This window comes from Tricharina praecox (genome assembly GCF_024521635.1).
Source record: "Tricharina praecox strain CBS 144465 chromosome Unknown BZA05scaffold_27, whole genome shotgun sequence".
Lineage (NCBI taxonomy): Eukaryota > Fungi > Ascomycota > Pezizomycetes > Pezizales > Pyronemataceae > Tricharina > Tricharina praecox.
The window spans coordinates 1-121457 of NW_026250429.1; the positions used below are offsets into that span (position 1 = coordinate 1).

The 121457-nt window shown below is 52.8% G+C and overlaps 30 protein-coding genes across 30 annotated transcripts; 16 read left to right on the forward strand and 14 right to left on the reverse strand.

Annotated features, from left to right (window-relative positions):
* Nucleotides 1–1750: 1750 nt before the first annotated feature.
* On the forward strand, nucleotides 1751–2992 carry BZA05DRAFT_447899 (uncharacterized protein; the record flags this gene model as incomplete). Its single annotated transcript, XM_051487204.1, has 4 exons — nucleotides 1751–1783; nucleotides 2084–2491; nucleotides 2554–2716; nucleotides 2859–2992. The coding sequence occupies 4 exons, from the start codon at nucleotides 1751–1753 to the stop codon at nucleotides 2990–2992; spliced, it is 738 nt and encodes a 245-aa protein (XP_051336270.1).
* A 4558-nt stretch (nucleotides 2993–7550) lies between these two features.
* Nucleotides 7551–8370, reverse strand: BZA05DRAFT_447901 (uncharacterized protein; the record flags this gene model as incomplete). The annotated part of the gene is made up of 2 exons (XM_051487205.1): nucleotides 7551–7730; nucleotides 8317–8370. The coding sequence occupies 2 exons, from the start codon at nucleotides 8368–8370 to the stop codon at nucleotides 7551–7553; spliced, it is 234 nt and encodes a 77-aa protein (XP_051336271.1).
* Nucleotides 8371–11097: 2727 nt separating this feature from the next.
* On the reverse strand, nucleotides 11098–11541 carry BZA05DRAFT_421392 (uncharacterized protein; the record flags this gene model as incomplete). Its single annotated transcript, XM_051485708.1, has 3 exons — nucleotides 11098–11297; nucleotides 11358–11410; nucleotides 11477–11541. The coding sequence occupies 3 exons, from the start codon at nucleotides 11539–11541 to the stop codon at nucleotides 11098–11100; spliced, it is 318 nt and encodes a 105-aa protein (XP_051336272.1).
* A 2550-nt stretch (nucleotides 11542–14091) lies between these two features.
* Nucleotides 14092–14811, forward strand: BZA05DRAFT_421393 (glycoside hydrolase superfamily; the record flags this gene model as incomplete). The annotated part of the gene is made up of 3 exons (XM_051485709.1): nucleotides 14092–14274; nucleotides 14351–14545; nucleotides 14743–14811. The coding sequence occupies 3 exons, from the start codon at nucleotides 14092–14094 to the stop codon at nucleotides 14809–14811; spliced, it is 447 nt and encodes a 148-aa protein (XP_051336273.1).
* Nucleotides 14812–20430: 5619 nt separating this feature from the next.
* Nucleotides 20431–22451, forward strand: BZA05DRAFT_459080 (uncharacterized protein; the record flags this gene model as incomplete). Its single annotated transcript, XM_051487624.1, has 3 exons — nucleotides 20431–20911; nucleotides 22051–22164; nucleotides 22203–22451. Exons 1-3 carry the CDS (start codon nucleotides 20438–20440, stop codon nucleotides 22449–22451), a joined length of 837 nt encoding a protein of 278 aa, XP_051336274.1. The 5' UTR covers nucleotides 20431–20437.
* A 1201-nt stretch (nucleotides 22452–23652) lies between these two features.
* Nucleotides 23653–25165, reverse strand: BZA05DRAFT_476500 (uncharacterized protein). The gene is made up of 6 exons (XM_051488254.1): nucleotides 24943–25165; nucleotides 24602–24871; nucleotides 24299–24496; nucleotides 24069–24240; nucleotides 23922–24011; nucleotides 23653–23860 (listed from the first exon to the last, which is right to left on the reverse strand). Exons 2-6 carry the CDS (start codon nucleotides 24751–24753, stop codon nucleotides 23840–23842), a joined length of 633 nt encoding a protein of 210 aa, XP_051336275.1. The 5' UTR covers nucleotides 24754–24871; nucleotides 24943–25165; the 3' UTR covers nucleotides 23653–23839.
* A 3367-nt stretch (nucleotides 25166–28532) lies between these two features.
* On the forward strand, nucleotides 28533–28891 carry BZA05DRAFT_315775 (poly polymerase and DNA-ligase Zn-finger region-domain-containing protein; the record flags this gene model as incomplete). The annotated part of the gene is made up of 2 exons (XM_051480375.1): nucleotides 28533–28669; nucleotides 28732–28891. Coding segments are annotated over 2 exons (297 nt in total), but the record flags the coding sequence as incomplete, so codon positions are not given.
* Nucleotides 28892–33526: 4635 nt separating this feature from the next.
* BZA05DRAFT_421396 (uncharacterized protein) lies at nucleotides 33527–34564 on the forward strand (the record flags this gene model as incomplete). The annotated part of the gene is made up of 4 exons (XM_051485710.1): nucleotides 33527–33568; nucleotides 33712–33868; nucleotides 34178–34200; nucleotides 34322–34564. The coding sequence occupies 4 exons, from the start codon at nucleotides 33527–33529 to the stop codon at nucleotides 34562–34564; spliced, it is 465 nt and encodes a 154-aa protein (XP_051336277.1).
* A 1879-nt stretch (nucleotides 34565–36443) lies between these two features.
* Nucleotides 36444–38261, reverse strand: BZA05DRAFT_421397 (uncharacterized protein; the record flags this gene model as incomplete). Its single annotated transcript, XM_051485711.1, has 5 exons — nucleotides 36444–36571; nucleotides 36804–36885; nucleotides 37482–37958; nucleotides 38011–38220; nucleotides 38259–38261. 5 exons carry the CDS (start codon nucleotides 38259–38261, stop codon nucleotides 36444–36446), a joined length of 900 nt encoding a protein of 299 aa, XP_051336278.1.
* A 1979-nt stretch (nucleotides 38262–40240) lies between these two features.
* BZA05DRAFT_421398 (uncharacterized protein) lies at nucleotides 40241–41753 on the reverse strand (the record flags this gene model as incomplete). The annotated part of the gene is made up of 7 exons (XM_051485712.1): nucleotides 40241–40362; nucleotides 40421–40767; nucleotides 40892–40975; nucleotides 41066–41139; nucleotides 41397–41458; nucleotides 41593–41616; nucleotides 41696–41753. The coding sequence occupies 7 exons, from the start codon at nucleotides 41751–41753 to the stop codon at nucleotides 40241–40243; spliced, it is 771 nt and encodes a 256-aa protein (XP_051336279.1).
* A 3776-nt stretch (nucleotides 41754–45529) lies between these two features.
* BZA05DRAFT_421399 (uncharacterized protein) lies at nucleotides 45530–47123 on the forward strand (the record flags this gene model as incomplete). The annotated part of the gene is made up of 10 exons (XM_051485713.1): nucleotides 45530–45557; nucleotides 45654–45685; nucleotides 45727–45757; nucleotides 46086–46134; nucleotides 46297–46356; nucleotides 46415–46501; nucleotides 46541–46574; nucleotides 46677–46837; nucleotides 46929–46953; nucleotides 47016–47123. The coding sequence occupies 10 exons, from the start codon at nucleotides 45530–45532 to the stop codon at nucleotides 47121–47123; spliced, it is 615 nt and encodes a 204-aa protein (XP_051336280.1).
* Nucleotides 47124–49208: 2085 nt separating this feature from the next.
* Nucleotides 49209–51494, reverse strand: BZA05DRAFT_459086 (uncharacterized protein; the record flags this gene model as incomplete). Its single annotated transcript, XM_051487625.1, has 7 exons — nucleotides 49209–49932; nucleotides 50068–50167; nucleotides 50225–50379; nucleotides 50432–50589; nucleotides 50643–50939; nucleotides 50985–51370; nucleotides 51445–51494. The coding sequence occupies 7 exons, from the start codon at nucleotides 51492–51494 to the stop codon at nucleotides 49255–49257; spliced, it is 1824 nt and encodes a 607-aa protein (XP_051336281.1). The 3' UTR covers nucleotides 49209–49254.
* An 830-nt stretch (nucleotides 51495–52324) lies between these two features.
* Nucleotides 52325–53350, forward strand: BZA05DRAFT_421401 (uncharacterized protein; the record flags this gene model as incomplete). The annotated part of the gene is made up of 4 exons (XM_051485714.1): nucleotides 52325–52376; nucleotides 52545–52577; nucleotides 52660–52663; nucleotides 53056–53350. The coding sequence occupies 4 exons, from the start codon at nucleotides 52325–52327 to the stop codon at nucleotides 53348–53350; spliced, it is 384 nt and encodes a 127-aa protein (XP_051336282.1).
* A 2239-nt stretch (nucleotides 53351–55589) lies between these two features.
* BZA05DRAFT_408098 (NADP-dependent oxidoreductase domain-containing protein) lies at nucleotides 55590–56956 on the reverse strand. The gene is made up of 2 exons (XM_051484681.1): nucleotides 56709–56956; nucleotides 55590–56645 (listed from the first exon to the last, which is right to left on the reverse strand). Exons 1-2 carry the CDS (start codon nucleotides 56822–56824, stop codon nucleotides 55868–55870), a joined length of 894 nt encoding a protein of 297 aa, XP_051336283.1. The 5' UTR covers nucleotides 56825–56956; the 3' UTR covers nucleotides 55590–55867.
* Nucleotides 56957–57767: 811 nt separating this feature from the next.
* BZA05DRAFT_427016 (interferon-inducible GTPase-domain-containing protein) lies at nucleotides 57768–58897 on the reverse strand (the record flags this gene model as incomplete). Its single annotated transcript, XM_051486040.1, has 3 exons — nucleotides 57768–58091; nucleotides 58145–58467; nucleotides 58852–58897. 3 exons carry the CDS (start codon nucleotides 58895–58897, stop codon nucleotides 57768–57770), a joined length of 693 nt encoding a protein of 230 aa, XP_051336284.1.
* A 6434-nt stretch (nucleotides 58898–65331) lies between these two features.
* On the forward strand, nucleotides 65332–66860 carry BZA05DRAFT_421405 (uncharacterized protein; the record flags this gene model as incomplete). The annotated part of the gene is made up of 5 exons (XM_051485715.1): nucleotides 65332–65457; nucleotides 65541–65577; nucleotides 65843–65880; nucleotides 66483–66600; nucleotides 66823–66860. 5 exons carry the CDS (start codon nucleotides 65332–65334, stop codon nucleotides 66858–66860), a joined length of 357 nt encoding a protein of 118 aa, XP_051336285.1.
* A 565-nt stretch (nucleotides 66861–67425) lies between these two features.
* Nucleotides 67426–67885, reverse strand: BZA05DRAFT_147756 (ankyrin repeat-containing domain protein). Its single transcript, XM_051478971.1, has one exon. The coding sequence runs from the start codon at nucleotides 67785–67787 to the stop codon at nucleotides 67488–67490; it is 300 nt and encodes a 99-aa protein (XP_051336286.1). The 5' UTR covers nucleotides 67788–67885; the 3' UTR covers nucleotides 67426–67487.
* A 695-nt stretch (nucleotides 67886–68580) lies between these two features.
* BZA05DRAFT_421406 (uncharacterized protein) lies at nucleotides 68581–69850 on the reverse strand (the record flags this gene model as incomplete). Its single annotated transcript, XM_051485716.1, has 7 exons — nucleotides 68581–68760; nucleotides 68817–68975; nucleotides 69039–69282; nucleotides 69342–69391; nucleotides 69504–69569; nucleotides 69612–69701; nucleotides 69737–69850. 7 exons carry the CDS (start codon nucleotides 69848–69850, stop codon nucleotides 68581–68583), a joined length of 903 nt encoding a protein of 300 aa, XP_051336287.1.
* Nucleotides 69851–72948: 3098 nt separating this feature from the next.
* Nucleotides 72949–74197, forward strand: BZA05DRAFT_378076 (SGNH hydrolase-type esterase domain-containing protein). The gene is made up of 4 exons (XM_051481848.1): nucleotides 72949–73277; nucleotides 73348–73509; nucleotides 73567–73858; nucleotides 73913–74197. The coding sequence occupies exons 1-4, from the start codon at nucleotides 73156–73158 to the stop codon at nucleotides 74108–74110; spliced, it is 774 nt and encodes a 257-aa protein (XP_051336288.1). The 5' UTR covers nucleotides 72949–73155; the 3' UTR covers nucleotides 74111–74197.
* A 2222-nt stretch (nucleotides 74198–76419) lies between these two features.
* On the forward strand, nucleotides 76420–77253 carry BZA05DRAFT_358039 (WSC domain-containing protein). Its single transcript, XM_051481441.1, has 3 exons — nucleotides 76420–76565; nucleotides 76636–77083; nucleotides 77149–77253. The coding sequence occupies exons 1-3, from the start codon at nucleotides 76453–76455 to the stop codon at nucleotides 77188–77190; spliced, it is 603 nt and encodes a 200-aa protein (XP_051336289.1). The 5' UTR covers nucleotides 76420–76452; the 3' UTR covers nucleotides 77191–77253.
* Nucleotides 77254–78548: 1295 nt separating this feature from the next.
* Nucleotides 78549–79831, reverse strand: BZA05DRAFT_147787 (uncharacterized protein). The gene is made up of 3 exons (XM_051478972.1): nucleotides 79380–79831; nucleotides 79215–79314; nucleotides 78549–79153 (listed from the first exon to the last, which is right to left on the reverse strand). The coding sequence occupies exons 1-3, from the start codon at nucleotides 79680–79682 to the stop codon at nucleotides 78924–78926; spliced, it is 633 nt and encodes a 210-aa protein (XP_051336290.1). The 5' UTR covers nucleotides 79683–79831; the 3' UTR covers nucleotides 78549–78923.
* On the reverse strand, nucleotides 79800–82246 carry BZA05DRAFT_147790 (uncharacterized protein). The gene is made up of 2 exons (XM_051478973.1): nucleotides 80598–82246; nucleotides 79800–80522 (listed from the first exon to the last, which is right to left on the reverse strand). Exons 1-2 carry the CDS (start codon nucleotides 81982–81984, stop codon nucleotides 79918–79920), a joined length of 1992 nt encoding a protein of 663 aa, XP_051336291.1. The 5' UTR covers nucleotides 81985–82246; the 3' UTR covers nucleotides 79800–79917.
* A 1992-nt stretch (nucleotides 82247–84238) lies between these two features.
* On the forward strand, nucleotides 84239–85717 carry BZA05DRAFT_147826 (protein-tyrosine phosphatase-like protein). Its single transcript, XM_051478974.1, has 2 exons — nucleotides 84239–84994; nucleotides 85055–85717. Exons 1-2 carry the CDS (start codon nucleotides 84693–84695, stop codon nucleotides 85572–85574), a joined length of 822 nt encoding a protein of 273 aa, XP_051336292.1. The 5' UTR covers nucleotides 84239–84692; the 3' UTR covers nucleotides 85575–85717.
* Nucleotides 85718–86420: 703 nt separating this feature from the next.
* On the forward strand, nucleotides 86421–87417 carry BZA05DRAFT_421411 (uncharacterized protein; the record flags this gene model as incomplete). The annotated part of the gene is made up of 4 exons (XM_051485717.1): nucleotides 86421–86435; nucleotides 86744–86770; nucleotides 86827–86897; nucleotides 87033–87417. 4 exons carry the CDS (start codon nucleotides 86421–86423, stop codon nucleotides 87415–87417), a joined length of 498 nt encoding a protein of 165 aa, XP_051336293.1.
* A 3800-nt stretch (nucleotides 87418–91217) lies between these two features.
* Nucleotides 91218–92369, forward strand: BZA05DRAFT_459103 (uncharacterized protein; the record flags this gene model as incomplete). Its single annotated transcript, XM_051487626.1, has 4 exons — nucleotides 91218–91268; nucleotides 91760–91964; nucleotides 92025–92087; nucleotides 92164–92369. The coding sequence occupies 4 exons, from the start codon at nucleotides 91218–91220 to the stop codon at nucleotides 92367–92369; spliced, it is 525 nt and encodes a 174-aa protein (XP_051336294.1).
* Nucleotides 92370–99139: 6770 nt separating this feature from the next.
* Nucleotides 99140–100410, reverse strand: BZA05DRAFT_438588 (S-adenosyl-L-methionine-dependent methyltransferase). Its single transcript, XM_051486502.1, has 4 exons — nucleotides 100334–100410; nucleotides 99868–100278; nucleotides 99306–99808; nucleotides 99140–99242 (listed from the first exon to the last, which is right to left on the reverse strand). Exons 1-4 carry the CDS (start codon nucleotides 100370–100372, stop codon nucleotides 99209–99211), a joined length of 987 nt encoding a protein of 328 aa, XP_051336295.1. The 5' UTR covers nucleotides 100373–100410; the 3' UTR covers nucleotides 99140–99208.
* A 4789-nt stretch (nucleotides 100411–105199) lies between these two features.
* Nucleotides 105200–106317, forward strand: BZA05DRAFT_459105 (uncharacterized protein; the record flags this gene model as incomplete). Its single annotated transcript, XM_051487627.1, has 2 exons — nucleotides 105200–105255; nucleotides 105321–106317. The coding sequence occupies 2 exons, from the start codon at nucleotides 105200–105202 to the stop codon at nucleotides 106315–106317; spliced, it is 1053 nt and encodes a 350-aa protein (XP_051336296.1).
* Nucleotides 106318–108870: 2553 nt separating this feature from the next.
* Nucleotides 108871–109670, reverse strand: BZA05DRAFT_447926 (uncharacterized protein; the record flags this gene model as incomplete). Its single annotated transcript, XM_051487206.1, has 3 exons — nucleotides 108871–109300; nucleotides 109363–109585; nucleotides 109643–109670. 3 exons carry the CDS (start codon nucleotides 109668–109670, stop codon nucleotides 108871–108873), a joined length of 681 nt encoding a protein of 226 aa, XP_051336297.1.
* Nucleotides 109671–111768: 2098 nt separating this feature from the next.
* Nucleotides 111769–114225, forward strand: BZA05DRAFT_476513 (uncharacterized protein). The gene is made up of 5 exons (XM_051488255.1): nucleotides 111769–112147; nucleotides 113349–113493; nucleotides 113655–113705; nucleotides 113761–113885; nucleotides 113997–114225. Exons 1-5 carry the CDS (start codon nucleotides 111779–111781, stop codon nucleotides 114051–114053), a joined length of 747 nt encoding a protein of 248 aa, XP_051336298.1. The 5' UTR covers nucleotides 111769–111778; the 3' UTR covers nucleotides 114054–114225.
* Nucleotides 114226–119186: 4961 nt separating this feature from the next.
* BZA05DRAFT_421417 (uncharacterized protein) lies at nucleotides 119187–119912 on the forward strand (the record flags this gene model as incomplete). Its single annotated transcript, XM_051485718.1, has 2 exons — nucleotides 119187–119772; nucleotides 119827–119912. 2 exons carry the CDS (start codon nucleotides 119187–119189, stop codon nucleotides 119910–119912), a joined length of 672 nt encoding a protein of 223 aa, XP_051336299.1.
* Between the last annotated feature and the right edge of the window lie 1545 nt (nucleotides 119913–121457).

Genomic DNA, 121457 nt, shown 5'->3' on the forward strand with positions numbered 1-121457 from the left:
AGCTCTCGCATTGGTGAGTGGATGTTGACACGAACCTCGACATTGATAGTATGACCAACCACCGGAGCCTCTACCTCTGGAAAACGGTTGTCTCGGCGGGCCGAATCTCCAGACAAGCGGAAGCAAGCGTAGCCGAATCTCCAGACAGCGGAAGCAAGCGTAGCCAAAGAGACTCAAGATGAAGCCGAATGTGAGCACGACGAGTACGGTCTCCACCACATGGAATCCGTTGTACTTGTTGTCGGGCATCCTACGTCCCTGTTGTCGGGCATCCTACGTCCCTGCGCGTTAATATTTATTCACGTATTGAGTGTTCTGGTTCAAAGAGCACATACTTGTAACTTGGGTGGATGCTTGATTGGTTAAGTCGCTTTTGTATTTCGTTTTTGGCTGGAGCTTGGCTGTCGTTCGTCTTCGTCGATGCTGCAGAAAAAAAAAGGAGGAGTCCAGGAGGATGCAGGGCTTCTTATAGTTCCGGTTGGGCCGAACGATTTTGGATCGGGAGGTCGCCCGCTCACAAAAGTACCAGGCAAACGGGCTGCAGGTACCTCAAAAGACGAGCAGCTAGGTGTTCTGATTGAGATAGATGCATAGAATTCGCCGACGCAGGTAGCAAACACGAATCCAAGTTCAGAACGTCGATCGCCGTAGTCCCACTGCAGTGTGATCAAACGTCAAGTCTGTCGAGCTTGCTTAGCTCGAGCTGCGCAGGCGTAGAGCTGCGAAAAAACATGCCGAAGCAGCCACCAGGCATCCCCATATGTACTTCTGGCTACCTCCACGCAACGAATGATGAAATCACCAAAACGCTCTCCCATTGTAGCTCACTGTAGAAGAAAAAAAACAGTCATGTGCGTGATGGAAACGTTGCGTTCGATTGCCAGTCAACCACCATACTACCTACTCGGACGACTGCTTTCTTGCGCGATTACCATAGTCATGCAGGGCTATACGTGATGCCTACAACTGTTATCTTACCCGCGGCGCCGTGGTGGTGATACATCAATTCTGCTATTGTGGGAGCGCCTAGTCGCCGCTGGTCTACGTTGCGTGTTCCGGCAATCTAGATATCATGTACATAGGGGGCCTACTGCAGAGGTGACGAGAACAACGAGTATCAGGTTTTCCATCGCAATACTTCTAATTTTTACGCTTATGCATCAGCACATGGCAGGCAGGGATATACAGTTGAGGGACCGCTGCGAATGCAAGACAACCATGGCAGCATCTTGCTAGCTATGCCTAATAGTTGATAGCATACATCAGCACCGCTAGGCACGTTTGTGGTGGAGTGATGCAGCAGCTGTTACCGAGGGGAGGTAGCGGACGGCAAGCCTTTGTCAGTGGAAGGCAGCGGATGTGATTGCTGGAGAGCATCAACGTGTGCGGGAATCAACGCTAGTGTCGCTGCGTCGATGGCAGGGCCGTTTCCTCTAAGGTCGTCGTCTTCTTCTTTTTCGTTTTTCTTCATCATCTCATCAGACGATCAACCACCAACTTCCCTTCTCCTCTGTGTTCGTTCATCGTCTCACTCTCCCCTCCTCCCACCTCCAGGAGCAGTCTTCGATCTGTTCACCAGGCGGCCCCGTCTCCTCTTGCTGATCAGCGACTGTTTCTAGAAGCGTAAGTTACTATTCCTCAACCCGTTCCCGCGGTCTCGTGTCGTTACCAGAGATTTTACTGATAGTCGCTGAAGCTTGTGAACCTACACAACCACATCATGCAGTAAAACTACTATCCCAGGATAATCATGGCAGACGCAGGCCCCTCCGAAATTCGCGAAGTTCGTTAGCCCGCTGTCACCGGATCCCCCAGGGAATAAGACGAAGCTGGTCAGGCCCACTATGCAACTAAGCTAGCGATAGTCGAAAGCTCTAGAGCGGCAGAAAAGCAGGAAGAATCGAACACTTTGAACTAACGCACTCGCCATCGCTGTTGGCTGCTACCCGTCAATACACTCGGATATGCGGGAGAGGATGATTATTCCTACGAGGGCAAGGGCAAGACGGCAGTCCGCCCGAGCGTGTTGGAAACGACCACCCCTCGATCTGACTTGGCGACCAAACAACACCCCTTCCGACAGGCAGAGAATATCGGTAACCGCAACGAGTCGTCTCCTTACGGACAAGGCTTCGGAACGAACCCGGCGTACGGTGGCTTCCAGCAGGAGTCCAATCACCACTATGGAAGTGAGTCTATGGATGAATTCGCCGCCGCCCTGAACCAATTGGCAGATGAGACGGCCAATCTCGGGATGATTCTGACACAGAACCAGATCGAATCATCTGGCGAGAACGCGCAGCTGCGTCAAGCGGTCTACACTCTCTGCGCAATCCTAGACGGAACCCGCCCCGCGCTCCAACCATCTGAGATTGCAGCTTTCAGCCTGTCAACCAGTTGGACGCGGGCGCCGCGTTCCGGCTCATCGATGCGATCCGTGAGGCAATGGCGCAGTTTGGAGAACCGCGTACACGCACTGTCGTCCGTCGCTGTTTGCACGGTGAGGTCGCTGAGGAGTGGATCACAGGGATATCTGATCATGACAGGACCCAGCTGCGTAAGCATTGCCACAACTGGATCGGCATCCTGGAACACGACTTCATGCCCAGTAAATCAACTAGGCTGGCAGTTGCCTCAGCGGAGACGTTCGAATGGGGCCAGAACCGCATGCCATCCGAATATGTCGTGAAGAAGCTTCGTCTCCTGCATGGCAGGGGTCAACGATGAAAAGATCATGGTGGAGAGATTGCAGCAAGGCTTTTCCAAAGCTGCGGCTCTGCAGCTGCATTTGGAGGGTTTTGTCAAATAGCAGTCGGTGTCCCGGTAGCCTCAAGCGGTCAATCTCGTGCAGGATGTAGCCAAACAGGCCACCGAATTCTCCTACGCTGAGGAAGCCTCTTACGAGAACTTCTCCTCCTCCTTCACCTCCGCTTTCGTTTACGATCATGACTCCTCCTCCTCCTCCGACGGCTCCTCCTCCAACGGCGAGTAATTTTATCCCGACGAGTCCTCCGACGCATCTCAGGATGAAGTAGACGAACAGGTATATAAATAATTACTAGCAGCGGATCGGAGTGGACATAGGGTGCAACTCAATCGTACCTGATGCGAAGGCTCATACTCGGATTGTTTTCTCTTGCTTTTTTTTCCTCCTCCTCTCTTTGTCTTGTAGATTCTGAGTTCGTCTCTTGTTGAATCAATTTGACAGTACCATAGTTGATAGACTACCTGAATAATTCACTACATCTCTCTTTTTATCTCAGCCCGCTCCCGAGTCTCTCACGTGATTTCCACTGACTCTTGTAAGTCGTTTTCAGTGAACGAACACATTGCCAAGAAAATGTAGTGTAATTGAGGCGTGAAAATTTAAGCATCTGTTAGCCGTTGAGTACTAGTACACGATGCTGCAGATGCTGGCTTGGCCGACTGGATTAATGACGCGTCCGGGGGCCGTCGAACGTCAACACCGTGTTCGTATGCCGAGGATCGTGATATTGTGTATTGTCAACTCAGCTGAAGATCGGTGTGTTCGACGGACAAGTGTAACTGCAACGTAGGTAGGAGGGCATGCATTCCATTCGACGAACTACGGCCGACTGCCAAAGTACAGGGGAAAAATCATAAGGCGACTCATATGTATCACAAGAGAGAAAAATAAGTCCAGCCAGATTGAAAACGCGCGGGATTACTTCTATCCTGTCCCCCGAAAGGGATGAACGTAATGGGATTGAATTAACCACTCTAGTGCCTCCGGACTACGTAGAAAACAGGTGCCTCGATTCTCTGGTAGCGCCTTACGGGTGGTTGCTCAAAGAGCGAGTCACAGTACAAGCCTTAAGGCTCGAGGGCAGCGACGCGCCTCTGCAATTGAAGATCTCTCTCTCATAAGCCTCACCATCGCAGCTACGCCACTTCAATTCCGCGCACCCACAGGGTTTAGCCGCCCACCCTTCCTCTCTTTCCCTCTCCCTCCTTTATAATCCACCATCAACATCCTCTCTTTCCTTCCACTATGTCCCTACTCCACCCACAACATCCTCTTTCCACCTGCCGCTTCTTCCTACACTTCTACTCCACCATCCACTTGGCAAAGAAAGAAACAAAAACGATTTTCTGCCACCCGCCTCAAACCCAGCCCAATCCAACAAGTCTCTTTCCTTCCCGACAGTGACCGCCCCAAATCCCCCAACGTGGGGAAAGGGAGGGGGGGTTAATCAGACTCCGATGAAGAGGACCCCGAGGACGACTCAGAGAAACTCTCTGAGTCGGCTCCGATGAAGAGGACTCTGAGGAGTAAGAGCTCTGGCTCGTTTATCCTCCCGGCGTAACCGTCACGACGGTTAGGCCATTCGTTCCTAGCGGAATGCTTTTCCGTTTCGTTTTGCGGCTCCATCGCCGCATACGACAGATTGTCCTCCCCAGCTACATGGCTTCCGCAGGTAGGTCCCTGTCTATATAGGTACCTATTATCGATCTTCAAATAACTGATCTTATGTAGTCTTTCATCGTCCACCCGGCAGACACCCGCAACCCCAATAGTCACGCAAGACATCACCAGATCCGCTACCCAATCAGTCACACAAACGACCACCACGAGACACACCCGCAACCAGGAACCGAAACCACAATCCACACCAAAGCCTCCGGAAGATCCTTTACCCATCTACATGGCTTCTCAAGGTAGATCTCTATCTACATCCTATCATCGAACTTCAGATCGCTAACTGTCCTCTCTAGATAACATGAAGCTGTCGGTCAACTGGCGCAAGCCGCTCCCACATCCGGCCTGCATTCAGATCTATCCAGATCGGTTCGCAGGGCAAGTCTTCAAACCCATTCTCAAAATCTTTGGAGTGAAAAACTACGACCACATATGGTTCGATTTCCGCTTCGAGGTGCTGCGAATGTTCCGGCAACAATCGGAGGTGCTGGCCGGAATACGTGAGCTATGATGAAGACGTGGAGGAAGACATGGAGGAAGAGGAAGAGGAAGAGGTTTAGAACTGAAGGAGTTGTTATTGTTCTTGCTTTCGATTTTATCGTCGATAACTGCATCCTCAATTACTTCGTAACGTTTCCTGCTCGTCGTGAAACAATATTTATAGTATGCTCGTAGCCAGCCTGTGTTTTACATACTACAGTCCAGCGGTGTCTTGCACGACCCATGGTCCATTGGCGGAACTGCACTAAATTCGTCCAGTCCATATCGGAGGTTAGTCTTGCACGCACTACTACTGAGTTCATCAGACAGGTAGGACGGGATGGATCGCTGTTGACTGTAGCCGAGTGGCAGTAATCTAATAAGTACATCCGAAACACCATAATGCCACATGAATCACATCGGAGAGCGCTTCGCACAGCACGGAAGAACAACGGTATTCCACCCTCCAGCAGGGATGAACGAAGCGAGATCAGGAATGTCCCCTCGAAAATGTTCGGACAGTGTAGAACACAGGTTTCGTGGACGGTTGTTCCGTGGACTTCTTCACAGCGCGGCGCTCGTTTTTACATTTACAGCGGAAGAATCATAAGGCACCAGGAATCACATCATAGAGAGCTCAGTAGTCCCGCAAGATGGCGAACAAGACGGAATATGTACAACACAGGTGCTGTGGACCGTGGTTCTCGAGCATGTCTTCACGGCAACTCACGAGTTGCACGAGTGACATCACATGGTATCACGGCTGCAGCTACAATTCTCTATGAAAATCGAAGGAAATGAGATCGCAGATGGGTGGGCCAAGCAAGCATCGGAGAACGTCGACGGCGATGGAGTAAGATGGCTCCGGTAAGGTAGCGGATATGGACGCAGGCGTGCCGTTCCCCTTCCGGTCTCACTGGCACAACTTAAGAGGCGGATTAGCGATGAAAAGTGGAGAGAGGCGCATCAGTGGTCACTGACCCGCATCAAAAACCAGCGGTACCGTACAAGAAGTGGATAAAGGAGGGATGATGATCATTACTGGTGCTGCAACAGGTCTACCAAGCAATCACGCGACCACCTATTCAAAACCGCTCGCGGTTGAGAAGTCAACAGAAAGTCTTGTGGGTAAAGGTCGGGAAGGAGACGGAGAGATGGAAAGAGAGGTGGTCGATAGCGGAGCTGTTCGCCGACGAGCGCAGCAGCGAGGCAATCGTACAGTTTCTAGGAACGTCGGATGTGGGGAGGAAAGCTCCACCAGACCTGAAGGATGAGGATGAGGAGGAGGGAAGCATCCCATCGGGGGCAGAGCAAGAGTGCCCAGGAGGGTGCTGTGTCTGCGGCCGGTGCGAGGAAGTAGGAGATGAGGATACGCGGTGATATCGTCTTGGAGCGGAAAGGCGGAAGACGGCGGAGAGAAGCAAGGGGGCAGCAGGAGGAGCGGGCATGTAGGCCCATCCCGGTCTTTACTGTTAATCTACTTTCCACTTTTTGCTTATGTCGGGCCGAGGCGGATGGGCAGGGAAGATGAGGCGCCGCGTCGGACTGGCCAGGGCTGGCAGGAAACGGAGGTCGTTGGTTCGCCATAATCTAGATAGGTTGCATGCGAAATAAACATCAGGAAAAAAAATCGCTATGAACGTAGCCGGCTGCGTGTATAAAACGTGCGGCACTCGGCGCAGCGAGTGAGTTGGGAGCATGTGAACTGACCCACTCCACCATATTCCCTGGGAACGACGTCAGCTAGGGTGGGGTGTTCGAAAGTTCGTTGGAATGCTGTTGGGCGAAACATCATTCCCAGAAATCAGTGTGAGTTTCGTGTTATTCATCGCTTGAATGTGGTCTATCTGGAGAATTGCAGTATCGACAGCCCGTTCGCTCCCACAACTCTTGCTCAGCCTCGCCCTTGACTAACCGTTCCCTCAATTCTTCCGGAGTCTTTCATTACGTCAACTCTTCGCCGCCGTCAACTCTTCGCCGGCTTCACCACTTCCGCGCCATTCCCTTTGGCTGACACGCTCCCTCGAATTTTCTTTGGCATCATCTCATCGGCGCTGTCAACTGCTCCCTGCCGTCAGAGCCTCCGTGCCGTCAAATCCTGGAAGCCGTCAAATTCTCTGTGCCGTCAAATCGTCTCTGCCGTCGGCGAGTCGGCGTGCTCTGGTATGCCAGGTGAGAGACAAATACGGGTCTCTCCAAACTTGGATAGTTGGCTTTTAATCTTTGGATCGTGCCATGCTGACACTACCTAGCACAATGAATACCCCGCTTTTCGCACCCCAAATGTTTTCTCTCTCTACTACTGTTCACTCTGCCCGTCCCGACTGAATACTCCCTCCTGGCCCTACACCGCGGAGTGTTCATTGCCGGCTCCTTCTCCTCGCCATCCTGGCGCTCCGCTTTTTACTCATCGTGCTGGTTTTCCTGGTCCTGCTGATATTGTCTTCTCACTAGGAACTACTATTCGCCAACCGTCATCTCCTCCTGCTCCTCGTTGTGCGCTTCACCATCTCCTAACCCTCCTCGTTCTACTCGCTATGTGCCTTGTGTCCGTCCTCCCACCGAAAGACTCTGATGGCGAGACTCCTCGCCCATTCCACCCTGTGACGGAAGCAGTCTCCCCGTCCTTCTAGTGGTACTGCTCGTCCTGCTCGTCCTGCTCGTCCTGCTCGTCCTGCTCGTCCTGCTCGTCCTGCTCGTCCTGCTCGTCCTGCTCGTCCTGCTCGTCCTGCTCGTCCTGCTCGTCCTGCTCGTCCTGCTCGTCCTGCTCGTCCTGCTCGTCCTGCTCGTCCTGCTCGTCCTGCTCGTCCTACCGCCGAATGAGCATCCTTGCCTAGCTCCGCACTCAATTAATCGCTCCGCTCCTCGCCCAACTCCTCCCCAGCTCCTCGCGCAGCTCCGGTTTCGCTGCCAGGGACTCACCACAGGGTTCGCCTTGGAGATGCTTCTTTCGCTGCCATGGAAGCAGAACTGGATTCGTCCAAGAAGTGCCCTCTCGCTGCGTTGGACTGGATTCGCCTAAGTGTTTTCCTCACACTGCCATGGATGCACTACTGGATTCGCTGCCAGGGCTTTGTACTAGATTGGTTGCTAGGGCCTCTTTACTGGATTCACTGCCATGGCCTGTGTACTGGTTTCGCTGCCATAGACTCAGTACTGGCCGCCTCAAGCTGCAACGGAGACAGCACTTGACATATTTTTCCCCAAAGCTCTGTTTGTCTCCGGCGAGCCTAGATAGCATGTGTACATAGAGGACCTACTGCTGCAGCAAGAAAGAGAATAATGAAGTCTTTTCATCGTCATACTCTACAATTCTGAACAGCGCTTTACCCGCCTAAGAAATGCCCCTCTCGCTACTGGCGAGCGGGGCCGGGAATGAACATATCGGTAAAGACGAGGAGTAGGAAGTGGAAGTGGAAGAGCTGGACGACAAGGAACATGAGGAACATGAGGTCTAGAATCAATTGGAAGACGACGGTGACTATGCGTGGCGAATTTTGTGGGGTTCTTTAGGTTTATCAGCCCTCGCCACAGCACTTGCCACAGCACTAGCGACAGCACTAGCCATCAGTCTGACCTCACCCTCACGCTCGCACGCCTCTGGGGAAAATGATGATATATAATACCAGTGGCAGCGCAACCTTGATTGCTTTCTCTAACTTCCAACATCAGTCATCCCCACACCTGGTACTCCCCCAATCGACACATCGAACTATACCCACGCATCGATCATGCCGGCTCCCAACGGACTGCCAATCCGTAGGCAGCGCAGAAGATTGAGACGGCCGCCCCAAGAAACAGATACGACCACCACCTCGCCATCTTTCCCCGCCAGCTATCTCGGCCGTCCTGGCGGGCAACAGACCGTGTCCGCCTATCAACGAGGAAAATCGCAAGAAGATCCTCAAAGGAACGAACGCTACTGACACTGCTGCTCACCCTCCTTTCCAGTGCTACTCCTCTTGCCAGAACTGCCGCTGATATTGCCTCCTCCCTCACTACTGTCTCTTCCCTCAATACTGCCATCTCCCTCGATACTGCCCCCTCCCTCGATACTGCCTACTCCCTCTATACTACTTCCTCCTTCGATACTACCTCTTCCCTGGATACTGCCTCCTCGCTCGATACTTTTACTCGCCAATCGTTTGCTCCTACTATTCCTATTCCATACTATACATCCTACCTACTCCATCCGTGGCACATAACGTCTCCTCCTACCACTTCTTAATCCTGTCGATCCCGATTTACCACCGTTGGTGATGCGAGAGGCGACGGACAACATCCAGCACGAGCAGGATGTAGAGAGGAGTCGTGTTTCCGTTGATATTCACGATGTGAAGAATTTTTATGTCGATGACAACGTTGATGACAATGAAACTACGGTATTAAAGAGGAGAAACGCCGCTTGACTGGGCCGGGAACGCTGAGAGAGCCGGGAACGCTGAGAGCGGGGAGCGCTGAGAGAGCCGGGAACGCTGAGAGAGCGGGGGAGGCTGAGAGGTCGGCGAGGCCGGTGAAGGCGGGGAGGGCGCAGGGGATATGGAAGAGAGTTCTGTATAATAGTAATTACAATATTTATCTATCCGAGCAAGACCAGGTCTAGGTGCTACATAATACGAGCACAGTAAACGTTATACGTCTTTTTGTACTCGGGTAGCAGATTTCAGACCCGGACAGCTATCAATCTAAGCACCGTACCTATTCAGTCAAAGTCTCCCGTTGTGCGCGGTGCATGGCGAGCTGCGATCACTCAAGGACTGCTATTAATCCAGCATCGTGCCAATCCAGTCGGAGTGTTACGCTGTGTGCACCACCAGGCTAGCTGGGGCCAGGCCTGGCGAGCTGCGGTCCGGCATGCAGAACTTCGGTCCGGCACGGACATCTGTGGTCACATGGCATCGTGCCTATCCAACCATTATGTCACGCCATGTGCAGTTCACGTAGTACAAACCTTTCCCCGCGCCCATCGGAGTTTTGGTTTTCCTGATGCATGCTATCACGGCAGCAGCTACAATCTTCTTGGCTCTGTGAAAACGGAAGAAAATGTGATGGCAGATGGGTGGGCCAACCAGGCAGCGGAAGACCTAGACGGCTATGGAGTAGAATGGCTCCGGCACGGTAGCGGATATGGACGTCGGCGTGACATGCCCCTTCCGGTCTCAGTGGCACATCTCATGAGCCTGATTCGCGATGAAAAGTGGAGAGAGGCGCATCGGTGGTCACTGACCCACAGAACAGGAGTACTCCCCGCTTGATACTGCATATACTCGCGAGGTTGCGGGATCCCGCGGCCTCATCCGTTAATCGGTGTGCGTGGAGACGCAGCATGTGCGGGTGATATTGAGTAATCAGTGTCGTTGAAATCTGCAGATAATCGGACCATTCCGCACAAAGAAGAGCAGTAGGCCGTAATGCCGCCGTTGTGTGCTGTCGACAGTGAGAGTCTCGGAGATTCTGGAGGACACATAGAAATGATATCGGTGCTCTCCGCTCATACGCCGAACTCGATCATCATGGTGAACACTGCCGGAATGGAGACACGACGCGCGGCCTCAAGGATCTATTTCATCGCGTGGGGAATGACCTAACCATCTATACATAGATCCTCGGGAGCCTGAAGTATAATCGTGCGACTGCAGGACGCGAGTGACGCGTTGTGCTGCTCGCGAACTGTAGCATGAAGATATGCGGACAAGTCCGCACGATTAAAGGACTACCAGCGGAAGTGGATATTATATATACTGGCGGAGTTTAGAGAGCCTTGAGAATACCGCTGAAATGTTGAGTGAACGTGGGTACTCACGGTGTAATATTTCGGGGAACAGATATGTACGGAAAGAAGCGATTGACAATCTGACTACTTAAATAACGGTACGTAGCAGCACGAATGGAGGACAACTCGTGGCGAGAATCACGAAATTATCCGCCATTTCAATCGTAAAAGCCTATCAAGATAGCACGTAACAGAGACACGACACAACTATTTCACCCTCCTTTTCCGTTTTCCCATTTGCTGTTCCCTGAGCACGCCGGCTCCCTACAAACAACTGAAAGTCACCTCGGCGAGCATCAAACTTTTCACCCTTATCTCCTCATTTTCAATTGCCATTGACGAGCACGCCGGCTCCCTACAAAAAACTGAAAGTATCCTTGGCCAGTTTGACGAGACCAACTCCTTACAAGAAACTGTAAGTATCCTTGGCCAGTGTGACGAGACCATCAAAGACACGGACGATGGCACGAGAGACACGAACGATGGCACGACCACATCTGGTGATCCAGTTGCCGATCAGAATGATGGTTTCGTTCTCCCTTCCGAACCCGCTGGGAGATTCACCCAGCTGGGCGTAGCCTTCCTCCGCCCTTCGAGCCGCCTCTTGTGAACTCTGTCAGCATGATCATCAATCAGTATTCGGCGGAGGAGCGGTGGACATACCCCAGTGGCCGATACCCACGCTGGGATGGTTGACGAATTCCCGAAGGTCCATCCTGGGTAGGTCAGAATAACGTTCAGGTGCGGCTGGGTTCGCAAGGTTAATGGGACAGGGAGCTTACAGAAGACCACCCACGGAGGACGCCAAGGACGAGCTGTCCGAGTCATCCAGATTGATCGTGGGCATTGTGTTCTTGGGTGTAGATGTCGAAGTGTAGAATATCTTGTTGGGTGGTACTAGATGACGAAGACAGAAAAATGCGGGTAATTTGTGTCGTTGTTGTTCAGCCGACTTGAAGGGGATGATGGTGCGGGAGATGGAGGGGGATGATGGTGGTGGGGGACGATGGTAATGGGGTTTGATGGTGGTGGGGGATGGTGGTTAGGAAGAGAGAGGGGGGGTGATCGTGGTGGGGGGTGCGTTAAACGTTTGAGTGGTTCTTTTGGGTGGTACTTTTGAGTGGCGGTTCTGCGTGGTACTTTTGTCTGGCGTGTGTCTATTTCGACGAGGAACATGATACTAGCTTGACTTCGGTGATTAAATTCTCTGCTTTGGGAGATATATGTCGATTAAGCACGTCGAGGGACAACCAAATAGGATACTATACCTAAGCTTCATGCACAGCAGAATCCCCGCGTGCTACATGTTTCCTGAGTCCTGTAGTGGCCACTGTTCGGGAAAGGCAGCGATTCGTGAATGTTCCTGGAAACAGCATGCGAGACGCAAGATATGTTAGAGAGCAGGACCAGGGATTGATCCCCAATTTTCGAAGGCAAAGTACAAGTTTCTTTCTCAGGCGAACCTTGAAGTCTGATCTCTCCAGAACGAGAATCCCCCTTTCCCTCCGATGCTGCTCGTCTATGCTTGTGTTGGGCGCAGAAACGGCGGAAGACCCATCGGTGCAGAGTCACGTACGATATCCCATTTATGCACCCTGGACAGTTCACGAATGTTTCTAGAACTCGTGCAGATACCTGATTCCACACCCTGAACGAAACACACCCATCGATTCTCCCTCGCGAATCCCGGCCGGAAACGCGCTCCCGACCGATGGTTACAATATGGCCAGAACCTGGTCTCGGCAGCCATGCAGCACCTCAGAGACTACTCCGGCTACTGATCCCTCGTCGTCGCTAATCGTCAGTCCGTATTTTACAGTATTGCCGCACACATGGCCAAATAATCACCGGTGTGGGTTTCCCCAACGCGCCGTCCAACCCAAGGACAACCAACACCGCTATATTCGACAACCCTTACTACAACACAGTCGCATCCTCGTCTTGCCAAGACGCTACACGCGTGCCGTGTTCCTATTCGCTGAATCCAACATCGCGCACAACAATTTCCGCTTCATTTCTACCCCTCTCGAAATGTCGCAGCGCACCTGTTCGCAATGAAAACCCATATAACAACCACCACAGTACTCTCCTCACTTCAGCAGCATATTGCACCTATTTGCGGTGGAGGACGACCTCGACGATGCCGATATTGCAGCGGCTACCACCCAAAAATTGGGGGGCAAACGAGCCACACAGGTGGTGAAGAGAAGAAGGAGGAGATAGATAAGGATTACGAAGAGAACGAAGCCTCCTCTCAAGCTCACTCTTCCACCGAAGACTCGAAGGAAGATTCGGAAGAGGAAGCCTCCTCCGAAGAACCCGCCTCCGAGGATGACTCGAAGGACGACGAGAACGGCGACTAGAACGAAGACGACAAAGATGCGTCAGTAGAAGAAGGCCCCTCCAAGGAAGAATTGGAGAAGGACGAAGGCGTCTCGTACGATGACAACAAACCCGAAGAATCAACTGCTCTAATCCCTCCTGATTACGTAGAACACAGGTGCCTCCATTCTCGGGCAGCAGCTTACAGGTAGTTGCTCACAGAGCGAGTCACAACGCAAGCCTCAGCAATTGAAGATCTCCCTCTCACAATCCTCAGTAACATGGCTACGCCAATCCAATTCCGCGCAACGCGTAGGGTTTCACGCGCACGGTTTCGCCGCCCCTATTCCTCTCTTTCCCCCTCTTTCCTTTATAACCCACTATTAACATCCTCTCTTTCCCTCCACTCTCCTCTCAATCCACCACCAACATCCTCTTCCCATCTTCCGATTCTTCCTACACTTCTACTCCACCATCCACTTCGTCTCTTTCCCTCCCGAACGGGACCGCCCCAAATCTCCCCACGTGGGAGGTGAGCGGCGGGGAGATTAATCAGACTCCGATGAAGAGGACTCAGAGAACGACTCAGAGAAACTCTCTGAGTCGGCTGCAATGAAGATTACTGTCAGGAGTAAGAGCTCCTGCTCGTTGAACCCGCCGGCCTAACCGTTGCGACGGTTAGGCCATTCCTTCCTGGCGGAATCTTTTCCGTTTCGTTTTGCGGCTCCATCGCCACATGCGACAGATCGCGCCCCCCAACGATATGGTTTCTGCAGGTAGGTCCCTATCTATCTATCTATTATCTAACTTCAAATAACAGTTTGTTCAAGACGCCGGAATCGAAGCATAGTAGCCCAAATGGGGCCATCTATCATCCACACTGATCACCAAACAACCACCCGAACTGTTCTTCAGACAACCACTACGGCAGGCACCCGCAACCACGATCCGTAACCACGATCCACACTAAAGCCTCCGGAAGATCCTTTACGCTTCGATATGGCTTCTCAAGGTAGATCTCTATCTACTTACCTATCATCCAACTTCAAATAACTAATTGCCCTTTCTAGATACCATGAAGCTGTCGCTGAACAGGCGCAAGCCGCGCCCACATCCGGCCGGCATCCCGATCTATCCAGATAGGACGAGGAGGCCAGTCTTCGCACTGATTCTCCAAATCTTTGGAGTGAAAAATTACGACCAGATCTGGTTTGATTTCCGCTTCGAGGTGCTGCGAATGTTCCGGCAACAACCGGAGGTGCTGGCCGGAATACGAGGGCTACGATGAAGACGTGAAGATGAACAGACTGCATCTGCACGTGACCGACTCGCAGTTGTGGCCCCTCGAGATCCCGTCTATGCCGGAGCTCGCCGAGAAGGGTGCTTACGCCCCCGGATTCACGTACTCGCCCGAGGATCTGCAGCAGATTCTGGACTACGCCGAGGCGAGAGGTATCCAGGTCATCGTCGAGATCGATATGCCTGGACACAGCACGTGTTGCAGGAAGACGTGGGGAATGAAGGAGAGGGTTAGAGCTGAAGGAGTTGTTATTGTTTTTGCTTTCAATTTCATCGCGGATAACTGCATCCCCAATGACTGCGTAACCTTTCGTGCTTATCGTGACAAAATATTTATAGTAGAGTCGTAGCCGGCCAGTATTTTACATAGTACAGTGCAGCCTACTCTTTCCCCACCCATGAACGGGATTGTACTTCAGTCACCCAGTTCGCCCGGCTTGAGGTTCCGGCAACGGCGGCGTGTCAGGAAAAGTGGTATCGCGAGATGGTATATTGAGTATCAGACACGAAAAAAAGAAAGGTATATATTCGGGAAGGCTCGGGGATGCCCCGGATAGAGGCGCCACGCCGCCGCTCGGCACCTCCGTGTGAGAACGGATAACGGAAGTATCTCGATATAGCGAGTGATCGTTCATGACCCGGTCCTCGGAAGTGACGCGGTACACGGAAGTTCGTGAGATTATGACACGGCGCGATTGGGATCACCGAGTGATCGACTGTGGAGCGCCGGCAGCGTCGGCGGCGGCAGATATCGGGGTTCATGGACTCGATACCAAGAGCCTAGTCGCTATCGAAGTTCTCAGTGTCTGTATACCGCACTGTCTTTCACATAGCCATCTATCAATATATTCACATTCGTATTAATAGTCCGCAGCAGTGTGCTGCTAAATCTGGGCTACCGGTAAGGTTGAAAGAAACGGAGAGCGGTCGGGTGTAGTCGATTGACAATAGTGGTACAAGCATAGCGGAAAAACAATAAGGCGACATGAATCACATCAGAAACAGGTCCGTCAAGATCAATGACGCCCAGACGTAGTAGAATTATCCACCCCACAACAGATAAAGGCAGGACTGGACTAATCTATAAATACTGCCCAGAATGGAAGAGTCAGCACAGAACTCTGTAGACACTGGTTCGGAACGCGACAGGGCGGGGCAAGGACCGATTCAAAAGGCGTGCCCTCTTTGCAGACGAGTAACGAGTAGTGCAGCCAGGCCATCCTAGACTTCCTTTCCTGCCCTGATGTGGGCAGACGGATCCCCGTGGTCATTGATGAAGATGCACCGAGTTGGAGCTTCATGAGCGGGAGGACATAGCGGAGCTGAGGCAACTCGACGAGGAGCAGTGTGCTGAGTTGAAGAACCCGGCGATGTAGAAGAGCGGACCACTGTAGAGAAGTGCGGCGGAGGAGGGACGATTTGAGTCCGCCAGTGCGGGTCCGGGGGGGGGGGGGAGGCGGATGAGCGGATAGCGTGGGGTGAGTGGAGGAGACGGACGGAACGAGAGAACGTACGTTGCCTCTTCCTAGCTTTGCCTATTTAGTGAACTCCCATACTGTCGGGAAAGGCCAGGACGGAGGGCAGGGATAGCCACGCCGGGACGTTCGACGAACGTCGAGTTGAATAGTGCCATGGAAGCGGAGGATGTATAACCGGGGCGGTTATTGCCTTGATGTACATACTCCGCATGCAATTAATGATGAAACAAAAAAACAAGAAAAGGACGGGCCTTATTAAAAATGCTACAGCGATTCAATCTAAAGCACCCCATAGGTTTCACTGGTATGGTGTCGCTTTATTTGTTCCTTTCCCTCCCTCCCCTTTCTTCCTACACTCGACCTTCTTCTCCTTCTCTCCCCCTTCTTCCTACTCCATCAGCAACCTCATTTCTATCCTTCATCATCCTTACCACAATGCTACTTCAGCATCAACTTCCTTTCTAATTCCCCCCCCCTTCCACTTACTCCTACCTACTGAACCGGCTCCGGGAAATGGCCATGCGCAATCCCGTTCACCGGGAGTGCCTGGTGGCAACGATTGGAGGAAGGGAGTCGTGCACAGAATTCCCCCTGACCCAATTCCCGTTCTTCTCTCCCCCTCAACACTCGTACGATATCCTCCCACCGCTCAACAAGCCGAAACGACGAACGATCCGCACCTACCATCATAAATCACACATCAACAGCAGGTATTGCCGCCGCTACCATCGCCGGCCTCATGATCCAGCTACCAACCTGGGCTTCCAGGGCTACAGGGACCGCGCGCGGGCCGTTTGATTATTCGGTTCCGAATTCGTGTCGCGGTGGAACCGCACGATCGGAAACGGCAAATTAAAGATTTATCGGCCTCAGCATTCGGATAAACATTTTGAGGTGATGTCGCCGGCCGTTGAATAATAAGTTTTCCATTTATTGATATCAACTTTTCTTTAAGTTTTAAAGTTGTAGCTGTGGCAGTGTTGTGTCCGGACGCGAGGATGATTTCTACGACGAAGGTGATGACCAGTGGTATTGTGCCTATCTCTTGGACTTGTATGAGGTTTCAGGCAGCCAGCTGATCATGGGATAACACTCATCATGCGCCTGGACCACGACAACAGAGAAGGACCAATGGCACTGGAAGGTCCGTATACTTCGAAGCATACACCCTCCCGCCGATTTGGCGAGAGAATTTGTACGAAGCAAAGTTATGACCTCTACGACCGCCCAAAACTGGAAGTGCACAAGAGCCACTGCCGTGGCAACAGAAGAAAGGGTTGGACTGCCCAGGGTCCTGGTGGGCTTCTGGCACAAGTCGCGTCCCGCTAGTGTGACGAGGTGGAGGAAGATAAGATGGAAGATGAGGATGCGTCCTCCTCCGAACAATCCTCCGGGGAGCACTCGAACGGAAAGGGCGTCGAAGAAGAAGACCCGCCAGGCGACTGCTCGAACCAACTAGCAGCCAATCCACCCACGGCTGCTCAGGATTGCTCGGACGAAGATGATGCCGAAGTAGAAGACTCGTCAGACGACTGTTCGATCGAAGAAAACTCGCACGAACGTGACTCAGCCGCCGTCGAAGAAGTCAAAGCCGAACGATACCCCCCGCCAGGAGCCATCTACGGGTACCACGAAGACCCGAACTAGGAAGACGAGGAGGATGATGATGATGATGAGGAGGAGGCGGAGGAGGCGGAGGAGGATTAGCGCTGAGGGATCTATTTTTGTTTTGTTTTGAATTTTATTTTTATCACAGACAACTGCATCCTAAATGACGTTGTATCCCTTCGAGCTCGGCGCGACGCAATATTTATAGTAGTCTCTAAGCCCGCCAGTATTCTAAATCGTGAAGTCCAGCCCAGTCTTTCCCCATTCATCGAAGGGACTCAGCTATATTCCTTCAGTGCATTGTTGCAAATCTCGGGCGGAGCGATGGAACGACGGAACTTCAGTGGTTGTCACTCGACTCGTGCAGAATATTGTTGGTAATACGCGTGCGTATTGGGAATCCTGTTTATTCTCATCCTTGCTTCTTCTGCTTCTGCTTCTGTCTGTTATGTACAGCGGTCGAAAGTGGACAAATAGCCAAACATATGTATTGTGCATTTGACATTTTGCTTTTGACGTTTTGCTACGCGCCTTCTTGCAACCCGCCGTTTTGCAACATAGCGCTGGTCGACTCACCCCACAACACAACAGAGCGCCCACCGAGACAAAAAGAGAGAGATAAAGAGAGAGAAACAGGGAAGGCATAAGGGAGAGAAACAGAGGGCGGAAAAGAGGGCAGAAAAAGATGGCGAAAAATGCGAGAGGACGGTAGGTGACAGCGAGGAGAGGAGTTTGGTGGGGTATAGATGAGTTAGGGTTTAGATGTCGCAGTAGGCCCCACGCGATAAAACAGTCATCACCACTACTATACCATCACTATCACTGCTAGATTTCTCCCTGCGGATAAATAGGTAGACCGGAATATGGTTATTGAGATATGGCGATCCCCTCCTCACAAGGGTGTCCCTCGCAACGAAAATGCAGACGAATGGCCGAAGCTGGCCGCAGAGGCTCCAGCAGCCGATAATCTGGCAGCGGGTGGGAAAACAGAGGGCTCGGGGAAAGGATCGCTTCAGGATCCCCGACCTCTTTGTTGATAACCGCCGCAGCGGCTCAATTCTGGAGTTCGTAGCAGCAACAGATGCAGGGACGGGAGGCGGCGGGGCGGATTAGGAACTCCTGGCGGCGAAGAGGTGAGTCTACAGAGCGGACGAGTTCTTGGAGTGTGCACCGAGCCGACGGAGCGACTGTAATGAGCGAGCGAGCCAGTTGAAGGAGCGGGCAGCAAGTCGATAGGGTGGGCGTTGTCTCCTCCTGGTGATCCGGCTAACCCCTCGCATTATGACTGGGATCGGGATCATGGTATATCACTCGGTATATCAATGTGACGATATCACTACTCCTGGGCTCCTTCCGGCTGAGATGAGGCTTAAAACAATACCCCTTAAAGAAGCACTCGAGGTCAACACGGGTTGAAACATATCCAGCGATTTGTGAAACGAAAAACCAGTCTTCACCAGTTATTAAGGAAACTAAGATGTTTAAACCTAAAAAGCGCAAATCCAACACCAATGTGATGCACATCGTCCAAACTTGGTATGCAATAACTTCCACTCTCTGTCTGCAGTTTTACCTTGAGTTTGTTGCTCTGGCGAGGAAAATTTCTAGACAAAGAGCCTCGGCGGCATGGTGGCGGAGGTAGCGGTGGAGGCAGTGGTGGTTATGGTGTGGTGATAGCACTGTTTTTTGTTTATCACCTGGGGCCTAGTTTCTGTGATCTAAACCCTAACCCATCTCCACTCCTCCTCGCTGTCACCTACCGTTCTCTCGCAATTTTTGCTCTCTTTTTCTCTCCCTTATGCTTTCTGTTTCCTCTCTCTTTTACTCTCTCTTTTTCTATCTCTTTTTCTCTCGGTGGGTGCTCTGTTTTGGTGCGCGGTGAGGCCACCAGCGCTGTGTTGCAACCCGGTGAGTTGCAAGACGGGGCGTAGCAAAATGTCAAATGCACAATACACATACTTGGCTATTTATCCACTTTCGACCGCCGTAGTTATTTCTAGCTGGTCGTCAGCTGTGTTTTACGAATAAACCAAGCGATCGAACACACACTCAAATTTCTCAACATCCATCCTGAGGTGTGTGTTGCGCGGACTGCTCAGGCCATGGGTAATGTCGGGAAGGACAGACTGCAGGCGATCGCAGTCGAATGCCAACAAAGGTGCAATTACAGAAGAAAACCCATAGGATAACATGAATCTCATAACAAAGGCTCAGTCCTGGTCCAAAGATTGCGATCAGGGCGGACTACTTTTATCATGTCCTTGACATGGACTGGAAGGTCGGGCACAGCAAGATCTCCTCCCATCAGTGCGGACTCTTGTGTATAACACAGCTACCCTGGACGTTGGTTCTCGCAGAGCGCTTCAATGGCCGTCGGTCGACTGTAAAGTGACGTCACATCTTTTCAGCGGAGACGAGCCTCAGTAACACTGCTACGGCAATTCAATGCAAAACACCGCGTTGATTTCTCTAGCGCAATGTCGTCTTACCCATTTCTGGTCCTCCCTACCCGGCCCCCTTCTTGCTACACCGCTACACGGCTACTCCACCATGAACCTCCTCTCGCTCCCTTTCCATTCTTACTACTCCATCATCAATTTCGTCTGAACACTATCATCATTCTTGCTGCATTGCTACTACAGCATCAACTTCCTCTCCCTCCCTCGTCCTTCTTCCTACTCCATCACCAGCCTCATCTCCCTCCATCATCATTCTTCCTACAGTGCTACTTCAGCATCAACTTCCTTTCTCTGTCTCCCCCTTCACCTTCCTGCCCCTCCCTCCGTCTTGTTCCTCCTCAACCACCAACCTCATGTTCCTGCATCCTCCTTCTTGCTACAATGCTACTCCATCATCATCCTTCTTTCTCTTCCGCCCTTCGACGTACTCCTACCGACCGATCCGCACCTGCGACCACATCTCACACATTAACAGAAAGTATGGCCGCCGTTACCATCGCCAACATCATGATCCAGCTACTAATATGGGCTTCCAGGGCTACACACGCCACCGGTTAGTCAATCGAGGATAACCACTATGACCAGCCAGGAACTGGGGCTTCCTATTTTCGTTAGCAACGCGGTAGGAGACGCGGAATCGACTCCATTCATGACATATGGCACGATGCTGCAAATCGAATCCATACAAGTTTATCCGCTGGGTCGTAGCCATATCTGGACGGTCGGCGTATCCAAGTTCAAGATCAAGAAGTTGGGTTACCGGGATGATTACCTGATCGCTAAAGTGGAACGAGTCGATGATTTCCCTCTTGCCGACGAGGAAGCATTCGAACAACCCAACAGCCACTTACGTGTGAACAGAAGACGGTCCCCGCTGGCGGAGAACGTCATCAATCTGCCACAGGTCGCGTCCCACGAGGATAACAAGGTGGAGGAAGATAGGATGGAAGATGATGGTGCGTCCTCCTCTGAACAATCCTCCGGGGAATACTCGGACGAAGATTGCGGCGAAGAAGAAGACTCGCCAGGCGACTTCGCACGAACATGGCACGTACGACGATGACTCGGATTAGGAAGACGAGGAGGATGATGAGGAGGAGCAGGTGGCGGATTTGTGCTAAGGGAGCTGTTCTTTGTTTTGTTTTGTTTTTGAATTTTGTTTTTGTCGCAGATAACTGCATCCTACTCGTCAGACGACTACTCAGACTAGGAAGACCAGGAGGATGGCAAGCAGGAGGAGCGGTGCTGAGGGAGCTGTTTTTTTTGAATTTTGAATTTTATTTTCATTGCAAACGACTGCATCCCCAATGACATAGTATCCCTTCGAGCTCGTCGCGACACAATATGTGTTAGTCTCGTAGCCTGCCATTATACGTGATCGTCAATTCAAGTCCAGTCTTTCCCGATTCAGCCAAGGGACTCGACCAGATTCCTCCAGTCCATCCTGAGCTGTGTGTTGTGCGGACTGCCTATGTATCTTGTCAGCAGGGATGAGCCTCAGTGACAATGCTACAGCAATTCAATGCAAAGCACCGCGTTGAATTCTGTAGCGCGGTGTCGCCTTACCCATTCCTGTTCCTTCCTCCCTCTTCTTGCTACACCGGCACTCCTCTCCCTCCCTCTCACTTCTTCCTACTCCAACACCAACCTCATCTCCCTCCTTCATCATCCATACTAGAATGCTACTTCAGCATCAACCTCCTTTCTATTTCTTCCCCTTCAACTTACTCCTACCTACCGACCGAACCGACTTCGAGAAATAGCCATGCGCAGCCCGGACTACCGGGAGTGCATGGTAACGAGTGGATGAAGGTTATCGTGGGACGTCTCCCTCACCGAATCGCCGTTCCTCTTACGCGATCAATAATCATACGATATCCTCCCCACGCTCCACAAGCCGGAACAACGAACGATCCGCACCTGCCTCCACAAATCAAACATCAACAGAAGGTATGGTTGCCGTTATCATCTCCGGCCTCAATATCCAGATACTTACCTGGGCTTCTAGGGCTACACCCGCCACCGATTAGTCGATCGAGGATAACCGCAACCTCACGGCTGCTCGGACGAAGATCGCAGTGAAGAAGAACACTGTTCCGACGATTACTCGGAGCAAGAGGAGGCGGATCAGCATACGGCTGCTCGGACGAAGATGACGCCAAGGAGGCACAGTTGATTAACGAGGCACAGTTGATCAAGGAAGCACAGTTGATCGAGGAAGCACTGTTGCTCAAGGAAGCATTGCAGTTCAAGCGAAAGAATTTGGAAGCCGATCAGCTCACAGCTACTCGAACGAAGATGGAGGTGAAGAAGAAGACTCTTCCGACTATTGCTGGGAACAGTACGACGCCAAGGAAGCACTGTTTCTCAAAGAGGCACAGTTGTTCCACGAGGCACTGTTGTTCAAGGATGCGCAGTTGTTTAAGGAGGCCTTACTGCTCAAGGAACCGTTTCTGTTGAAGGGAGAGAATCCGGAAGCCAATCAGCTCACGGGTGCTCGGACGAAGATGGCGGCGAAGAAGGAGATTCTCCAGTGCCCGGACGAACATCACTCGTACGAAGAAGACTCGTATGACGAACACTCCGACTAGGAAGACGAGGAGGAAGATGAGGAGGAGGGGGAGGATGAGAAGGATTAGTGCTGAGGAAGCTGTTTTTTGTTTTGTTTTGTTTTGAATCTGATTTCTATCGCAGATAACTGCATCCTACTCACACACCTACTCTCCAGACCTCTCCGATAAACCGAAAGAGACAAGGACGGTGCCGCCTGATAGCCATGGAAAGTTTCACCTTCGACAGTATGGCGGATTCATTACCGGCTACCTTGGTCTGGTTACGTAGAGCCACCTTCCAATCACGCCCGCGCTTCTCTTGAAGTCAGTTAAACCGGTACCCGTGGAACGGATTTTCTCCAGCGACAAAAACCCTGTTGTTGTGCTTCTTTTCCATGATTTTCCCGTCCATACTGTGTGTGTCAAATATATGGTAGATAAACATGATGATAGTATTGAATGCAGCGACAATATCATGAGTAGCTCTCTCTCTATATATACAACCTTCATAACCAGGAAGTCTCTGCTTCGATCCCTTCGGAGTTCCGTGCTCCGATACCCAGTTAGAGTACGCTAAGGCCATCGTCATCCTCGGACTTCCCATATTCTGACAGCGTGAATCCATGGTCTCTGGCTTTTTTTTTCTGTTTAATCATTGATTGCATGCGACCTAACTAGATCATAGCAATATAACCCCGTTCACCCCCCGGTTTCCACGCCACTGTCCAAACCTAACTTTCGTCAGGCGGCCCGATGTGGCTTCCCCTGCCCTCCGCCCTGGCCTTTCCCGAAAGTTGGCCTCTCCGCCGTTCGCAGTCGCCCCCACGCCCTCGAGTCATCTCACCTCCATTGCAACTTTCCAGACCGCTATTCTGCGTCGCTGGACTCCTCAGCTTCAGTACCCTCCTCCCAATCAGCTTCAGCACCCTCCTCCTCCTCCTCGAGTCGCGTCAGCTCCACTCTCTCTTGGTCTCCAACCTGCCCCGGCGGAGCATGGTGTACATCGCGGTCCGGCCGGGTGAGCATCGGTAATAGCGATCTAGAATCACGAAGGTATATTGAATGATCTGGTGCGAAAATAGATGTTAGTCTCATTCCAGAACTGATCGGAGAGCTCGGCTCGGGTATGGTCTGGGATCGTGTCCATACCCTCGAACAGTTACCCAGTTGAACCGAGTTGAGCCAACGAGCTGGTAGCGTCTTTGCGTAGAATTCGGAGTGTTAAGTTGGGTTTCTGGGTGTCCGATTTGTTGATGGTGCAGTTTGCAAATAATATTCTACCCAGTTGAACGATTACTGTACTGGTAGTTTGAACGAAGCTTGGTCGAAACTTTTAAATGGATGAGTTCCTGAACATCACGCTTCCCGTTTCGGCTCCAGATCACTTTTGCACCATCATCTTCCGTAGTAGCCTAGAAACCACTGCCCTAAACCTTCTTGGTGTCCATCTATTGGCAGAAAACGTCAGCGGCCTGATATCGGACGAACGAATAGTCGAGCCGCACTTACTACTTCCTCTTCCCGGTCTATCGCTAGTACGAGAGGGTTGAGATAATGCATCCAGTCGATCAGCGCCGGTGGTAGACTCTTTGAATCGCTCTACCGAGCCCATGTCGCCGGCTTTAGCTCTAATACTGACGGCAGTATCTGCAGAACTTGAAATTTTAGATTCGCCGTCGGCAGGAGTGATATCTCGAGAGTCTCGGCAGGACTCGCAGGTTTCTTCGTCTCAGCGTTCACGATTTCGTCGGTGGCGGTGGTATGATATAGAGGACGAACTGGCCGAGCTGTGATAGACCGGTGGACCGGAAGGAATCTCGCATGATCTCTACTCAATCGTCAAAAAACGTCTGCTTGGGGACTGCATCGAGAGATCCCCGTGGTACCTTAACACGGCAACCGTCTCTGTGGAGCCTGACGGTGTATCTTCGCCGTCAGCAGGAATGAGATCTCGGGAGTCTCTGAAGGAGTCGTAGGCGCCTTGTTCTTTGCGTTCGCGATTGCTTCCGCGGCGGTAGCATGACATACAGGACGAACCAAACGAGCGGCAGTAGGTCGGTGGATCCAAACGAATCTCGCACCATCTATAATCAATCGTCAGCAGACTTCCTTTTAAACGCAGCTTGAAAACTGCATCAAGAAATCCCCGTCGTACCTCAACTCGGCAGCGGTTGCTAGGGGGTTCAAACCTCAATACCGGCATCCGTTCGAGGTTGAGCCGTACTTGTGCGTTCCGGTCCGTTGAAACCTCATTTCGGTTATTCTCCACTGACGGCAGTAGCTGTGCAGCCTGGCAGTGTAGATTCGCCGTTGGCAGCAGTGGAATTTCGGGTGTCTCCATAGGAGTCGCAGGTGTGTTGCTCTCGGCGTTGGCGATTTCTTCCGCGGCGGTGGCGGGACATCTAGACGAAGCGGACGAGTTGTAGTAGGTCGGTGGCTCGGATGTAATCTCGCATTATCTGTACTCAATCGTCAGAAGACTCCTCCTTGTAGGCAGCTTGGGAACCGCGTCAAGACATCCCTGTCGTACCTCAACTCGGCACCGGTTGCTAGGGGTTCAAGGCTGGCATCCGTCCAAGGCAGAGCCTTAGTCGTGCGTTCCGGTCCGGTCAAAACTGATTTCAGGTATTCTATACACCGCCGTAGGAAGTTGGTGTCGAGTCGCCGTGTGAAGATCGTAAGGAGAGGAGTATCTGCTTACGGAAGCTTCATGGGCGTCGGTTCGAATGAGAATCAAACAACCTGAGGGAGTGCTGTGTGCTGGGAAGACGTATGAGTGCCCCAGGTCGGAAGCCTGCGAGCGACACGGGGTGATGCTAGCCACTTTGGCACGAGCAGATGCTCCTCCGCATGCACAGTTTCGCCCTTCCTCCCGTAAGCTGACGCTCAGCTGAAACCGGTCTGGAGTCTTCGTTGCGGGCTGGCTCTGCAGCTTCTTTGCTTTCTCCGCCTATGACACCAGCCGTCGACCAGAGCAGTTCGAAGTGCCCGCACGTGGGACCCAAAGTGGTATCATGCAGTTGTTGAGGAAATCAGGTGGATACGATCGGAGTTCAGCCTGTTGTATGACGATCGAATGTGGACGCACGCTGAAGCTGCAAGATCGAGATTCTGACTGTATATCGAGAGATCTGGGTATGGGGATACGGGGAGACATGAAGTCACCATATCTCACAGGCCTTTGTTGTTTGTTCATTCATCAATTGCATGCGACCTATCGAGATCATGGCGATATCATCTACACGTGCACCCTCCCCCCGTTTCCACGCCAGTGTCTAACCCAACGTTCTATCTCGCGATACCCGTCTCCACCTTCGCCTCGCACCCGCGCCCTCGAGTCTTCTATGTCACTTGGCTCCCCAACTTCAGCGCCCTGCTCCCCCTCGACTTCGGAACCCTCCTCCTCCTCGAATTCGGCACCCTCCTCCTCCACCTCGAGTCGCCTAAGCTCCGCTCTCTCTTCCCGCTCCTGGAGCTCCCACTCGGATGCCTCGCTTGTCTCAAAGGTGTTGCAACGCCACAAATGTGCGTGTTGGATATGGCGAAGAATACGATGGTAGGGATGTATCATATCGTGTCTATAGGAGATAGAGAGAAGGATAGGGAGTCTCGAAGGTGTAGGAGATAGGGAAGAAGGCCCGTGTCTTCTACCTTAACTAAGCAGACGATTGAGCAGGAGAAAGAGATCTTCCTGTCTTATTTCCCATGCAGCCTATCTAGACTATGGCGAACCCACGACCTCCCTTTTCTGTCCGCCCTGGCCAATCGAGATGAGACCCTCGGTACCGACCAGTTCGATGCGGCACCCCACGTCCCCTGCCCATGCGCCACGGGCTGACACCAGCAAAAGTAGATTGACAGTAAAGACCGGTATAGGCGTATATGCCCGCTCCTCCTGCTGCCCCTTCGCCTCTCTCCGCCGACTTCCGCCTGTCCTGGGGTTCGTGCATCCGGTACCGCCTGGCCTCCATGTTCCCGCCAACGAAGACAGTCACGTAGAGGTCCTTGCTTCGATCTCTATCAGCCCAGGCCAGAATGCCCTCACATATTTCCGCCCCACTGTCCCTTTCTTCTCTGTTCCTTTCCCCATCTCGCAGGTGTTGCTGCGCCACAAAATGCGGATCGAAGCAACACCGAGTGACACTCTATGCTTACACATGTCGCAACAACCCCAAGAGAATTAATGCATGAAAAAGGGACGATTAACGAGTCGATGTAGCAAAATGGTGGAACGGTTGAAAAGGGGATTGGATCTTGTCGGGGGTGAGCGGGTGAAATCACATTCGCTGATCATCAGCTTGCGAATCGCGGAAATTATTCGTGCGCATCTACTCCACCACCACTGAACTGACCGGTGGAAGCCTAGCACTGGATTCTCTCAGTTATTCACCGACTCTGAACATAGCCGTATACGCGAGTTGGCTGTTTATGTAACGTGAACAGTGTAAAAGAGTGGGTTGTGAGAGTGGCCGGCGGAGTGGGATGGAAGGGAACTCATGTCCGTTGGTCACGTCATGGTCTTCTTGGAAGCAGAGGCTTGACGGCCAGGATGGAGGAGCAGATTATAGTAAATACTTACAAATGAATCCTTCCACTTTGCATTGTTATGTTCTAGCCCTACGTCATCCTCCAGACTTTTCAACGGGGTGGGGTGATGCACGTTTCCTTCTGCAGTGGTGGCGATGCTATGCGCACTGCCGACTCCCGCATCGTGGCAGGTACATACGATGATGTTGAGGATGGACCCCGCTCTGCAGCAAGCGGACAATGTGATTACACTCGATGTGAGATCACATGAATAATTTTACTCGAATTAAATACCCGGAAAAACCTGACATCGGAACCCACCGTAGAGTTCAGCTTGAGCTGGGTATGAGACGGGCACAACAACTCAGGCGAATCGGTGGGAGGCGAAGGACCTTGAAGGGAGATGTTTACTTTAGGGCTCTCGTGATCCCCCTATTTCGAACGAATACCGAGTCTCCACTTAGTGATAACTATGAACGCACCCATTTCACCAAAGCCCCCACACAGCTACGAACAGTGGTTTTTTTCCTCGTGATTCGCCCACGACCGGCGTCTTCGGTAAGTGTAGTTGTGCGGTGCCTATGTAAGTCTCTATACGTTATATGCACCATAGTCTATGGGGTCGTTCATGCTGCACTCCGTGTTGATAGATCAAGTGCGGAGTGCTCCATTCTCCACAGGTTCTGCGCCAGAATTCTCCTCCGGCGTGAAGACTGGGTTCCTAAGGAGCCAAAAGCCTGAGCATAAGTGGAGACATTTCTGCACGGCAACATAATCGATTCCCGGAGTGGTTAAAAAGTCTTCGTTTAGGCAATCAGAGTCACTAAAATACATCCACGTCGTGTAGCGAGACGGATGGCGAAGCACTTTTCACACGTTCGCCTGCTAGGCAATTTGTTGGCGTGGTGGTACCGAACTGTCTGACCGAGCGCGAAAACCATCTAGCCGACCCCGTCTCTCACCGGTGCGCATTTACCAACCGAGCACAGGAGCCATACAAAGGATTCTCGAAGCTAAGTTCCTCTAGGAATAATTATTTTTCTCACGGTAATTCTGCATCGTTCCGTGCATTCTCCTTTCTTTTGTGTATATTTTTGCTGCATCTGGTCGTGGGAGGCACCTACGCGACTTTGTGCGCGTTCTTTTCTGACGTAGAACGCTCGCTCCCTTCCAGCTCTCCCAGCCCTCCTCCTTCTAAGTTCTTCCTCCACCACTCCCACCACTTCCCAACCACCACCACTTCTTCCCCCACTTCTCCTTTTCCCCCACCATCCTTCTCTTCCACCTACCCCTCCCCCGCCTCACGGATAGTTCGCTTTCTCTTCACAATTTCTGGTCGCTACAATTTTTCTCTTACACAACAACACGCGACTAGCTTTTCGCGATCGTCTCTCGTCGGTCGCGTCGTTGTTGTTCGCACGCTCTAACACCTTTCACTCTACATCCATCAACGTTGCCTACACGCCATTCGACTACCAAAGATTTGTCAACATGGGAACGTATCGATTCGGTATGTGACATTCCCCCTCTCGATTCGCGCTTGAGTTCCGCATTTATTCGGTCGTGTGTGATCGCTGACATGTCCTCGTCACAGAGAACGCGACTTCCAGCCGCGCCAAATGCAAGGCGACCACGTGCGGCCATGACAAGATCCTCAAGGATGAGCTCCGCCAGGGCACCTTCGTCACGATTCGCGGTGTCGAAAAGGGCACCTGGGCCTGGAGGCACTGGTCGGTTGCCCTCTTTCCTACTCGATTCGTTGTGGCGCGACTAACTCGATGCTTGCGTGTAGGGGCTGTGTTACGGCGAAGCAGATGTCCAACATCAAGGCGTCGTTGATGGACGGCGACAACATCAACTGGGACCTCTGCGACGGACTCGAGGAACTTACGGAGGATGACAAGGTGAAAGTTCGCGAAGCGATTCAGCGTGGATGGGTTGCCGATGACGATTGGCGCGGTGTATGTACTCTCTTCATCAGTTGTTGCCACGAATTGGACTAATAATATTGATAGGTCCTGGCCGGAAACCGCCCTGATTTCCCTAAAGCCCCACGCAGCAAGAAAGGATCCAAGGCGGATGGAGACGAAGATGATGGCAATGACGCGGCCATCGCATCCAAGGCTTCGGCTTCGGGTTCCAAACCTGATACCAAGGGTCGCGGAAAAGCCAACAAGAATGAAGAACCAGACGTCACGGATGACGCGGATGCCGGTTTCGACTCTAAGGCGAAATCACCTACTTCTTCTGACGCTATCAAGAAGGTGGAGTCTGACGATGACGCGGTCGTTGAGGAGAAATCCGGAAAGACCAAGTTAGTTGCATTCCCCGGTTTTTTTTTCTTCTTTCGTTGAATCGTACTAACACGCTACAGAGAACCTGTGAAGAAGTCTCGCACTTCTTTGTCAAAGTCCAAGAAGAATGAGGTTGCCGCGGACACCCCCGAGGACGAAGCCGAGGAGGTTGCACCTAAGCGTGGTCGCCCCAAGAAGTCGGCCGACTCTAAAGCGGAGAAGGCGGTCCCCAAGGAATCGGCTCGCTCGTCCGGCCGTGCCAAGAACGTCAAGTCATACAAGGAAGTGAACGAAGAATCGGCGGAGTCAGCCGAGGAACCTCCCAAGAAGGTTGTTGCCAAGCGCGGACGTGCCCCCAAGAGCAAAGAAGTGAAGTCTGCTGGCGACAAAGACGACTCTAAAGCTGACAATGCTCACGAGAAACCTGATTCGTCGGAGAGCAAGACCGGCGAAGTTGACGAGGTCAAGAAGCCGGCCAAACGTGGTCGGAAGGCCAAGGAGGTTAAAGCCCCCGAAGTCGAGAAGGATCAAGACGTCGAGACCAACACCGACCCCGAGAAAGCTCCCGCCAAACGTGGCCGCAAGGCAAAAGCAACCACGGATGACAACAAAATCGAAAAGACGGCCGACGTGGAGGAGCCGAAGAAGGTTCCGGCGAAGCGCGGCCGCAAGCCGAAGGAAGTCGTCGCCAAGGACTCTTCTGCCGATGCCGAGTCTGAGGACCCCACCAAGACTGAAGTTTCGAAAGAGGAAACCGAGATCGCCGAGACCTCTCAACCGAAGAAGGCGCCGGCCAAGCGCGTCCGCAAACCGAAGGAAGTTGTCGCCAAGGACTCTTCGGCCGATGCGGAACCCGAGGCGAACCCCAAGGCTTCTGCTAAGAGTCCTAAGGCGAAGGCAGTTGGCACCAAGAGTTCGGACTCCGACTCAGTCGACCAAGTCGAGCAAGATGTCAAGGTTCCTGCTAAGCGCGGCCGCAAGCCCGCTGTCAAGGCTGACGCCGGTTCCACCAAGGAGTCATCCACCGTCCCTAACAAGGCTTCCGCCAAGCGTGAGGCGAAGGCGAATGCTCCCAAGCACTCCGAAGCTACCGTTACCAAAGAAGTGAACTCAACTAAGGTTGCGGATCCCGAGCACATGGATGTTGACTCCGACGTCAACTCCGACGTCACCAAGAAACCTTCCGTCAAGAAGGTCCAGAAGCGCAAAGCGACGGAGGATCATGACGACTCCGCGGAGGATCCCAAGAAAAAGTAATTTTTCCTTTCTTTACCACACGCAGAGAATTTAGGCTGACATTCCCCGGCAGAGCTGTTGCACCTCCCAAGAAGCGTGGCCGTCCTGCAAAAAAAGCTGCCGAAGAGTAGGTCTTGCGAAATCTAGATTCATGCGCGCGGTATCCAAATCTGTGATTCCTGGGATACTTTCCTCGCGTTCGAGTTGTTTTTCTACTGGGCTGTTCATTTCTATCTTGTTTCTTGCTTAGGGATACCGCATGGTGGGTGGCAACTGGAAAAATCTGGTTTTCATGATGTGTACTTTTCTAGAAATCATAGCGACCATTTCTGATACCAATTTACCTGCTTTAATCGTTTTTTTTTCGCGTGCTTGGTTCTCGAACTCCGTCATGAACAGCCCCACCTCCATCCACCCTTCCCTCCATATATTACATACTAATACTGCTCTAGGAAAACTTCCGCCGTCGCCGCCGTTATCACCCAAAACCACGCCGGCGGCAAAAAGCAGGCCTCCCTCACTCCCTCGGAAGACGACGCACCGATGATGGATGGCGACCCGTTCACATCGCCGGCAGTCATCGGGATCTCGGAGAGAAACAGTATTTTCTAGGACCGATTACGACGACTAGATGAAGAGTGGCCGGCATAGAAATGGTGAAGTTTGTTTACACGGCTCGGTGCGGCGGGCGAGTGGGTGTTGATTGCGGATCGTGTTTTGCGGGCATGGGGGGGGGGGGGGGTGGTGGATCCGGGGGTGTGGGTGCAGAGTCTAGACTTCCTCTGCTTTCGTTCTGTTTTGGGTACATAGATTGAAGAGACTGCGAGTTGAACCTGCGAAATAGGAACTGGTATTCGGGCGGAAGCTGTCTGTTACTGACTTTAACGTCACATGTACTAAAATTGTCATAATATCACGAACTTCCTTGTACCGCGTCATGCGAGGTCACTCTGGCTTCCGTTTTCCGTCCTTGTTGCGATTCTCGCAGGAACGAGGGAACGGCGGAGCACCTATTCAAGAACTTCGCTCAGTGGAGGGAGCAACAGAAGATCCTGTGGACCGAGGTGGGAAAGAGGACTGGCCAAGGGAAGCATAGGTTTAAGATCAGGGACCTCTTTGCCAACTAAGATTGCAGCATGGCCGTCCTCCACTTCCTCACCACCACAGACGTGGGCCGGCGGATGCCCCCCCTCGGGGTAGAGCAACAGGAATTTCCGAGCCAGACATCTGACTTGGCAGCGGCAGCGGCGGATCCCACTTACCCCATAGCAGGAGAAGAGAGCGAAGGAGCGAGAGCGGTGGCAGCGGAGAGAGTGGTGGCAGCAGAGGAGAGGCGACAGGCTGGGGAACATCTTCCCCCCCAAACCTCGCACCGTCGGCATCAGACACCCCAACTCCAACCCCAACGAGGGCCTCGGGAAGAGTACGGGTTAGTCGGCAGGAGATTTCGGCATACGCGGAGAGAGAAGAGGCGTTAGACAGGCTTGAGGAGCTGTCTAGGAGGTTTGAGGTTGGGTTTCGAGAAAGACTGACGCTTTTCCTTTCCGTTCCATTTTGTCATCTCATTTGTTCTTCTTTCTTTCTATCTTTCCCTTTGTTATGCGCGGATGGGTCGGGCGGAGGGCAATAGGGAACCCGCAAGAGCTCGTTACTAGCGGTCGGAGACAGTGGGGTGGAACTAGACGTGTGTTTAGCCATGATCTGCAAAGGTCGAATGCTACAATGATGAAACAGAAAAACGGAACGGCGGAACTTCATTGGTTGTCACTCGTGCAGGATCCGGGTGCAGATTTGTCATGTTGGTAATACGCGCAGTGCGCGTCTTGGCAATCCTGTTTATGCTCATACTTGCTTCTTCTTCTTCTTCTTCTGCTTCTGTCTGGTATGTCTGGCTGGTCGTCCGCTGTGTTTTTGCGACCAAGTCAAGCAATCGAACACACATATTTTCTCAACAGCTCTCACGGAGGTAGCGAGCGACGGCGAGCGGCCTCTATCTGAGGCATTCCCGCGCTTTCTTCTACATAAGCCTTTCTTCCTGCTGAGTCTGATACACTGTACATTACTTCAAAATACCACTTTTCTTGACAAAAATCCCGTGACACGATTCGAACCAGAAACCATGAATGGCTAAAATCTTGCTCTGCTCACATGACCTTGAAGAGGTGACCGATTAGACAGCGGTGTACGGCTATTACGTGATCGATTTAACAGTGATGTACGATAATGAGATACTGTCGGGAATGCGAAATAGTTAGGGCATAGGCGGGGATGGTGGATCGGGGGGTGTGGGTGTGGACTTCCTCTGCTTTCGTTGTTTTGAATACATATATTGAAGAAACGGCGGGTTGGACCTGCAAACTGGGAACTGGTACTCGGGCGGAAGCTGTCTCTTGCTGATTGTAACATCACATGCATTAGGGAAAATCCCGTTACCCAAACCGAACCAGAAATTATGAATGCCTAAAATTTTGCGCTGCCCGCATGACCACGATGAGGTGACCGATTAGACAGAGATGTACGTACGATTAATAATCACTTTCGGGAACGCGAAATAATCGGCCGGCGATGGGGAGATTTGTACGATTTAGGAAGCTCTCGCAGCCCGTGCGCAGGTGGATATTGGAGGTGTTTGCACACGACCAAACAAATGGGATATCCACAGGGCCGGTATGAATAAGGTACATGGATATGTTTGCGAATCTCGTGGTGCGTTTGCAGTTCTTTTCGCGCGTTTGCTGAGCTACCTACCACATGCATTCTCACCAAGTTTGCTTCCGCAGGCTAGTCCTCACAAGTCATTCAATGCACGGCATCAACACACGTCACCTGTTCGCCGAGTCGGCTCAATTTTTAGGGTACTCTCGCGGTGGCCCTAGTTTGCCCTAGCCCGCCTACCCCCTGCCTACCTCCCGCCCCACTTATAAATTAGAATATTTCTTCTTCCCACACCACAACTTCTCACAATACACTTTTCCATCTTTGGACTCCTTCATCATCTTACAACAACACTTTGGCAATGGTGTATTTGACTGTGCCGTCTCGCCGAGAACTTTCATCATGGTATTTACCCTCGTTCTGCTTCTTCTAGGTGGCCGGCAGGTGTGTCGCGATGGAATAGTCTGTCAAAACCATTGCCCTAATCCGTCTAATCGGTCATTGCCAGAAGATCTCTACGGCATACCTTTCGACAACAATGGAAAACACTCTTTCCACATGCCGCTGCCGCGTATGTCTACGCCGAGACTGCCGAGACTGCCGAGACTGCCGAGACTGCCGAGACTGCCGAGGACGAAGCGGATGATGGACTAGGTGGCCCCGCGCCCGAGGCGCTCGAGATGGCCATCCCATCTTGTACCTGCCCTGGACGGGCACCGCGTTGTCGCGGCATTGGTGTTGGAGGTATGTGCACCGACCAATCCAGTTCAACGAAACGGTAGCAAAAAACAAGTTTCGCTTTTACAAATACTGACGGGCTCGTGGATAAATTCACTAGATTGATATCTCCCTACTTCGTTCTGAACGCCCCACTATTACTACCAAACCTACTACCTTAAATGTTTCCCGCCGGTGGGCAGTGATACCATATACCACGAAAGTGGCGCGGTTTACCGGCAATCAACATGGCGCCCCGAATGCTACATGATCCATCGGGGCCTGCGGCCGGTTGTTGGCTACAACTCCAATACTTGGACGACCGGTGCGAGATAGTTAGTCCCGCGGCATGCCGCCAAGTACGTAACCAATGAAATTTCTGGGCTCTTGAAATCGTATTCAAATCGGTTAAAACTAATCAATCGTGCGTATTACTCGCGCAGATGATATCTGCATCTGTGTGGTTGAATGAACCGCAAGCACAGCGATTATGATCGCCAAATGCTGAGCAACATTCCCGCCGGCCAAGAAGCTCGACGACGATATAGCCGGCCGGCAAAGATGCCCGCCGGGGTAGAGGATATTGTGGGGGGTCGACGGAAGGGGCTCGGCAGCAACAGAGGTCGCCGGCCGGCGAAGAAGGCCGCCAGGGAAACAGATACCGGCGGGGGGAGGAGAAAGACGAAGAAGATCATTAGAATTTCTTTTGGACTGGTGACTTGAGCTTCTATACCTACCGTTTTCGGCGGAGAAACTAGAGGCGTGATGTGTTTTTTATTTTCTTTTCTTTTAGTGGGGTTTGGCGGAAACAAATTTGGATTTGTACATATGTTTTTTATGGACGGTGGTGTAGGAATAGGGAACCGGTATCGAGCTCGCGGCCTGTGGTAGCCGCGTGGAAACGGATATGTAATCTACCATTATCTACTGAAGTCGAATGCAATGATGATTTTTTTTACTAACAGCATGGGGCTAGAACGATGGGGGTTATCATTTATATCTACTGAAGACCTGCAACTGCTTAGCACTTCAAAATAACGCCGATTGACCACCTCAAGACTCTGTAAATCCGATCCAACAGGTATTAATGCGGTGGAGTAACCATGTCTATAGCTGCGAAGCAGTACTAAGTATGCTGTTAGTTGGGTGGATACGCGTAAGTATGTGGTCGTCAGTGATTTCTAGACTGCAGTGCACACTGCAGGTTGTCGACAAATGTTCATTCAAGAAGCCAGTGTAAACAGTTGGGGCCTTCAACTGCGTCAAATATGGGGAGTAAACTGTACCATCCACCAATGTGACCGCCGGAAAACTAACCGATTCGCATAGGATAATCCACACGCGAACTGAACCAGTTGATTGGCTCGACCCAGTTTAACGAGGTACCTCGATACCTGTCGAAAAAATGAGACTGAGCTATCGCGGAGTGGACTGGCTGGACCGAGGGGAAGATGTCTAAGTAATGGATTCGAACAAGGCGAAGTACAGACATGCATATTTCCCACCCATTGGCGATGTGGCGATGTGGCGGTGTAGAGGTGAGGCGGCGCTGTTATGCTGGTGTGGCAGTGTGGCGAAAATTCAAAGTGGCGCTAGCAAGCATGCAGTCGTTTGAGGTGGCACGACCTCGGTTCGGACATCTCTGGTTACTTTCCCCGCTGTCTCAGGCGACAAGAGAGAGAGAGAGAGAGAGAGAGAGAGAGAGAGAGAGATCTTCCTTTTTGTTTCGCATGCAGCCTATCTAGACTACGTGGAACCGTCGCACTACTTTTCTGCTTAGGCGGCAAGGCAAACACCCAACGTAAATGTTACGATTCTCTCGGGACGGAACGATGAAATCGATGGAATGACGGAACCTCATTGGTTGTCACTCGGCTCTTGCAGAATATCCAGGCAGAATATGCGGGCAGCTTGGTCATGTTGGAAATACGCGCGTGTCTTGGGAATCCTGTTTATTCTCATACTTGCTTCTTCTTCTCTGCTTCTGTCTGGTATGTCTAGCTGGTCGTCCGCTGTGTTTTGCGAATAAGTCAAGCAATCGAACACAAACTGACACTCTCAACAGTGAAGATCGACCTTCCCGCGAATGCTAATACGTGTCCGATCGCGCTGCATCACTCGCAAGCACCATCGATATCCAGATGAACTATCCCATTCCTTCCAGTGTCAAATCCTATGGTTTCTAGGAACGACGGATGTGGGGAGGAAAGCTCCACCAGACCTGGAGGAGGAGGATGAGGAGGAGGCAAGCATCGCATCGAAGGCAGACCAAGAGTGCTCAGCAGGGTACTGCCTCTGCGCCCGATGCGAGAAAGTAGGAGATGAAGATACGAGGCGGGGGAGAGACGAGGGGGCAGCAGGAGGAGCTTGTATGTGGGCCCATACCGGTCTTTACTGTCAGTCTACTTTTGGCTTGGGGCGGCCCGAGGCAGATGGAGAGGGAAAATGGGGCGCCGCATCGGGCGAGCCGGTACCGGGGCTTTCACCTCGACTGGCCAGGGCGAGCAGGCAACGAAGTTCGTTGGTTCGCCATAGTCTAGATAGGCTGGATGCGAAATAAAATAGGAAGATCTCTCTCTCTTCTCAGAGTTGTCAATCGTGCTCAATCGTACTCGGGATGGAGGTGCTTGGGATGGAGGTGTGTGGGATGAAGGTCCTCGAGGTAGAGGTGCTCGACTCGCGGGTGATAGAGGCAGGCCCAAGGAGGTGGGCTGTCGAGGGTCAATTGTACTTGGCAGGTTGCAGACGTGCAGTGATAGTGACAGGTTGTAGTGTCGGCGGTGGCAGAGGAGACGGAGGTGACGGAGGTGGGCTGTCGAGGGCTTTCGAGGGTCAATTGCACTCGCCAGGTTGCAGACTTGCAGTGGCGGTGGTGACCCAGCACACTCGATCGCGGGTGATATGCGCGAGGCTTGCTTCTCGAAATTTTCAATCATGCTCGGGATGGAGATGCTCGACTCACGAGAGGTGGTGGACGTGCTCGACTCATGGGCGACGGAGGTGGGCTGTCGAGGAGGTGGGCTGTCGAGAGTGACGGAGGTGGGCTGTCGAAGTTCAATTGCACTTAGCAGGTTGTAGTCGTTGTAGTAGTGGGGTGGGGGAGGTGGTGGGTGGTGGGGTGGTCGGCCTAACATCACCCTCGACCACGAGCCATAGGTTGTGTTAGTCGAACGAGGGTGTTATGCACGAGGCTTGCTTCTCACAGTTGCCGGCGCCACATCGTGCTGGCTGGTAACGGGATCCCAACTCCCAGCCGACCAGAGTGGGCAGGAAAGGAGTGCGACGGTTCGCCATACTCTAGATAGGCTGCACGCGAAATAAAACAGGAAAACTCTCTCATCATGCTCACCGGATGGTGTTGCGTCTTCGTAAGCCTCCATGTTGTGAGGAGAGGTATTCATCGTGCTTTCACCGCGTGGTGAGTTGGTGGGTGCGGCCGGCTCTACGCCTTACGCACGGAGTTACAATAAGTCGGGAAAGACTGGGCAGGAATGTGCTATCTGGAGCACTGGCCCACTGGGTTGCTAACAGCATATTATAAAGATTGTGTCACGGCGAGCGCGAAAGGTTACAAAACCATTGAGGATGCAGTTACCTGCGATACAATTGAAAGAAACAAAGGCACAGGTCCGACCGTAACCTGATCACCCTCCTCCCCTTCCCGCCTATCCTCCTCCTCCTCTTCCTCTCGAGGATCCATCTCTCCCATCTCTTCCTCGCCACCTCTTGAACCGTGGACACGCTTACTGTGGGAATGAACAGGACTGAATGGCTTCATTGGAAGAACCGGGATATCGTCCACGTCCAGGTGATCAAACTTCTCCTCGCGGGCAATGAGACGGCAACTATCGTAAAGCTGGTCGTCGTCGTGCTTGGTGCGGTTACTGCCGGGCTTCACACAATGTTGCAGGACGTAATCGCATATGTTGCAGTAGAACGTCGAGTACAACTCGGCAGCCGGCGAGTTGAAGATATCGTTTAGATCAACTTCAGTGCCGATGCACTTGAAGATTTTTTTCATTGTCGCCAAATCGAGCCGCGCGTAGAAGTATTGACAGACTGCGGTGGGATATAGAGTCTCCAGAACCATTCTGTCCTTCTTCCAGACCTCGGTCACCTTTGTATCCGTCAGCAGCAGTAGTACCGGCGACCCAGAAGAGCGAACTCACATGCTTGACCGACACCTTCAGGACATCGCATCGCCATTGCCTTCCCCATAGCTGCTCGACACGCCTGATCGCGACATCATAGTGGCCCTTGGCACTGTGGTGCCTGTGGAGCTGGGCGTACACCTGACCGGCAGGTGCAGACGAGTAAACGCTTGCACTCCCCAGGCGCCTTGAGGGTGTCAATGGAGTGAAAAAATCAGGGATAAGGCACTGGAAGTACCAACCAGGTCCACAAGGTCAGAGCTTACCATCGGATGGATGGCGGAAGAGAAGCCGTGTGAACGGTCAAGTTGTGGTGGGTTATATCGTTTTTAGTTGCGTCGAGCGGTGGGAGGTTATCGTCTATTGACGTGGGGTAATTGAGAGAGAAAGGGTAAAAGCAGAAGTAGATGATGGAGTAGGCAGAAAATAGAGGGAGAGAGAGGAAGGTGACGATGCTTTAGAAAGGACAGAGAGGGAGAGAGAGGAAGGGGGATCGGCGAAAACCTGCGGGGAACACCCTAAACAGTGCGTGAATTGAATTGCCGTAGCGTCGTGACTGCTTGCGTCGCTGCAGTCGAGGCTCATCGCTGCAGTCGAGGCTCGTCGCTGCTTTCGAGGCTTGCTTCTGGTGTCAAGGCCTGTTGCTGCCATCGAAGCTAGTCTCTGCCGTCGAGGCTCGTCTCTGCCGTCGCCGTAGGGTTGTGACTGCGTGTGTCGCTGACTCGCTGCCGTCGAGGTTTGCGTATTAAGTCGCGCATCGCTCGAAAATCCGTGAAACGCTGTCCGAGATCCACAGCTCCGCAGGCAGCGGGCTCCCACCCCCAGCCGGCCTGAGTGGGCAGGAAACGAGTGCGACGGTTCGGCATAGTCTAGATACGCTGCATGCGAAATAAAACAGCATGATATCTCTCTCTCTATCCTTCGGTCTTCCAGTGTCAGGTAACCTTTCCGACTCGCGACGCGGGTGCTTTTGTTTTTCTGGTGTCGTTCTTCTGCAGGTGAACCCCTGGCGCGTGCGAGTTCAAGTAATTCCCAGAAAGCGGTGTGGCCGTTATCAACGAATCGCCAGCTCTAGGATGTTGCAGATGCATACTTTGCGACCTGCACACCCTCCCTGCCTGACCGTCTTCCTCTCTTCCCGATCCTCTCGATCATCGCGCACGTCCACTTCCGCTTCCTCTTTCGATTATTGCGCCTCTTTCGCGGAGTGACGGAGGAGCTGTCGAAGGTAGGAAACAAATGTGGTTAGCAGTGGGCATCAACGTTGGTGTGCATTGCGGGTTTCTTTTTCTTCTTTTTCTTCTTCTTCTCCTTCTTTTCTCACACATATAGATAAAATAGTGTTCACTCAAAACACTTTCCACGCATAGTCGGTTCGAATCGTGGGCACGAATGGCGAGTGATACCGAATGCGACACTGCACAACGATACCGACGGGGCGGGGTAGTTTTAAGTTTCAACTACCAAAATACCCTCCAGCCTGCCTTGAGTGTAGGAGGATCCTATCATCTATCTAAGTCCAAAACGCTGATGCTGATTTTGCGTCAAGTCTGGGAGTCACGTCTGCCAGGATAGTCTGCAGAGGTACGGTACCGCATAGGGAACCCAGAATCGTAGTGCCATCGCATTGAATTCATTACATTAGATAATTAGGTAGTAGATAGTGGCCTGGGATGAATGCATCGTTCGACTCCTGCGTCTCTTGTTTGGGCAGGATAGCCTACCACCACTGCTAGCCCGCAGAAACCCCCGCCCACCCCCCCCCTCCCACAGACATCCATTATCTTGATACTCTAATACTCCAACCGGCAACTGAAGAAAGATGCGCCAACACAGCCGTGGCAACAGGTGCCGCAATAAAGCAAAGTTATGATGAATAAAATGGAGCGACATAATGTAAGAATGGAATCTATGTCAAGAAAACACCATATGTCTCTGAATCTTCTGTTTCTTCTATATAAACCCCCCATGTTGCCTATTCTTTCCAGTATTCCTCATTACTTCAGATAGCTGATACAACATTGCGACTCCTCTCCTGTAACTATCTCTCCCACTCCGTCACTCTCACTCTCACTCTCACTCTCACTCCATCTCTACCGCGTCTTCGTCCGTACAATCTCCCCGGTTCCGCACCACCCAACAACCCGATGTTATTATTCTTCAGAGCGCTCTTCACGGCGCCCTCAACAGGGCCTCCCACCTCCAACCCAACACTGCGGACACAGCCGCAACTCCCCATCGCAATGGCTCATTGCTCCGGGTGAGTGCTCCGGTGAAGGTTTTCCACCTTCGTCACCCACCTCTGTGTCGGCTTGAGCGCGATCAATTTCTCGAGCTCAAGCTTGTCGTTACGGATGATAGCGACCCGCGCTAGAAACCACAGTCAGCACCGCTATAAACAACCAAAGTAATCCGAAAAGCAACTTACACCCATCCATAAACCTCCAACCTACCGCACCTATCCAACCCGAATTGATCAGAAATCGGAGCATCACTTCCAGCGCGGCCAGCAGCTGGTTGAGAACCGAGCCGATGTCCCACCAGAGCTTGTCTGCGCGCGTGACCATCGCTGCGTTGCCGAATATGTAAAAGCCGCGCTGGGCGCGGGACAATTCGCGAGCCGGATTCTTCGAGCCAGCGCAACGTATCCTGCGGCGTTTGGCCGCGGCACCGCTGGGGTGCCTGACCACCGGCCCCAACACGGGGCCAAGAACTTCGGCAATCATCTTATGCTCGCAGAAATGGCACTGATCGGAGCACAGAGTCAAGTGAAACCTGGACTGGATCACCTACAGGATTTCGCTGTCGTATTATGGCTCTTGTACGACAACCCCCTAGCAGGAAACTCCACCAGTCAGCGCCACTTGATACAACCAGTGAAATCCGGAAACCGACTTACACAGTGAGAAGGTGGTAGAACCGATCGGGTCGAGTGGCTAGCAGGCGCCTATTCCTCGATCGCGAAGTATCCAGCGGCGACGGCCTCGGCACAGTTTTTCGCAGCGAAGCTAGGATGAATGTTTAGCAGACGAAGGAGGAGGAGATGAAGAATGAGAAGGAGCGGGCGACAAACCAAAGGATGGGAGTATTCATGGAGTCGGATTGTTGTTGACCGAATCGGTTGGAATATATCTCTGCCAAAGATGGCTAAATTGTGGTGAGGATGTTTTTGATGTGTAATGAAAGGAAGAAGTAGTGGGTGGGAGGCGGTGTGTGGGTGGTGGGGTGGTGGGTGAGGAAACGGCACGGCGTTTGTGGGCTGCCGCCGAGTCCCACGTCACAAATTCAATTCCATAAGTGAACTAGGGCTACCACAACGAGCATAGCAGTATGCGCAAGCGTAGCCTAACTTGACAATCGGCGTGCCTAGTACTTGCGAATCTGCTGCACCGTCGTGCACGTACCCCACCGGTGAAAGTGCTTGACAGGTTCTTTCCGCAGCAAATCTTGCCGCTCTGCCCACATCCTCCAAAATTTAGTTGTAACGGGAATACCACCCCCGATTTATTCCCAGTTCCAACGATTGGAGGGTCTGACTGTCCCCCACCGTCATCTAATACACCGTATGAGCTGCTTCCATCTTGTGCTCTCTCATCTAACCTGACGTGATGGCAGACAACACTACTGTAGTAGAATAGACAATTGTTACTTAGTTACACTTTGCTGCTCCATTTAAAGCGCATTGCCGATGACGACTGCTCACCGTACTTCACGTATGGTGGAGGGTGGAATTCGAGCGATGTGAGTTTCATATCATACATAGCGATGCTACCGGTATTCCGTTACCAAGGGCGTACTTACGTTCGAGTAATGACGGTGACTATCGACTGTGCACTGGACGCATTTGAGCGAATAACGTTCACTGTAGAGGCTTTACACGGGTACTACCGTGTGCTCGAATGGTATTCAGCCTACCATCCTCCAAACGCGCACGGATAGTAACTAGTCGTGCACACGAATAGTGTTTGCGAATTGTCACGAATAATGAGCTCAAATAGCGGGTATCATAATCTCACGAACTTCCGTATACCGCGTCATGTGACATCACTCTCTATCCCGAGATACTTCCCGTTGCAATATCTGTCAAGTTTAGTCATGGTAGAAGGCACGGGCCTTGACCCCCATTCTCATATTTTCTGTTCTCTCGAGGCTACAGCCTTACACTTCAATACAATACTGTTCACCGACACATATCTTACTCTATTATTTCAACACTTCCGTTATCCGTTCTCACGGAGGTGACGAGCGGCCTCCCTCCGAGGCGCCCCTCAGCCTCCCTCTACATATGTCTTCCTTTCTACTGCGTCTGATACACTGTACACTACATCAGAATAGTTCTTTTCTTGACAGCGGGATTGGGCACGACTAGCGAGTGATACTGGATGCATCTGTGTGACAGTGCGCAACGATACAGATAGGCGGGGTACGATCAACGTTTTGGCAAACATACTGAGATAGATAGAAGGATTTTTAGGAAGACAGAACTGTTCAGTAGTTACTTGCTTTTTCTTCTACGTCGGCCGGTGGCCTGCTGTATATACAGAATACGTTTGCCGTCGGGAGATATACTCTACCCGCCCGCGAGACAAGACAACAAAAAACTTGTCCGGATACTGTTCGCATAAGCGACACAAAGAGGCAGGACACATCTGCATCGTTGGATACAGTTCGCATGACCGGGTTCTTGAGTCCTTCAGAACACTGCTCGTTGAAACTTCATCATCACCTTACTGCGGACATGGGGAGAGATTCTTCATGTACTCCGGACGCCGTATTCTGACGCTTGTAAACTACAAACGTACATACTGTACAAGTACCTACCTCGAGCGGTATGATCCTAAGTACGTCCCGAACTCTGATGCTAATACTGGTGCTGATGCTGGGTCACGCCTGCGAGTCATGTCTACGAGCATAAATCTTTGTGTAGTATGGAGAGTATCGCACGGGGAACACAGAATCATAGGGCAATTGTATTATTGAATTAAGGAATAACTAACGAGATAGTAGATTATATGCTGAAAGAAACATTTCATCCGACTCATCGCTCGCCTACTTGCGCAGAATAGTAGCCGACCGCCTCTTCCGCCCCGCAGAAACTCGGTCAATGTTTCACTACAGCTCGCACCAGATCCCGATGCTTTTGATTTCAAAGCGGATAGTATCAAGAAGACAAATATCTAGACTTTCTACCTGAGTACATCATCATCGAATATGTATCGACATCCCTACCCAAGCACATCGCCATCCGATATCGAATCAACCACTCCGAACAAAACATGAACCGACAGCAGCCACTATGGACCAACAAGAAACGACTGCGCCCCAACCCCACATCATACTTGAGCACTTCCAGGCAGTCGAATCTGAACTTACGCCCCACACACTGGACGAGCTCAATCAGTGGTTCCACAACAATCCTATCTTCCACAACAATACTCCTCTTTACGGCAACAACGAGAGATAGCTGTGATGATTATCGCAGCCCTCCCCGGAACAACGGTCTGTTTGTGCAAGAGGTGGACCGGAAGTTCAGCTATTCCTGGATTCCGGGGAGGGCTGTGATAATCATCACAGCTACCCCCCGCCATTGTCGTAGATAGGATTATTGTTGTGGAAGATAGGATCGTTGTGAAACTACTGATTGAGCTCATCCAGTGGCTGGTTCAAATCCCGCTGGCTGGGAGCGCTCGAGTATGGGGTGGGGTTGGGGCGCAGTCGTTTCTTGTTGGTCCATACTGGCTGCTGTAGGTTAATGGTTTGTTTGAAGTAAATGATGCGATATCGGATGGCGATGTACTCGGGTAGAAAGTTTAGAGATTTGTGGATTCCGGCCCGGCGCCCAACCCGGCGCCCAACCCGGCGCCCAACCCGGCGCCCTACCCCTTGCCGTCCACGGCGCCCTCCACGGCGCCCCCAACACCCTGATGTAGGGGGGAAGCTATTGCTTCCCCGAGAGGAGTACTTCGACCTCTCCCTGGTTTTCCCCTACCGGCTTACGCGCCCAAGTCGTGGCGACGTTTGACGCTCGACACCTAGCAGGAAACCACAGTCAGCGCCGCTATAAACAACCAAAGTAATGCGAACTGTAACTTACACCCATCCATAAACCTCCAACCTGCCGCACCCATCCAACCTGAATTGACCAGGAATCGGAGAATCACTTCCAGCGTGGCCAGCTGCTGGTTGAGAGCCGAGCCGATGTCCCACTAGAGGATGTCGGCGTGCGTCACCATCGCTGCGTTGCCGAAGATGTAGAAGCCGCGCTGGGCGCGGGACAATTTGCGAGCCGGATTCTTCGAGCCAGCGCACCGCGGCACCGTATCCTGCGGCAATTGGCCGTGGCACCACTGGGGCGCCTGTTCGGTTGACAGGGAGAAACAAAGGTTTCTGAGGATGACCACCGGCACCACATGTATATTTCGCATGCGGCCTTACAAGACCGTCGGGGGTCTGAGGAGATGTGGGAGGCTGATTGGATTTCTCCATGGTAGCATTGGCGACCACAGAGCGTATGATATAAGCCTGCGTCTGTTAGCCTAAGAGGGCATGGGCGGGTTTTGCGGAACCTACGCATGGGCGCATGCTACATTGCGCGACATACCGCCATCGTCCGCCATACCCGACGTTATCTCTCCAGCAGACTTGCTCGCGTCGATTCTGGGATATATGTTCAGCCAAAGAAGGATAAGTAAAAGGAGAAGAAGGAGGAAGAGGAAGAGAGGGAGGAGGAGGAACAGGCGACAAACCAAAGCATCTGAGTAGTCATGTTGTCGGATTGTTGTTGAAGCGAATCCGTTCGAATAGATCTATGCCAAAGATGGCTAAGTTGTGGTGAGGATGTTGTTGATGTAGTGTAATGAAAGGAAGAAGAAGTAGTGGGTGGGGTGGTGGGGTGGTGGGTGAGGAAACGGCACGGCGTTTGTGGGCTGCCGCCGAGTCCCACGTCACAAATTCAATTCCACAATAAAACTAGGGTTACCACCGTACGCATAGAAGTACGTGCCAGCGTGCGGCTTGCCTAGCGCTCGAGAAATAGCGTCATTTCCCCTATCACACCGGTGTAGGTACTCGACAGGCTCGCCGCTGCGGGTCCATGCAGTTTACACACATCCTCCAGCATTTGACAAGGATGAGAGCACCACCGATGTGTTCCCAGTTCGAACCGTTGGACTGTCTTCCTGTGCCGCCACCATCATCCGATCTTCCATCTGACATCATCTCATCCTATCTCATCTTATCCTACCTCACGAGACGGCAGACTGTTGAACCGATTTTCGCTTCCTAGCTCTGATGAAGTTGTTTCGTAGCAGCCCAACACTTTTCATGTTTCCATAAAGTTCACATGCGGTTCATTTGATGAGATGTTGAAAGTGGCTCTTTTGGGACCAACCCACATATTCACCGCGTACCTACTCCCTTGTTGTCTTTCAACCTACCTCTCCTTCTCCACCCCCAACCACTGCCTTCCTCTTACACTTACATAACTGTCCTGAGGGAGTGGGGCCTATAGCATGCGATACCTGGTGCCTTACTCGCGATGGCTGACAATTTGCAAAGCAGGAATAGTACGTTACAACGGTCAGGTATACGGCCATGTTAGGCTAATCCATTCTAGCTCAGATCTTTCCCGCGGACATCGAAGCGCCTTCCATTGCCTCCAGGACCACTACTCGCCACTGCCGAAACTTTCGAGGTATGTTTACTGCACCTGAAGATGTATTGCATTGGGACCAGCTGATCATGAGCAACATCGACAGCTGCGGGTGTGCGTTAAAAGAGCTCTACGTTTCCGAGGAGCATTACATTGAAATCTGAAGTCTATTGCCGGAATACTAGCGGGTCATCGCCTGGACTTCACTGGCGTGGTTTTCCGGACGCTGTCATCAGTTCACCCGAAGTCTGCTCTTCAAGAAGGCTACCACGTTGCTGGTGTTCTTCCATGCTACGCTTGTTACAGTCTATGATATAGACGCGGATTGTTATGGAGTCAATCGCCGAGACGTTTGGGAGCCTTTAGTTTCCGAGTACCCTGAGGTCCAATCAGATTATTCGAATTGCGTCTAGGAAGGGCAACGCTGTGGACGACAATGCAGATCAGACCTCTGCTATTGCTGCCGATGCCGGACACCCGGTAACCGAAGAGTTAGATTTATTAACAGAGCAACGAATCGTCCACGCCGGGCAACGCATTTATCTTCGTGGGCCGAGGTATCGGGAACAACCTCGGTGCTCGAAAAGACTGGGGTAACACTGTCTACCATAGTTTCATGGGTGGTGCTGGTGTGCTCGTGGATTTGCACGCAGAATGATTCGTGCCCACGACGACTCACATTTCTACTTTATTAGAGCGAAGTGCCAGAAAAGGTGAGCGGAAATGTGTCTTCGCAATTGTTTGACCGCCGCTTTTGGTGGTACGTATAAGACCGGTGAGCTCTGGAAAATTGGACGTCTGGATCGGCGACAACAGCGGAAAGGTTTGCAAGAATTATCTACTGGAGATAAAAGCTGTGTGAGTAATGTTTTATGATAGCTGGGGACAATCATCCAGGTTTTTGATACGTTTCGAGGAATTACCCGCGTGGGTACCAACATGCCTTGGTTTCGATCAAAGTCCACGAAAGGACGTCGATGCTCTCACCGAAGCTGGATTGGCATCATCATCCGCTCTCCCTACATTTCAACAGACTCGTTCGACACATATCCTCAAGCCCGCATCCCTCCCTGAGGCGGGGGTAATTATCTCCGTTGAGCAGTTGGGGGCTATCATTAGCCAAGCGGTGGTGCCCACTACATGGAACACACCGGGTTCGTCCGACCAGTTCTCAAGAAGCTACCATTGGAGGAAGTACGCATTTTTTCGCAGTTTGCGAGGGTGGAGCGGCTCACCCTTGTCAACAACCGACGAGGAAGGGCACGACAATAATATTGGATTGCAGAACTGGCAGTGGACGGGAGGAAACGGTAAGTACTGGGGAAAGACACATTCGGAAGAGATGGTCGCAATGACTGAGGAGGATGTCCAGACAATCGCGCACGAAGACGACTTACCGTTCTACGGCTCGCTCTTCCCTCCGTCCGAACTGAAACGTCGAGGATTCTGTGCGATTAACACAAATCGGTTATCAGCGTGAGTTGCACAGGCTCCTGCTAGTGGTGATATGTGACGTTCGGGGGAGCGGGCGGAAGTCTTCAATCGTGACGCGAGAAGAGAGAGAGAAGAGGGGGAGATAACGACCGGGGTTTGGTTATTGTATTGACCGACTAAGAGAAGGAACACCCCTGGAGAGGTGCAAATCGTGATATACAAAATAGAGTTGCACACATGTCAGTGTCGCGGTGAAGTTCGTCCCGCCGCGCCAGCGCCCCGTCTCATCCGACTATCACCCACATCACCCGATCAACAAAAGAAAGAAGAAGCTCAGGAATGGTGGTATATATTCCACAAGATATCAAGGTCTAGGTGCTGTGGATGGCTGGTGGCTGGGGAATGATTCGGGCTCGCGTGTGGATGACGATGGGTGTGATAAAGCTTTCCGATAATGTATTTTTTTCCCCTTTACATGTTACGATTCCAAGACCATCGGAAGAAATAATGAATACTCGACTACGTCTTGCCAGTACTATACACTCATTGGAGCGAGTCAATAACGTCTATTTTCAAACCCACATCCCCGATAGGCGTCTGGATCATATAAACGCACTCGCCCAATGATCATTCATGAACACAAGATCACACCCATCGGCGATTAAATCATAAGAACAACGCACCTGTTTGTGGAAGTTAACTGAGTATACTAGAGTAGCTGCAAGTCAGTGTCTGGACAATTATGGGAGGACCAAATCTCGGCGTTTCAAGGTAAGATCAGTTCAGATAATCAAAACTTTCTGGACATGTTGACTCCCGAGCGAGGTGTCCCGAGAACGGGGAGGGTGACGGGAATAAATGTCTACATGACTATGTCTCGTATACAGGTTCGATTATGTCTCGTTTATTCGTTCGAATTGGAAGGGGCACAGTGGTACACGCAATAACACCGATGAATTGCCTACCTAGATCGCTGTGGCATCGCAACATTCAAATCCATCTAGCATCTCACATCACGTTATTCACTCGTTGCAGTCTTGCAGAATCTCCTTCAGTTCGTTCAGGTGAATAGAAATGGTGTACTCGTATACTGCCATTCGTTGTGTCTTCGACGCGAACTCCGATGGGTTGCTAACGAAAGCCTCCGTTGGAATCCATGTCATGGGGAGCCTAAGAGATTATCAGCCGAGGGGTGAAGTATTCCATTCTCATCCATTCCGTGTCACGGAGAAAGGATCTCCTTACGACCTCATCAGGTGCTGCAGGGAGATTTACTTTAGTACCCACGGTCGTCGGCTATGCCACGGCCATCGGAGCTTCACATAAGCCTGGCGCGGTGCAATGCCATTCATATTCCGTGCACGTGTCTAATCGTGTCACGGACTCCCGGCAAACATCCCTTTCCCAATTTCGAATTTTTTCTCACATCATCCGGTCACCGCCACCAAGTACCCGTGCTCGAGATCAAAAACTGCATGAAGAACGAAGGCTCATGGATTGCATTCCTCCACGCACTTCACCCCAGCATGTCATCCTGACCAGAAAGGTCCTTTTCCTGGCCTCCTGCAATGAAATGCAGCATAACGCCGACCCATAAATCACCCCGTAGATGTTTTCTCCCACGCCCCCACGCCCATGTCGTGTGCTGGGAAATAACAGAAAATATATCGACCTATCCAGGAAATTCTGACCCGACCAACGCAGAAACTCATTCCATTAGCGAGAGAGAATAAAAACGTGCCCACCCGAGGATTCGGCAACAGCCAGAAAATAAAAGAAAAGAAAACGAAAGTCATCAATGCGGGTGAGAGGGCATAAAGGATGTCCGCACGCGGCGCAAGGTCCGGAGACAACAAAACGTAAAATCTTGCCACAAAAACATTCGATATCCAGCGTCAAAAACATTCAACGGCGGCGATGGAAGCGTAACAGTAGCCTGGAGAAATAAATCGAACTTTTCCACAAAATCGAAAAAATGAAATCTGATAGGCCGAAGAAGGCTTATGCCTGGAAGTCGAGTAAGTACTTGGAAGGTCGGGTAGAAAAGCATGCCCGCGGTAAAACATGTCTGTCGGAGGTTGAACAGTGACAAGTGAGAGAAGAAAGAGAAATCATCCGTCATGTATCCGTGGCCGAGTTGGCGGGTGGTTACGTTACCCGTCGCGAATAATCCACCTCTACTGCTCATCAAACTTTGCCGTGACTACGCCATAGCTAATTCCCTCATGCAGCATCTCAAACTTAATCACCTCATCCACAATCTTCATCGTCACGTCATAGTCGATAATATAGTACTGCTTCCCATCCGAACCCATCCGGACATCGAAACTCGAGCACGGTACACTGGAAAGGTCGGAGTACATATAGCAGACCGTCGTGATCGCACTCGGATCTTGGAAATTGTAGTCCGGCGGAGTATCAAGATCGCAGGAGACGAGGAAGTCCTCGAATACAAGTCTAGGTGAGAAACCGTTGCTCGGAACAGGGACCTTGCGTGTGTAGAGTTGGGTGACGAGGGCGGTCTGTGCAACAACCTCGTTGCGCCGGATGTACCAAGTGAGGTTACCTCCGACCTTCCAGAAACTGTGCCCCGGATCCCACTCCTTCCGTGCCTTCACGTCTGCCGCCATCGTGCCGGCGTACTGTTTGTGTGATAGGTACCCGTAACTCCGGCGGGAGAGGCGCTTGTGAACCATCGAGCCCTCGAGCCCTCGCTGGAGGGCTCCGCGGGCGATGGCTGACTGCGCGTTGACTGGCTGTAGAACCGGGATTTTTCCCCTACCCCCGAACCGCCCTTGCTTCAGTTTTTCGAGGAGGTATTGGGAGCAACCGGAACCGCCCACGAGGAGAATGGCCTACTCACGCCCCGTCACATAGGCGTCTCGAGGATGCATTTGATCGAGCTGAGCGGGCGAGAAACCGGGCGTCCGCCGAGCACTCGCTGCTCAACCGTACAAGCCACAATCAAGAAGGGGTAGGGGAGGGCCTACTGCGACGTGTTCCCCCTGATCTTGGACACCATTAACCTGCTGTTCGACCAGCTTCACTATGCGGTCGATAATTGGATTGAAGATTTGCTGCACGGCAGCCCTTCAAGGTGTCAGTAATCCCCGTGCAAGACCACTTGGGGTGGAAGGTAGTTCGTACGTAGTCATGAAGTGGAAACCGTCTTCGACGCTGAGGGCGGGGTTGTCGGCTACACCTGGAACAGTGACCTCGAGCATGTCTTCGTTGACATCATTCCCAAACTTGAGCTTCACCTTCTCTTCCCAGGTGCGCATCATTTCGGCTTTCGATCGGGGCTGCGAAGTGCATCGTTAGTGGAGTTTGGTGCGAGAGAACAAGAAGACGTACCTTCATCTTATCGATTACCTGGTCTCCGAGTAGACGAAGCATGTATTGTTCGAACCTCTCATCCAAGAAGACGGATCCACAGAGATCACCGGTACCACACACGCTCTCATCGGTGCGCAACGGATTCAACTCGGTAATCTTGTAGGAGATCACGTCAACTGTACTGGTTAGCTATCGTACGCCTCCATACGTCCGAGGGGATCCGACTCACCTGTTCCGCCACCCGCATCACAAATGATGAACGTATCCCCCAGTTTGAGATTATTCGGCTGCACAACCTTCAGCGTATACGCAGCAGCGGCCTCCGGCTCAGACACGAAGTTAAAATTGACTCGATGGCTTCCGTACCCGGCCCTCTCGGCCGCCTGAATCATGAGGTTCCTGGCACTATCGCTCCAAATGGCGGGGACGGTGAGGATGTAGGTTATTTTACTGCTCTCAACCCATCCGAACTCGTACGACTGCTTGATGGATGCCACGGCGAGCTCGCGAACGGCCTGAAGGAAGTCTGTGACAACCTGGACCGGAGTGAGGCTGAGATCGTTTAGTTAACCTGCTGTCTCCTGCGCGGGCGTAATAGTCAGTGCCGTAAAGCTGTGACTGCCGACGGAACTCGGCGAGCAATTGCCGGCGGGTCCCGGATTCGCCAGTTGCAGCTGGTGAAAGGTAGTTTCTAGTCCCGGTGCGCCGGCGCGGCGCGAAGCCGAGTTATTCATCTGCAAGAGGAGTTTGAACCATTGCATTGGCTTTGGGGCGGGGCGGATGTGCCTTGGCAGCGTCTCGTAGCCCCAGCATTTCGCGCGGGTCGCGGGGTTGGTGTAGTAAACGACGCTCGGGACTTGGTCGGCGCTGCTGCTGCCGGTGCTGCTGTGCGGCCAGGTTTGGACAAGCTTCACTTCGCCCGCCGAGGAGGAATGGGCAAAGGCGACCGACGTGAATCTATAGAGCGTGAGCGCGAGACGTGGACAGCCAATCAACACTCGCAGCCGGCCAAGGTGGGGTGGGGAGCGCACGTGGTGCCAAAGTCCACTCCGACGCAGAAGCCGCTGTTGCGGTGGGACATGACGGCCGGCGTTTCGAAGAAACTGTACGTTGGCCATGGCAGTTGTTTTTGGGCACGATTCTGAGGATTGAACGGGGCGTGCGCGGCTGGAGGGGGGGTTAATGTGGTTTTGTGTTGGTGAATCGGTGGTGTAATGATGATTTGGAGTTGGCGCTGTTGCTGCACCTCAGCCCCCAGGGTATGTAGTATGCATCCAGTCGGGCGCTGGAACGTTTATCTGGATTATTAAGTTCCTCGCAGTCAGTGCCGCCGACTCGACCTCCGAGTCCCGTTACTTTAGATTCTCAGTACGACGAAACCCGCTTCGGTTGTCAATGCATTCCGCACGAAGATAGTCTCCATGAAACGTCAAATGAGATGTGAAGGCTCCGTTCCTTCGATGTTTCCTGCACGCGAATCAGGGGCGCCCAGCCCCCAGCCGCTGCAGATCCTTCCTGGGAATCATCCGTCCCGTCCGTCCGAGGCTGTGCCCCGGACGAGACGGAATTGGTCGCGCCCGAAATATCAAGGACTATAGGGCTCCAGGCAAGCCGGAGGACGACTGGGACCCATTCGGGCGCGGAAATGGTGGCGCAAGTAGTAGCCTTGGGCAGTGGTGCAGTGGCGCAGCAGGCAGAAATGAAGCTAAGGAGTTAGCAACACGGCGAGAATAAAGGAGTTGGTAATGGGTACTCCCGTATGCGATCAGATGCAAAACTTTCACCGGCCAACATTTTCAGGATAGCCGGCACCGTAAACTTAGTAGCCAGCCGCTTCTGCACTTAAACTTTCCGAGCCCCACGAGGCGCCACTCGGACCCCGGGCTTTTTGGACCTGGGACGGAGCCCGAAATGTCCGGCCAAATCCTTGCCCCAGACGGGAAGGCGCCGCCGGGCTCCAATAGTCTTCCGTCCGGACGGACTATTCCCAGGCCTGGAATGAATGAACAAAAATAATAACAATCGCGATTTCCAGGATCTTGAATTAGTCGATATTACGTATTGAGCATATCTTCCCTTCGAGACAATTATAAAATCCAACTGCGTGACTGCTGTGGCGTTCTGCTGGTAGTTGCTCATCCAGAAGTGTGGCCCCCCTCGACATGTAAGTACTCCGTTTACAACGCCGAAGATTGAACTCCAGATTCTCTGAGGTTAAAAGAGCGTAACCATTACACAGTGGCCAGTACTGTTAGTATGAGGTGGCACTGGCAGCGAAGGTTCAGCAGACTCGATGGTCACGTATATTCAGCATACCTTCAAAGGTGAAATCAAATCGAATGAAAACTGCGCGTCTTCGAGGCTGAGTGTAAGAAATATGAAAGTGACGTTTGCTTCGAAAAGTCGATTGCCTAAGAAAATCCAGTGCTAGTTCCGGACCGCCGAGGCTCCCCATCTATTTATTCGTCTCTCGTCCACCTTTCTCTTCCTGCATCTTCTCTCATCCTCATCTCACCTCTTCTCTCCGCCCTCCTTCTCTCAACATCTTCCTGCCACATGTCCCTACCCTATTTGGTAGCTTCTTCTTTTCCTAACTTCGATAATTATGCTCAACTACAATCAACTCCGAACCACAAAATCAGCAACCAACTTAGAAGTCGCAACAACCCCAGCCCCCCACCCCCCAGGGACGTCGATATTGCGGTGTCGCGCATCCGTGGCATCTTCTGCGAGGTTGCGGCGAAGAGGCGTAGACCGACGAAGATGGTCCTCCTTCACCCGCCCTCAATGAACCTCAGTGCCACCGAGGCCATTGCCAACGAAAACCACGACCTCATCAACCGTCAGGTCACTGTCAAGCCCCTCCACCGCGCGCGCTCCCGAAAGTACGATCACTACTACATCCCGCGTCTATTCCAGAATCCGCCGCTGACATAGCAAATCATCAACAGTATCGGCAACAAACGATGCCGATCCTTCAAGTTTTGAAGTCAGGGGTTGGAAGCTTCCCTTCAATCCTACGGATCTGTGTCCGTCACCATCAATGAAAGTGAAACATCGCCATCGTTCTTACTTCTAGCTGCCAATAACTAATGGATTCGCAGAGAGCATCATCCATTACGGACGGTTGCTGCAGGAAAACTCGGTGTCCATTAGTAACGCAATAGCGTTTGATGATGTGGGTTACTCACACACCTCTTTATTGTCACTTGTTATTCATTATACTGATTGGTGCTTAAGCTATCGATGAATCGATAACACCTCGGTCCCCCACAAGCATGACCTTGATTCCAAGGCCCTCTGCGACGAGAGGATCCAAGCTCGGGAAGCAGAGACTTCCGAACCAACTCCTCCCAACAGCGGATCTTCCACTATTGGGCTTCCCGCGGGGAATATCAGCGATTGACTGTTATTCCCCGCAGGGATCCCCGCTAGAGCTACTGAGCCATCACACAGACTACTCCAGCTCCAAGCGGATGCGTTAACGCTCTGTGAAGACATCGCCGGAAGCAAGATTCGCCTGGAGCTGGTACAGCTTCGGCAGCAGGGATTGTCTCTCAATACGATCCGCGCGTTTGTCGGAAACGATGCAACCGACAAGGGTCTTTCGAACCACGGATATCGAAAGCTTGCAGACCGTGACGCCAGCTCGCTTGAGTCCCCTGATTCCGATCAGGACTCACATCGCTCTGAATTCGAGGAATACAATCACGAGAACGCCGCCAATAGTCCTGACGGCTCAGGTGTCGGATCAGAAGACCATTAATGTCACCCCCGACCGGAAATCCCGGTCGCGATGTTGCCCATCGTGGATGTCTTTTCCGTGCGGCTAATGCCGCTCCGAACGGCATCATTACGGGGAGGACGAGCAGTGATGGAACGGCTGTCCCCATGGTTGTCGACCGGGGCAACCGGCGACGACTACGACGTGAGTTTTTTGTGTTGTTTGGGAAGTCCAACAACGGATGTTCCGTAGTTGGACTTCCCCAACGTCAGCGCTTTGCTGATGTTCCTCGCTCGCATCCATGAGATGCCTTCCGCCCGCGGTACTATCCGCATTGATCGAGGACACCTACATCAGCGGTTCGGAAATCGACAGTATCCGACGAGCGTGCGGAAACAAAAACAAAGCCAGGACATCTGGCCAACGGCCCGATCCACAATGACCCATGTCTCCGCTGGGTAAGGTTGGCATCTATGAGATGCCCTCTGCCCGCGGTACTATCCGCATTGATCGAAGACGCCTACATCAGTGGTTAAGAAATCGACAATATCCGACGAGCCTGCGGAAACAAACACACCAGGATATGTGGCCAAAGGCCCGATCCATAATGACCCATTTTTTGCCGGGTAGGGGGTTTTTCCAGCCTTTGGCTGGTTTCCTCGTTAACAAAAACAACATTGTCTCCTGGCTTCAACGCGAGGGGATGAGGTTGCTTACGGTTACTCACGGTCCCTGCACCGCGCGGGGCACGACGTGTATCCATGGAGGCTTGAGGGCACGTATTAGGGGAGTAAATCATTCATTACGTACACTGTATGTAGTTAGAGCGATCCTTTGAAAACGGGTCGTCAAGCGGGACGCCGAAAACAGCTGACTGCATCCCATCTCAATGACATGCTTCACCATCACGACGGAGAGCTTCAAGATCTGTACCTGCACTTAAATCAAAGACGTGGGGTGATACAGAGCGAGTAACTCTTTTTCGATCGATTATTGGGTGTGCTCTGAATCGAGTGACTTCTTTTTGACGGATTACTGACCTTCACAGCTTGTCACCCGTTTTTGTTTCTCGCGAGGTGTTGTGAACATACGATGGGAGAGAGTATACTGAGATATTGGATGATGTTGATTGCTTAGCAAAATAGAAAGGAGCTTGGTACAAGACGGGGGTATGGTGATAGCTATGGTGGTGCCAAGCCTGAAATGAGACAGTCTAGGCCAGAATATACAACACGAGGAGTGTCAAGAAAAGTGGTATTTTGAAGTAGTTAGTGTACAGTGTATCAGACACAGCAGAACGAGAGGCATCTGTAAAGGCAGGCGGGATGGCCTCGGATAGAGGCCGATCGCCACCTGCCGTGAGAACGGATAACGGAAGTCACTCGACATAGAGAGTGATCTCGCATGACGCGGTCCACGGAAGTTCGTGATAGGTATCATGACAAGGAGGATCGGTCACGTTTTTATTGTGGGCATGTTCATTGTAAGTTGTGTCCTATTTGATTACGCGCGGCGCAAAGTCTATAGGAATCGCGTCGATATTGACGTCCAAGTACATCAATGAATCTCGTATGATCATTAAGTACCGGACTTGTTCCCATGCTGCGAAGCCCTCTACGAGACCTCCCATAATCACCGAGTCTTATGAGTATGCAAAACCGTTATTTGGTTGCCTATTTTGCAACAAGGGATACATGTTGTACAAATCCAACTCATTCCCCAGCTCCACTCTAAATCGGCTCCTTAGTGGGATCCCACGCAACAGGCTCGTATTTTCCGGTCTGCAAAGTTTTGACCTCTTCGTCCGTCAGCTCGAAGTCGAACACATCGGCATTCTCCCTAATCCTCTCTTCGTGCACTGATTTCGGCAGCGGCGTCCACCCCATCTGCAAGCTCCACCTGATCAACACCTGTGCCGAGGTCTTCCCATGTTTTTCCGCCAACCCCATCAACAGCGGATCGTCCATTCTCGTTGCCCTGACAACGGGCGAGTACGCCTGCACTGCCACCCCCTCTCGCGCGCACCAATCAACAATATCCGTCCGATCGAGCCACGGATGGAGCTCCCACTGGCCGACACTGAGCACGCCTCTATCCTGCTCACTCTGCTTTTCGCGCCATGCCTTCAGCTCGTCAAGATGCTGCACGCCATAGTTGGAGACGCCCAAACTCCTGATCTTGCCCTCCTTCTGGGCTTCGACCATGGCGCGCCACTGGCCGATCCGGTCCTCGGGGGTCCCGTACGGCGCGTGGATCAGGTACAGGTCGATATAGCCCTCTAGCTCGGCGTTCTCGGCGATGACGCCGTCGATCGACGCGGCAGTGCTCGCGTAGCCCCGCGTGCGCGGCGGAAGCTTCGTCGTGAAGAAGAGCTCGCTGCGGCTGAGGCTGGAGGCGGAGATCGCGAGCGTGCACGGCCGCTCGTTCCGGTAGGCGGTCGCGGAGTCGATGTGCCGGTACCCGGTGCGCAGGGCGAAGGCGACGATCGATTGGCAGGTGTTCGCGGGGCTGGCGGGAGGTTAGCGGAATCGTCTCGGGGAGTGGCGAGGGCGGCGGGGGAGCGGGGTCAACGTTTGGTAAACGCCCAGGCCGAGGCGTGGCATGCTGTGGCCACTGAGGAGACGGACGGTCGAGGTTATGGTCAGGCTTTGTGGCATTGCTGTTGCTGCGTCTGTGAGGTTGGGCATGGTGGAGTTGGAGGCTGAGCAGCGACGCAACTTGAGGTGTGGGTCTGTAGCGATGGGGATCGACGTGATACGATGTACTAACTACTTCGGTCGTGGTTATGTGGGATGTTACGTCAAGGATGATGTATAGGCTAAGTCCGCAAGCGAGACGTGCGACTAGCGAGGACTAGTGCCCCGCCTCTCACGATGACGTGAAACCCGTCCGAATCTCGGTCACATACAGGTTGGATTCAACTTGTACCTTGAGCCTGTCGCCTGATTTATGGTCCAGGGCACATAGTGTGCTATAATGACCTCGCCCGCCGGGGGTGCTCTGTTCTTGTACAGCAGGTAGCAAAATTACGGGAAGAAATTGGTACCGTAGCAAAGCTCGGATTCAAAACCACCTCGTCTTACTGCCGGGGGGCAGGGTGAATGAGGCAGAGAGTGATTTTTCATGGCAAATGTCTCTTGATAGACCAATGGCATCCAGAAGCCTCACACTCAGTTAGAACGGCACGCCGCCATGAGCTCGTCGATGATCTTCGCTTCGGGTCCCCCGCAGATAGGTAATGGCCGCACTAGGTCGCTGCGGGTATCACCACAATCACCCGCGAGTGAAGAGAAAGAACGTGATAAAATTTGAAGAAAAAAGCCCGTATACACTTCCCATAACCATCCTCGCTAGCCGCGTCACTTAAAAGAATGTTACGTACATAGTCGAGCACTACCTAGTAATCATCCTTTCCAACCGGAAACACTTCATAAAAGTAAGATGGAAGGAAAGAGATCGTAACGATATATATATCCTAGACGCAATGGCACTATGCAAGCACGACCGAGAAGCCAGCATACCTAGGAAGTTTCCTAGGCGGGAGGAGCACTTCCTGTCCAATGTGGGCTACTTAGGCATACGGCCGGAGGAACGCACACTCGAGGAGATCAGCGAACAGCTGCTGTTCGTCTATGTAATCCTCCGCATTTTTCCTTGGTGGCAGTTTGCGCCGTCGACGGCGGTCTCGAACCCCTTGATCATACTGTACATGATGTTGCTCGAGACTATATAGCAGCGAGACTTTTCGTCGTAGAGGTTCAGCCCACTGAGGTTCGCTTCGATATTCTGTCTAGTTTCGACGATGTATTGCTCGCGCGCTTCGGTAGGTGTAAGGTCTTCGTCGGTATCTAACATATTACGAATGTGCTGGTTGGCTTTGGATCGAACGATGAAAACGGGAACGTCGAACTCGCGGCAGTTCGCAAGAATTTCGGCATCGATCTCCGTGAAACGCTGTGAAAAAAAGTTTAGAATTGAGTGGTGCAGCGCGGCGCGGGTAGCTTTACGGTATCGTATACCAGAATAATGAAGTCAAAGATGAACAGTCCTTGCGTGATGAAGTACTTCCCCTGGGGTACGCCGGCAGTGCCTGCACCCGGGATATCGTACCATACAAATAGCTCGTATGGCATCCCCGGGCGACGATCGGAGTACCGTGTGACCTCAGAAGTTGTTTCAACGATCCCCACCGGAGCTGTCCCCGGACTCTTCGCCTTAATGCCTCGAAAGGCGTTGATCAGTGAACTCTTCCCCGATCCAGCTGCAACGCAGATGACAAAATGAAAGCGATCGGTTCGATACTGTAGCTTGATTTTGGTGTCTTCGACATCTTACGCGACAACCTCGTCACCTGGCTTTAAGCCTTCGGGTTGTCGGTGGCAGGATTTCGCTTCGCCGATTCGCCGTGTGTCTTTGACTTCTGTGGGGCGGGGTCTGTCTTCGCCGACTCGCTGTCGGTCTTGTAGGTCCTCATGAACGGATTTTCTTGATCCGGGGGAGCTACGAAGCTACGAAAGATGGCCATCAAAACGTTGTCTGTGAGAACGAATGGGAACAGGAGAATGCGACCGGGTGCCGTATCACGGTGCAGGTTTCCTATATTAGTGAGCATGAGAAACAGTTTTCATCTATGCGCTCTCAGATAGCAAACATGTTGGACTGCCGCGGACAGCACGCCACACCAGATGGTTATATAACAGGAGTGGGAACTCACACATGTGCTCACGAAGGTCCCCCGCTGAGGAAGCTACGTTGCCCATTTCGAGTGAAGATTTTGGCAGTTGTCGGAGAAATCTGGCTGTGTTGACAGCGAGGATGATCGTGTAGGTAGAAGCTGCTGTCTAAGGGAGGACGATGATTATATTGGATGAGAGACAGAGCAAGGTACTTATGCGGTAAAAGAGGGTTTCGCGAAGCTGCCCGCCTGCCTGGAACGACTGGCGACCGTGAGCTGAACTGCCAATGGAGTCCCGTGAACAGGGATGTTCAGATACTGTTGCCTGTTGTCGGCGACCACAAGCTTCTAGAGTAGAGCAGCCGCGTATGATCGCTACGCCGGATTGGAAACTTTCTATTCCAACTTCGGAAACACGAGTGATTTCCATGATGAGGAATGTGCTTCGCCCTGACGCAATCCCGGCAACAACCAATCAGTCCGGCATCCTTTGCTCATTCCGTGCCTGTCCAGACGTAAGATCTACTCGTAATGGCAGAGTTGGTACACATGCTACGCATCAGCTGCACCGCAATCTCGCGAGGATGGACTTTGCACAGCCATTTGGTGTGGCGGCGCTAATCGGGCGTCACTAGCCGACCTACACAACCTGTCGAAAGGCGTGTATTCGAGCTCGTGTCAACGTTCCGTCGCCCCTTGTCGCCACAGCTCGCCACAGCGCCTAAGAATGTACGCAGCGGCGCGCTTACCTCGACACTGGGGTAGGTACCTACTCTGCTCTCGCCACGGGAGTAACTGAAACTGGCTGGAGGTGTCGTCTCTCTCTCGATTCATGGCGTCGTATCTGCTAATTCGCGACCGGCAATGCGTGTGCCCAGAAACTTTCGTACCGCAGCGGCTGGCGGCGATTCGTAACTTTAGCCCGGCAGTCACCGCGATCTCAACCGGCGCCCATCCGCGCTGCGCCCGTCTCCACGTATGATGTTCGCGTATGTGGAAGTCTCCACCGCAGCTCCATCGAGATCACGAGTCAAAAATCACAAACCAAAGTCCAGGGCGTGCAAGTCTCGACCGAGTTCTCGGGACGGCAGTCGCAGGTTCGACGGAGCGAACGCAAAACTTCAAACCCGAACCGAGAAAGTTGCCACGATGCACTGTCACACTCTGCAGCTCCCCGCTCGCAGCTTGCTCGTATGTCTTGTGAGGATTGCAAGTCTGAACCAATTTCCTTTAGCAGCGCACCTAATACTGCGGATAGTTAACTAGGTATACCTAGTACATCGGAAACTCTGCTATGCTTGGGAGGAGAAAAGCACTAGCACTTCAGGCAGCGATGTTTCCGCCGGAATTGTGAACATTGATGCCGATTGTGCGTTTGTTGCGCACCTATGGCGGGCATATTCAAGACTGAAAAGGTGCAGGGTGTGAACACACACCCTGGACCTAATCAGATCCTAATCAGCAAAGCCGCGCCCCACTCACATTTTACTGTGCAGTACTGATAGATAATACAGAGTACTGAGCAGTACCTCTGACTTCCTGCTGCAAGGCAACCGTACTGTCTTATACCAGACACACAGTAGGGGCGGCTGGGGCGGCTGGGGCGGCTGGGACGGGCAGCAAGCTGGGGTTTGTACAGGGCCGTGATTGTAAGTAATGATCAGTACCGAGCGGTACCCCTATCGCCATATCGCCAGGCACAGTATTGATGGGTACTGCCTGCGGCCGAGGCGGGCAGGAAGCTGAGGCTGGTACAGGGCGGTAATTGCCAGTAATGTTGAGTACCAACCAACACCGCTATCGCCGCACCGCCGGGTGCAGTAATGACGAGTACTACCTGCGGCCGGGGCGGACAGGAAGCAGGGGATGATATAGATCTGCAATCGTCAATAATGCTCAGAAATGCTCAGTACCGAGCAGTACCAAGCAGTACCGCTATCGACGCACCACCGGTTGCAGTACTGGTGGGTACTGAATGCGGCTGGGCCGAGCAGGAAGATTGCAATGGTATAGATCTGTATCCATCGGTACTGCTCAGTACTTACTGGTACCGCTATCGCCGCACCGCTGAGAGCAGTACTGGTAGGTACAGAATGCGGCCAGAGCGGGCAGGAAGCTGTGGGTGGTATAGGTCCGTAACCATCCGCACTGCTCGGTACTGACTGGTACTGCTATCACCACATTCCAGGACACAATACTGGTGAGTATAGGCCTGACCCTGAACTGTTACATACAGGTTGTGAGCATACTTCACCACCATTGCAGATACATCAGCTTAGTCAATATTGTCCGCCGGGAATGCAATATCCCGCCTTTCATGTTGGGAGGTGCTGCATTTGGAAAGAATATGATATCTACATGCAGCTTTCCATGTCCAGCGCTGAAAATGATTGAAGTTTCCCGTCTCCAGCCATGACTACTCAGTATTTCGAGAGCAGCATTACAAGATACCCGGCCTTAGGAGGGTTCATCAGTTCTCAACCGGTTTTTTATGTTGAAATATCCGGTGAAGACTGGTACACATCAGTATCGGACTATACTTTACAGCATCCACCAACCAATCTTTATCCGTGTGGAGAGCACAATCTATCTCGCACTCTCAGTCCTGGTAGGATGCGTCTCAGAAGTTGGTAGATGGTAGTTGTACCATTCCCAAAGCTCATATGAAAGTCTTGAGGCCATCACGCAAGTCTAGTTGGGGCTTCGAGATAATGGCCCGTATATCACCTACTTTGAATATACGATGAAGGTAAGTTGATGCCAAATATCCACCAGCAGAGAATGCTGCCTTCAAGACAGCACACGTGAACTAAATACCCCGTGTAAAACGTTGCTACGATCAGAGCACAACTTCGCTTCAAGTTGCTGCTCACGGTTAGAAGCTGTACGCGCAGGTAAGATCCACAGTCGGGCATGTTTGACTGCACTGCTTGCTACTAATCAGTACTAAGCATCACACCGCGTTACCACCCACGAATGACCTTGCTCCATCTGGCCGCCGGAGGCAACCACCTGTACACGCGAGGCCACTGCGGACCCACATAGTGATAGCAGTATTACACGATGACATTACCCCTCCATATTCAGCAGTACTGCTGATTGCTGTACCGCTCATAGTGATATACTTCCCGCCTCCGATACAGCCAGCAGGGCTGTCAACCGTCCGTCCAGACTACAGTTCACTAGTGGACTATAGTCCCGTCCCGTCCCGTCTCGTCCCGGGAAGGCTTTCCAGAGGACTGATTGATTCCGTCCGGAGGATGAAATGCCCGGATACCCGCCAGGTACCTGTAGGTACCTGATAGCACTAGCGTGCTATGCTGACTACTAGTTTGCGGAGTAGTATAGCGCGGTGGCTACCAACAGAATTTTTAGCCTTGCGAAGAATTTTCGGCGTCGTCAAACAATCGAGCTCAGGGGATCGACACTGCTGGAAGTAGGAACGGGGATGGTGTGAAAGTTCCATATCGTGAGAGACGCTGCGAAATGGAGCCGCACAGCCGCACAGCCGCACAGCCGCACAGCCACACATCCGCACACCTGCGCCACTGTGTGGCGCCACGCTGTGTGCATTATCCTAGTGTCGGAGTCAATTCCGGGCCCTGTAGGGTATCCGTCCTCATTTCTCCAGCCCGGAAGACTGTAGTCATTGGTCTCCTCAGCCCGACTAATTCCTTCCCGGGCCGGGCAACCTCAAAGACGGACGGGACGGACGGTTGACAGCTAGGACAGCCAGGACAGGGCCGTACTGGGCCTGCCGATACGGTGATAGCGGTACTGCTTAATACTGCCGAGCACTCACCCTTCCGGAGTTTTACCGGTCACGATGTCCTGCCAACCGCGGTAACAGTCAGTACCACTCAGTACAGGGTCCGACGATGCGGCGATAGCGGTAGCGCTCTGTACCGATCGGTACTGACCGTTCTGGAGCTGTACCGCCCATAGTATTATGTCTGCCGCCGCCACAGTCAGTACGGGTCAGTACTTGGCCCGCCGATGCGACGATAGCAGTACTGCCTACTACTGCTCAGTTCTGACCGTTCCGGAGCTGAACCGGCCAACATATCCTGCCATCTGCGGAAACAGTCAGTACGGGTCAGTACTGGGCCCGGCGATGCGGCGATAGCGGTACCGCTCGGTACTGGACATTACTGATCATTACTGGCGGTTGCGGAAGTATACCATCCCAAGGTGCGTGCCCGGCCCAGCCGCATGCAGTACTGGTGAGTACTGCTCCCAGCAATGCGGCGATAGCGGTACCGCTCGGTACTGAACACTACTGACGATGGCAGACCTATACCTCCCCCAGTTTGCTGGCCGCCCTGGCCGCCCTGGCCGCATGTGGTACTGGTCAGTACTGCTCCCGGAAATGCGGCTATAGCAGTACTGCCTATTACTGCTCAGTTCTGACCGTTCCGGCCCGGCAATCCGGCGATAGCGGTACTGCTGGGTACGGAGCATTACCGATCATTACTGAAGATTGCAGACCTATGCCATCCAATCTGCCTGTCAGCCCCAGCCGCATGCAGTACTGGTTAGTACCGCTCCCGGCGATTCGGCGACAGTGGTACCTCTTGGCACTGACCATTACTGATCAGTACTGCACAGTATATTTTGAGCGGGCGCGGCTTTGCTGATTAGGACCTAATTTGGTCCAGTGTGCGTGTTTCGCACCCCGCATCTTTTCAGGTCTTGAATACGCCCGCCATAGGTGCTTGATTACTTCGTAACCTTTCCGTGACACAAGATTTATAGTAGGCTCGTAGCCAGATGGTGTTTTACATAGTACAGTCCAGCCCAGTCTTGCCCGACCCAAAGTCCAGGGACGGAACTGTAATACATTCATCAAGTCTATACTGAGGTCGGTGTTGCACGCACTACAGAGTCCATGAGAACGGTAGACCGGAATGGATGGCTGTCGACTGTAGCTGACTGCCAGTAATATAACAAGTACCGCTGAAACACAATGAGGCGACATGAATGACATCAGAGAACGCTCCGGCCAGCACGGAAGCACTAGGTTATTCCACCATCCGGAAGGGATGGACGAAGCGAGGCCGGAATGGTCCCACTGTTGACGTTCAGACAATGTAGAACACAGGTGTCTTGGACGGTGGTTCTGTGGAATTTATCACAGCGCGATACCCGTTACGCGAGTGACGACACGGGAGTCACGGGGTGCAGTCGACTGCCATTGACTGCCAACCGTTGTACATTTACAACGGAAGAATCATAAGGCACAGGGAATCACATCATACAGCGTTCAACAGTCCAGCAAGATGGCGAACGTGACGGAATATGTAGAACACAGGTGGTGTGGACAATAATCCGGTGCAAGTCTTCACGGCAAGTCACGAGTTTCACGAGTGACATGACATACTATCACGGCAGCAGCTATAATGAGATCGCAGATGGGTGGGCCAGGCAGGCAGCGGAAAACCCGGACGGCGATGGAGTAGAAAGGCTCTGGAAAGGTATTGAGTATGGACGCCGCCGTGACGTGCCCCTTCTAGTCTCACTGGCACAACTTAAGAGGCGGATTAGCGATGAAAAGTGGAGAGAGGCGCATCAGTGGTCACTGACCCGGATCAAAAATCGGCGGTACCATACCAGGGAGCCCTCGAAAAAGACCCCCTATGCGCTCCCTGCCAAAGCGCCAAAGAAGCTAGCCGCCCGCTTCAAGCAGCTGAAGACAGGGCATGCCATCACGGCGGTGTACCTGAAGTGGATTAAGAAGCGGGATGATGACCATTGCTGGTGTTGCGACAGGCCTACCAAGCAGTCCCGGGAGCACCTATTCAAAAACGGCTCACGGTTTAGAAGTCAACAGAAAGCCTTGTGAGCGAAGGTCGGGAAGGAGACGGAGAGAAGGAAAGAGAGGTGGTCGATAGCGGAGCTGTTCGCCGACGAGCGGTGCAGCGAGGCAATCCTAGAATTTCTGGAAACGACGGATGTGGGGAGGAAAGCACTAAAAGACATGGACGAGGATGAGGAGGAGGAAAGCATCGCATCGGGGGCAGAGCAAGAGTGCCCAGCAGGGTACTTTCCCTGCGGCCGGTGCGAAGAAGCAGGAGATGAGGATGGGCGGTGATACTTTCTTGGTGCGATTTCATTTGTTATTTGTTTGGTAGGCAGCGGCGCCACATCGTGCTGGCTGGTAACGGGGTCCTCACCACCGGCTGGCCTGAGTGAGCAGAAAAGAAGTGCGACGGTTCGCCATAGTCTAGATAGGCTAAACTGAGCAGGGCGAGTGACGCGCGGGTGGACCCCGTTGCAGACTGCTATTTCGCCGCTAAGCCTAAACGAGACTAAAAAACTTTCTCCTTCCATCTCTACTCTCCTCTCACCTCCACTCCTCTCCTCTTTCCTCATCATACCCTCACACGAACGCTCCCTCCGCGACAACCTCAAACGTCACCTATCCCAGCCCTCTTTTTCAACCAAAGGAACATCCGCAACAAGGTATTCTCCGTCGGTTTATGCTACTCTACATTTGAGCCCGGACTAATGCTGTAAGAAATGGACAAACCTGAAGGTCTCGCTGGTGTGTGGAAGCTGACGACGATCGTCCCGGCTGTTCTGGTGCTCTTCGCCGTGGTAGTTGTGCTCGTTATGCGCAAGATGGAGAGAATGCGTCGCGACATGGTTCGTCATCACCGCAATCCCCGATACGAAGCACTGCTGACTGGAAATAGAGGAACGGATTGCACTAGATGCTCGCCGCTTAGCTCCCTTCCGCCCTTGCAGAAATCATCAATGCGAATGGTAAGCTACGCACAATCCCAATTTCATCCATCACGCTCACTAACATCCTAACTTTATCCTAGGACGTGACTGAGGAGCTGGAGGTGGTGGTGATGGAAAGGTAACGGGTCGTTGTGTCTGCGTGCTTCAAATCGTGTTGCTTGTGTATATCGTCTTCCTCGTACATAACCCCATCATCAAAGTTCACCACTTCTCCCGTGTCTTGCCGAAGTTGTAATTCCTAGTTCCCTAACAGTGACATAACTATGTAGTCCGTTATGCCTAGCAATGCTCCCTAGAAGTGCTGCCAATATGTTCCAACACGTAGGTCCGTAGGATGATAACTTGTAGTGCACCAAGATACTCGGAAGCTCTGGTGAATCGGCGACGTACGTTTCCTACCCCGGTGGGTATTCGGTGAAGCTGGTGCTAACGAAGGATGGTAGTCGGTCAAAGTGAATGTATCGCGCGATGTCTTGATGGGAACATGTAAAACGTTTGCTGGGTTGGATGGGGGGTTATGGCGGCCGGCGCATGGGTGGGAATTTAGTGTGCAGAAGCTTTGCTGCGTGCGGCCGTCCATGACAATGTTTCTCTACAGAAATCTGCTGACTAGTCCAAAACGTGGATGGGCATATACTTGCGATCCGAAAAACGATCCGGATGAGCACTTGTATTGCCGGGTCGCAGTGTAACTGGAGGCTGCCCCGCGTCTGCAGAGACCCCTACCTACAACCATTCTCTACGTCTTCCAGCTCTCAGCTCTGAGGGGAGATGAGTAACAGTCGCTTCTTCTACCTACTAGCGACGAGGTGATATCTCTGTCCTAAGCGAGTCAGTACTCAGACAAAAGGCATCAACGATTGCATCTTTCCGCGCCCCCCCCCCCCCCCCACCCTACCTCACGACTCTGCAACGCGTAATAGCACGAACTCGAGGTCACCAAGCTCAACGAAAGGGAAACAGCCCTCAGGTCTCTATTCTTCAACAAGGGGCTCAACCATCTGACTGCCGTTGCGAACGTTCAAGAAAGAATAGTCTGTGGTAGGTCTGGTAGCTCCACTTCCAGCCGGAAGCTGAGTGATACGGACGCTTCGGCGGCCGAAGCGGAGAGGCTTTCACCACGATGCGTGCAACAAACAGAGCAACGCACAGCACGATGATGATGTATGAAGATAGTTGTTGATTCCAGTAGTCTCACCAGGCAGCAGTCCTCTATATAGACAACGCATCCAGCTCCACACGGTACTAGTACTCATGCTGCAGCTGTTTCTGCAGAGCTGGCCCACCGGGACAGTCAATGAGGGGAATTTGCGGATGCCATAGTAAGAGGGTTACTAAATGTATTACCGTAAAACGTTTGACGGAATTACGGATCAAACGAAGCCCATGCTCGTTAAAGAGAACGCGGATGTCCGAACACATCCAGTCAATCCTTCAGCTTCACCTATACCCACCATGGACCACTTCGTTCACCTCCGGACATAGGCAGACCGACCTTAGAATTCGAGCAGTATTCCGGACAGATGCTTGTGATGATTTCCAGCGGATACAATTGAAGAGAAACTATGAGACAGGAGTCCATCGACTGTCGCGCTCACGCCGTTCGTTGGATCCCCCATACAGACGGATTCACTACTTAGTGACCTAGTTTATGACGGGCCGCATACAAAAGTCACGATACTTGAAAGAGTTTGATCGGAGGATTAAAAACATTAACCAAAATGAAAATGACCAACTCCACAATATCGCCTGACTCACGTTGCCACGTGGAAGTTGGAGCTCATCAGTGTTATGTATGCGTGTAAAGAGTAGCGCCACCGCACCCAACCCTTAAGATACATCCCAAAACATAGGACTACGGCACTGACCATCATGACTCGGTATTTCTAACCACCTACCCTACGACAATCGTGCCCGATGATCGCAGATTAACCGGACCACTCCCTCATTACTCTAACCATCGCTAAGTGCACCGATGTACGCCCATGATCATCAGTGGCGGAGACATCGGCGCCCCTGTCCAGAAGTAACCGGACTACCGTCTCACGTCCGCTTGACGCTGCCTCGTGGAGCGCTGATCGTCCGAAGGCCGAAACTGCATCAACACAAAGACCTTCATCTAGCAGATGCCCAAGTACATCGTGCCGCCCTTCGCACGCAGCGTGAAACGGTGATAGGCATACCCGCAGATTTGTGTTAGGCGTTGAAAGCCCTCTATCCTTCAACATCCGTCTTCCTGCTCCATGAAAGCCCCACTTAAGCACTCGCAAACGATCAGGTATCGTTGTTGTTGAAGTAATTGCTGAGCAGCTGCAATGACTCCATCAACAAAGGTATCCGAGCTTTCCGAACGCTGCAAGAAACCACAAAGATGATGAATAACATCGGCGGTAGAAGTCTTCATTGCAGCTAGCACGAAGATTGCATGGTGGGTTACCAGCGCATACTTCTTGAAGTCGTGGGTACAACGGAGGATATGCTGGTCATACGCAAACAACATGGTATGGAGGAGTTTCGCGTCTAGTATCAAGTCATGAGTTGGCTATATCTCTCACTGATGTAGGGCTAACCAACCGAAAGCTGTTGCAAATGCAATCTGAATACCGGCTATGCTAAAAAGACCGACGACCGGCAACACTAGAGCGGTAAAGGATTCACCTGCTGTCAAATTAGCCATGTTACAGAGCGTCACGCTGCAGTTCTCCCGACAAAGCAACGTGGAAAAGACAATTCAATCTCATACCCCTTAGCTCTGCCAATGTTCTCCACCTCTGGTCATGAATGACTAAACGTGGCTACTTCGACTGCTTGTTGACAAGTAACAGCACTAATGATGGGGTGGGTAATCTTTGGTAATCGACCTGATACTGGGCAAATCTATGCGAACATTAGTTGTACAGCGATGGCTAGACTCGCCCGCGACATATAGTTGCAGACACTGGTACGCAACTGCGGGCAGTATTTCAAACGTGTCCACATGACTGGCGAGTAGAGGTTCGTCGCGGAGAACACAGACAACACCTATTTTTGAAACACGATGTGTTCGTCCTTCATAACCCACGTCCGCTCACCCGAAACCGAGCCTGGCTTTAGTGTTGAGTTTTTCGATTCGGACTCCCAGATCTGTAGCTGCTTGTCGTTGTCGAGAGTGGGAATTCCGAGAATTTGGGCCTCGACATATCCGAATTCATCTTTGATAGCCTACGTTGGGCGGTAGTGCATTGGGTTTTTGGGTGAGAATAGGTGTCGAAACTCACCTCGGTTAGATGTAGAACATCGTATCGCACGGTGGTTTCGATGTAGACCAGCTGAGGGTGCACAGTGATGATGTCCGTCAGGATCCACGAAGCCTTCAACAGGTTGACATATGCCTCCTTTGGCACAGTATCGATTGCGGTACGAAAATCCGTATGCGCCTGCGCCGCCAACTATCAGTCACTTTGTCGGTTAGGATACAGCGGAGCATTGCAGCCTCTTACTCTTAGTATCCACCACCTGCCAGTAGTGATACAGTCTTCGATGCCGATTGCCGTCCAGCGCTGCGAAGTCAGGGCCGCCTCCATACACTTTTGGCTGAATTCAATCCTCACCGTACTATCCGCTAACGACGAAGCCACAGGGAGAGATACGTTTCCTGTGTCGGCTCGCTTGAGGAACATCTGGATCTCCTGGACACCAGCGTCGATGGATTGGGTGGTGACCTCCAGGCGTTGGAGCGACGATCTAAATGCGCAGTTCATCAACACGTTCTGGAGGGCGCACTCCGGTTGGGGTCACCGTACTGCCGAGCGCAGGTGAGAAGCAAAGCCAGTAGGCCATTGTGGTAGGAAAGCTGGAGCGAACAATCGATCAGTACATGTGAGGAAGCGCTGGTAAAACCAGATTCGACAGTGACCGAGGCATCCCACCTTGTTCCGCAAGCCATCCACGTCCCTCGCACTCACTGCCCATTTGAACTGACCCCAACCTTTTTTCATACTGCTCCGAGAAACGTTGCCTAGATTGCGATGCTTGTTGAAAAAATCGGCCAGATCACTCAGGGTCTTTTTTACCTGCTCCAACAGATCCTTCACCATCCGTAGACGCTCTTCCCCGGCTCGCACCGGAACGGACGTCGGATCTTTGCATTCGTCTTCGAAAAGCTTCATGTCGCATGCAGGGTCTTCAACTCGTCAACCAGCATCCGGAATTCCTGGGGAGCTCCCCGGGCGATCAGGAAGCAGTCGCGGTAAAGGCGCCAAGTCAGCTCGCCGGCCGCAATGAAGTCTCCGACACCGAGTCCGAATGCCATTTCGCGTGTTCCGTTGAGGTGTTTGAATTTTCTTGATGCTGGAATTGTGATGATCGTTGTGGGAGAAGCGATCACCGCTCCAAAAGCGGGGACGACACATTTTCAGCCTCAGAGCCTGCCAGCCAATCGCGACTGCATGCTCGTTTGAAACCCGCTGTCTGGGCGCCTATCGGCACATCGCTGCAGATAAGACCCGCACCACGCGAAAGCTTCATCACCTCTTCTGGAGCCGTCTGAGGTGAGTCCGGGCATCTCCGTCCCCCGCGCTACCTGTGAAGGAAGAGAACTCCAGGCCGTGGAAACGAGGCGGGTAAAGGCTTACTGCACGAGGATGAGGGAAAACCGGGGACGAAGATTAGCTAGATAAGAAGGTTGAGGCTGGAGAAAGTCAGGTAAATACATATCGATTAGGTTTCTCTCAAGGCTACGCGAAGAAGTTTGACTGTCCCATGTGGCGAAGCCCCATCGTGGCGCAGCCATAGTGGCGTTGAGTGCGTTCTGAGAGGGAGATCTGAGCTCCGGGGCACCAACCGGGGGCTTTAGGTACGTACAGTACTAGCCCTTTTTACACCAAAAATGGTCATTTTCAACCACCGATACAACAACCACAACGTATCGAAAAAAATCAGAGACCATCGGGAGACCTCTATAACTACACCGAAAACGATATGGAACTCCTCATGGGGTTCTGAATTGTTGTTGTGGAGCAATACCACACGGGAGAAAAGTTGTTGGTTGCCAAGTAGCTTTTTGTATGGGAGCCCCATACAAAATGTAATGTCACTTATCAACTCCTGCACAATACAACGTCGTACAGCCCCAATCCGTGATGAAAGTCGTCAAAGTTTTTATTGATGAAGCAGCTTGTGATTCTAATGCTTCTGTGAAAGAAACGATTTTTTTCGACCGGGTGGATGGTATGTTTGGGTTGCATGAAAATGGGAACTTTTGTATAAAACGGGCTTTGTCCAATCCTTTTTGTCATAGTACTTTAGGATCTGCCAAAATACGTCCGACCGACCGTTGGAAGGAGACTAAAAATAAGAAGAAGAAGCTTTCTAATATGGACAAGATGATGGTCGTGAACTCGAGCTCTCTCGCCTAAGCTCTCGTAGTGGCACCGTACCAAGCTGCCAAGGCGCACTACGGCCAAGCCTCCTATTCCCGTGGGCCGTCGTGTTGCGCCTGACCTGGTCCCCACGCACACCTGGTATGCTATCTAATCTAACATCGGATCTGATCTTCTCTTATCGCATCTCGCGGATGTATGTACCACGAAAAGAATTCCGGAAATAAATCGCGTCAGTAAAGTTCTGCGCAATTCTGAACGGAATGAAACGTCTGTTTCGGTTCTCGATTGTCATGTGGACTAAACAGATCAGACCCAACGGTTCTCGCAGCCGTGCGTTAGTCAGCTAATCGTGCGGGCTTTTTGTCTGTCGACTAGACTACCTGACGTAGACTGTAGAAGCACCAGTGGAGCTTCCAGAATCCAGGCCTAGAGACGTATCTTCAGACCGCATCACGCAATCGGTGAATGCCTCATCCAGTACGTAGGACTGTCGCTTGCGAACCACAAGCGAGATTCCCAGCAGACGGTACACCCACGACTTCATATGTAACAGAAATGACTGCCACCCGAAAGTTCTTCGTTTTGGGTGTCGCCATTGATGGAAGACCGGTGGACGGAACGACTTCAGTCTCCCCCCCATCCCCCCCCCCCCCCCCCCCCCCCAGGCTCCGATGCCATCCATAGTTCCTGGCTTCCAACGGGGCGAACCAGCTCCGTCCCGGCCATAGGTAGTCGTATTTATGCACCTAGAACTCGACGACCACCTGCGCCAACAGGTGTCAGGCACCACCGGAGTTTACCGTTGAAAATCAATTTAAAGATGCGGGGTTACATACGAGGTAAGCAGTAGGCTCCACGTTTCAGTCCTTATGTAAACACTAGGTAGGTAGGGATACTGCCAAGTTGCGAGATCGTCAGGCAGGCAGGCCATGGGGAAGAGGATGGTTTAGCCGATTTTAGTCTGAATCTGACCTCTCCCGAACTCCGTGACTGGGGATGACGTTTCGACGGGTATTTTAACCGGACTCAGCTGCCATCCCATCCAATCCCATCGAAGATTCGAGGGGGCCGGATTGCCGGGAAGTCCTTGTGGAATCACGGAAAAAGTCGTCGCGAGAGAGAGAGAGAGAAAGTTCTGCAAGCTGCCACCGAGACTCTAGAGCCTCTTCTTGGAATGAAATGAAGTCGCTCATCCGGCGAACATGATCCTTTCACCCGGCGGAAGCCCGTTGACGAGAGAGTATGAGTGAGACTTAAAAGCTTAATTTGTAGTATGTCGTTCACAGCTCGCTCTCTTTTTTGGCTATTCTGCATCGGATTTCGGGCCGAACCACACACCGATGCCGACCAGTCCGAGGAAACTGTTCTATACACAACCACAACCTCAACTTCAGTTTTGAACTACCTTTTATCTAGTAGTATACTGTATATTAATCGTGTACTCGCGTCATACATAGCTATCTGTGTAGTAGCCGGGAAGACCTTCGCCGAGATCTTGGAGACGCAGTCAAAGTCAACCTAGCAATTCGTACATATGCTACGCATCCCTGCTTGCCTGTCACAGTCAGACCCCCCCCCCCCCCCCCCCCTCACGTGTCCGAGGCCACAACCGATGCGGGGCGGTAATTTTACTACAGTGGGTGGTTTATATTGCGGGCTATACCTACATTAGTTCCGGGTGTCATTCTCCCGGAGACGATGCACCCCGGACAAGACCAGATGGCCAGATCATGGTGACATGGTCCTGCAGAATCGGGAGATACTTATGTGATACCGAGAACCGTGCGCATCTCGAATATGGATGGAATGTATGGGATGTGTGGGGAAATACATTGACAGCTGTAGGGTACAGTAGGGTAGGCTGTAGTTAGCGTACGTAGGCTGTAACTACAGTGTAGCGTCTACAGGCTGGAGCGTACTAGCACGGTATGTAGGCTGTAGCGTCTACAGGCACCGCACTGCACGCCCTTCATATATTCGATTCCCCACAAAATTTACCGATGTTGCAATTTGCGACGTAGGTACACTCAGGAATCACCGGCCGCGATGCCGATGCCGACTGCTCGGCCTTACAGGGTGCAGCATTTGCCATTCGATTTGCTTCGTATAAAGACCATCGTCCTTCGCACTCTGCTTATACCAGTATCCCACTGCCCTTCACAAGCTTTTCAGCTCCGAACGTACATACTCACCACCTCACTCACTCGAAGTCACCGCCACAGCCACCGCCACAATGGTCCAAATCTCCGTCCTTCTTTCCGCCGCTCTGACGCTGCTGCCGCTGGCTTCATGCGCCAAGATCCTCCTCGCCGGTGATTCCACCATGGCCCAGTCGTCGTCGGCTACTCAGCAGGGGTCAGTTCCAGGACAGCACCCCCTCCCCCAATCACATCACATCACTAACCACTAATGTGTTTCGCAACAGATGGGGAACCCCCTTCGCGCAGTACATGAACATCGAAGTAGTCAACCTAGCGCGCGGCGGGCGGTCCGCACGGTCCTACACACGTGAGGGGCTATTCGACGCCTTGGTAACGCAGATCGTAGCGGGCGACTACGTCGTGATCGAGTTCGGGCACAACGACGGGTACGTATCCCCCTCCCCACCCCCCATTGCTTCCTCGCCTCTCTAACACTCCCTCAGGGGCAGCACCTCAACCTCCGAGCGCGCCCCTGTCGGCGGCACGGGCACGGACACGGAAACGGTCACGCTGGCCGATGGCACCGTCGAGGTGGTGCAGACGTTCGTGACGTACGAGCGGAACATGGTCGCCAAGGTCCTGGCCAAGGGCGGGATTCCGATTATTTCCAGCCAGACGCCCAATGGCGATGCGTGGAACACTGCGCTCACTGCGATCGGCACACCACCGAGGTTTGTCGGCTATGCCGAGGTCGCCGCCGCTCAGAGCGGCGCCGTCTATATGGATCATTGGAAGGTGAGTAGTGTGTGCGGGAGTGCGGAATCATCGGTGTGACTGACAGTATTGCAGTGGACTGCTATTGCCTACGAGGACCTGGGTTACAGCGCCGTCTACCCCACCCTGTTCCCCCAGGACCATACCCACACCAACCCCGCCGGCGCCGACGTCGTCGCCAAGGCGTTCGTCAACGGCCTCAAGTGCATCAGCCACCCGCTCGCGTCGCTACTGACGACAGCGGGCAATGCGATCCCGAAGGTGTGCTCATAGTCGGGTCTTGTAGAATGTATGATGTGGAACAAAATGTATGATGTATTGTATCGAGTTGGGGGAAATGGGGAGGGGGAGAGATGTGGCATTGTGCGAAAATGAATTATCGTCAAAAAAAACACTCTGATTTCTGCTTTGTCCCGTGAGGGACAAGTTTCATTCATTCCCGATTGCGCTCGCCCGGTGTGGACTTCCATTTATGTCTCCACTGCACCGTACCGGTGCACGGGAGAGCACAGCGGCCGACCGACTCGGAGGCCCGTTTCCGCCAATTTCCGCCGGTTGACGGTCTCTCCGGGGAAGGTGAAACTTCAAAGTGTGGGCAGCTCGACTGCTCGCCCCCAGCGAGTTTTCCTTTGCTTTGTTTTTTGTTTTCCGAAAAAAGACAAATGGTTCGATCCCTTGCCTTTACTTTCGTCTGCGGAGGGTGGAGGTGATCCATGACCCATCACGCGGAGGGTCCCTACTGCTGCGATGTTTTCGTTCCCGAGATCAGGAGAGTGGACATGCGACTCACGATATCGAAGCGTTTTGCCTGTGGGGTGAGATGGCGCCCTGCAGTGACGTGCAGAGCAGTAGCCGGCCAACTTGACCTGATGCGGTACTTACCTCTCTGTTGCGGAGTGCGTCAAGCGTGAGGTGCTTAGTGAATACTGAAGGGGGAAAACGGTCGGCAGACCGCGGAGGGTGCTTGTTATATAGATTATGATTCATAGATCTGTGGCTAGTCGGTACTTCCAACATAGACTTGGTCGTACGCGGGATTCCCAAGCGCACTGATAGTGAGTACAGAGCTCGAGTACGTAGATAGGTCGGCCATTATCGGTAGTCCGTGACCCCCAACCTTACCAGCGCAGTGCTGTTTCGGTAATCGTGCTAATTCCACACCTCGACGCAGTCCAGAAATAACGGTTGATGGTATTGCCGGGATGTTGGATGTATGCAGGGCCGCGGCGGAAGCATGGGCGCTCACATCGGACTGTGGCCGCTTTCGTCCACGATTCGAGTTTCGATTGGAGTAGGTAATCAGGTAGGCATATCCGGCAAAGCGTGTGTTGCTCGCCACGTCTACATGCCTGCTCCGAGTCCGCCGTTATGTGTCTCATGCGCGTCTGGCAGCCGAAGCGGTGACACCACACCACACACCACACCCCACACACCGTCGCACCCAGCCGTCCCGTCCCGTCCGAAGAATGAACACTGCCCCTCGGTAGCTATCCGACCGACCGTTGGTCGCAATAATCTGCAGGTTCCCTTCCCCCGCCCTCCCCCGCCCTTACCTGACTCCCGAGTCTCAGATCTCTCGCCCGGATTCGGGAGTGCCCTTGCTGAATCCCGCAGTCTGACACATGTACTACGGTCATCGTGAGCGGTGGGCATCAATAAGCTGATTCATTCTAGGCCTATAACTGAGTGCATATATAGGTATACGGCTTCAACTCTGCCCCAGATGCACGGCAACGGTAGCGAATGGATTGAGTCCTTCCTTGCTCTAGCCGCGGATATACGGCCGCCATAAGTGTGTGTGTAGGAGGTCGGAGGACCTTCGTCGTGATGGATCATTGCTGTGAAGATTCAGGTTGCGAGTCTCCTTCAAGCCGAAGGTGTTACGGTTAGTCCTGAATACGGTACATGTGTACATGCGCTAAAATCGAGTCTCAGCACCCCCGACCCGGCTGTTCTACGTAACCTAACCTGGGCACTTCGTCTCTACATCATACACGAACACATTCCGTCCAGCTGCTGGAGTCCCTCCAACCGGCTCCCCACCCGATGCAACCGTCACACAACCACCCAGAACCAGTCTTGACTCTTCACTCGAGGTTTCTGCTTCCCGTCGGCGGGGCACATAGCATACCTAGCGATATTGTTTGCCGCAAACGTCACTTTGCTCGTCTTCGGATGATCACCGCTACGCTACGCTTCCGGTAGTTGCATATCGCTGGTGGGATGGAATCCATAGACGAACGACTTTGGTGAAGTTGAACAGTTGAACGGATCGGCTGCTGGCTGGCTTGGATGTTGGGATATTGAAGGGATAACTGAACTGAACGGAGGTATCACCTGCGTATGTAGCAGTGGATACTGATGGCCCTTCCGTATTTAAAGACGGATCTTTCCTCCCATTTCCTTCTATCCAGACAAGCTTCAGGCCTCACTCGCCTTGCCATCTTCTCTATCGATTCGACCTTCAAACCCCAACTTTACAACAAACCATGGCGCCTCCTTCCGCTCTCATTCTCGGGTTCCTCGCGATCGCCGGCCTTGCCAATGCGCAGGACCCATACCCGATCACCTCATTCCCTCCCTGGAACTACACCGGCTGCGCCAACGAGCCGGCGATGGGGCGCGCCCTCGACGGCGCCTCTACCGCGGGAAACATGACGGCGCAGGCGTGTCTCGATTACTGCACCATGGCCGACTTTGGTCTCGCCGGTCTAGAATATGGCAACGAGTAACCCTCCACCCTCCGCCCCCCCCCCCCCCCCCCCCTTCCCTTCCGTTCCCCATACCAACACCTCTAGATGCTTCTGCGGCAACACCCTGAAGGGCAACTCGACGTACGGCCAAACGGGCTGCGACCTTCCCTGCAGCGGCGACAGCTCGCAAGTCTGCGGCGGCGCGAACCGCTTGACGGTGTATAGCAATAGCGCGTTCGTCCCCCCCTCCAACGCGCCCAAAGTCGGGGTGTTCGCGCTGCAGGGCTGCTTTACCGAGGGCAAGACCGAGCGCTTGCTGTCGGGATACTCCTTCGCCAGCGCGAACATGACGGTCGACGTTTGCGTCGACACCTGCCAGAGCCTGGCGTACGTCTACGCCGGTGTCGAGTATAGCACTGAGTGCTACTGCGCGGATACTCTGAGTAATCAGACCACCCAGGCACCCCCGATGGACTGCGAGTTTAAGTGCGGCGGAAATAAGAAGCAGTTCTGTGGTGGCGCTGATCGCGTGCTGCTTTATGCTAGGAACGAGGTGCGAGCAGATTTGTGTATCCCCCCATAAGTGAGACGACCGCTAACTTGTCCCTTCCTTTCTAGACTGCGCCCACCCGTCGCCGCAGACTGAACAGGCTGCACTGAGAGGCTGCAGAGCTACCGTTCCTGGCACAGTGCACATGGGCTCATAGAATGGGGATGGCGAATGAGGGGAGCAGAATTAGGCTCTAGAGTCGGTTTCTCCGGTGGAGTAGTTGAAGTTTTACAGTTATGCAATAAATTCTCTGGCCAGAATACGGGTGTCTTCGTCGCGGGACATGAAATATAACGCATGCGCTAAACTCGATTTGGTATTCCGAGTGACAATCATGGGTTTTCTGGAGGGGAGCTGAGAACAGCCGCTCCGGACTTATGTGTTCGAACACTAATCTATCGTGGCCCTGGGATACACAGGTGCAAATTTCTGAGTAGATGTGCCAATATCGTCACAAAGTATTCGAACTTCATCATTGAGTAGACTCGGTAGATCATCCCTAATTGCGCTAGACCATAGGCGGACAAATGAGTGATACGATATGCCCAGGATGTAACCGGTGACCACCCTGTCAGGCTATTACGAGGTACATAACTACCGCAGTTACCAGTAGAGCAGATGCCAGATGGGAGGACTATGATGAAACAAAACACGACCGCGGGCAACTTCCCGCAGGGGCACCCTCAGCAAGACCCCTTGTTCCGACTCCCGACTCCCGCGATCGCGGGTGTCTGCACCACCGCGTGGAAGCCCTCGCCGAGGGGGCCATAAAAGTTCCGACTCCCCTATTGTTTCATGTGGCCGCACGCGTGCTCCCAATGAACGAACAAAGCCCAGTGCCCAATACTGACGAGACCCGCGCTGGGAATCGATATCCTTCATGCTCCCTCCTTGGTACCTAGATACCTATGTAGAGTGGGGTATATAGTTTATGACTGTGACCGAGGAGGACGACGGAGGTATCCGAGTAGCCATGTTTCGCGCGCACTTGCGCCCCCCCTACCCCCATAGTTAATTACCAATTACCAGTTACCACTAGAAATCTACACACATTCGCCGCAAAGCGTGGCGATGCGTGGCGGTGTCTGAGTGGGCGCGCGCGCCACAGTGCCTAACGTGGCGGTCGGAGTGCATGTGCGCCCCGCCAGCACGACTTATTCCTGCGTCGCGCGGGGAGTGGCATTCACCAATGGATGCATACACAGGTACATATCAAGGCGACCATCCACGACGCAGTGCGCCCCTAAGTGCGAGTGTCAATCCACGGTGAGTCGGTGACGATGGCAGCAGCCAATCGGTACTTGTATCGTTCATACTTGTGCTGCGTGCATCGGCGTCGGCGGATGTGGCCGAGCTGAGCATGCATGGGACTGGACGGGCGGGACTGCACGGATCGCGCGCGATCGGGATTCGGGACATCTCGATTCTCATGAACGCTGGAGAAACCGTTGCACTCACATCACTTCCGAGCCCATCGACATGCTACTCATTACTGTCATCCGTCATCCATCCCGTCCTCTGGAATTATTGCTAAGCTGAAAACTTAAAGCCCGCCATCGAAACTCGCTAAATCCCATATCCGAATAGCACTCCGTAGTTTCGTCCCTTCCATCATATCCAGTGACAAAGAAAACTCATCCGATCGTAAACACATCCGCCATACTATTCCTCGAACATCCACTGCCGACCCGACCCGATCCGGCCATCCCATCCCATCCAGACGCCCGACTCCAAATCCGAAACCGAAAACTCCAAAAGCCTCCTCCGCATCCCGTTGAAATCCGTACTTTACCGACCATTCCCATCGCTACAGCTTGATACTCCCCGCCAAAAGCTGCAACAACTATATTCCCCACCACCCGTTAGCTCCCCGCCATCCAATCCGATCTGATGCTTCAAGAGAACTCACCCAAGTATTCAACTGCCCCCTACTCTGCGCCTCGCCGAGTGCCCAGTCCAGCGACTCATCGGTCGAAAACAGTAGATCGTTCACCTCCTCGTCTTCCTCGAGGCTGCGGACAAAGCTCTTGGCTTTGGAGGAGGTGCCGACGCGGGCGATGTGGAAGACGACGGCTACAAGAAGGTAAGGGGTTAATAATGAAACATTGGGGGACAGGGAGACGGGGGGTGTTACAGGATGGGCCGTAGCTACTTCTGCCGCAGGAGTGCTTCGATAACTCGTTCTTTGTCGCGAGAATGGCATTCTTGAGCATGTCCTCGTCTTCTCCGCTCGGCTATCGCACAGGCATCAGCGGCGGGCTCCAATCTATGATCACACCCCCGAACGCGCAGAAAATACCTCGCCATCCGTCACAATGATAACAACGACGGGCCTATCCAGCTCCCCTCGCCTGGCCCTATCCAGTATGAGCGGCTGAATAACCTTCGTGACGAGCCTGGTGCCCAGCTGCGTCCCCCCCTTAGGCACCACCGTATCGAGACACGTCTCAACCTGCTCCTCTGTAACAATCCCATCGAAGCCCCCGTCATTTGTAGCATTAACAAACCTGATCTTGATTCCACGGGGATTATAAGCGCCAGCAATCCGTGCGATGCGTCTCACCACCGTGCGGAGCGTACCATACCGCTCCTCGATGTTCATCGACCCCGAGTCGTCGCAGAACACGATCACGTCGTAGAGGCCGATAAGCGCCAGGTCCGGCAGCGCCCATCGAGAGAGCTCGAGAGCCTCGCAGATCCCGGGTGCACGTGCTCCGCGAGCGCAGTCCGCGGCGGCTTTGCGTGCTATCTGGCGAGGGTGAGGGTTGGTGGATGGGAATAGTGCCTGCAGGTGAGAGCGCGAGATGAAGGAGGTGAGGGTGGCGTAGTGATCCGCTTCAGTCTGTGGGAGGGGACTGTCTTCGCGGTAGGTGAAGGTTGGCCGTGTTATCAATACGGCGGATGAGGCCACGGCGGTCGTCGTCGTGTCGGTTGTGTGGTAGGCGTGCCGTCGTTGGATGCCCGGCCCGGTGCAGTGCCTCCGCGGCGAGTTTTTTGACGTCGAATAGCATGTATTCGGTCCTGGAGCGTGGATCGGCGGCCTGCGCCTGTTGGCGGGTGAGTCCGGGGTTCCGGTGGGCAGTAGTGGTGGTGGTGGTATCAGGAGGAGTGGGAGTAGTAAGCGTTACTTGCGCTGTCGCAACTGCTGCGCCTTTGGTCTCAGCTCCCGTAGATGTCGCTTTATTTTTTTGTTTTTTTGTAGATTTCGCCCGTCGCCGTCGGGCCTCGGACGAAACTTCCGTCCGCGATGCTTCTCCATTCGATTTCGAGTCTGCGCGCGACATTCCCACACTCCCCTTGCTAGCCGATCCCGCCGCCGCCTTCTTCCGCGTCTTCGCCGCCGCCGGACGTGGCTTCTGCATGCCATCGATGTAGGCATCATCGGACGACACGACGTACTCCTTGTCAGTATCGTCGTCCGGGTTGTGGTAGTTCGGGTCGACTGTTCTCGTGAGACGTTAGTGGTGTTGTCGAGCGGCGGGGAAAGGAACAGGGGTGAGAAGGCAAACTTACGTACCGTCTTCAAGGAGGATCGGCTTCTTTCTGGCTGACCTGCGCCGGAGGACGTCGCCATTGGACCCTGTGGCTTCGGCGGCATTCACGGCAGAAGAACGATGACCTCCTCCCCTCGAAGACCTATGACTGGCGGACTTTGACCGCGAAAGCTTGCTGGTCGCAGCAGCACTCCTCCTATCCCCCCCATCATGATCGTCGTCGTCGTCGTGGTCGAGCATGTTGACCATGTTCGCACGGGGATCCATGGCATCACTCTTACTCCTGTGCCGATGACCGCCATGTTTCCGTTCGCCACTGCTACCGCCCCGGCTGCTTTCGTGGCCAACCATTGTGGCGACACCGGCCGTGATTTCGGAGACTTCACCCTTGCTCCGATGCCGATGCGCCGCGTCCTTCCTCGAGTTGCGTCTCCCCGCGCCCATCCCACCGCTATGTTCCGTGTCGTGATCGAGCATGTTGACCATCCCCGCGCGCACGTCGTTTCCGTTCCCGTTCTGCCCGCCGATAGCGTACCCGGCCGCCGCCTCGTCGGTCCTGGTCCTGTAGCGCGACGACTTCGGTCGCTCCACCACTACCACCTCCTCGCGGCCAGCGCCGTGATTCCGTTTCCCGAGCATATTGACGATTCTCCCCTTCAAAATCCCCGCGCGCGAATCCTGCTCCGTGGTAACATTGCCGTTGACAGCCCTCGGCCTATACTCAGTCTCCAGATCCCTCCTATTCGCCGCGGTCGCCGCACTCGCGCGCCCAGACGACGCCCTCCTCTCCTCAGTGCGATACCCGCTATCGTCATGACTTCCCCTTCTTGCCGTCGAATGCCGTTTCTCTCCAAGATGACTCTCTCCATACCCCAGATGCGAGTTCGCCGCGCTAACCTTCGCACGCCGGTGCTGCGAGTCCGTCGACGTCGTGAACCCTGTAACCCCGCTCAGCGCGCGCTCGGCGGCCGCGCGGCCATCCACGTTACTCCCACTCCTGCGGCGCGCTCTCTTCTCCGCGCGCGCACGCTCGCTGACACTCAAATCCGTCGCAGCGGCGCCGGCTGTGGCGCCATCCACCCCCGAGCGCGACCGGCGGTGGCTGTGGCTGTGGGAATGGCTGCTGCGAATGCGTCCGTCGGCGTCCGCGCCGACTGAGCGCGACCGACTGCGCTTCTCGGGGTTGTAGGAATGGCGCCGGTGAGTGCTGGTTTGGCTGCGGCGCGCGGAGACGCTGGAGGCGCCGGTGTCGCGCGCGATCCGCACGCGCGTGTTGCGGTGGTGCTTCAGTGACTTCGGTTTGCGCGTGCGCGATTTCGAGCGTGAGCGGGGGGGAGAGGCGGCGTCTTCGAGGATCTTCCGCCGGTCGCAGCAGCACGACCAGAGGTGCGCGAAGGGGATGCAGCACATCGTAGAGGAGGCGGCGATGCGGTGTAGAGGGCGCGACGAGTAAGGAACTGGGTCTTCACTTCACTGAAAAGCGGGGACAGGTTCGAGTGGGCGAGGGGAACAAAGGGAGTATATCTATCAGTGCGTACTATAGTGAGGGGGCCAATGTGAGGGTGGGGGGGGAGGGGCTGGGACCGAAGCGGCAAGTGCAAGTAAGAATCCCACGGCGCGATGAAATGCGATGGCTGGAGCCTACTCCGTCGAGGAAAAAAAAGGAAAGCCAGATTAGATTTGCGGTGGGAAAAAGGAAATCATGCTGCGGGCGCCGGGGCGGAGGAGGGTAGGCAAACGCCCAATACATAATGAACCCGAACGGGGATGGTGATTGGACTGGTTCGTGGGGCTGCGGACATGAAGCTGAGACAGACCGTGTGGGCCAAACGAATGCAGCGAACCAACGGACAAGACGATAGGATTGGCGGGCAGAGGAGATGCAGGTGCTGCCCGAGTTCAGTGCCTGCGGGAGGGGATGATGGATATGGGAGTTCACGAGAGACGGTACGATAGACTCGAGAGTGCTTGCATCCGATGACGAGAGACTACATATCGATACCAGCACGAACGGAGGGTGCGCAATAGAGGCGAAGTCCAGTCTCCAGATAATCTGCTTGTTGGTCCTGACAGTCTCAGTATAGTATCAAGTACTACGTACTCGCACAGCATCCCTGACAATGATTGGTGAAGTGTGGGAAGTGAGGGGCAAGCGCGAGCGACATGTGCTTCTGAAGCAGTGGAGTGGAGTGGAGTAATGGGGACTGTTGGGTAGTACCCAGTACATAGTGGCTGGCCCCGTCTCTCAGAGTCAGACGGTCATGTCAAAGACTCCGAGACTCAGAGTAATTGCCCTTCCTTTTGATTCCTCGGCCCCCGCCCACGAACGAAAACTATCCTCCTTTCGGAAAGTTCCCTCCTCTCGCTCCTCGCCTCGTGCGCGCGGACTCTGCATCCTTATCAGCCACTGCAGACTTCTGCAGCCATATGCGCATGCAAACGCGGCGTTCGACGATCACCGGGCGACGGCGACATGGGGCGTGGGCATGGCGCACCGTAGGGAGCTGCGACTAACTAGTATGATTGGGGACGTCTGGATCCTTTGACGTTCGGTTAGTTAACAACAACCAAATTTTTAAGAAGAGCTCTGTACAGCGATAGAGAAGAGGCAGGAGATGATTTACACAGCGCTCTATCTTTTTTTTAGGGTATGGTTGGGTGGCAACCAAAATCCAAAATAAATAGACGAAAAATGATTTAGTATGGGGAGGCCCCGGGAATGGCCAGGGGCAAGGCTGCTGCAGCCCAGTCTTAGCATGGCTGAGTTCCCGATGAGGACGTCTTGGCAACAAACATGGTGGCTAATTGCCCTGATAAAGAATATTATGTACATAGTAAATGGAAATAATTACGAACAAATTTACTACAATTTTGACTTATCACTAACCTGTCGATGAGCTTTGTATATCTGCGCCTTAGATACCAGGCAAGAGCTGGCCGGAAAATTCTGATTTTCGGTCCCTGTGGGGCTGTGGAGCGCTGGAGCTCTGGAGTGGGCTGCGGAAGCCCGGTCAACGGCGTCGGGCCAGTCGAACGATGGGACTGATGGAATGAGCGCGTTCGTGTGATTCAGTGGAGTGTTTGATCGCAGGAAACGGGCAGGAATTGGCCGAGAAATCGTAATTTTTGGTCCCGGCGGGGCTATGGAGCTCTGGAGCAGGCTATGGACGCCCCATCAATGGCGACAGACTGGTGGAACACTGATGGAATCAGCGCACTCGTGCGGTCCAGAGATGTATTTTATTGAAGAAAACTGGCAAGAACCGGCTGCGATATTGTAATTTTCGCTCCCGCCGGGGCCAGTTGGCTACCGACGCCCCGTCAACGGCGACAGACCGGTGGAACTATCGAACTGATAGAAGGAGCGCAATAGTGCAGTCCAGAGGAGTGTTTTATGGAAGAAAACGGCCATGAACTGGCCGCGATATTGTGAATTTCGTTCCCGGCGGGGCCGTTTGGCTGCCGACGCCTGGAAGTTTTTAATTTTAATAAATGCTAATGTATTACCGCATTTGGATTTTAATTTCCCCGATCCAAATGTCCACTTACTCCGGCACTAGATGTCCCCAAGCATGGCGACCACAGCAGAGTGGCTTGAAACTAGGTACGAATTAGTAGTGACCGGGAGGAAAATAGAGAAGAATCCGGACGCACGAGTCGCGGTGGTTGGCTCAGTGGGCAACCATCTCGGATTCCCGTACCGCATCGGTAGCCGGGGGACATCCACACATTCGTCCGACTGTTCGACGCTTGATCGAATACACGCTCGGAGGATCCATGAGTGGAGCGGCCGGAAATAGGCACAGTTAAGGGGAGATGGCTGAACTCCGCAATCCGATCGATCTCGATCTTGTGGGAGACGAGCTCGACCGACGACAAAATAAAACTTGCTTCCGTAACTACCAGTATCGTCTCGTATCTCATCCCGGCAGAAAGATGGGCCTTGCGCTGACTGAGAACCTGGTGACAAAAGCCCCGGCAGATTCGGTACGGCGAATGCTATCCGATGACGCCGCCGTCGTACGTCGTACCGTACCCCGCTCATTCATGTATTCCGCAGCGCGTCCTCGAGACTCGAGAGTCGATAGTCGAGATCAGCAGCTTCACGCACAAGAAAAATGGATCCCACGCTACCTCCCTGGACGCCCCTCCCCTCAATCCGCAACCTCCGCGACGCTGGCGGATACGCGACGACTACGCCAGGCACCTCCGTTCGCCGGGGACTCTTGTACCGCTCTGCGGCGCCCCAACAGCTCACCGGCGACGGTGTAGCGACCTTCACCGCGCTCGGGATAAAAGCCGTCTTTGATCTGCGCTCGCCCAAGGAAATCCTCGACCATCCGGCCATGCCGCCGCTGGATTACCTTCCGGACGTTACATATACTCCGATAGCGGTATTTGCCGGGGGCTGGAGTCCCGAGTAGGTACCCCCTGCCGCTCGAAGCGTGCTTTTCTGTTGCAGCGGCTGATTCTGGTGCAGAGCAATGCTGTTGCGGTACCAGGACTACCTCTCCGGCACGCCGCTGGGCAATTACATCCACATCCTGCGCGCGCTGCCGGGCGCAATGAAGCCCGTGATCGCGCACATCCTTGCCGCCCCCGCCGCCCCGGTGCTGATTCACTGCTCGGCGGGCAAAGACCGTACGGGCGTGATGATCGCGCTGCTGCTCTCGCTCGCGGGCATGCCCGACCAGGCCGTCGCGGAGGAGTATGCTCTCACGCAGGTGGCCATGAGCGTCATGATGCAGACGATGGGTACCAGAGTTAGGGAAATGGGCGTTTTTAAGACGGTCGAGGCGCAGGGGTTGGCCGTGAGTGATGAAATGGTATGGAATTTGTTGAGTGCAAGGCCGGAGACTATGCTGGGCTTGTTGGGCGTCGTTAGAGAGGAGTCCGGTGGCGTTGAGGAGTGGTTCGTGAAGGAGTGTGGGATGGCGCCGGATGAGGTTGACAGGTTGAAGGCGGCTTTGAGCGTGGAGGATGATGGAGTCGCGAACTGAAAATACAACGCTTCGCTATATGTGGGAATATCGTATGTTTATCATGCCGGGCCAAGTGGATGAGCTCAGGAACGCTCGCTCACTGACAAAGGAAAAATCTCATCGCAACCACTAGTCAGATCGTTCTCACTGCAAATCTGGGTTATACTATACATCGTGATTCCTGATAACGATTCCCATGCATACGTTCGTTTCAGGATAGGGGAGTGACGTAGCCCTGAAAGGGAGACGGCGAAAATGAAAGATGATAGGGAAGTTGACGTTGTATTCACCACTGAGGGGCCAGCTAATATGACTCTCCTCCGCTGGCTGCATACAACGTTCAGTGCTACCCGATCCGGCTAGTCCGGCTATCACGACCGTTCGGATGCATCGATGATTGATCCGACTACTCATCCTCCTATTTTATGTGATTATGTATCTATCCTACATGTGCCCCTCTCATGATGGTGGCAGACGCTAACTCGCCGATTAGATTACAAAGGAAACTTGGCGCAGACAAACAGCGAGCGAGTGCAGTGCAGTGAACCTATTTAGATCGACAGTCAAACACAATTGTAGAAAAGAAGTAATGAAATAAAATAGAACCGGTATAGTTGCTTCGCTATGAGCTGGCTTCACTGTATCACCAAGTAGCAAACATCATCGACGCACAGCTACAGACCGAAAGCGACAGAGCATCAATTACGATCGTAGCCAGGAAATGGAAACTTGATTACGAGGGCATGACAGAAATTGATCGTCCGCCGCGGTCTTCTTCAGCACCATATGATCTCGCGCGATTAAGCCAACCTACCCGATTAATCTACAGTTCCGCTTTAGTTTTTAGAAGCATTATTCGTGACGATGCCTAAAGATCGAGTGAGTCTGTATGAATCACGATGTGGTGAAAACTAGTGACATCGTCGCCAACCAAACACGCCCGATTAAGCCAAACCCTACTTAGATTGACCAACACTTCCGCATTAGTCGGGGCACAACACTGATGAGTCTCGGCGGCAAGTATTTAACACTCAGACGAACACCACCATTCCTTCTACTTTCTTCACCCACGACCAGCAGACGACAACCACAGCGACCACCACAGCGACAACGACAGCGACCACGACAGCGACCACCACATCGACGACTACAGCGATAACCGCAGCGACAACCACAGTTGTGCATAGGCAACCCCTCAGCGAAAAGGATCAAATGTAAGTACTACACAACACTCCGCAAGACGGTAGCTAAAGCGAATAAAATCCGCCAGCGTTTCCACGCGGACTCCCGCTCGTCGCTGTACTGCGCTGGCACCCTCACACCACCAGGACGATCAATACAGTGCGTTCACTGTCGCTCCACATCACCAACAACATCGAACAAGTACGCTTTGCACTGTGCAGTCGCCTCAATCCGCATGCCTTTCCCCCTTCACCATCAGTTGTGACGTGAGCCTAGTTGTTGACTTTCCTCCAGCTCCATCATCATCGATAAGATGTCAACTATTCCTAACAACCTCCTCATCACTTGCACGTGCGAGGCAAGCATCCGCTGCAAGCTTGTCCGTCGCCGCGGTACCGCCACGCAGGGGCTTCTGCTCAATATCTGTAACCACTACGTCTACGGCAAGTGTGCGTACAAGTGGGCGCAACATCGTCAAGAGAAGAACGCCAAGGCCGGTAAGCTGCCCTGCGGGTGCAGCTACCAAGTCTCCGTCAAGAACCTGGACCGTCTCGCCATCGATCTTACTGCTCGCTTCGGTCCTGAAGCTGTCCAGCAGGCCGCCGCTACTCAGGCTGCCGCTGTCGCCGCTGCGGAGGAGGTCATGAACCGCAAGAATGAGTCCCCGGCTGAGAAGTAGTTGCTTGGTGGTGATACGAGTGCGATAAAATGGGTGTGTTTAGGAGATAGGCGTCTACTGGTCTGGTTTAAATGGGTGTGCTTGGGACTTGAAAAAAAGATAGGCGTCGGGTTTGATTGATAGAATACTCGGTGGCTTTACTTTGAGACTCGAAAAAAAAGATAGGCGTCCGGTTTGGCTGATAGATTACTCGGTGGCTTTGCTTTGATTCTTTTTTGCCGCTTTTCCAGTAATTCTTCGTAATTGTGATCGTGATTCATCTCGCCACTTTCCGCACCAACTCCCCCGCTCTACCGTTTCATTGCATGATTCTTCCGATCGCTTTCTGACATTCGGAGAAACTTGACTCTAACCGTAAACAGTATAACGTTTTCGTCACCCACGAGTGATACTACTAGCACTCCCATGTTCTCCAGCGAAGTCCACCCAGCTCACGGCGCTTATTCTAGTCGCCCACCCCAGCCTTAATACCCAGCTCTAGCTACCTCTGTAGAAGCCTAATAAATCGTGTGTCTTTTCTACCACTCGAGACTACCGGCTCATACGACCTGACGAAACCAATACCGCCACCGCTCGAGAGCCCACTCATAGGCAGTTCACGTTTATCTCGTTTAAACCGAGTGGTACAGTAGTCGGTTCGAAAATGGGCGAGCGGATGACTAACGTAGCGGCTCGCGGGCCGCTTGTGAATGTGGACAGAAGCGATTAAGCGAGCGAAGCCGTGGCGGTGGCGGTGGAGAATTCACTTGGGACTTCCGAGTCCGCACTGTCTCTCAGCAGTTTTAAACCACATGGCACACTACGCACGTTTTTACTGATACAACACGCCAGAATCCACTGCTACAAAACGCCCGATATTTCCCCTCCACCCAAATAAACTGGCCTTAGCCGCAAGCTGGGATTAAATCTTTCATCGTTGCCAAGGTAAATGTTGTGTGGTTTTGGTGTGGCGGTGGCTGGAGGTGGTGCCTGAAGAGGGGCCACTGCTGCAACACAGCAACCGCTGTGGTAATGGTATCGAGATATTGCCCGCAATGTTCTACATAGACCAGTCCAGACCGTATTTGGGAATGGACGGGTCAGGTCGGGATATATCACGACCAAACGTTTTCGTCTGGTCGGGCCTGTCAGATAGACACGTTTGAATGGGTACTAGACACGTTGCTCTTTACAATCGCCTATGCGAGACTAGATCCTCCTCGCGTAGGGCGCCCAAGATCTCCGCGACTTTACTCACATCCTGTTTAGTCGCCGCGATCATCCCATCCTTCTGCCCGGTTTTCAGGCACTCGGCAGCCTCTAGTACATTATTCCCCTTACGACACTTGATCGCACAGGACTAGATTCTCAAGCAGACCTCTGGAAGAACCGGATGGATGTACTATAATTCCGTCATTGTGTCGGGGCGGACTGGGCTGGACTGGACTTTGTAGAACACTGGCCGAATATGAGTTTATTATAACTGTTGCCTCGCGACACGCTGTGAAAAATTCAAATTCAGTGATGATGCAGTCATCTGCGATAAAATTGAAAGAAACAAAAACAATAAAATGGAAAGAAAGAAAAACAAACTGCATCCTCGACAGCCTCCTCGTCGTCACCGTCCTCACCACCCTCCACCCCTTCATACTCATTTTATTTCTCGTCCATCACCTCCATCTGCTTTGCCTCGTCATCCTCTTCCGAATTCGACATCAACTTCTTGATAGTGGTTTAACCGATAGGATCACTTGATACGGATCTGTTCGGAGGAGGTGAGAGCCCAATTGATCAAGGCTTTCAACACGGCGTGCTGTTGATGTCCAGAGGCTGGAGAGCGTTCGCGAACCCCGTGGGTGCTCCCTCTCCAGCCTCCTGATAATGGCATCTATGTTATCTTCTAGAAAATTGCCGTGACTATTGGAACCGGTTTTCGCGTCTTCCTCCAAGTATTCGGAAGAGGGAGGGCAGCACCTAGGTGCTCCCTGTCCAGCCTCCTGATTATTTAGTCGATATCCTCCAGAAAATCGCCGTGACCATTGGAACCTGTATTAGCCGCTTCCTCTGAGTCTTCGGAGGAGGGAGAAAGAGGAAGGGACGGGGATGGAAGTGTCCTCGTCCGAGGAGTATTCCTCGGATGATTGACCTTCCAACCCCGCTCCTCTTCCATCAATTCCCCCTCCTCTGCGCCACCCTAGTGGCTTTGCGGCCTCAGCCCCTGGGGGGTACCTACTGCACTTTCGGCAGCGTCAAGTAATCCTTCCTGGCGCAGGTAGACGATGGCGCCGCCGGTCGGATCAAGCGACATCAAACGTGCAGCTTCGTCCAGCTGTTCGCCGCAGTCGCAGCGCGCGGACCACGCGATCTCGCCCGTGTAACATTCAGAATGAATGCGGACCAATGGGATGTTCTTTTGCTGCTGTTCGCCATCACTAGCCGGAATTCCCGGTAATCGGACGTGAGCTGGCGCACGACCGACCACCGGGAATGCCGGGAGGATTATTTCGAAGGGTGGTGGTGAAGGAGGGACGGTTGATGGGAGGTGGTGAGGGACGGGGTTGATGGGGGTAGGATGAAGGAGGATGATATCCATGTATCCAGGTGAGATCGAGTTGACTCGGATATTGTAACGTGCCCATTCCGCCGATGTTCACTAGCCGGTATTGCCAGGAGGATTATGTTGAAGGGGGTAGTTGAAAGAGGAAATTGATGGTGTAGTAGCGCTGTAGCAAGAAGAAAGAGATTTATCGAGAGGATGTTGATGGTGGAGGAAGAAGAAAGGTAGGAAGAAAGAGGATGTTGATGGTGGAAAGGGAAGAAGGAGGAGGGAGGGAGAGAGGAAGATGATGGTGGGGTAGGAAGAAGTGGGAGGGCACAACCCCGCGGGCAAAACCCTACACGCTGCTTGGCACTGCACCGTCGTTGAGGCTTTCGAGTAGTCAGCGTCCCTTTGAATTTTGAATAATCGGAATATTCACCTCAAAAGCACAACTTAGCCGACGCAAGAGTATACTACATCAGAAAATAAAATTTCTCCATAAGCGTAGTCGGCTACGTGTATAATATTTGCTGCGTTAGGTGCGTCGAGTAACAGGGGGGGGCCCATGGACGGATCTACTCCACCCCGTTCCGTGGGAATGACGTCGGGTGGGGTGTTCGTACGTTCGCTGGAACGATGTTAGGCAAAACATACGCAGAAATCGGAGGGAGTTTTGCATTCTTTATTGCTTGCATGTGGCCTATTTGGGCAATGGTAGTATCTACATCCCGTCCGCTCCAACAACTCTCCCCCAGCATCGCCCTTGACTGGCCCGTACCCTAGGTTCTTCGCTTGATTCGCCCTGCCTCGTCCTTGACAGACTGGTTCCCTCAAACGAGACGACATGACGCAGTTGAGAGAAAACCTAGGCGTCCAAGAAGATGCGCAAGTAAGATAGAGTCCGTCCTCTGTAGAGAGTATGGCAAGATGTTGCCTTCAGGCTTCATCCACAGTGATAGAGGCGTAGCAAATTCAATGCCGTAACTGCACTCAGCAATTAATCGTCTACGTTGTACGTACGTCACACAATGTAACGAGGTCACTACCAGCTACCCAGAAACATAGGCTGTCACGCGGGAACAGAGTACCGGTTGACAAAGTGATGTGTGTGCGTTGTTTCATGACCGAATACTAAGAATCTGCGCGCCGCGTATAGAGAGAGAGATATTCAGTATGTTTTGCATGCAGTGTTTCAAGACTCTGGCGAACCATCGTACTCTTTTCCTGCCCACCCTGACCGGCCTGCAACATGTGGCGCCGCGGTCTACCAAACAGGTTACAGATGACAAAGGGAATTGGGCCGACATATGTTTCGCACCAAGAACAGACAATCGTATGTGGTGGCTCCTCACGTCCGTGCACAGACGGAAGACTCTGTACTCTGCTGAGGTCTCTTGCTTTGCACCCGATGCTTCGCCTCACTGCTCCTTCTGCCCTGGGAACTCCAGGATCGGATCCCTGCACCGCTCATCGGCGAACAGATCACTCGATGTGCGCGAGATGACGCTAGCCTCGACGGCAGAAGCATGCCTCGAAAGCAGCGACGAGCATAGACTGCAGCGACACAAGCAGTCATGACGCTACGGCGATTCAATATCAAGCACCGTAGTGGGTTTTACCCTGAAAATTCCGCCGCACCCCTTGCCACCAGCTTCCTTTCCCTCCTTTATCATCCACCATCCACTTCCTCTCTCTCTCTCTCCTTTCTCACTACTTCCTCATCAACTTCCACTTTTTACCTCTCCCTCTCAATTACCTCTCCCTCTCAATTACCTCAACGTCAACTAGACGATCGGTGAAAGGACGGCACAACCATAAGACTAGTTCCGGCGCCTGTACAACGTCCTCGCCGAGTCGCCTTCGTCCTACAACTCACCCGTGATCGGTTCAGATTCGACGCAGGGTACCAACTTCGATGGGTTCATGAACCCTCAGAAGCGAAAGAACTGCCCCATCGGTATGGACAGGTCCGAGAGGAGTCCGTCGGTCGTGGGCGGCACCACGGTGCCCGAGCCCAACGTTAAAGTAGGTATATCCTGATCCATGGGGTGCAACCTGTATCTCGAAAACAGTGACTGACATCGTGTAGGACTCGCTGTTGGTTTTCCGACCAGTCCTCTTACCGAAGACGACGTGCAGATCGCCGTCGACAGTAAGAAAACGATGAAGAGGACAGCAGGGATAACGAAGTAGACAAGGATTACATCTCTCTAATGGCCGGCAAACAGCTTCGTACTTTTGCGCGCTAGCACGGAATCCCTCTCTCCAGGGACCTCACGCGCAGGGACCAGATCGAGCAAAAGATCTCGTGCTCGCTTCGAACTTTCAGAGCACTTTGCCCACGTTCCCCACTTTGCCCTCGCTCCCCACTTTGCCCTCGCTCCCCAGGGGCTATGTCGGCTGTCGCGGTGGGCAAGAGGCACTGTTCGCCTAGCAACGACAAAAATCGCAAGATTCTCAAAGGAACGAACACTACTGACACTGCTCCTTACTCTCCTAGATCCGCTGCGAATGCCCTGTCACCTACTGCTACTCGTCGTACCAGAAATACCCACTGATACCGCCTCCTGCCTCGATACCGCCTCCTCCCTCGGCACCGCCACCCTCGATATCGCCACCCTCTATAACGTCTCCTCCCTACATACTGTCTCCTCTCTCAATACTGCTACTCACCGATCGTCCATTCCGACTGCTTCTCACGCGGCTGGCACCACCGCGGATACTGTTAGATACAAGAGGTAGATAAACATATCAATAGTATTTGATACAGCAGCAACATCGTGAGCTGCGAGCTCTCTCCATACAGTCTTCATAAACCAGGAAATCTCTGCATCGATCTCTTCATGAGGTCGGGGTTCCGTCGCCTGTCGACCGTCTCCCGAGCTCAGATACTCCACTAGAGTACACTAGGGACATCGTCATCTCCGGACGTCCCATAATCTGACAGATACCATATCCTTCCCCTGTATCACGCTGGCCTTGAAGAGGAGCCTGTGCTGTTGTTTCTCGTTCATGTCTGGAAATGACTGGTGATTGGTCGTTTATACTAGAAATGTAGGCATTCACTCTATGCAATGGCTCCGGGACATTCCCAGCGTTACTAGAGTCAGGACTGCCTACACGCACCCAACGGATTTTTTTTTCTTCCTGTTGTGTGTATTTTCAACTGAGCTGAATATTTTGATGTTCGAAAAAGAAGTTCAACTGTAACGTAGGTAGGAAGACACGCATTGCAGCCGACTAATTACAGCGACTGCCAATACTGGTATAACTACTGAAGGGGAAAAAATCGTAAGGCGATGTGTATCACAGGAGAGAAAGCTCAGTCCAGCCAGAGTAAAAACAGGGCGGATTGCTTCGATCCTGTCCCCCGAAACATATGAACGGAGTGGGATTGAATTAACAGCTCTGGTCCCTCCGGACTACGTAGATAATAGGTGCCTCGATTCTCGGGCAGCGCCTTACGGGTGATTGCACAAAGAGCGAGTCACAACGCAAGCCTTGAAGACAGCGACAAGCCTCAGTAATTGAAGATCTCTCTCTCACAAGCCTCAGTAACGTGGCTACGCCAATTTAATTCCGCGCATCACGCAGTGTTTCACCCGCAGGGTTTAGCCGCCCACCCTTCCTCTCTTTCCCTCTCTTTCCTTTATAATCCACCACCATCCTCTTTCTACATACCGCTTCTTCATACTCCACCACCAACATCCTCTTCCCACCTCCCGCTTCTTCCTACACTTCTACTCTACCATCCACTTCGTCTCATTCCCTCCCGAAAGGTACCGCCCCAAGTCTCCCCACTTGGGAGGGGGGCGGGGGGGTTAATCAGACTCCGATGATGAGGACTCCGAGGAGGACTCAGAGATTATCTCTGCGTCGGCTCCAATGATGATGGGTGATGGGGATTGGTACTACCGAATGCAGTCGCCAAAGTGGTACCGTAACTGTACAGCCAGCAGTGGTGGTGATGGTGGTGGTGGTGGTGGTGGTGGTGCTGGTGATCTCGAGCCCGTAATATTACTACCTAGCCGGTTTCGGTTTCAGCATGCAATTCTATTCCTGGGCCAGCCTACTTAGGCAGAATTCTATGGATAGTCTGGCCCATGGTGAGATATCTGGCTCCTGGGCCAGCCAAGGAGCCGGAAAAAATCTATCCATGGTCCGGCCTGTTGTGAGATCCGACCCACCTATACACGGGCCGGTCCATCTATAGTTGCGCCGGCCCATCTAAAGAAGAATAATTTTGCCCAGTGGCATAGAACATATCTATAGTAGGCTCGTAGCCCGATAGTGTTTTACATGGTACATTCCAGCCCTGTTTTTCCCGCCCCATTGATAAGTTAGACGTTCCCAGCGTTACCAGAGTCAGTGCCGCTTACACGCACCCAACGGATCTTTTTTCTTTCCTGATGTCGATCAACCTGGTGGCGAGATCTCCGGCCTCCGCAACAGCAGGAGTGAGAACTAGCTGAGAGGCCGTACGTTGAAGCCTTACTGCCTACACATCGTCAGGGGACCCGGGGACCGTGCGTCGGACTCCCATTTCTGTGTTATTGTGGTAAGTGATTCAGTTGGTGCAGATGGGTAATTATCTCCTACAGAGAAGCTGAACTCCGTGAGTCTGTGTAGAAGAACTTGCTCGTATCTCCCTCTTCGGTCTATAGACCTGCACGACATCATACACGAATTAGAAGTTGGCACTGGAGAAGGATGACGGCTACCATCGGAGGCTCGGAAAATCGGAGGCAAGCCGCCAATGGCGCCTTGCGCTGTCAGGGGGAATCGACTACGAAGATGGCAAAGAGTACCCAGGGCTAGAGAAGCCAACTGATATGCACTAGCACGCCTGGCAGCACGTAACACTGTCTGGATACTGAAATCCGGGCGTGGCCTTTGATACCTTCCGGGAGTGGCCTTTGATACTTTCCAAAAGCAACCTGCCTATCACCCAGAGGCGCCTTCTCCGGCCGCCGCAGCATGAAGAGCGGCAAATGGCTGCGGAGCCGCACGATTATGCCTTACAGGTCTCCAGGGGAGCCGGGTCCCCGCGACTGCACGTCTGAATCCGAGTTCCATTTCGCTGTGGTGTGTGATTCAATGTGCAAATATGTACAGTCTACTGCAGACAAACTGACCTTTATGCAGATCAGCTAGGTCTTGAGTGCATCGCTCGCCACACGCTGCAGAGCCGGGCAATATTCTTCACCACTTAAGAAGTAGAGAAGTCGCGGCATGTTTTCCGCCCTCTCGGTCAGCAATCATTCGTATCGCCAAATCCAACCCGATCCCGGTCAAGAAACAGCAACCGCCAGCTCGAATATCATCACTGCCATCAAGACCCTCAACAACAGCCTTATTACCGTTTACGCTGGAAAATGGGTGAGGATGGGTCGGGATTGGGCGGAGTGCGCGGCGTCGAATTACTGGGCGGAAAACACCTCCGGTACGGCGGCACAAACCAACTAGCCGCACTGGGGCAGTGGAGTTATAGGTTGGGGCTTGTGAAGTCCCTTCCAAGTTCCATCCCTTTGATCCCCATAGGTACTTAGTCAGAGTTCGTACGCTGATGACTGGTGAGGAGAGGATATAGCTTAGCTGAGAAGATTGTATACGAGACTGGAATCAAATAAATACGGACATCTGGTAGTGGCTGTGATTCGTACAACGGCAGGAACGGGCTACGTCGCCGATAATTACCCACTCCCGGAGGTGGCCGTACGTCCAAGTGCCATTTCCATGTCTCGGTGGTGTGTGATCCAGTTGGTGCAGATATCTACAGATTACTTCAGAAAACTGACCTTTGTGTAGAAGGAGCTTGATAGTATTGCCCTCTGCAGTCTATAAACCTGGGTGGTATTATGCACTACTTGAAAGTTGGCACTTGAGAAGCTCCGGCGTGGCTTTCTTCACGCTCGGAGACCGATATAACGTCTAAGGTCTACCTCCCTTCGGAGAATCGGAGAATCGGAGGCAAGCGGACAGTAGATCATGGCAGTATGCTCGCGGAAGAAGGTTCGACGATGACCACTACAACGGCGGGGACGATGCCAACCTTTGGCTAGAGACGCCAGCTGATATGTACGCTTGACGGCACCTGCCGCATCGTGAGCTGGCCATGCTGTACTCCGGAAATGGCCTTTGATTCCACCATATGCGAGTTTTCTTTATATCTGTCACCCTTTGGCGACAACGCATGTGCATGTGCTGTCACTCGCTCGCATGCACAGCCTGTCTGTTAAGAAAAGTGGTATAATGAAGTAGTGTACAGTGTCTCGTAGCCAGAGCAAAATACATAGGCGCGAAGGTGCCTCGGATAGAGGCCGCTCGGCGCCGCTCGCCACCTCCGTGTGAGAACGGATAAGGGAAGTCCGAGTGATCTCGCATGAAGCGGTACACGGAAGTTCGTGATATTATGACGCTGTCGCTCGTGTTGCACACGAATTGCTGTATAGCGCTAGCAGAGTATAGAGTCTCTGTCCGTAGCTAATGACTATCTACATCATCTTTTTCATCATTCACATTTCGTTCGTTTGATTGACTTCATCATCACAACACTACCCAGAGTGCGGAGGCGAGATCTCCGACAGCCGCCGCAGGACTCGGGAGATACCTGCACGGGGGAGGAGAGGAGGGAATACGCACGTTACAGCCTAGGAAGACGCACGTGACAGCTTTACAAGTCTCCAGGGGAGACCTTACACCAAAGTCTCTTTTCCGTGTTACTGTTACTGTGCCGTGAGTGATCCAGTTGGTACAGATAACCATCTAGTGGACTACTGCAGATACTGTGACCAGTGAGCGCTGTGTAGAACACTGCATCGCAACGCCCTCAGGGCCTTCACACACCTAGAGAATAGCATTCGCAATCTGGATGCTGGCACTTGCGAAGCCGCGGCGTGGCCTTTCGCCCCGGCGAAGTGTCGGAGTTGATGTCTACCTTCTGAGAATCGGAGAATTAGGGGCAGGCTTCACGTGAGATTGTGTGTTTGAAAGAAGACCCGACTGATGCGACGATGCTCATGGCGATGGCGACGCCACTACCTACACAAAGACGCCGGCTGATACTTACGCTTGTCGGCACCGCAACTGAGACTGGGTACTAAAGACCGGGAGTTGCCTTTGACACCTACCTTAGGCAACTTGTATATCTACCCAGAGTTGTAGACTCACAGAGGCGAGATCTCCGATAGCCGCCGAAGGAATCAAGAGAGAGCGGGCACAGGTAACTAAGTCACATGTTACACCGTATATGGGGAAGGTAGAAAGAGTAGTAAAGTTATGGCGTCGCGACGAGCTTGATAAGATACATAGTAATTGAGGATGCAGATATCTGCGATAAAATTGAAAGAAAGAAGAACGAAACACAAGAAAAAATAGAAAAAACAGAACAAAAAACAAACGCCCGAAATCCATCAGAAACCCTCCGTCCCTGCCAGCGGCCAGCACCAGAGCTTTTGGACTCCTCCTTGCTGTCGCCTCATAAGCGAAGTTATGTCGGTCGTCTAATTGCCCGATATCGTCCTTGCTGCCGCCTCGTAGTCGAAGTTATGTGGGTCAGCGTGCCGCGCAGCCCTAGGAATGACGTCCATCAGGAGATACAGCAGATATCCCTTCGTGTGTCTTTGGTGTCGCGCGTCCAGTCCCACGTTGCCAACATAGTCGACAATCTTCATGAGCAGCGGCTCGACCTCTTGACGGCGTAGGTCCCACTGCCAGATGCGCCAGACGTATTCGTCCTTTTGAGCCGTGCTTCTGACTGGCATGTCCATCACCGTATAGCGGTGATGGACTTGTAATTTCCTAGCGGAAACGATTCCGCCAGGAAAGAAAGGCCTAACCGTCGGGACGGTTGGCCGGGGGGATCAATGAGCATTAAGCTCTTCATCCTCGGAGTCCCCGTCATCAAAGTTGACCCAGAGAGTTTCTCTGGGTACTCCTCGAAGTCCTCTTCATCGGAGTCTAATTGACCCCCCCCCCCCCCCCCCCCCCCCCCCCCCCCCCCCCCCCCCCCCCCCCCCCCCCCTCCCGCAAAACTGCGGGAGATGGATCTGGTGCGCGCTGTTCTGGCAACCAGAAGATCTATTCGCCTGGCCATTGTCAGTGCCCATATTCCAGATCTTTAGATGAAGGACGGAAAGAAAACTCACCACTTCCTTATTCGCACTTGCAAATAGAGTGGTCTTCAGAGCGTTCTTCAGAATCTGCTTCTCGGCGGCGCGAACGGAAAGCTGAGCGCACGGCTTACCGTTGTCGTCACGGCAGGCGTCGACACCTGCAATGACTCAGTCATCTGTGCCGACATATGTGAGATAGATTTTGCAACATACCGAGGTCAATATTTTCCTTCCATTCGTCGTTATTCAATGCTTCGGTGACACCTGCTGTAGTTAGTACGAGCTTCACCCATTAATAGAAAGGGTTTCATACCGGGAATGGCACCAAGTCAATCACTCAGCGAGCAATGATTTGTGTGGATTTGCGGGCCGGCGAGCACTGATGCGGCTGGATTTGTGAGCCAGCCGGCGCAGGCCCGACCACCGGGAATGGTGGAGAAGTGTTGTGGAAGGGAGTTGTTGAAAGAGCAAATCAATGCTGTAGTAGCACTGTAGCAAGAAGAAAGAGAGAGAGAGAGCGGATGTTTACGGGAAGGACGAAGAAAGATAGGAAGAGAGAGGATGTTGATGGTGGAGAAGGAGGAAGTGGGAGGGCGCAACTCTGCGCGCTGCTTGGCAATGCAACACCGTTGAGGCTTGGGAGTAGTCAGCAGCCCATTGTATTCTCGAATTATCAGGGGTTTCCCTTCAAAAGCACGATTTTGCTGACGTAAGAGGATACCACGTGAATTAAGACATATCATTCTGTTGACATGCTCCACGGATTATGCGACAATTTTCCGCTGTACCTGTACCAGAGTTGGCAGTGTGTCGCGTCCCACCTTACTGCGGTACTGTTCCGAACGGAATGCACCAAAATATTTAATCGTGGAAGAGGACTATTGTGCACCTCATTGACCTTCACTATAATGGCGATGGATGCCTGTGTCTGGTCTACCTATCTCATATCTTCACGATAGAGGGAACTCCGGGAATGTCCTCATTGTCGCTCGGCGATTGTTCGGGTGAAAAGCTCCTGCATTTCCCTACAGAGCCTATGGGTATGAGATTTTGAGAGAAGAGCGCAACCTATGCAGTACAAACTCGTTCATCCCCTAATCGCCCGAATGCGTAACGAAAACAAATGTTCGAAACCCGAGCATACGAAACTCCTTTCCAATCAGTCCATCGGCTTCTTGCCGTACACGACGTAGCTAGACAACCCCAATGATCAGCATGCACCACTGTAAGTCCGACGACAATGGAGGTGAACGTACAAGTTTGTGTAAACATGATGATTCTTGTTCTTACAACTCTTCCACGCCTCAGCACACAGCTTCTGCGCCTCCTCCGCCTCCATACCCATAATCCTGGTAGCCGCAGCCATAACGTAGGCCTCGATACCAGTTTCCATCGCCAACATTGCAATTGCACCAATCTGCTTCTGACGCGGATCCCTCGGCCACAGTCCGTACGGCTGCTTGTATGTAGACGTCGTGATATCCACACAGCCGGCCATTTTGAGGAACGCGGCCATACGCTCCAATCTCGCTCCGTGGCGGCCGATACGTGGTAAAGCTTCCGCATTGACGAGGTCGTAGGAACGTTTGAACGCGTTGTCAGGGGCGAGTGTGCCGTCATCGCTGTAGAGCTCGCAGCCAAGCTCTGCTAGCTCGATGTATCCGCCCGGCTTGGTACAGCGGAACATTTCGGACGTGAGTTTTGGCCAGTCGGTGATGGACTGCGCGAGGTTGCGAGCGTGAACGTAGTCGAACGTGTCCTATGAACCCCATGTTAACATCTCCTGGTAGTATGAACGAGTCACACCTTATGACTTACCTCCGCGTGCGTCCAATCCTTCTCCGCATCATCGACTTCAAAGTTGCAGTTCGGGGGCACCCAATTTGGTTGAATGGGACTCAGATCACTCCCGGTAACCCAAGCAGACGGATACCTATCCGCCATATCGATAGCCCAAACTCCGGTACCCGTTCCCACATCCAGTATCTTCTGCGGATTATTCAACGGCGCCTTGTGAAGACTTCCCCCCAGCAGGAGAAGCATCATCTCATGGTGCATGTCCAGTCGATCTTGTTCTGTTTCATCGTTGGGAAGGAGGTTCTTCTCGGCGCCGTAGTAGACGTGGTAGCGACGACCGTTCTCGAAGACGAAGGCGTTGATCGACGAGCTTAAACTCTGGGTGCTCGTATTGTAGCCGGCGGATTCGTAGTCTTCGTCGTCATTCGCAAGCTGAATAACCAGATGAGCAAAGCGGGGATAGGTGTTATAGGCCGAGTGAACTCACAACTTTGGGGTCGACCTCGATATCGGAATTGTTGGACATGACTTTTAATCTTCTTCGCACGGATATCTGGACGCGAGAACATTGCGAACAAGCCGCAACTTATATAGGATTCCACCTAGCACCTGAGTCTTATTCGATCCTCCCAGCTTCCGGGGTGAGTGCAGTAACCGACATCCGCCTCCACACCAGCCTCTCATCCATATCCTAGCCCTGCCTCAGCAGCGGGTCGGGCCTCTTGCCGCTTCGGATCTCACCTCTTAGCCCCTCGTAGCGTGGTGCCAACAGTTCTTCGCGTATCCAATGTGAATGGAGCTGGCGTCTCGGGAGCTTGTTCGGCGTCAATTGGATCCCTCGCTTTAGGCTAAAGCGCGGATGGGCGGGTTACCATGCATCCAGCCGACACCAGCGACTGTGGATCTGCAGCACAAGGTGGTTAGGAAACGGCAGTTGCGAATGCGTAGATTGCACATCGCGGTGTTGGTGGTCTCACATGCGCATATGGGAGTCTGGGCCACAGCTGCCAGGCACAAACTGACGGAACCGCGAAGGGCGCGAATAGCACACCTGATAAGGTCGGGTCGGATTCGGCCAGCCTAGCACGGATCGCGTCTACTGAGGTAGACCATATTCGGACCGGTGAGGGATTCGGGTCCATTAGCCGCGAGTGCATTGGCGAGCGGGATCGAGTAGCGTAATCGAACTGCCGCTGTGGCCTGGAAGAGTGTCCGCGACGCCGCGCGGCTGCCGACTAGCAGCAGGGATGTCATGATCGTCGGGAATATCGAGAGACAGCACCATCAAACGACACCCTACGCCGCGTGCCCACCTAGCCGGAACGTAAACGGTCTGCCGAATACCCGTGTCGGTTGTCCTCGGGTTGGACGGAGTGTTGGGGAAATCCTCATCGGTAATTATTTGGCCATGTGGGCGACACTGTAAGATACAGACTGACGATTAGCGACAAAGAGGGATCAGTGGCTGGGGTACTCACTGGGGTGCTGCGTGGCTACCGGGACCGGGTTCTGGCAATATTGTGTAACCATCGGTCACGGACCCGTGTCCGGCCGGGATCTGCGAGTGAGAATCGATAACTGTGTTTCGTTCGGGTTGTCGCAAGAGATATCTGCACGAGTGTTGGAAACATTCGAAAACTGTTCAGGAGTGGATAATTGGGATTTCGTACGTGAATCTGCACAAATGGCTCTTCAGCCGTTTCTGCTTCCAAAGCGAGCATAGGCGAGCAGCATCGCACAGGGAAACGAAACCCTGCAGGTGAAACCGTCGGTACGGACGAGAATGGACTAGACTGTGAAGAACATTGGCAGGCTACGAGCATACTATGGTCACGACGAGCTCGAAAGCTTACAAAGTTATTGAGGATGCAGTTATCTGCGATAAACTGAAAGCCAGAACAATAACAACTCCTTCAGCTCAAAAACTCTTCATCCTCGGCATCTGTCACCTGACCACGTCTTCCTCCCCGTCTTTTATGCTCGAAGCTGAATGTTGAACGCATCTAGTAGACAACAAAATAACAACTTCTTCAGCTTTAAGCCACTCCCTCTTCCTTATCCTCCACCTTTTCCACCTCTACCTCGTCCCCAACTACTACCTCCCCCCGTCTTCATCGCCTTCTTCTTCTCCGCCCCAGCACTGGGCGCCATGCTCTTTTCGCGTGACCAAGCACCTTCATCTTCTCCCTCCTGGGTAAATCTCATTGGCTTATCGAGGCAGTCAGTGATGATCACTGGCATGGGGTGAGTGCGCCGGGCGGGGTGGGGGTGGAGGAGGTTGTGACCCACATGTCTAAAAAGCGTAGCTGTGTAAGAAGATTCGCCTCTCCTCCGTTACTCGGAAGCGACAGAGTCATGATTGACTCCGTATTCATTCTGGAACCGCTTCTTCATCATTCCAGCTCCCGTTCCATCTTGAGCAGCTTGATGGCCAAGGCCTTCTTGCCACCCTTCGGCACGGATCCGGAGTCGCTCTCCGACTCTGGATCCGTGCTGTCCCGGGCCTTGCGCGCCTTCTTGCGCGCCGGGCGATCGGTCCCGGAAATCTTCCTGCACGTTTCGCCGGCGGTCAGGTTGTATGCGTCAAAAGGTTTTTAGTTGTGTCGAGCATTGAGAAGTTATCGTCTGGTTGACGTTGGGGTAATGAAGAGGAAGGGGTAGAAAGAGGATGTTGATGGTGGAGTAGGGTAGAAAGTGAAAGGAAAGAGGGGAGGTTGATGGTGGTTTATAAAGGAGGGAGAGGGAGAGAAATGAAGCGTGGGCGGCGAAAACCTGCGGGTAAAACCTAACTCGGTGCGTAGAATTTAATTGCCGTAGCGTTGTGACTGCTGGTGTCTCTACCGTCGAGGCTCGTCTCTGCCGTCGAGGTCTGTCTTTGCCGCCGAGGCTCGTCTGTGCAGTCGAGGCCTGTCTCTACCGTCGAGGCTTGTCTCTACCGTTGAGGCCTGCTTCTGCCGTCGAGGCCAGTTTTTGCCATCCAGGTTTGTCTTTGCCGTCGAGGCGTGTCTCTGCCGTCGAGGCTTCTCTCTGCATTCGAGGCGTGTCTCTGCCGTCGAGGTTTCTCTCTGCATTCGAGGCGTGTCTCTGCCGTCGAGGTTTCTCTCTGCATTCGAGGCGTGTCTCTGCCGTCGAGGCGTGTAGCGGCCGTCGAGGCTTGTTTCTACCGTCGCATCATCCCCCCCTCTCTTCCCCTCCACCATCCCCCTCCTCTGATCAACAGCAACAACACCAACCACCTCCCACCACCATCATCCCCCTTGCGCTTCCCCAGCATCAACCCGCTCCACTGTTCAACAACAACGACACCAATCACCCGCGATTCTTCCTCTCTTCGTTAGCTGGTACCCGAGAAGAAAAATGCCAAACCTCAACTTGGACGCCGAATCCGACAGCTCTTCGGAGGTGTCTTCTGCGGGCGGCCTGCTGTAAGCTCACTTTCCCTTTACCTTGTGAGACCAGCCCCACTGGAACAGTATGCTGACCTACCCAGCAGGGACTCCCGTCATGACGACTTCGAGGGCATCTTCACGGTTGGTATCGGTCACTGGGGTATGTCCACTGCACCTTCGCGCAACAGTCGTTGATGATCATGCTGACGGAGTTCACAAGAGGCGGCTCGTATGGCGGAGGAGGGCTACGCCCACATCGGCGGTGAATCTCCCTGCACCTTCGGCACCTGCATCTGCAGCATTGTTAGCACCATCGTACGTGTCGGGTACGGACTGGTGACCCTCGCGAAGGAGACTTTTGGATGTTGAGGAGCCGGCTTGCTCAGTCAATGGAAATCGGCAACGGAAAATGGGGGGTTAAGAATTTGTGATCGTCTATCTGTTGTGTGGCGCCTGGGATACTTTCAGTTGTCTGTAATGAGCCGGCGTGCTCGAAAATGGCAATCGAAAATGGAAAACTGGGTGGTTAGGAATTTGTGATCGTGTCTCTGTTACCTGGTGTCTCGATGGGCTTTTAAGATGAAAATTGCGGATACTTTCGGTATTCTCTCCTCTACGTGTGCTCGATTCTTGCTGCTATGTACCGCTGTTGAAGGTGTTAAATTGACAATCCCATGTTTCTCTACCTTTCTGTTCCCCGAACTGCTACAACGTGAAAACCCACGTTCCCTCCACTTTTCATCCGTGAATCCTCAACATTCTCTACGTCGCATGCGTCTACGACATCCGCACCTCCGATGGTAGTCCTCTCATCGTGCGGAATTGTCCGCATATCTCCTGCCTACAGTTCGCCAGCGGCACGACGTGTCACTCGTTTTGGTAGTCGCACGATTATGTCTCTTGCTCCTGAGTGTCTACGTGAGGATGGTAAGACCATTACCCACGCGATGGAATAGATCCTTCTAGCCGCACGTTGAGACGTCGTGCGGAAGTGTCTGGTTATCCGCAGATTTCATCGAAGCTGATCATGGCTGCGTCTCTGCCCAAACCGATGAACTGATGATGCCGCGGATTCCCGCAACTTCCGGAGGATATCAAGTATCAAGCCCCGATTACCTACTCATGTTTGGATGGTATGCTACCCAGGTCGCGTCAGTCTCCCGCCCGGGGTGGCTCATCATGAAGCAAGAAGGTAGGAGTAGTGTGAGGAACAGCAGGTGGTAAGATTACATGTCCCTTCAAGCTTCAGCTGTAATATTTCTCGATACTGCTCGATACTGCCAGAGCACTCCTGGCGTACCGCAAGGCAGCTTCAACCACCCTTCCTCTGATGTCATCAAGCAAACACAATTTGAAGGACGAGTGAGATCACATGTTCCTGTAAATAGAAAAGCGCAAGTTCTCCGAGTCTTTCAAAGGTTGACTGGCTGAAATTTCCATGATTTAACACCAACGGAGCGGGGTGATTCTAAGGAGGTTTTTTATACGAAATCAGATAAATCAGAACATTGCAGCCAGCTCATTTTCTTCCTGCTAGATCTTCCGGCCAACTGATTCTTCACAGCTACACCACACGTTTTCCTCCTTACTTCACCAGACAAATCGGATTTGATCGTACGTTCCTCTTGAATCTTCATTCTCATCATCTTTCCAGTTTCTTCCCCTCACACTCTCCGCCGTCCTTGAGCACCCATCCACGCTGCGGCGGTCCATCCATCCATCCATCCATTCACCCATTCACCCATTCCGCACGATTGCGCTGACATTCTTACCTCCACCCTTCTAGAGCTCATTGTACTCGTCCACCCTGAATCTTACTCGTTAAAACCCAGCTACACTCGACATCTCCCCTGCTCCCTTGTCCAATCGCTATTACGACCTCCCACTGACCTTCGCTCCCCCGGACGCCTGTTCTAATCAATCGTGCACAGCCACCCTTCAAGACTCGTCACCCAAGACTCAAGATGTCCGCAGAGCAGTATTCGCAGATCTCTCCCGGTGACCGTGCGATCCTCGGGAGGTACGTACTACCACATCCCGCTTTGGTCTTCGATGATGTATGTAAGGCTAACGATACATCCCCAGCTTGTTCGCCAGCGGCACAGTGAGGCGGCTTGGAGATACGTTGGACGCCAACGCTGCCCAGCAGCAGGGGAGCGCGACCGCGCAGTCGGGCGAGGCGGGCAACGGCCGGGTTGGTCTGGCTGAGCTCGATGTTAACCGTTCCAGAGATGAGCACGGATCTGATAACTGGCGTGTCCTGCGCCTGCAGGGAGTCTATGGGCTGGGAGTTGCAGAAGACAACACCACCGCTGCACAACAGATAGTGGTGTTCCCTGCGGAACCGGAGGCGGCTGGCGAACGCTACGATGGCATAATACGCGATTTGGATTTCAACGGCAGTGATCATGACTCGGGCACCCACGGCGTACAGGGTCTACCGGGAGAGACCAGTGGGAAGAGTGAAGAAGCCAAGGCTATCGAGATGCAAGAGGTCGCCCTCGAACAATGGATGTCGCTTCGCGACGTGGCCATGCGCGATTCTGGAGTGATCCACGACGGCAGCCTTGATCGCGGCTCGGAGAGTCTCGGTGTCGAGAGAGTCCCAGTTAATCCCGCATCCGACGTTGATGATGGCAGTTGCACAGCTGCACACGGGGAGGAACACGATCTCGAGCAGGGATCCACCACCGACGCCAATACTGTGTCTCTGCAGTTGACCCAGATGCAAAATTCACACCGGAATATCTCGCTGTACGGTACCACACCCAGCGTCACCTCGCCCTTCGTACAGAACTACCAGCTGCAGAGCGAGCTGAATTACAACGAGTACGTCAGGCAATTCAACACCCGTCCGGGGGCGATCCACGGTGCGGAGGATGATCGCCGTCTGCCGGACGATCTTTACCACGCTCACCTGCGTGACGTTTACGTCCATCCCGCTCACCCTCACGCCCGGTCCCCAATTTCGGATTCGAAAGTGAGCTGTCGTATCGGATGGTGGGTCTTCTGGATCGTCGCAATCGCCCTGGTTGTCGTGCCGCCCGCTATTGTTCTGGCCATTTTCACCCACGATCAATAATAGGTTTTTAGTCTAACCTGAATAACCAGCCGGTTATCTAGTTCAAACTTGCCGATCAGTGTAGTGTCGCCTTCAAGTGTCGGTTGCTTTGCGTCGCTGTGCATGGGTTGGTGTAGAGTAGATGGTCGCTCTTCATGTCTCGGGCCTGTTTGTATTTGATCTCTCTGTACTTCTGGGAACACGTACTAGTACGGCATTGGGAAATGAAATTTGTCTATCTAAACCACTTCTGTTGCTTATTTTTGTGTATCTCTTCTTGATAACGTCAGATAGTTAATACACCATCGAGACTTCTGTCCTTCAAAATCTCCCTCTCTCTGTCTCTACCGCGTTCCCCCTTCGCACGACCTCCTCTTTTCCGCTCCGCCCAAACGACATCTGTGATGGGTGGACAGAGGCAGAGTACCATTATCGTTCAGATTTTCCGCATATAGTTACCGTAGGTTGCACAAAGACTTTCAGGTTTTCCTCGTATCGGCAGAGTATCGGTTGCACAAACACTTCCCGGCTCGATTGGCTTTCCCGAGCATACCGGTGATTCCTTGCATTCTCTCGCTACACACGGCCAACTCTTATCACAGCCCAGTGCAGGTTTGCAACACCTTCTGCATGCGGCTGCTGAGCTGATGTTTACCCCGCTCTTAGCACGGCACCTCCGGTCACTGCTCAGAGTCCGGAGGGCATCCAATCCGTGTATAAATGACCGCCATTCCTACGCCCTTCCCTCTCTTTTCTCTCTTTCTCCCCCATTGACACCACCGCGATGAAGCCTTCGATAGAAAGACCGTAAAAACCGGAACCCCGGGGCCCACCCCCAGACGCACGCCTGCCCCCCGCCCGCCGTCCTCCACAAGCCCGGCTCTCTCAATGTGACCATCCGGTCCCCCGGCGCGCTTGCGCGGCCCGCCCTCGCACGCCCACGTCTGCATCTGTGTCCCCTCTCCGTCCTCTCCCTGTTCAGGTCCGTTCTACGTCGCCCTGCTTCGATCGCCATGTCGTCCGCCACCTCGTATGGAGTTACCGTTAAACCCCGACACCGATCGGTAGAGACCCTACTCCTTCCCGCCCCTGTGACGTGCACCCGGTACGCGTAACGTGTCCCTGCACCCAGCTGGGACGCTCCGTTCTACCGTTCGGGGGCGGATATGCTAATCTCCTTTCGGTGTCGGCCGGGTTGGCAGCCCGAGCCCTGACGATGGTCGCCTTTGAGGCCGAAACACCGTGATTTTAGGTTCGAGGGTTGGTCGCTTCGGGGCGACGTAGTGCTGGCTGTGAAGTATGCGAGGCGCAGCGGATTGGTTGCGGCGGGTAGAATGGTACGTAGATAGAAACCTGAAGCAATAGATGATCTGCTGTGTTCGTTAATAAAAATCGCCCGAGCGTCGATGATTATGCGCGATTAAGTGACCGTACTTGATATGTGATATTTCTCGTCGCACAGTATGGGATGAACGAACACTCACATCGACTCCCTTGGGCATTGAATCCCTCCCATTTTGTGGAGCCTTCCACTGCGATCCCATGTTGTTTCCCAAGTTCAGGCTTCAACCGTTCGCTCCATCAATCCCAGCGCTTTCCCGCACGTAAGCCGTTGCCCAATGTTGCACATGTACGTATGTAGTACATACCAAGCCCCGCACCTCAGTACACACGTAATGAGCACGATACGGTCAAGTCTCGATGTTGTTGCCACACCCGGCACGAACGTCGTCGGCTACCCACAATCCTCCCATATAGCCGTACCGTGTATCGGCTCGTGATAGCATACGACGAAGGGCTATCATCTCGCAAGGAAGTCGGTTGTGCCGGTATCGGATTCCTCGGCCCCGTACCTGTGGCATCGATGTCAGCATCAGTGTCAGCATCGCACGGGACGGACGGGGAGGGAGGCGCGAACTCTACGATAGTGGGGCTCGCTGTACGCGAAGACCTTCGCAGCTGGATTCGAGGAATAAGAGATTCGAGGGATGGGAGGTGGCCTGGCGTGGCGGGCGCGGTTGGCGTGATGGCGAGTGTGTGCTGGACTGCTGGACGGTGAGGAGTTGGGAGGAGTAGGAAGGAGTAAAGCAGCGTCTGCCATCGTTGCTGGCTCCCGATACGACTACGACTACCACCAGCACCAGCACCAGCACCGTCGTTCGTCTCCACCATTCGTGCGTATGTGCACTGCGCGCGGGCTTCGCCGTGAGCGGGAACCTTTTGTTCCGTTTCGCTTAATCGTGCACATCCCGAATCCCTGCCAAAGCGAGCGAGAATCGAAGACACGAGTGAGGTTCTGTGTACTACGACTGCAGAATTGCTTTTGACGTACCGGAGGAAGCAAGTAATCGGACATTTTCATGGCCTGTGGGATCGACCGAATAGAGATTTACACAGAGATTTACCGATATACACATTGAGATTCACTGAGATTCACATTGAGAGTTGCATAAAGATTTGCACAGTTTCAAGTTTCGGGCAAGAATGTTTATTATTTGCTATCTTGCGCGCGCGGAGGCCGGAAGATACAAATGAAAAAGGTCCTGACCGATGAACGTGATTTTCTGACCCCAATTACTCCGTTGACATGCCGGCGACACAGCTGATGCCCTGCGTACCCGGGGCCGGCTGATCTCCCACATCCGTGTGGATGTAATGTTGGTAGATGAGGGCGGGAACGTTGAGGTTATTCGCATCTTGATTGTTGGTGGCCTGGTCGGGATCTTGGTGGTTCACATTATCCCCATCGTGATCCTTCTTGTCGACGAGCTTAGCGGGATAGTTGTTGGTATTCTTGATGAGACCATCGTCGGTACCCACGATAACCTCCTTGACTTCAGTCTTTTTGGGAGAAGGCTGGATGTCGTCCGCGACCTTGGGATCGTGTTCGACACTCTCGACAGAGGACTTCTTGACAACGTTGATCACATCCTGCGGGACATTATTGACATCGGTACGCTCCAGCAGCGTCATGGGGCGAACATTGACAGCATTCATGGGCGAGCTAGACACATCAGCATCTACTCATCACGAGCCAACCAGCAGGAGACAGGAGACAACACATACGCTGGCTGGATACGGGGGTTGGACACCCATGGCATGGGGACCGCGGCCGCAAGGCCAGCTCCGGCCACATGCACGACATTCATCGGTTGGCCGATTACCATAGCTGGGCGTTCAACTTCTTTGTCGGTCTTGAACAAGGCAAGCTTGTCCCCACCCTTCTTGACGACCTTCTTGATGGACTTCCCGGACTTGTGGCTGGCAGCCTTGATGAGCTCCTTGAGCTCTGCGAAGTGAGGCAGTTAGTACACATGAGAGTACGGAGTGGGTGAGGGCGACGAACTATGGATATGCTCGCGAATTTTGGGCATATTTGTTGTTTTTGGGGGTGATTGGATTTTGTGAAGATTATTGAAAAGCTCAAAGTTAATTGAAGTAGTAGGATACTCCAATGTCGTTGTGTCCTGGTTATCTGAAGGGATAAGTAAAAGGAAAGGAGGAAGAAGACGAAAGGAAGCAACCCTTTTATTGAGGGCCGAGGCGTCGTAGGGTAAAACCCTTTGTGTTTTGGGCAAACCTACTCACGATCGTGAAGTCCCGCTAGCTGTGTTTTGTCGGCGAAATTATACATAGAATTGTCCCCGTGATGGTGGGGTAAAGTGGTTTTGACATCGAGTGAGTGCGGGAGGCAGGCACAAGGAGCCAGTACGTGAATCCGGAATCCTCCACCAACGTGCGTCACAGGCGCGGCTTGGCAGACGATAGAGAGATTCGGATATACTAAAACATATGTAACCACCTTTATGGACAAGATATGGAAATACAGGAGGTCATCACGCTCATAGCATGAGATATCACGGTGGAGCGTGTGAAGCAACCGTGATCATTTACTGTGAACCCCGCGCCCTCACCAAACGTGCTGCACAGAGACTCCAGCTCGCTCCGCAAGTGGGCATACGTCAACCGTTACATGGTAGAATACACTAAGTGATCCATTAGGCAGGGCATAATCGGTCCCCAATCAATCCCTCAGACTCATGCCAGCACTTGTGGTAATTGTAGACGACTACTACTTTGGGTCAACCGTACTATTCGTGCGGACAGGACTCTTACTCGCACGATTACCATTGGCCTCGTAAGCGTGTCGGGTAACTATGATCCTTTACTGTGAGCCCCGCGCCCCTCATCGAATGTGCCCCAGCTCACTCCGCAAATCGGGATAGCTCACGGTTTGGCAAGCCGTCTTACTACTTCACGTGCGCAGCGATTGTTGGAAGTTGAAGTTATGTATGTCACAGAGCACGAATTACTATGGTCAAAGAACGACGGTGTGATATAAAAGCTTAATTCGCATCCACTTATACTGCTTCAGACTAGACTGCTTCCAACTCACTCGGTGCTGTTTTACCAGGAACGTGACTACGTTATTTTCAACCGGGGCGTGGCGGGATGTGGACTCGCTTGTGGTGGTGACTCCCGCTGCGGCTCTGGCTGAGGTGGTTGGGGCGGTATCGGCAAGCCCATACGATGCGGCGGAGTGGGAATTTGCAGGGCTGCTAACTTCGAATTGCCGCCGTCCCCGCCGCTGTTAGGAATCGAAGACAAATCCGCGAATAGCTCATCAAACTTGGTAATGCTTTGAATGTGTTGGGATCTACGGCAGCAGCCACTTATCTAATCTAGGAACCGGTCTTTTGATATTTCACTAGTTGCAGCCCTACACGCAACTAGCGCTACAAACGTCACAAGCTTCTTGCCCCCTCCCATTTGTTGGAAGTAGCGGCGAAAGTGGGGCACATTCTAGGATGTTGCCCTAGACTGCGCACCACGCGCCACTTATAAAAGGGTAGTTCTTCTTTTCACAACATACTTCGTCCTCCATCCTTCTTCCTTCATCTATCCTCTTTCATCATTCTGGCATTCTTCATCCTTCACCAACAAATATTCGGTAAGTTACCACGAATCCCAAAGAAACATGGCACACATCGACATGTCCCTTTTTAACATCACCAGCAATTCTTTTCTTCGCCACTTCATGATTTGCGGCTGTTCTTCGGCTTGCCCTGCACGGAATAATTTCCAAAGCGCAGCTCGTTTTCTCCGTGATGGAGGTTTTACCTCCACCGTGTGCGTACCATGGTGCGCATATTAAGTAATACCCCATCCTACCAAGCCGCCCGGATTCTTAACATTAATAATCCCGACGTTTAGAAAAACTGCCTACAAGACCCATTACTAGTGCCACGCCTCCCCTGACTGGATTCAAGACCCGACCGGTGGGGGCGCTCTGCGGATGTGGACCTCAACTATACCCTGGTGGTGGTCATGCAGTTGCGCAAGGTATGCTACTCTCGGCCGATGTTCCATTTACTGTTTCATGCTCACATGCTTCTAGTGCTGTGATCACCCCCACCTTCTGCCACGCGCAGAACCACATCGCCCAGAAATACAGAGCATTGCGGATCACTCCGCTACGATCATGTTTCAGGTTTGGACGACTGGATGGCACCACCCCATAGCCAGACGAAACCTCGGCATCAGACTGTTCAATAATGGCCCCAATTACAAGATCACCCTGATCTCGACTGGCGCCGGAGGATTGGGAATCAACCTGGCACTGTGTTTGATGTCATATTTGGTCCGCCTGAAGTGCGAGGGGCCCCCAGAGAATTACTCCGAGGCATGCTCCGATGACGAGGACTCCGAGGATGCCGCAGAGAATACTCTGCGGCACACCGATGACGAGGACTCCGAGGAGGCTTACTTCTACTGGAGCCATATTTCCGCTTCCTATCCTCATCTGGCGGTGCCTCCGTCAGCCACAGCGTCTGGACTTGCAAATCAGCAAGTGAGTCCGAAACTCACAGGGATTAAAGGGACCCCTACCACACCCGCGATGTCTACAGTCCACTAAAGAACCTCGTCCCAAGTTTTCAAATGAGAACAGGGATTCCAGTCTCCGAAAGGCTACAGAACAAGATGAATCGTCGAAGGCCTTGAAACACCCAGGAGGCGAAGGCAAAGGAGGAGATAGCAAAGGGACCTTCAACAAAGCATAACTCGGTGGTGACGATCCGTGAAACGGAATGACGCTGGACCGCTTGAAACTTGAAGGTACTGCTTTGCCAGGGTATTGGAACGACATCTTGTATAGTTTAATACAAAACCTCAGTCAAGGGTTGTTGAAATACCAGCAGTATACGGAGGCGTGGGTGGTCAGCGGCGACGGCGCCGATAGGGCGTTGGCGGAGGCAGGTGGTGCCGGCAGGTAGTCGCCGGCATGATATACGAGTCGGTAGATAACGGTCAACGCAAAGGCAACTCTCATACATATCATCCGTTCGAAACTCCGTGCCTTTCAACAATTCAGCTGCTCTCTCAATTGTTGGATATGTGCTAAGATGCCGAGAATGTGGAAGGCGGCTCGGTTTGCGTATGCGCGGTGGGGAGGATAGAGGCCCATGCGAGGACGCGCTCACCCAACAGTGGTGTGGCCTGCGGTCGGAACTCGTGGGGCTACACATAGCAGGTCTAGTGCAGATATAGCTGGACCTCTCGACCGCAGAGACGAGCCTCGACGGTAGAGACGAGCGTCGACGGTAGAGACAAGCCTTGACGGTAGAAACAAGCCTCGACGGCATAAACAGGCCTCGAGGGCAGAAAGAAGCCTTGACGGCAGAGACAAGCCTCGATGGCAAAGACAAGCCTCGATGGAAGAGACACACCTCGACGGCAGAAACACAAACAGTCAAAACGCTACGGCAATTCAATTGCACGTACCATGTTTAGTTTCACCCGCAGGATTTCGCTGCCCACGCTTCCTTTCTCTCCCTCTCCCTCCTTTATAAACCACCATCAACATCCTCCCTCTCTCTTCCTACTTTCCTTCATCCTCCACCATCAAGATCCTCTCTCTCGCTCTCTCTCTCTTCTTGCTACACTGCTACTACATCATCAATTCTCCCTTTCAAGACTTCCCTCCAACAATCCCCCCCCCCCCCCCGAGATCCCCGACGGTCGTGCATGCGCCTGCGGGCGCGCAAATTAAGCCGTATCGTCGCACCCTCCCCATTCGTGTCGCAGCGATCGCTGCCAGAGCTACAGCCTCCACCACCGAGGCGACGGATGTTATCACGTACCATACGGGAGTCGAAGAGGCGAAGGAGGAGTACGACTACCATCCTAGGGGATCCAGTAGCCCGTCACAACCAAGAAGTTGTGATTGACTTGGTTGTGAAGGACTACTGGCGTGTGGTGTCCTTGTGTCTTTTTAGGAATACTTTGCGATTGACTTGCTGCCATTCTCTTTATGGACCCGTTCTATTAATCGGTGAAGCTCGTACTAACTACAGCAGGTGTCACCGAAGCATTGAATAACGACGAATGGAAGGAAAATATTGACCTCGGTATGTTGCAAAATCTATCTCATATATGTCGACATAGATGACCGAGTCATTACAGGTATCGACGCCTACCGTGACGACAACGGTAAGCCGTGCGCTCGGCTTTCTGTTCGCGGCCCCGAGAAGCAGATTCCGAATAGCGCTCTGAAGACCAATCTGTTTGCAAGTGCGAATAAGGATGTGGTGAGTTTTATTTCCTTCCTTCATCTAAAGATCGGGAATATGGGACTCCGATGAAGAGGACTCCGAGGAGCACTCAGGGAGACTCTCAGAGTGTGCTCTGATGACGAGGAGTCCGATGAGGAAGAGCTCAAGCTCATCGACCCGCCGAACAACCGTCCCGACGGTTAGGCTATTCATTTAGGCGGAATCTTTTCCGCCAGGAAATTTTCAGTCCATCACCGCTATACGATGATGGACTAGTTTAAGATCACTCACTCCTGGGAGGAGGAGTTTTCAAGAAGCTTGACGACTACATCAAGAGCTTAGGAATGGATGCGGAACACAAGAACAAGGCGAAGGGATACTTACTGTATCTTCTAATCGGAGTCATTCGTAAGGTTGCGCGGCAATCCGACCGGAACGAGTTCGATTGAAAAAGCTCAGGTGCTGGCCGCTGGCGAGGACGGAGGGTTTCTGATGGATTTTGTGCATCTATTTGCTTTCTGTTTTTCCTTTTATTTTTTCTTACTTTGTTATATCCTGCTGTGTCAATTGAGGTGAACATTTCCGGAAAGACTATGCGGAAGAGGAGGAGAGAGGGGGGGAAGAAGAAGGAGGAGGATGAGGAGGGCTGAGGGGGCTAGTTTTTTCTTTCAATTTTATCGCAGTAGTCTGCATCCTCAATGATTTTGTATCCTTTCGAGCTCGTCACGACGAATTTTTCACAGTAGGCTGGAAGCCAGCCTGTGTTCTATATAATCCCATCCAGCCCCTCTTTGTGGCCTATGGACGGGACTCTGCTTCAGTCATCCGGGGTAGTGCAGGCAACAGCTCGAAATGCCCATAGGCTGGGCTGGGGTTAGTGGGCTGATCTGATAGCCCGGGCTGGAGCCGATGTGCTGGCAGCCCAGCCCGGGCTATCAGTTGGCGTTGGGCGGGCTGGATCGTAGAGTTGGTTAAGGTAACACTACGACAATAGATAGGAAACAGGCTCACGCCGGCGAGACGAAGGATTGAAGAAAGAGTATTGGATTTACATAGGACACAGGCCCACGCCAGCAACAGTAACTTTAGCTTACTACCCGGGCTGCTACTTGGTTCGAAACCGGCGCTCTCGATTGCGTCTGACATCGAATTTAGGGTTATATGGGATGCGATTTGTGGCAGGAGGCGATTTGTTTAGGGAGGTGACTTTGTTGCGAGAGATGATTTAGTTGCGGACGATGATTCTGTTGCGATTATTGTTCTTGGGATGCAGAATGTGGCCGTGCCAGATCACCCTCGTCGATACTATGTAGAGTAGAAGTGTGACGCATCATTGAAACTCACTCGCTACTACCCACTAACCCTGATGCGCCCAGGCTAAGGCATCCGAGTGGGAGCTCAGGGAGCTGGAAGAGAGAGCGAGCTGAGGCGAGTCGAGAAGGAGATGAGTGCCGATGCCGAGGAGGAGGAGGGCGCTGAAGCTGAGGAGCCAGGCGAGGTAGAATAGCGGACCAGCAACTTGCTGTGGAGGTGGGTGCGAGGGCGGGGCGAGTGGTGGTGGCGGACGTGGCGGGGAACGGTCGTTGCCTCCTCTAGCTCTATCTCTGCCTGATGAGCTCACATATAGTACTGTTAGGAAAGGCCAGGGCGGAGGGCCAGTCACATCGGGCCGCCTAACAAAAGTCGGGTTGGACAATGGCGTGAAAACGGGGGGAGGGGTGCACGTGGAGATGATAATGCCATGATCTAGATAGGTCGCATGCAATTAATGAATTAATAAAAAAAAAAAGGTGGGCTGCTCAAAGCCAGGCTGTGGGCTGGCTTTGACCGGGCTGAGCTGTTGCCTGCACTGCCTGAGGGTGTGTGATGGACGGGTCACGGGCGTACCCACGAACAAGGTCGGACGGGAGGCACTGCAGTTAACTACCGTCGGCTGCAAACAGGCGTACAGGTTCAGGAGAAAAACCATAAACCGGGATGAATCACATGAGAACAAGCGATGTTCAGCAAAATAGCGTACAGAACGGAATACTTTCATCCCGCGCTCCAGAAGAATGGACGGGATGGGGGTAGACAGATCCCTTCCAACCCACCTGGACTATGCAGAACACGGATGCCGCGATTCTCCTGAAGCACTTCACTGGTCATGGCTTGACTTGTGTCTGACATGTATGATGTCATGCCTCGAAGGCAGCGACACCCCTCAGTAACGGACCTACTGTAATTCATTGCCAGGCACCGCGTGCGGTTTTACTCGCAGGGATTATCCTCCACCCATTACTTTACCTCTCTCTCCCTTCTTTCTCCTAAGGGACGTGAAGGGTCGAGCAGGAGCTGGCTCGCCGGGGTGCACCAGAGGGTTGCCTCTTATTCCGTCAATGGTGTGACCCGAGTGAGACTAGTTTCTGATGGTATGACGATGGCTCGCCAAGATTGTGGGACCCGATTGATGCTTGGCTAGACAAGACAGAACTTGAGTGGGCTTGGGAAGACTTGGGTTGACACCCCTGTTTTCAAGGCGGAACCTTCACAGACCTGGGTGGACCTCTCTGTTTTCGAGGCTGGACCTTCACAGACCTGTTGCGACCAAATGTTCTGTAGTGATCATTTCTGTTTGTTGACATCGTCGTCGAGCCGACCTGATTCGGTCGGCCAAATGTTGTGTTCTCGCCGGCAACTCTTATCTAAAGGGGTCGTCGTCTCTTCTCTTTCTGATTTCTGTGTCGCGATTTTCACTTTTCTCATGTTTCCCGTTCATTTGTGCTGTTTCTACAATTGACAATCTCATTTTCATTACACTTCTCCCAATTTGTGGGCCCTCACTACTCCAGCATCAACTTCCTCTTTCTACATCCCCCTCTTACTACAGTTCTACTCCACCATCAACTTCGTATCTCCCCCTCCCGGACGAAATCGCTCCGCCTTTGCAGATGCACACAGCGATCTACCACCTCTCCCCTTACCACCCCATTAGCATCCTCTCTCTCCCTACCGCCTCCTCCCTACCCCACCATCCATTGTACGATACCCCATCTACCTCACAAGCCGTCGCAAACCCGCCATTGCTTGCTATCGAAGGAAGCTCGGCGGAGCCGGGCGCGACCGAAGCCCAGCCGAGACTAACGATCGAAGAAATCCCTGCGCGTGCGACCAAAGCGGGGCAGGATCTAGAACTCTGTGATATCCCTCCGCGTGCGACCGAAGCGGAGCTGGAACTGGCTCCCGCCAATATCTCCGAGGTTCCGGAACCGGAAGCCTCTCGAGCCCCGTCCAGCATCCGGCAGGTTGGAACCGTGGTGTGGATTAGTAACGACATCGGATGGCGGTGTAAATTCTGTATGCTCTTCCACCTCCCCAGCCGGTGTATACAATTATCTAACCCTCTCCAGGCACCCAGCAGTATCGCAACTATAAACCATCCAACCCCGCCACCGCAAACCACAACAGATCCCGACCTCGCGTACTCTACTGCCTAGATTCAAGACGACGAAGATGAAAGCCTCTACTCATTCGAAGAAGGAAAATACGAGGAAGATGGGAGAAAGATGAGGAGGATGAAGAAGGAATAGAAAGGGGAGTAGGAAGATGACGAGAAGAGGGTAGATAGCAAGGGGAAGAGGCAGAGGAGGACGCGGAGGAAGAGGCAAAGTGGAAGCAGACGAAGGAGTCGAAGGAGACGAAGGAGGTGAAGGATTTGAAGGATTTGATATTTTTCTTGTCTACATGCGAGGAGACGAGAACATCCGACTACAGATGGGTACAATCTTTGACGGAAAGCACAACATCGTATTGTTGCTATCAATTTTATCAATTTTATCGCAAATAACTGTATCCTCAATGACTTTGTATCCTTTTGAACTCGTCAATTCAGCAGCTGTTTGGCGATACGTTTCATTATAATGACGGTCGTCGTGATTAAAACAACATTTTGACTATTGCCTGGTTTTCCGGGTATCTCGAAGTTGGAATCCGAATTTTCGATCTCGTGCTGTCATGTAACGCTCCGCTTATAAGGCATAATTAGTAACCTTCTGCTTCCTACATCCCGCGTCCGAAATTACCATGGACTAAAGGTTTACATTGCGCAAGACTTGGGAACGGCCGTCGAAATCGCCATACGCAAACACGGCAGCATGTGGTAGAAGAGCAGCATTTAGCTGTAATCTTGACAAACAATCTACAAGCTTTATAAACAATCTAATGAGTGGAATCACAGCCCCCCAATCGTCTGACTTTCTGCTGCACCGTTGTTCTTGCCATAATATCACGAACTTCCGTGTACCTCGTCATGTGAGATCACTCGGAGGTTCGTTTTCCGTTCTCACGGAGGTGGCGAGCGGCGGCGAGCGTCCTCTATATGACTCTCTTTCCGCTACGATACAGTCTACACTACCCCAGAATACCACTTTTCTTAACAGTTCTACACGGATAAGGGGTGAGTGATAAAACGTGAATCAGTGAACCGGTGCCGCAATATGGAACTATAAGCTGCGATTAGTTGTGAACTTTTTTAAGCATCTAATGTGAAAGCAGAACATCCTAATCGTTTACAACAGACTTTCCGCCGGACCGCAGTCCGCCCGACTAAGATGTGAGTGATGTAACGTGAATCTGTGAACCAATGCCAATAATGGCGTGCCATGGCCCATGGGTGGGGTATTTTGTGGAGCTCTAAGAACGGTCATTGAAAGGTATGAGCTCTACGTACGTTGTGGAATGATGGTTCTTTACGGTGATGACCTTGGGGAAACTACCTAGGAGGATGGAAGCATCGTATTCAGAGAAACGGAGACTTGATGCGTGGGAAGGTTCGAGACGTCTATCAAATACTTGAATACAGATGGTAGGATACGGCACAGAAGTAAATCTCCATTATCACCCCTTCATCGGCCGGCCTCGGCATCACCTCCATTTGCCGCACCCACCGACATCCCACCGCCGTCTATCACATACCATCCCCGGTTGCTCACCCTTCACAAGGGCAGTGTCACGTTTTCAGGCGTAGAATAATATCGGCACCCAAGAACGCTGGTTATGCAGCGGCATGTGTTTAGATCAGATGGCGTATTCGCTTAAGCGCTCTCGGTCTATGAACACGCATTCACGAGATCACTCGGTCGAACCACGGCATGTCTAATCATTTTCTATAACGGCGACGTCGGTGAGTACGACAAATACTAGGGCACACACGACGTGCATGTATTACGAGCTTCAATCAAGCAACACACATCCGCTCCTTATTTCTATCCCAATTTTTACCACCCACCCTTTCCCCAACAATTACTCAACCTGACATTGACTTCCCCCCCCATCACCTCACTAGACACCAAAACCACCATGAGCGACTACACTCCCTCCAACAACGTCAACACTTCACCTACTCCCGGCGCGGGCAACAGGCCTCGGTCGAAGTCCGTGGGAATGGATACTCCCCTGGACCGCGCGGCGGCTTCCCGCTTCACTACCACCATGAGCGACGACACACCTTCCAACGACGTCAACGCTTCGCCTACTCCCGGCGCGGGCAACAGGCCTCGGTCCAAGTCCGTGGGAATGGATACTCCCCTGGACCGCGCGGCAGCTTCTCGCTTCGCTGCGGAGTTTCCTGGCCCTCGCGGTGCCGTCACGTGGGAGGAGCAGACCATGGCTACCATCGCTACTTACATGGAGAAACACAACGAATTGTTTCTTAAATTTGAAGCCATGAGGCTTTCCTATGACGAGACTTCACCGATGATGCGCGGCGCGAAAGCCCGCGAGATGGTCGCGATCGCCTGCGAGATGGCCAGGAAAGCCCGCCAGATCGCCGCGGTGGCTAGGCGTGCCGAGCTACACAGGTCGCTGCAGAATGCGAACCAGTCCCAGCTGGACCCTTGGGCTTGGGATGCTAAGTATAATGTTCTCGCCAGGAATATTTTCTGCGGTATGTTCGTCATTCATGGTTGCATGGAGATGGGGGGGCTGACGTGGAGTGCAGAGACGTGCTGTGATCATTCCGACGAGGACGGAATCTGCAAAGACAAGTTCGGTGATGAGTCCAACGAGAACGAAATCTGCAAGTGAACTAGGGTTTCTTCGACAACACCTTCTCATTCACTGTGGTTCGATGGAGGTTGGGTTCACGGGCGTGGGTTCATTGATAAGGCTTCTTTGGGATCATAGCGGATGAATGGAGGATGTTGTCGATAAAAAGTGTCTTATGTTCACTGGCTGGGGATGAGTTGGCATTGCAGGATCTGTTTTCTCTCAGCATTATGAGCAATTACTAGAACCTTCAATCTACAATCTTGTCATGATTGGTACATAACTTCGGCAATCGCGTGAACCCCCCAAGCCTCAACCTCGTATGGCCAATGTCTCGCCAGTATATACGCCAGTGACGGTCAAAGCCTCATCGACACCCTCTGCCCTACCATGGCTCCACGAACTATTCGCTTCTCATTCACCGACCAGAGCTAAATGCAACATTCCTCATCCCTTCTAAACCGAACCGCGATCAAAATTTCCGTCTCAATCCGTGATGCTAACGCTTGCGAGTTTCCACCCGCTCGGTGGCCGTCACGCCCGAATGGCACGTCATTCTATGGTTAGCTAAACTGCAGTTTATGGCGGTCGAAAGTCTTTGATTGTATTTGCTATGCTTACTTCCAGTTTACAGGATGGGCAGTCGTCCGGTGACTATCAGCATTGAAACAGAATCTTCATCGCTGAACGGAATTTCACCGCACCAAACACAGTTGTCATGATATCACGAACTTCCGTGTAATGCGTCATGCGATCACTCTCTTTGTCGAGATACTTCCGTTATCCGTTCTCACGGAGGTGGCGAGCGGCCTCTGTCCGAGGTACCCCCGCGCCTTCCTCTACATATGCATTTCTTCCTGCTGTGTCTGATACGTCGTACACTACTTCAAAATACCACTTCATTAACAACAGTTGCTTATGGGAAGGCGAGTGATATCACGTGATTTGAAACAGCGAGCGACTGCCATCCAGATATCATACAGTCCGCAACGAAATAGGGTTCAGGTGGGCTCGGTGAATAGACCGTGCTGTGAGTAGGCACGAGAATTGTGATGTGTTGGATAGTCCTTTGTAGGTCGTATATCGAAAATGTTACCGTGAAAGGTTAGTTAGAGTACTGAGTAGATTTGGCATTGTGAAATACACCTGCACAGCCACATATTCGCATACCTGCACCGCCGTATAACGCCCCGCCGCCAGCACCTTCCTAGGGTCCCGGTTCACTCCCAGCCCTGTGGGGTATCCGTCCTCATCACGCCATCACGGAAGATTGTAGTCCTTGTTCTCCTCAACCCGAATAATTCCATCTGTCTCGGGCAACCTCTGTGGAAACCAGAAAGGCACAGGAATAATTTCACTCAAATGTACGATTTTGTATGAGAGTTGTCCTTTCATTAACGGCTATCTACCGACCCTTATATCCTCCTGCCGTCGCCGGTGACCCACACTTCCATATAATGATAGCATTTGCTGATTCGCCACACCTTCCAACAACCTCAAAGACGGGCTGGGCGGACGATTCGCCGCCCTGGGGAAGAACGGCTGAGTCCATCGATCTGCAAGATGTTAGCATCAGGTTCAGAA

What these genes read in the sequence shown, in the direction of transcription:
- BZA05DRAFT_476513 (XM_051488255.1), top strand. Translation starts at nt 111,779, where the DNA reads ATGTTTCAGGTTTGGACGACTGGATGGCACCACCCCATAGCCAGACGA. An exon ending in GAAGGAAAATATTGACCTCG is followed by an intron (nt 113,706 to 113,760) that starts GTATGTTGCAAA and finishes GAGTCATTACAG; the next exon opens with GTATCGACGCCTACCGTGAC. An exon ending in CAAGTGCGAATAAGGATGTG is followed by an intron (nt 113,886 to 113,996) that starts GTGAGTTTTATT and finishes GATGACGAGGAG; the next exon opens with TCCGATGAGGAAGAGCTCAA.
- BZA05DRAFT_358039 (XM_051481441.1), top strand. Translation starts at nt 76,453, where the DNA reads ATGGGGCGCGCCCTCGACGGCGCCTCTACCGCGGGAAACATGACGGCG. An exon ending in GGTCTAGAATATGGCAACGA is followed by an intron (nt 76,566 to 76,635) that starts GTAACCCTCCAC and finishes CAACACCTCTAG; the next exon opens with ATGCTTCTGCGGCAACACCC. An exon ending in TGCTTTATGCTAGGAACGAG is followed by an intron (nt 77,084 to 77,148) that starts GTGCGAGCAGAT and finishes CTTCCTTTCTAG; the next exon opens with ACTGCGCCCACCCGTCGCCG.
- BZA05DRAFT_147787 (XM_051478972.1), bottom strand. Translation starts at nt 79,682, where the DNA reads ATGAACATCGAGGAGCGGTATGGTACGCTCCGCACGGTGGTGAGACGC. An exon ending in TCATTGTGACGGATGGCGAG is followed by an intron (nt 79,315 to 79,379) that starts GTATTTTCTGCG and finishes CCTGTGCGATAG; the next exon opens with CCGAGCGGAGAAGACGAGGA. An exon ending in AAGTAGCTACGGCCCATCCT is followed by an intron (nt 79,154 to 79,214) that starts GTAACACCCCCC and finishes ACCTTCTTGTAG; the next exon opens with CCGTCGTCTTCCACATCGCC.
- BZA05DRAFT_378076 (XM_051481848.1), top strand. Translation starts at nt 73,156, where the DNA reads ATGGTCCAAATCTCCGTCCTTCTTTCCGCCGCTCTGACGCTGCTGCCG. An exon ending in GAGTTCGGGCACAACGACGG is followed by an intron (nt 73,510 to 73,566) that starts GTACGTATCCCC and finishes ACACTCCCTCAG; the next exon opens with GGGCAGCACCTCAACCTCCG. An exon ending in TCTATATGGATCATTGGAAG is followed by an intron (nt 73,859 to 73,912) that starts GTGAGTAGTGTG and finishes ACAGTATTGCAG; the next exon opens with TGGACTGCTATTGCCTACGA.
- BZA05DRAFT_408098 (XM_051484681.1), bottom strand. Translation starts at nt 56,824, where the DNA reads ATGCCCAACCTCACAGACGCAGCAACAGCAATGCCACAAAGCCTGACC. An exon ending in GGCCTGGGCGTTTACCAAAC is followed by an intron (nt 56,646 to 56,708) that starts GTTGACCCCGCT and finishes ACCTCCCGCCAG; the next exon opens with CCCCGCGAACACCTGCCAAT.
- BZA05DRAFT_147826 (XM_051478974.1), top strand. Translation starts at nt 84,693, where the DNA reads ATGGATCCCACGCTACCTCCCTGGACGCCCCTCCCCTCAATCCGCAAC. An exon ending in GCCGGGGGCTGGAGTCCCGA is followed by an intron (nt 84,995 to 85,054) that starts GTAGGTACCCCC and finishes ATTCTGGTGCAG; the next exon opens with AGCAATGCTGTTGCGGTACC.
- BZA05DRAFT_438588 (XM_051486502.1), bottom strand. Translation starts at nt 100,372, where the DNA reads ATGTCCAACAATTCCGATATCGAGGTCGACCCCAAAGTT. An exon ending in AGGATTGGACGCACGCGGAG is followed by an intron (nt 99,809 to 99,867) that starts GTAAGTCATAAG and finishes TGGGGTTCATAG; the next exon opens with GACACGTTCGACTACGTTCA. An exon ending in CATCATGTTTACACAAACTT is followed by an intron (nt 99,243 to 99,305) that starts GTACGTTCACCT and finishes GGGGTTGTCTAG; the next exon opens with CTACGTCGTGTACGGCAAGA.
- BZA05DRAFT_476500 (XM_051488254.1), bottom strand. Translation starts at nt 24,753, where the DNA reads ATGGAGACACCCGAAATTCCACTGCTGCCAACGGCGAATCTACACTGC. An exon ending in GAGACGGTTGCCGTGTTAAG is followed by an intron (nt 24,241 to 24,298) that starts GTACCACGGGGA and finishes ACGATTGAGTAG; the next exon opens with AGATCATGCGAGATTCCTTC. An exon ending in TAGACCGGGAAGAGGAAGTA is followed by an intron (nt 23,861 to 23,921) that starts GTAAGTGCGGCT and finishes TTCTGCCAATAG; the next exon opens with ATGGACACCAAGAAGGTTTA.
- BZA05DRAFT_147756 (XM_051478971.1), bottom strand. Translation starts at nt 67,787, where the DNA reads ATGTTGAAGGATAGAGGGCTTTCAACGCCTAACACAAATCTGCGGGTA.
- BZA05DRAFT_147790 (XM_051478973.1), bottom strand. Translation starts at nt 81,984, where the DNA reads ATGTGCTGCATCCCCTTCGCGCACCTCTGGTCGTGCTGCTGCGACCGG. An exon ending in GCCGATCCTCCTTGAAGACG is followed by an intron (nt 80,523 to 80,597) that starts GTACGTAAGTTT and finishes TCACGAGAACAG; the next exon opens with TCGACCCGAACTACCACAAC.